The sequence below is a fragment of the Rhinoderma darwinii genome, chromosome 6 (genome assembly GCF_050947455.1).
Source record: "Rhinoderma darwinii isolate aRhiDar2 chromosome 6, aRhiDar2.hap1, whole genome shotgun sequence".
Classification (NCBI taxonomy): Eukaryota; Metazoa; Chordata; class Amphibia; order Anura; family Rhinodermatidae; genus Rhinoderma; species Rhinoderma darwinii.
The window spans coordinates 116,473,516-116,586,910 of record NC_134692.1 but is presented as its reverse complement, the minus strand read 5'-3'; the positions used below and the strand labels follow the sequence as shown (position 1 = coordinate 116,586,910).

The window sequence follows — 113,395 nt, the reverse complement described above, 5'->3', positions numbered from 1 at the left end:
GTTTCTGAGCTGTAAATCCTCTATTTGCCTAAAGAGGACTAATCTCTTCACAGAAAACGAAACCCATGAAGTAATAGGAGAGCAAATCAGAAATGTTCCTCTGTAATATAGTGAAAAAAGCTCTGCCCCTTTAAGAAATTGGTCAACTTCATAAAGCGAACTCCTGACATGAAGCAGAGTGCAGTCCACTCCTCATGAGATTTTGACTGATTTGTGAGACATCCTGCTACTGAGCTGGGAGAGTCCACTGTGAGGGTATGTGCACACACACTAATTACGTCCGTAATATACGGACGTATTTCGGCAGCAAGTACCGGACCGAACACAGTGCAGGGAGCCGGGCTCCAAGCATCATACTTATGTACGATGCTAGGAGTCCCTGCCTCGCTGCAGGACAACTGTCACGTACTGAAAACATGATTACTGTACGGGACAGTTGTCCGGCAGCGAGGCAGGGACTCCTAGCGTCGTACATAACTATGATGCTAGGAGCCCGGCTCCCTGCACTGAGTTCGGTCCGGAACTTGCGGCCGAAATACGTCCGTATATTACGGACGTAATTAGTGTGTGTGCACATACCCTGAGGGGGGAGACTGTCAGTGTGCATAAGAAAGAATGACAAATGTTGCTGCCAGAAGATTTCTCCTGCTGTCTTACTTTATGCTGGATGTTGTATTATGTTATATAAGATGGATTCCTGTATAATATGGAGTCAGAGCTAGGAGGAGGAGGAGGAGGCCACTAGATTATCTGAAGAGTTTAAAAGCTGGAAAGCTACCGATGTACACGCTAAACATTTCTATAGGGCTCCATTGTCAGACGGAGGCCTAAAGACTGTCCTTTTGGCCCTCTGGCCTGTATATGTCAGTATACCGCATAAAAAAGAAAGGAATAGCCTCGTATATTACGCTATTCCGTCCTGCAGAGTCCAGCAAAAACACCTGTGAAACGTACCCTTCTTTATATAGTAGCCTATAGGTGACGGATCCCACTGTTATGGCCTCATTCTTGAGAAAGATTCATTTTAGCTGAAACGTTGCATGGGTGAATACAGTTCCTTATTGTTTTGGATGTGCTGCCTTGATTTCTGTAGAGTATACTGTATGGCATCACACACAAGAAACCGTTAAGCGGAAACGTCACAAGCTTTTCAATAACTTTTTATAGCATATACGTTAAACCCATGCCATTATAGCCTATGAGTGACAGATGCGTTAAACGGACACCTAACAATTTGAAATCAGTCACCCATAGGCAATAATGGTATCCGTTTAACAGATATATATCAATAAAAGGGACATTTTTTAAGCAGACACCAATATAGTGTTTGGGTGATGTATGCCACTGTATGGCATCTGTCACAGCCTATGTTAACGTACACGTCGGGAGCTTTTAACGGCGTATAGGTCATATGAAGGGCAAAAAAACATGATGTGAACGTAGCCTTCATAATAAAGGTTCCTGCGAACAACTAAACCTGAGAACAAAGGGGCCACAGTATTAAGTAAGCACTGCTGCCCTTTTAAAGATTTTCCCTATCCTGCACCTCCCCAGGCAACCTGCAGCACAGCCCTATTCACTTGCAGGACCACCACAATTAGAAAGTAATAATTGTAACTTCATGGAAATCTAACCCAAGTTTATGCAAATGTTGTGTTACAGCTTGCATCATAAGGCCGCTTTCAGACGGGAGTAATAGTGTGTTAAAAAAAAAAACAGAAAATCTATGAAAAGTGAGCTCGGAGCAGGACTTTGATCTTTGAGATCCTGCTTTTAACTGGATAGTGGCAGCACCAATTGGATTCCTGCATTGTTTTGCACTCCTGGAGGGTCTTTGTGATTTCTTGACTGAAGAAAATGTCAGGTTGGAGAAGAAGCCACATGCACCAAGGAATATATCGTCCTAAACATGCTTCTCAGTGTTGTGCCTGTGTTTTACACATTTCCATAGGAAATGCCATAAATGCAGTGGCGGATCCCCACAAGGGCGGTAACATTTATGGGCCGGGCGGCACGGCCCCCCTAATGCCAGGTGGTGTCGCTAACACCGGAAGGGGGCCCCGGTGCTAGTGACAGCCACATTCACTTGTATCTGCATCCTCAGGACGTAATGACGTCACTGCATCACACTGGTCTGCGCAAGCGTCCCCGCCCAGAGGATTGTGCAGTGATCCGTCCGTCGTGGGAACAGGGCAAGGTAAGTACAATATTTTTTTGCGGGGTCTATGTGGCAATATAGAAGGGGGATTGCTGTGAAGCACTATATATACTAGGGAGCCGGGCTCCTAGCATCATAGTTATGTACGATGCTAGGAGTCCCTGCCTCACTGCAGGACAACTGTCCCGTACTAAAAACATGATTACAGTACGGGACAGAGACATGATCTAGCAGGCATTCATTACAGGCAGACCTGGGGGCCTTTATTAGGCCCCCGGCTGCCATCGGAGACACAGACACTCAGCGATCTTATCGCCGGGTGTCAGTGGGATGAGAGGGAGCTCCCTCCCTCTCTCCAAAACCACTCAGATGCGGTGCACGCTATTGAGCACCGCATCTGAAGGGTTAAACGGGTGAGATCGATACTAATATCTATCTCACCCGCTCGAGCAGGGGCGCCCCTAGCTCTCAGCTACCTCTGGCAGCTGAGAGCAGGGAGATTTGACAGCTCCCTGCTGTTTACTTATTCCGGTGCAGTGACGTAAAAAGTCTATTGCATCGGAATAAGGCCCGTTAGTGACCGACGTAGAAATGCTATGGGCCGGTCACTAACGGGTTAATGCTTTCACAAAAACGTAGTGTTAAAAATAGTTATGGCGCGGCAGGGTGGCGGTGGAGAAGGGAGGCCCGAGTTTGGGTAACAGCCCAGAGCCTATGGTCTACTTAATCCGCCACCGGCGGTGTCTCAGTGTCTGATGTTGCATTGTCTTGGCATATTTTTGTCTGTTTCTTGTGATGTCTTGCTGTCTTAGGATGTCTCTTTGCCTTGCGATGTCGCGGAGTCTTGTGATGTCTCTGAGTTTTGTGATGTCTCGGAGTCTTGCGATGTTTTGGAGTCTTGCGATGTTTTGGAGTCTTGCGATGTCTCGGGATATGTGATCTGCAGAAATAAAAATTAAGCACACACTCCCGCTGATCACATGAAGCGCTGCAGTCCTGACCTGACCTATTACTATTTCAATGTGACTACCTAATAAGATTCACTGACATTTTTGGTTCTCCAACCATGCTTGATATAGCTCTTGGTTTTAGTATATAGCGGTGTTTCTATAGAAGCATATATTCCAAATTCCCTTGTGTTAGGGCATAAAAATAAATCCCACAGATATCTCTTTCCAATATAAGTATTTCCTGTAAATCTACCCTACATACCTCATCTGAAGACTGGTGCCAGCTCCAAGCACTATAGATATATAGAACAAACCTAAAGCATTCCAAAAAAAAATTTGGATTTTCAAAAATACTTTATTTTTATTGTATTTAATTCCAAAATGTGCTCTTTTGGAAAAGCGATTTTTAACGTTTCGGCCTAACCAAGGCCTTTTTCACAAACGCTGTGGGAGAATAAAGAAAACAAGTATATAGTATATATCTTTAGGAACAACAATAACAAATACATGAGTGTAATTGCATCATTTCAAAAGAATAAAAATTACATATATATCCAAACACGATATAGAGAAAAAGTGACCATGGCCACTGTCAGAGACAATTGAGATACATATTTATGGAACAATATTTTTTACAAAATCTTTTTACAAAAAACAGACCACGAAGGAATTTCTCAGTATACTATGAAAATATCTGCATACATATAGAGAAAAGCATTTAGTGACCAAATTGATCTACTGGAACGTATCAATAACAATAAAAAGAACATGGAGGAGGGGTATCGATAAAATACCCCTCGAGACCATACCATAGAGTGCCGATAATGTCGTGCACAGAACAGATTAAAGGGAGGATAGGATATAATGGATTAAGATAGTGTACAGAGCATTGGATCCGGAAGAGACATACCTGTATTTAGTATTTGAATAGGGTAACGGCGTCTACCAGACGCTCCGAGCAGATCAGTGTGGCCATGTTAACTGGACAGACGTAGATATAGTGTGCTGATTACTCCTACCGGATATCCGGTATCCATTAGTGTGTGGAACGCAGATCGCGAATAGCGCATGCGCACTCTGGCTACTGATATTGCGAGCTGAAACGCAAGCTAGATTGGTTGCCAGGGTAAACATTCCTGGCATAGTCTATTAAAAGGATCCATATTTAACATGTAAAGCTGTATTGTCAAGATGCATTGCTATGTGTAATATGATGTTAATGAGATTAGAGAATTGAATTTATTGTAATAGTCAGTGTGTTCTAAAGAAAATGTGTAAAGAGAAAAAGGAAACACGCTAGAAAAACACGAGATCTATTAGGCGACCAGATACAGGTACCATAAAACCGGTTCACTCAATTGATTTCTTCTTTCTTTGTTTATTTGCACATTACACATCCCTGTTACGTCCGAGGTACCAGCGGCTGACACGGCTTTTGGGGACTTTCTGCAGATCTGGCAGCAGACTCGATCCTCCATCCTGCTGGCGGTCGACCGCATGAAGCGGAAGGCGGACACAAGGAGAAGAGAACCTCCTCAGTTTCTTCCCGGCACGAGGGTCTGGCTGTCCTCCAGGAATATTCGACTGAGGGTGCCGACGTACAAATTTGCTCCCAGGTTCCTCGGCCCCTTCGAGATCCTGCAGCAGATCAACCCTGTCGCTTACAAGCTTCGGCTGCCTCCTACCCTCAAGATCCCCAACTCCTGAAACCAGTGGTTCTGAACCGCTTTACCAAGACTCCTAGGCCTGCGGTTGCCTCCAGCGGCCCTTCATTGAAAACATTTGCTTCACCTGTACAAGGGGCGCGGCCAAAAAAACATCTGGCATACTACCGATACGCGTACAGGGACCCTAACAAATGACTCAAATGAAAATATGATACTCCTGTGATAACATTGATTTTCCCACATCTTTATTGAAGAACAGCTGTCTTCTCCCGCACACATAATTGTCACTTATAAGGATTATTGTATTCCATTCAAGAGCTTTGTAAGCAGTTACAAATACTGCAGAAAGCAATGACCAGCCTACTCAGGATCAGATTACAAGGGAACCATGTGTCCTTGGCTGTTCTTAAATTTTTGGCCCCCCACTACTTCAGAACTTTAACAAGGTTTTCCACAAAATGAATATAGTTGCATGCATTCACTATATAGGTACAGTATGTACACATATTCACTTCAAGTGTACAATACAGTTGAATGCAAAAGTTTGAACAAATTTTAATAGGCCATATTTCTGCAGAGGAAAAACTAGAACATATCATTTGGCAGGTGCAAAATTTTAGGCATCTGGTCAGTCAGTACTGCACAAAATACTCTGGCTGACATGACAACCTCCAAATGTTTCTTGTGGCCAAGCTTCGTATTCTTATTTTAGTATTTGTATCCACTCGACTTTGCAGAACATATCTAGTTCAGAAACATCTTGCATACATAGCATTCCTAAAATCTACCTAAACATTCTCAAGTATGTGGACAACTGACCATCACACCTATATGAGCTTGTTGGATTTCATGTTCCAAAACCATGGGCGTTATTATGTAGTTGGGCCTACTTTTGTGGTTATAACATCCTCCATTCTTCCGAGAAGGTGTTCCACAAGATTGTATATGTGAGAATTTTTGCCCATTCTACCAAATGAACATTTTTGAGGCCATGGGCTGATGTTGGATGAGAGGACCTGACTCCCAATCGGCGTTCCAATTCATCCCAAAGGTGTTCGATGGGGTTGATGCTCTGTTTAGCCCACTCGAGTTCTTTCACACCAAACTTATCACACCATTTCTTTATTGACCTTGCTTTGTGCACTGGGGCACAGTCATGCTGGAATAGGGCCTTCCCGAAACTGTTGCCACAAAGTTCGAAGCATAGAATTGCCTAAAATGTATTTGTATGCTGTAGCATTAACATGACCCTTCACTGGAAAAAGGGGCCTACCTCAAACCCTGAAAAACAGCCCAAGACCAAATCCCTCCTCCACCAAATGTTACAGTTGGCACCACGCGTTCCGGTAGGTAGCGTCTGCCAAACCCAGATTCCTCCATCAGACTGCCAGTTAGCGACTCATAATTCATCACTCCAGAGAAAATGTTTCCACTGCTCCAGAGTCCAGTGGCGGCGTGCTTTACACCACTCCAGCCAATGCTTAGAATTGCACATGATGATCCCATTTCATAAATCTCCTTACCCAGAGTTCTTGTGCTGATGTCACTTCCAGAGGCAGTTGGGAACTCTGTAGTGGGTGATGTAACAGAGAATAGGCGATTCTTGAACGTTTCACAACTCGATGGCCCACTGTGAATTTGAGTGGTCTACCGCTTCATGGCTGTTACTCTGCTTCCACTTTACAGTAAATTCACTTACAAGTGACCAGGGCAGATCTATCAAATCAGAGATTTTGCAAGCTGACCTGCGGCAAAGGTGACATCCAATGACAGTGCCACCTTTAATGTCACGGAGCTCTTTAGTAGACCCATACTACTACCAATATTTGTCTATAGAGATTGCTTGGCTGTGTGCTTGATTTTATGCACCGGTTTGCAATGTGTGTGGCTGAAACACCTGTACTCAATAATTAGGAGGGGTACGTACATACTTTTGGCCATATCATTTATAAACTACAAGTCATATGTAGTAAATCACTTATAACATATCACACCAAGCACTATATTTGATGTTATAACTGATATGCTCATAGTATCACTTATAACTTACCATAACATATAAATCATCTTTCAATCATGTAACATATCACATATAATAGCATATGTAGTAATCACATAATATATCATATACAACATAGCTCATGTACTTTTTCAGAACAGAACTGAAAGATCTGACACAAAACTAGTTCTACACATGTCTATCTTATAAACACCCATTGTAAATGCTGTTCCTCGACACATGCCTGTACTGTGGCTGCACTTGCTTGGAAATACAAGGCTTTCTGTTGTACTATATTCAGCGCAGGGGGAGGCCGCAGGCTGCAGTTTATTGGTTGCAGGGACAGGCTGCATCTTCTACATTCGTAGTCCCAGCATGCACAGCCTAAACTTTCCTGCCGTTGGGGCTGGGAATGTCAGGTATTTTAGTGCCAAACTTCACTGCAGCATGAAGTTTCCCGAATGCTTAACTTGTAACCAAGAGAGGGTTATGATGGGAACTTCTTCTGGTTCTGGAGGGAGGACCCCCTTATGTCGCTATACTCACCCTTACTTGGTGTGTAAAAGAAAACGGTAGAGTCGAGGTTGATATTTATACTAGTTTCTGAAATTTTAAATATGAGGCAGGGTGGATATCTTTGAACTCTTACGACTCAGCTTTGTGATACACTACACCCACAAATTTACTATTATATTATAATGTACCATGTACTGCACAGCGACTGAAAACAAGTTTTGGAAAGTATTTAGAGGCAAATTGGCTGAGGTTCAGTATATTTTGGAATAATCAAACCAAAAACGTGCACATAACCTGATCAATTTGGGTCTAAAGCATTAGGCCGGGTTCACACTGGGCGGATACGCTGTGTAACAGCAAGCAGCGTATCCACCCTGTGCGCCGCAGAGAATTCCAGGCGAAAAACCACACCAAACTGTGGTGCAGTTATTCACCCGGAATGTCCACTGCAGAAAACTGCAGCATTAACCGGCCTGCTAGATGCAGCAGCGGTCACATGGGATGAAGCATCATCCCAGGTGGCCGGCCCTCTGTCATCATTCATGCCGGCCCCCTGGGATGACGTATTATCCCATGTGGCCGCCGATACAGCCTGTGATTGGCTGCAGCGGTCGCATGGGATGAAACCTCATCCCAGGAGGCCGGCCTGGAGGAAGAAACAAACTCCTGAATAAGTATAACATTATTTTTTTTCACAGTTGCGTTTTTGAGTCCCACGGCCACGTAAAAAATGCCCCGTGGGAATGGAACACCGTTTTTCCCATTGAAATCAATGGGCAGATGTTTGAGGGCGTTCAGCCCCCGCATTTTTAGCCGTTTTTCGGAGGGCGTTTATGGCCCGATAAATGGCTGAAAATAGGCCGTGTGAACATACTCTTAGTCTTCTTTCTCCGTCACCCTGGATCGCTGTGAGGGGAGGGTAAAGAGGGCTATAAGGCTATATTCACACGACGTGAAAAAAAAGAGCAGTTAACAACGGATCAACTGTCAGTTTTTCATGACTGTTTTGCATCAGTATGTCTCAAAATTCTAATTAATTTCCCGACCGTCTGACCATTTTTAACTGCCATTTGCCATACATTTTTCATGGCCGTTAAAAAATGGATGAATTTTATTTGTTCAGGTTTTTTTGTCCCAGCCATTTAAAACACCACAATGCCCATATAGGTAGTGCTGCAATACCCCTGTAGATAGTGCCACATTGTCCACTGTAGATAGTGCCCACAGTGTCACGGCTCCCACTGTAGATAGTGCCCGCATAGTGCCACACAGTGCACATGTAGATTGCACCATAGTGTCACCTGTAGGTAATGGCCATTTAATGCATAGTGCCACAGCCCATATATAGAACCCTCTGTAGGTAGCACCACACCCCCTGTAGATAGTGCCACCCTCTGTAGATAGTGCCACCCCCTGCAGATAGCACCACCCCCATAGACAGCACTAACCCTGTAGGTAGCACCATCCACCCTGCAGATAGTGCCACCCCCCTGTAGATAGCACGACCCCCCCAGTAGATAGCACCAGACCCCCCTGTAGATAGCACCAGACCCCCCTGTAGATAGCACCAGCCCACCCCCATCCCTGTTGATAGTGCCACCTAAGCTCCCTCTAGGAGCATAATCCCCGGTCAGAGCGCTGTGGCTCTGTCCATATATAGACAGTGATGTCAGTGGCTCCCTTTAGGAGAGGAGTCCCCGGCCAGATTGTTGCCGACACTCTGGCCGGGGATTCCGCTCCTAGAGGGAGCATAGGTGGCGCTATCTGCAGGGGGGGGGGTGTAATGCTATCTACAGGGGGGTGTCACTATCTGCAGGGAGGTGGTGCTATCTACAGGAGGGATGATGCAATATGCAGGGGGTGGCACTATCTACATGGGGATACTATCTACAGGAGGGGTGATGCTACATTCAAGGAATGGCCCTATCTACAGGGGGATGGTGAGACATCGGGGACTCCCTCTAGGAGGGGAATCCCCGGCAAAAGCGCACTGGCCGGGGATTCCCTCCTAGAGGGAGTTTAGGTGGCGATATTTACAGGGGAATTTTCACTATCTACAGGGGGTTGTGTGCGGTGCTATCTACAGAGGGGGGTGTATTCGGGGGCTCTCAAAGCCCAGGCAGACATGAGAGTGCAGCGCTGCTTACAATGAAGCAGTGCAGAACTCATTAAACCCAGTTCCAGGCTGCCAACGTTTATATACGTGACAACTGCACGGGGCATTGACAGTTGGAACGTATATAGCCGTATGGCAGTCGTGAAGGGCTTAATATCTAAAACTTAGCCCGTGCTGAGAACGCTCTCTTATTGCTTAAATCTGTTTTTTATTATAAACATATGTTTTTAAATGTTTGGTGTTTTTTTCTTGGTGTTCGACTAGCTGCATAAAACAAATCTTTAAATATTCCAGTTTTCACACTTTCCACTAGAGCAGACACAATCAGCCAATATTGTAGCTGACTTGTAGCTCACTTTTCCGCTTTGCTGTATAGACTGGAAAAGAATTAACAGAGTCATATAATTTTTATGAAAGATCTATTGTACTAAAGAAGACAGGATTGTATATCTATAATACACAGAAATCCAACATGCCCAATCCTTCTTTCCTTCAACATCTGCTATTGGGAGAAAGCTGGGACAGCCGCATTTACATCAGATAGTGGGCTGGTATTGATGTAATCAGCATGTTCGTCCGACTGTTATCTGATGTGTATGGGCACCTTAAGTTTTTATGCCTCTACCCCTGTCTGGGGGAGGGAGCTGTACTCCATCACTTCTGCGAGTCTGTAATAGTCTTTCATTTCTCTGACAATTAACTCACATTCATTTCAGCTGCCATATACAGACAATACAGGAAGGAAGTGTTCATCTCCTATAAGGCCACCTCCAGGGAAGTAAAAAAAAAAAACAGAAGACACATTGTTTTGCTTTTACAGACTTACATCTAATTAATGAAACTAACATTAAATACATGACACATTCGCTTTAATAAAATGCATAAAGATCAACATAGCTGATAGACAGGCATGAAAAGAATGAGGAGACTAGATTTTTAACAATTAAATATAGCCCTTTTATTATACATGGAGACTGAAGACTGAAGAACAGCGTTTGTTCATGTTTGGAAATATACTAAAAGTCTGTAAGAAAGACTTCTCAGTATTTACAATAGATTTGTAAAATGCATATTGATTTCAACTTACTGACTTCAGTGATCACATCACAACCGAGATATAAAGACCCTCGCTACACTTTACATGGATATATATATATAGAAGTACTATAAAATATATTCTTGCAAGTCAGTTCAACATGTCTAGACAATCTATAATTGAAAGACATTCATAGTGTTTAATTGCCGTAAAACAAAGTCTGGTATTTTTCTCTGAGTTTCTTTTTAATGGCACATTGGCTTAATACCCCCCCCCCCCCCCCCCGCCCCCATTTTACACACACAAAAAAATGATGACAATGTAAGAAAAGCAATTTACACATAATATGATGTATCAATACAGAAATTTGTATAGGTGTATATATATTTGTTTTAAGAAAATGATTGCAATATTAATAAATTAACAAATTCATGGTCTCAGACATTAAGAGGTAGTTGAACACTGCCCTTGGAGTGTGTGTTATTTGTACTGACAAAATTGCATATTGATGGTACAGAATTGTTCTTTGGAGGGAAAAATGTATAAATATTTTAAAAACTTCATCAATTTTGCTTTTAGAGACTGTGAGCAGTAATAGAATGACATACTGAAGCGGTGTACATAGATTTTAGCGGATAATTTAAAGACACAATTGCAGTTAAAACAAAGCAAAGACAGTACATAAAGTTACTTTTTAGGACTTAAAGGGGTTGTGCAGTATTAGAAAACAGTGACACTCCTGTCCATTGGTTGTGTTTGGCATTGCAACTGGGCCCTATTCAACTAAATGGAGACAAGCTGCAATTTCAGACACAACCCATGGACAGGTGTGGCACTGTTTTTTTTTTAAAAAAAAAGCAGATCCTTTTTTTCTAATCCTAAAAAAATAGGACGTGTCTTATTGTCACATGGACCCTTCACACTGACCGTTAAAACAACGGCCGTGTGAACGGCCACATTGAATTATATATGTCCATGTGACGGCTGTTGTTTTGACGTCCGTTACACGGACGTATAACACGTTCGTGTGAAAAAGGCCTTAGGGTAAGGACACACAGCATAAACACTGCGGATTTTCCGCAACGGATTTCATTGCAGAAAATCTGCAGATTTGAACAAATCGAATCCACCCACTGCAGAAAAAAATCAGCCGGGGAACCGTTCACAAATTGAACTGCGGTGCAGCTTTTTAATCCACAGCATGTGAATGCGATGGTAAGTTAAAACTTGCAACAAATAGGCAAATATTATTATAATTATTATTTCTGTTAAATATTAAGATTTTTGCAGCGGAAAAGCTGTGATTCGAACGCAAAAAAATATAAAAGACAATTTTTGGGGTTTTAAAATAATAAAAAGGTTGATAATTAACAATGGGCGCTGTCATAGCCATGCGATCCTCTGTTTTGAGTGCAGCCCGACCACCCGTGATGACAATTCATATAATAAATGTGACTGCTTCAGTGTCTTCTCAGGAGGCTCAAAACGGAGGCACGCGTCGTTATGACAACGGAGAACGGGGTTTGAACTTTTTATTTTTCTAGCAGTGTTACTGCAGCTGTAATTCCGCCAGAAAAACTCCACCACAATTTCCAGGACAGATACGCTGTGTACTTTCACGCAGCATATCCTCCCTGTGTGTCCTTACCCTTAAAGCGTCCATCCATGTTACAATAATTGTTAATAACAAGTCCTATGAATTGTCAAACTCTTACAATAAATGTGCTGTATATTTGTTGAGTAGAAAAAGAAACATTCTGATGAAAAACGTGGGCAATATTCACATCAAGAGATGTTTTAAAGCTAAAGGTGGTCATAGAATTTAGCGGTGTTCACACGCATTATGAAGCAGTTTTTGTTTTGTTTTTTTGGTTACAACTGAGAACGGATCCAAAAAACAAGTATAACATTTTCAATAATAAGACTGATTTTTTAAATAAAATAATAATAATACCGAAAAAACAATTGAAACTGCAAAGTTTGAAGATGAGTGTGTTCTACACGGAGACACTTCCTAAATTAGAACCACATATAGATTCCCTAAAAACACCAAGCTAGAGGGAGCAATAACACTCACAGAAAATGGTCCTTAAACGCCTGGTTGAGAAAATTTAAAACAGCGTGTGCCTATGAGTATGTGCACATGCAAACTCATACGGCTGAAAAAACTGAGCTGTTTTCAAGGGAAAACAGCTCCTGATTTTTAGACGTTTTTTAAGGAACTCGCATTTTTTGCGGTGTTTTTTACGGCCATTTTTGGAGCTGTTTTTCTATAGATTCAGGGTATGTTCACACGGCAGCGTCCGTAACGGCTGAAATTACGGGGATGTTTTCAGGAGAAAACATCCGGGGATAATTTCAGCCGTAACGGCATGTGCAGGCGCTTGAACGCCGCGTCCATTACGGACGTAATTGGCGCTGCTTTTCATTGGAGTCAATGAATAACGGCTCCAATTACGCCCCAAGAAGTGACAGGTCACTTCTTTGATGCGGGCGTCCATTTACGCGCCGTCATTTGACAGCGGCGCGTAAGTATACGCCTCGTGTGAACAGACAAATGTCAGCCCATTGCTTTCAATGGGCAGATGTTTGTCAACGCTATTGAGGCGCATTTTTCGGACGCAATTCGGGGCAAAAACGCTCGAATTACGTCCGTAATTAGTGTGTGTGAACATACCCTCAATGAAAAACGGCTACAAAAACGGCTCAAGAAGTGACATGCACTTCTTTTTCGCAGCTATTTTTTTACACGGCCGTTTTTCAAAAACAGCCGCGTTAAAAAATCGCCCCGTCAGAACGGAACGCCGTTTTTTCCAATTAAATCAATGGGCAGATGTTTGGAGGCGTTCTGCTTCAGATTTTTCGGCCCGAAAATAAGCTGTGTGAACATACCCTTACACTAAGGCCAGATTCCCACTGGTTGGATATGCTGCATAAACACAGTGCAGCTAATCCAACCTGGAACCCGCAGCATCTTCTGTTGGAAAAACTGCACCACATTGTGATGCGGTTTTTCAAATGGATTTTCCACTGCGGAATGCAGTGCTGGGTTAAAAAAAAACTTGACCATACTTACCCCCTCCCTCTTTTCTGTGCATAGTCCAGCCTCCCAAAATGAAGTTGCAGGCCATGTGATGAGACAGCCTGTGATTAGCTGCAGCGGTAACATGGGATGAAACGTCATCCGAGGAGGAGGGACTGCAGGAAGAAGGAGAGCATTCTGGGTAACTATGATTTTTATTTTTTTACTGAGTTGCGATTTTTGCGGCGGAATCGCTGCGATTCCACCGCAGAAGTCGCAACACTTAACTTTCTGTTGCGGGTTTTGCATTCCCATTGAATTCAATAGGGAAAACTCACAACAGTAAATCAACGAAAACGCAGCATAAATTGACATGCTGCGGATTTAAATTCCGCACCAGGTGAATTTATTAAAGTTTTCGCTTCGCTGCAGTTTTTTTTCCGCAGCGTGGGCATGAGATTTTAAAAATCTCATTCACTTTGCGGCTACTGTAAATGCTGCGGAATTTCCTCAAAATTCCGAAGTGAAAATTCCGCAGCGTTTACGCTACAAGGAAGCCTGGCCTAAAGTAAAAAATATTTTCTACCCGGTTACTTTGCATCCATGTAAAGTTATCACATTCCAGGAGATAGGGCCACCCTTACAACCGTAATAAGGATCTTTAATTTGGACTGTAAGGCTAGAGCTGAACAACATCATTGATTTTGCGATTCCCAAACGCACGTCAGTCACATATCCCTCTTTAGTGCAACTTTCATGTGACTTTGTCGTACCTCTTTTTTTTTTTTTTTTACACCAATTTTTTTAAATAGTAAGGCAAGTAGTGTTACGGTGTACGACAGAAAAGTGCCACATATTTCCCATTGAAATTAATGGGATGCGAATGTTGTGCAAAGTCGCGCAGCATCAAAGTTGCAGTCAGCTGCAACGTTGGTGAAATAGGAAGTTGCAGAAGAATGAAGTTGCACAATTTGTGTGACTCTATGCTTTTCTATAGAAGCAACAAAGATGCCGTGTAGCTCTAGCCTTACAGATACGTTAGGAGAAAAATAAGGAACTGTTCACGTTACGCTCTCTGCCCAACGCATATGCTTGAATATTAAAAAAAGTTATTCAAACTATTTCTTCGGCATATCCATTGACTTCAATGGGTCAAACGCAGTCCATAAGAGTTTACTTTTAACCGACTTTGCGTCGGCATACACTTTTTTTTGTAGAACAAAATAGCGTAGTTTACCATGCCATTCTGTCTTCCAAAGAAACAGTATACATTATAGTCAATGTGTGACGTATGCAAACATAATTCTTTACCGTTTTGAACTCCTTTTTGGTAAAAGAAAAAAAGATATTCCAATGTTTAACGTCTACGTAAAAAAAATGTTGACGGAAGAAATCAAATTACATACTTTTGTCTATGTTTGTAGCTTATACGTTAATCGTTTATGTAATAAAACTTCCATACATGAATTTTACACCCTATCTGTATGCGTTTTTATATATTTGCATTTATGATCCGTGACTTATTAATATGGGTGCCATTGTGAGATATATATATATATATATATATATATATATATATATCTCACATATACATACCTTTCATACCCTGCCCTATTCTACCAGGAAACACGCCAAAACATGCAGAAACACCCCATTTGGATAAAATTTGCTAAAATTTTGTCTGAATCACAGGATTAAAGTTTGCAGGACTGTCCCATGAAAATGAAGTTTGTAGGCAACTATGCAAATACATTCTTCAAAGGGGTTTCAGTTAGCATGTGACATTATGAGAAGCTATGCACAGAGCGCCGATTTTACTAATAAAATTTGGGATTCAGAAGTTTTTCATTTTTACATTTGTTGCACTTGTTTTTTTAGTCTTGTTAAAAGTGAGTGTACCCTTCGTGTATTAATATACTTACGTGTTATCCTAATATAACATTTTCCACACTTTCCTTCATTCTCTGTAATAACTCCTTTACATCACTAACACTAAAGGCACCGAGACTTAGCAGATTTCATTTTTAGGCACAAATTGTAGCTGCCTTCTAGTGGATATAGGAGACATAGTGTTGCTTTTGCATATGTATAACTGTTAAATGATATTTGCATCTTTGGCCATAGAGTAGAATAGTCCTTTATGTTCCAGTAATGTTGATGGAGTGTCAAATTCTACAATTTCACCTTTGTCGAAAACGACTATCCTGTAGAGAAAATAATGAAATAAAAAATAAACTAACAATAAAATTTGAACATTGCTGATTGTCAAAACAGCATTTCTGCAACTGAATCTGCATGCAAACTCATAGTTGCTTTATCATAATAACAGAACTGCACACATTAGAAGGGATATTGACATCAGCTGTATCCAAGTACAGGTAAGTATGTGTGCATGAGGGGAGCCTGCAATCTGATCAGATATCTCAGACAATTACAAATCTGCTGGGGTACCCAAAGATGTACTAAACCCAGGGGTGGGATCCGGCCGCTTCTCCTGAAATGGTTGTTAGAAATGACAGCCAGTTTGCAAAATCCGGGAGAAGACTGAACCTGATCCGGTCTTGCCTGAACTCAATCTTATCCGTATCCTTAGGATGCGGAAATAATTGAACAGCACTAACTGGCCCTGGCAGGAGCAAGGAAACCCTGCCCCCCCCAATTGGCGCTTTGTACGAGATGCAGGCTGCGCAGTGATGTCATGGTGCCACCTGTGTCGGTCCACTGGAGCAGGCCTAGCCACAAGAGGCTAGGCCTGCATCGCTAGATAACAGAATGGAAATGGGGACAAGTATGTTATATTTATTTATTTGAAAGGACACAGTGTGTGGCACTTTCTACAGGGGGCACATAGTGTGCGACATTATCTACTTGAGGCATAATAAGTTCTATAGGGGGCACAGTGTGTGGGACTTTTGCTACAGGTGGCACAGCATGTGTGGCACTTTCTACAAGTGTGAGTGTATGTGGCACATTCTACAAAGAGCAAAGTGTATGTGGCGGGTTCTACACGGTGCACTGTATATGGCACTATCTTCAGGGGGCACTGTGTGTAGCACATTCTACAAGGGGCACACGGTGTGGCATTTTCTACAGGGGGCACAGTGTGACTATCTATAGTGGACTCAGTGTGTGTGGCACTTTCTACAAAGGCCATAGTGTGTGTGGCTCGTTCTACAGGGGGCACATTGTGTATGGCTCGTTTTACAATGGGAACAGTGTGTGTGGCACCTTTTTACAGGGGGCACAATGTGTGCGGCACTTTATACCGGTGGGCACTGTGTTTGGCGCTTTAATTTTAGTGGCAGTAGCACTTTTCTAGGGGGCACTGCGTGTGTGGCTTTTTATTTTCAGGGAGCACAGTGTGTGGCACAATTGTATTTGGGGATAACGTCTATGGCGCTATTATATTCAGGGCGCTGTGTGTGGCAGCATGAGGATTCTGTTTTAGTATAGGGCTTGCAGATGTGCTGCAAAAGTAAGGAACCAAATACATTTTGGGTGAAAAACTCTTCAGAGGCAAGGTGTAGCTGGAGGAAGTCATTATGGAGGTCTAGGCCGAATTAAGGAAAATAAATTAAGAGTGCTACTTTAGTCACAAAAGATGTCCATGTGAGTCACCGAATGTACATGTTAAGTCTGCCTTTGACTGATCAGTACTGTAGTCACTTGTATTATCTGCAGCAATATGATGGGTCCTACAATTGTTTTTTTGTATTAAACAACAACTCCCAGCATAACCTTACCAATGTTCAGGGGATACTGGAAGTTGTACTTTTTCATGATACAAAATTATAGGGCAGGGGTTACACTGACTTTAAAAACGATCTCTGTACTGATCTTTGTTCTGGTGCTGTATATATGTATTGATCTTTGTTCTGAAGCTGTATAAATTTATTGAGCTTGGTTTTGGTACTGTATTTATGTGCTGAGCTTGGGTCTGGTGCTGTATTTATGTACTGAGCTTTGTTCTGGTGCCGCATTTATGTACTGAGCTCGGTTCTGGTGCCACATTTATGTACGGAGCTTTGTTCTGGTGTTGTATATATGTACTGAGCTTGGTTCTGGTGCTGTATATATGTAATGAACTTTGTTCTGGTTGCTGTATATATGCAGTGAGCTTTGTTCTGATGCTGTATATATGTACTGAGACTTGAATCTGAAACTGTATATGTAGATGAAAATTTGTATTTGGTGGTTGTGGAAAAAGGCTGGTAAATTTGCCAAAGTACTGCTGCGCACACTGCACTGTTCTCAACTCTTGCACGGCCTAACTATATGGGCTTCGCACGCCTACGGTACTGATTGTGCACATATAGATCTGTACGTAATGTGTCAGTTTAATATAGTAACGGTGAGTACTTTAGGCAGTTTTGTATGCGTATGTTATTACATACATAGTGCGTCAATCCAGTTAAATATTCTGTACAGGGAGCCACACAAGTTTGGAAAGTTTATAGGATATTACTGATATATACACAAAGATTTATTTAGATTTTCAATTAAAATACAGTGTACTTGAAATATTGTAATAGTTTTGATTATAAGAGTAGGTATCATTTTTTATTGCGCCCTGCACGGCAAGCTACACTGCAAAAACCGAACACCCCCCCCCCCCCCTGCAACTATATCTTTATCAGCTGAGTAGGGAACCTGCTGTTAAAGTTTTTTAATCCCACCACTGCCTAAACCAATAGTTGTATTGATTCTCAGTAGCGATAGTCAATTTAAACAATGTGCGGGTATGCAAATCTACAATTGCTATCGTCCATAGGTTTCTGTAACTACAACGGATTCCATTGTAGTGGAAACCGCATATGCTGTGCCATCTCTCCACCGAAAAGAAGCAATAGGACATGATTGTTCAGGATATCAATCAAGGGGACCATAGCAATGAGATCCCCTGATGTTTCTCTTAAATACCACCAAAGAATTCTAACTAGGATATGAATACAGTTTACTCTTTTGCCACAGACACCCCAAATGTTATTCTGGTGCCTGCACTCAATAAGTTTTGACTTCTTTTTGTTTTTTATCAAGCTAATGATATAGCGGGAGTTTCTAGAAATACTCGCCTAGGAAACAATTGTTTCACAATGCCCTAATATAACATTAGCCCTAATATTTAGTTTCAAACCAATTTATGGAAATCTAGCAATAGAAGGATACAAGGTATGAATAGCATATAAAAGTATGGCAAGCTGTAAACTAAACGCAGGAAGTTAGTAACTAGTATCCATTGGTATAAAGCAGTAAGGACAACAGTAATAAACCAAACAACAATAACACTGTGTCAATATTGCATAGAAGTATACAAATGTATGAACGTCGAGCCCTAATATTTAAAGAAAAAGTTACATTTTAAGTTAGAAAAAAAATTAGGACTAACCTCGTGTAGTCCATGATCGTATTGAGCCGGTGAGCGATAGTGATTACTGTACAATCCTTAAATTCCTTTCTAATGGTCGACTGTATAAGATCATCAGTCTCCAGGTCCACAGCTGCAGTCTAAGAAGAATAAAATATAGCATATACTTTTATACAGCTTTGACCTTATCCAACATTTGTAAAGAAAGAGCTTACAGTTTTATATGGTAACCTAGAGTCTATGGTTATCTTTAATATATTTTATTAAAATGTATATGTTAGCACATCTATTTATCATATATCTATACCTCCCACTATTTGTATCCTCATTCGCTGGTCACTTTAAAGCCTTAGAACACCTACTTTTATGTAAATTTGCATACGCCTTGCCCATTTCGGGCCCATCTGCGAAAAACGGGACGGTTGGGAGGTGTGTCTATCAACTATAAAGCTGGCCATAGACATGAGATGATTTTTGAAAAAACAACTGTTCGCTGACCACTAGCGTCCCCTGTTTTACCATATACATATTAATTACGGTCTAATAAATAAAATGTAAAAAAGAACACTTTAACATCATAATCACAGCAGATCACAGTAAATACAAGAACATAGCCTTTTAACTACAGAAACACACTTCTGTGGCATCATTATAATAAAACACTACCTATAAATAAAAACACACACACACTTGAAACTTCAGAATAGAATACATTCTATATAGAAACACACACTATCCTGACTTCAACATGTTCTCTTGAATACAGCCTTTAAATGCAGGCACAAACTACTGTGGATTCATTATAACAGAACACTACTTCTAAATAATAACACACATTATTGTTATATTATAATAGAACATAGCCTATAAATAAAAACGCACTCTTGTAACAACACACACACTATTGTGACATCATCACAATAGAATACAGCCTTTATACACAGACATACACTACTATGGAGTCATTATAACAGAACACAGCTTCTAAATGAAAAAACACACCTTTGTGACATTATAATAAAACTTGACCTATTCATAAAAAAACACATTATTGTGATATAATAGAGTGCAGCCTCTAAATACAAATACGCTACTATGACATCATCGCAATAGAACACAATTCACATAAAAACACTAACTATTCCGACATCATAATAGAATCAAGCCTATAAATACACATATTATTATGACTTCATCACAGACACAGACAATAAATGCAGGCAGTATTGTGATATCATGGGAATAGAACACATGCTAAAATATATGAACAAATTATGTGATCATCACAATAGAACACAGTCTATAAGTAATAGATTTCTATGGAAACCCATTTTACTAATCCTTTTAACACACATGTGAATCAGGCTTACTTTCTCTATAGTGACAGCACTCTGACTAATAAAGGGTAATCCTGATATAATAGGGCATATGGAAAGTGACTGAACCCTATATTTGGATAAAGAATATATGACATATGCAGTTTACTATATGATTGTGAATTCGAGTACCTCAGATTTTCTCCTCCTTCAGAGCACATGTGATTAAGACCATCAGGTAAGGCTGAGGCAAAACTTTTCAAGTGAGCCAATTCTAGGGCTGTCCAAATGTCGTCATCGGAATAATTATCAAATGGATCTAGATTCATTCTCAGTGATCCAAAAAATAAAACTGGATCCTGCATAAAATAAAAACAGACATACCAGGTCCAGAACAGCATGTATTATCCAACTATCAGATGAAGATTTCTTGCATAATAAAAAATGAACAGAATTTTTTTTTTTTTTAAATCTGCACACAAATTATTGTAATTTAAAACGAAGTTGGCCTCACCTGTGGAATAATTGTTATTTTCGATCTTAATTCATGAAGGCCTAGTTTTGATATGTCTGTTCCATCTATGCGAATTGCCCCAGTTGCAGGCTCCAGAATTCGAAACAATCCCAAGGTAAGAGATGATTTACCGGCTCCAGTTCTTCCTACGATACCAATCTGTCCATAAAATACAAATGTTTGTTATACATCTTTTCTTGCAATAGAAATATTTATAAGTGTACATTAGAATGGGCATTGAAAGTATAGGTAGAAAATATGGCAATAAATAGTGTTATGTGCCAGGGGCCTACATGTCAGTTTTAGCATTTCCCCTGCAGCCCTAGGACTAAAAGGGGTTTTCCCACAAATGTCTGATCCCTGGGGATCCCACCAATGGGACCCCCACCAATCACTAGAACGGGGGTCTGGAGCCATCCGCTCATCCTCGTTAAAGAAAACTTTAAAATAAGTGGCAGTCGAGTGTGTACCTTGCTGCTCCATTCAATATCTATGGGGATGATGGAAACAACAAAGTGCAGTACTTGGCTACCTCCGTCTGTCCCGTGGACTAGACTGCAGTGAGAAGGAATGGAGGGGACTCAGCGGAGACGAGTCAGTGCACTGGTTCTGTTTTGTCTTGGTTTTAGTATTTTTGACATTATAAGTCAATAAAATTCGCCAGGATAACACCTGTTGTGGCTTTAATAAACAGAAGCCTTGACAGTAGTATGAACAAAACCTTCTGTACTTATTTTTGCTTTTGGTTATGGCATTTCATTATAAATTCGACATGATTATTAGCTGTAAAGGTATGTAAACAAATCATGTAGTTATGAGCAGCACCACCGCATTTAAAAATAAAAGTGTGAGCACAAGCAGTTTTGCTGCAAACTACATTAAAGGGAGTCTGTCCCCAGAATGTCCATATTAAACTAGTAACAGGGTATTGTAGAGGAGACTTAACCTGTTTCTAGAGTGTAGCTTCAATTTGTGCTTACTGCCTCCTTTGTAGAGAAATTTGTTTTATTAGGTTTATGCTAATGAGCATTTAGGTGCAACGGTGACGCCCTCGTTGCACCTAAATACTCATTAGCATAAACCTAATAAAACAAATTTCTCTACAAAGGAGGCAGTAAGCACAAATTTAAACTACACTCTAGAAACAGGTTAAAGAGGCTCTGTCACCAGATTTTGCAACCCCTATCTGCTATTGCATGTGATCGGCGCTGCAATGTAGATTACAGTAACGTTTTTATTTTTAAAATACGAGCATTTTTGGCCAAGTTATGACCATTTTTGTATTTATGCAAATGAGGCTTGCAAAAGTCCAAGTGGGTGTGTTTAAAGTAAAAGTCCAAGTGGGCGTGTATTATGTGCGTACATCGGGGCGTTTTTAATACTTTTACTAGCTGGCCGTTCTGACGAGAAGTATCATCCACTTCTCTTCAGAACGCCCAGCTTCTGGCAGTGCAGATCTGTGACGTCACTCACAGGTCCTGCATCGTGTCAGACGAGCGAGGACACCGGCACCAGAGGCTACAGTTGATTCTGCAGCAGCATCGGCGTTTGCAGGTAAGTAGCTACATCGACTTACCTGCAAACGCTGATGCTGCTGCATAATCAAATGTAGCCTCTGGTGCCGATGTGTCCGACACGATGCAGGACCTGTGAGTGACGACACAGCGTGATCTCTCGAGAACACGGCTGTGTCTGCACTGCCAGAAGCTGGGCGTTCTGAAGAGAAATGGGTGATACTTCTCATCAGAATGCCCAGCTAGTAAAAGTATTAAAAACGCCCCGATGTACGCACATAATACACGCCCAGTTGTACTTTTACTGTTAAACACACCCACTTGGACTTTTGCAAGCCTCATTTGCATAACTACAAAAATGGTCATAACTTGGCCAAAAATGCTCGTTTTAAAAAAATAAAAACATTACTGTAATCTACATTGCAGCGCCTATCTGCTGCAATAACAGATAGGGGTTGCAAAATCTGGTGACAGAGCCTCTTTAAGTCTCCTCTACAATACCATGTTACTAGTTTAATATGGACATTCTGGTGACAGACTCCCTTTATTGACCTTTCTTAAAGGAGTTGTTCCAGGAAATGTTCCAAAAATAGCTTCTATGGGAAACCAAAATCATCGTATAAGCAGTTTTCTCAGCATGTGTTTTCAGCCATTACAATTATTCACTGCCAGATCAAATTAAACTGCTAAGAAATATTTATAATCATGAATTGTTTAATTGACAGAAACAAAAAAAGAGAATAAAAACATCTATTTCTTACTAGAAAGAATATTGCAGCATCAAGTAATGTCATAATTCTGCATTTTAAAGGGGTTATCTGACATTCTGACAAATTCCCAAAATAGAACTAACATGTAATAAATAAGTACATAGAAAAAATGTATCCTTCCATTAAAATTCTGCTCTATTCCCTCGCTCAGTCTTGCTGCTGTTCCCCTTTGAGGCGGTTTGTAAACTAAGCCTCAGTGATGTTCTGTCCATAGTCATGTAATGTCACCTTTCAACAATTTCCAAACCCTGCTGTCCACTTTGACTTCTCATCCATATTGACAAAATCTACTGCTGCCATGTGACATTACCTCACAATGAACACAATGCCCAATAGGACTGACAGAGACATAGGAGAGCAGAATTTTTTGTATATTCCTATTACAGGTTGGTGCTACAAGGACTGAGGCCTCATTTACATCTGCGTTGGAGGCTCCGTTAGGGGGCTCAGTCCCAAATCTGGTCAAAAAAACTTGCGTGCTGCACTATTGTTTCCGCTAAAACCATGGACAGCCCGACGGGAAACCCAACGGAACACATTAAAGTCAAGTCAGTAGAACGGAATCGGCGCTTTCGGTATTTCAGTTGTTCTGCTCTTTTGATGTAGCAAATTGACAGAAACACAGGTGTGAACCCAGCCTTAAATTGACAAACGAGATACGTTTATGCCCTCAGATAATTCAGCAGACAATGATCTAAAATAGCCTGAAAAAAGACAACTTAACACCAACCTTTTCTCCAGGCAGGATAGATGCTGTGACTTTCTTTAAAGCCAGTTCTAATTCTTTTCTATACCTCAAGCCGTAATTCTGAAATTCTATTCTACCAGCATGTGGCCACTCTGTTAGTGCTGAATCATGTTCTGATGTCCACGGGGCCTAAGGAAGCCAAATAGTGTGTTAAATATGAAAATAAATATTATCACAAATAATCAAGAAAAAAACCATGTAGGAATAAATGTTGTGCTGTTACATTATTAGTATCGATATTCAAAACCATAAGTATTGCAGTTCATGTCGGACAGTTAAAGGGGTTCTCTGGTTTCCATAAATGAATCAAAAAATCAGCTAACGCCTTTAAACACTAGTAATGCAGTGCCATTTAATGCCCAAGAATAGAACAACTATATGTTTAATAATTGCCCATAATATATGGATTCATATGTTTGAATTTGTAGGAGTGACCATGAAAACATTCATAACTTCTAGAATGTTTAGAAAGTCAAACAAGTGAGAAATAGTTCCTTCATTCCTTTGGTCTGATATCTGTTTGGATTCTGCTAGCTCAGGGGTAGGCAACCTTTTTTGTATGGTGTGCCGATAAAAAAAAAAATCAAAGATAAATTACTTGGGTGTGCCATGCAAAAAATAAGTCATTAACATTTCAGTGTTAGCATTGTCCCTGACTTTTTTTGCAAAGATGATCCATCTGTGGTGACTACGAGGTAACTTTGAGCTGAACACAAGCCTCACAGTGATCTGCAGTAAGCCGGCTACATGAGGGGCTGAGGATGGAATTCATGTGTGAGAAGATCTTCGCACACAGATACGCACAGGAGAGAGCAGCTACTAAACACCAGCTTATGGGGGGCTGATCACAGGCGAAGAGAGGCTACTAAACACCAGCCTGTGGGGGGCTGATCACAGGCGAAGAGAGGCTACTAAACACCAGCTTGTGGGCGGCTGATCACAGGAGGGGGCGGCTACTAAACACCAGCTTGTGGTGGGCTACTCACAGGAGGGAGCAGCTACTAAACATCAGCTTGTGGGGGGCTGCTCACAGGAGGGGGCGGCTACTAAACACCAGCTTGTGGTGGGCTACTCACAGGAGGGAGCAGCTACTAAACATCAGCTTATGGGGGGCTGATCGCAGGAGAAGAGAGGCTTCTAAACACCATCTTGTGGGGGGCTGATCACAGGAGAGGGGCGGCTACTAAACACCAGCTTGTGGGGGGCTGCTCACAGGAGGGAGCAGCTACTAAACACCATCTTGTGGGGGGCTGCTCACAGGAGAGGTGCGGCTACTAAACACCAGCTTATGGGGGCTGATCACAGGAGGGTGCAGCTACTAAACACCAGCTTGTGGGGGGCTGCTCACAGGAGGGAGCAGCTACTAAACACCAGCTTGTGGGGGGCTGCTCACAGGAGGGAGCAGCTACTAAACACCAGCTTGTGGGGGGCTGCTCACAGGAGGGAGCAGCTACTAAACACCAGCTTGTGGGGGGCTGCTCACAGGAGGGAGCAGCTACTAAACACCAGCTTGTGGGGGGCTGCTCACAGGAGGGAGCAGCTACTAAACACCAGCTTGTGGGGGGCTGCTCACAGGAGGGAGCAGCTACTAAACACCAGCTTGTGGGGGGCTGATCACAGGAGAGGAGCGGCTACTAAACACCAGCTTGTGGGGGGCTGCTCACAGGAGGGAGCAGCTACTAAACACCAGCTTGTGGGGGGCTGCTCACAGGAGAGGAGCGGCTACTAAACACCAGCTTGTGGGGGGATGCTCACAGGAGAGGAGCGGCTACTAAACACAAGATTGTAGGGGGCTGATCACAGGAGAGGAGCGGCTACTAAACACCAGCTTGTGGGGGGCTGATCACAGGAGGGAGCAGCTACTAAACACCAGCTTGTGGGGGGCTGATCACAGGAGAGGAGCGGCTACTAAACACCAGCTTGTGGGGGGCTGCTCACAGGAGGGAGCAGCTACTAAACACCAGCTTGTGGGGGGCTGCTCACAGGAGAGGAGCGGCTACTAAACACCAGCTTGTGGGGGGATGCTCACAGGAGAGGAGCGGCTACTAAACACAAGATTGTAGGGGGCTGATCACAGGAGAGGAGCGGCTACTAAACACCAGCTTGTGGGGTGCTGCTCACAGGAGAGGAGCGCTTACTAAACTCCAGCTTCTGGGCTGCTGCTCATTTCTGCAGCACAATGCTGCCACTATGGGGAGCAAACTCAAGACAGATGTATATAACAATCCTTAATTGCTTTAAGCAGTTTAAACTGGCGTATTCCAAAAATGTAATGATAGTGACACTTTAATGTTAAACTCCAGGCAAAAATTTAAAAATCAGCTTTTGCCTGGAGTTTAGGAGCCCAACCAGCCACCACCCCTCCCTCCACCCCTAGTCGAAAGTTATGCCAAAATCTTCTTGCATCCACTTGCTGGCCGGCTTCATAATTTTTTCCCAAGTGGCTTTAGCAATAGGCTGCACAGCACCCTCAGAGAAAATAACTTGCAGGAGCGTGCAGGTTCCCAGACTGTACAAAACACAGGGCAAAAGCAGATTTTCAATTTTGTCCCTGATGCATCTCTTTAAAATATAAGATTATTATATTAACATAGAGGTACTTACCTCAGGCTCCACATCACAATACTCCTTCACTCTCTCCACAGATACAGAGTTTGTTTCCATGTCTGTAGCGGTGTGCACTGCCTCTTTTAAAACACCGGTCAACTTAAAAAGTAAACAGCATTTACCTCTGTGAGCATTACTAAGAACATTATTAAGAAATCCTTTATTGACCTCTGATAAAAAGAAAATACAAATATAATAAAAGTACTAAAATATAAAAAGAAAATGTTAAGTGGCTTGTCTGTTTTCTCTGACTTTAGTCAAAAGTCCCTCAACAATGTGCTGATCGCAGAGGGTCTCGCTACAGAAACCACACCACAATCAGCTGTTATAGGCAGGGGATAACAGTGATGATGCAGGGAAAATTACGCCTATGGTCCATTGAAATCAAGGAGCCATCTGTGTAATACATGAACGAGCCTCTCACCACTTTGGCAACTAGAGAGGAATACGGAGCAAGTTTCCCCTTCTACTACATTTATTTGTTCTAATAAGGCAGATAAAAGGGATTCTAAGGCATCATGCACACGACCATTACTGTTTTGTGGACATGGATCTTAGTGGCTTCCATCTGCTGTCCGCTTTTTTTGGGCGGACCCATACACTAAAATGGGTGAGATGGACTGCAAATACAGACAAGATTAGGACCTGTTCTATAATTTGTGGAACGGACACGCAAAAAAAACAAAAAACGGATGTGTGCACGGCCCGATAGAAATCAATGATTTAGTATGCTATCAGCAAAAAAAAAAACAAACACTAAAGAAAACAACGGCTGTGTGCATGAGCCCTTAAAGCAAACAAACCCTTTAAAGTGCATCCCTTAAAGTGTCCTCAGTATGTCTACCATTACAGCTTCCATAGGGATTACCCCAACTGTCCTACAGTTATGAAAGGCATATCTGTCTAGTTATACAGCAATGTAAGTGAGGTGGATAAATGCTGTTCAGGACACTGAGAAAGATAGGTAATAAAGCTGTGGAGAGTTTAAAGGCAGCCATGTTGGTTGGCACAAAGATTCCCCAGGATCAAACACAAGTTAGTCCGGATTCACACGAGCGTGTGCGTTTTGCGAAAGTTCCGTGTGGCATGAGTATTTGGTGCGTGCCTGCGTGATTTTCGGGTATATAGCAGCGTGATGACACTCTGTTTTTATGTTTACAAACATAAAAGCAGGAGGTGCTTTTCTTTTTTCATTCATTTATTTTACTACTGTAGCGCGAATAACGCGCGGCATGCGGAAGTGCTTCGGTGTGCCGTGCGCGATTTTCACGCACCCATTGACTTCAATGGGTGCGTGATGCGCGAAAAATGGGCAAGTATAGGACATGTCGTGAGTTTTACGCAGCGCACATACGCTGCATGAAAATCACAGGATCTTTTGCTTGTTAACGGTTCAGGAAATGAGCTAATGGTTTACTTGAAATAAACCGTATCTGATTTGGTAGAGGCTGCAATAATCTACTAAGCCCCTAATCATGAAAATGATTTTGTGCCCTACATTACACTTACCCGAAGCGAGTTCACTACAGCAAGGCCAACGAGTCCAGGAGAAATGCTTTCCCTGAATAGTACACCCACAACAGCAACCGTAAAGACTATGAAATTACTGAGGAGATCACAGCGCACACTCAGCCACCTAACAAACAAGACAATTCAGTGTTTAGTTATTGTAAAAATACGTTTTCATCAAGGCATTTTAATCAAAGGGAAAATTAAAGGCATCTATTGATGCCAATCGAGTTAAAAGGAACCTGTCCCTAGATTTTAGGGCACTAAACCACCAGCTTGCGCAGTGAAGCAAGTTGCAGCGGCCTCGGCTTCAACAGCGCAAGATGCCGTTGGACTCATCTCAGGACTCCTCTCCGCTAATTTATAACTTCTTTTTTAAGAAACTAAAACGTAGTCTTGAGAGGAGCATGTTTAGGATGCTAAACCCCAGAAATATAACGACATATAAGAGGTTTTCGTGCTACACAAAATCTAGTGACAGGTTCCCTTTAAAGGTGTTGTCCAGTTTGGGGCAGTTTTTTATACTGATGACTCATCCACAGGATAGGTCTTCAGTATATGTTCTGCGGGAGTCCGACAACCGGAACCCGCACCGATCAGCTGTTCCGGCTGCCTCTGGGCACCGGAAGATATGCAGGGTCGGTGTTAGAAGAAGAACGCTGGGTTACTGCAACTCTGCTCCTATTCACGGCAGCATGGCCGCTATAAACTGGTCTGCTTCCAACACCGACCTTGCATAGTTTTCGTAGCCTGGAGGAAGCTGGAACATGTGATCGTGGGGGTCCGGGCGTCAGACCCCCCACTGATAATTTACTGATGACCTATCCTGTGGATAAGGTTATCAGTATAAAAGACAGCCCCAAACTGGACAACCCCTTTAAGCTTTGAATTGAACAGCTGAGTCATGTCTGACAGTCTTGTTGATGGTGATACACTGCTCAACAACCCCAATCTTTTCAATGGGATCATCACGCAGCATCCTACTAGCTACCAGTCTGTCTCAGAAAACTCAGGTACCCAGCTCATGACACAATTATAACTGACCTGAGCCATAGTTATCCACATTGTAAAAATATAGGGGAGAACCTCTTTAAAGGGGTTATAAGGGATTTTAAAATTGATGGCCTTTCCTTAGGATAGACCATCAATTTCAGATCGATGGAGGTCCAACTGATCAGATGTTTAAAGGGCCCGCGGCCCTGCCTGGTATTGCAGCGTTGCCCCATTCAAGTGAATGTAATGGCTTGTGCAAGTACTCCTTTTTAACAGCTGAAAGGTGTGGGTGCCAAGAGTCTGACCACCACCAATCTAATATTGATAGCTTATCCTAAGGATATTCCATTCATTTTAAAATCCTGGATAACCCCTTTAAGTTAGGTCTACATCCTAAATACCAATTGGTTGTGGCACTGTCAGAGCTTCCATATACACTTGTAAAGTATAGAATGTGTTTAATCTTGATTAAAAATGTTTTAGGCATCTAAGCCAAAATCTTCAAAATCCTGCTGGCTCAGTGTATTGGGCTGGTGATTTGCCTCTGGGCACTGTAGACTTTACACCAGGTGCTTCATAATAGCTTAAAATTAGCTCCATTTTGCCAGCTCTAAGAGAACTAGGAGGAAATGTCTTAAAGTATGGGCATCTTGGACTAGCCTTCCTCATGTCCGCATCCTGTTATGCAAACACAATATTGAATTACTGTAAGGATTCTGATCTCTCACAACACACTGATATGCTAATTTGATACTTGGAGGATATGGTAGATGTAATTTGTAAAGATTCCAATTTCCTCCTTCTCCATCTGTTGATGGTTCGGGTTCTTTGTTTTATCTGTATAGATTTGCTATCCGATAAGGTATTGTATTGAAAAATTTGATATACATTATATGATCTTGCACATGTTACTTTTTATGTCCCCGTGACTTGGAGTTTATACAATGAAATTGACGATGTAATTTGTTCATTCCTTTAATAAAAATGTATTGAAACGCACAATAACCTCAAATTAACTTTCCCAGAATGCAATACATTGCATTATAAGAGCTCAGCTACGCACCTCTTGTTTCCTCCAGAGACCAGCAGTGCCAGACGTGTCTGGCAGCTGCTTATATCCCCTTGCTGTTTAAAAAAAAACATGCAGCTGAAAGTCCATGTTAATGGGTAAATTGGGACTAGTAGCTGTGGGCCAAACAATTACTCAGCCAACAGTAGCCAATTGTTGTCTGTCCAAGCAATGACAGGTTATAATGCAGACATATACAATTTGTTACAATATCACCTATGGTATTACTATGAGTGCAGCATCAAGTTGAATCAAGGTGACTATCTTATTAACTATTTAAAAGAAATGCAGGTAAAGCCGTATCCACAGATTTTAGGGTGCTGGACTTTCAATAACCCCCAGTAAATCTATGCGTAGAACATAAAAGGGGCTTCACTATAAAATGTAGTTTGTTTCAACTGCAAGATTAAATGATTTCCTATAAATCTGAGTAAAAACTAAAATATAAGCCTTATGTAATTATCTTTCCACCGATTCTTCCGAAAAGTAAGTGGGAGAGCAAGACCTTGTCTGAACATAGTTTCCTGCCATTCTAATAAAATCTTCTTTAATACTTTATTACCTGTTAGCAACAAAGCTAGAGAAATAGAAGCGTTGGTTGGTGTTCAGACGTAGATTGCTCTCTTGAATAAAACGATCCTGTTCTCTGAAGGCTCGTATGACATTTACTCCTTGCAGCGATTCATTAAAGTGAGTGTACAGAGGTGATTTACTGACGGCATCCAGACGTTTCAGCTGCCGGGAAGTGGCAACATAAAATCTCTGCAAAGAAGACGAGCTGTGTAAATAGCTTTCAGCAAAGATTATTTTTGCAATACCAATTCATAAACCCAAATTATATTGGAAAGTATACTTTTTTTTTTTAAGAGCATCTTCACCAAATCAAATAAATACAAGACCTGTCCCAGAACTGTCCTCTTGCTTAAATTGTTCTCTTAGTCATTGTCACCCAGCTTACCAAAGACCATGAATAGTGTATTAATAATAGTGTATAAATCATTTGAAAGCAATGCAGATTTGGATTCTGTAACAGCTGCCGCTAGTGGTCGTCACTTAGCAATGAATTAGAAATGCCACATCTAGTGCATACTACTGTTCTAAAATTACTGCAAAAGCATAGTGGAAAACATTGTGTGGATGAGAATGATAACTTCATGTTCACGAACACTGCAGTAAAATGATGCAGCACAAAAACGCCAAAATAATGTCCTGTATGAACCTGAAAAAACAATTAGGTTACATATAAATGTCTGCTAAAGCTACATGCTCTCGTGATAATATACCCAAAGTAACCCTTAAAGTTTACCTAACTTTTCAGAATAAGATGTCATATGTGTGTATATGAGGAATAACACCATTTCTGGCCATTAAATGACTTGTATGTGGCATTAAATAGCGGTTCTTCCCTCTGCAGGCTTTATCTGTAATTCTTAGTAGTCTCTGAGCTAGTGGGCGGAGCCTAACTGCTATCATGTCTTCTATACACTGCCCACATAGAAGGGGAGAATCCTGCACTCCTATCTCTATCACATATATATATAGAAGATGCAGCAGCATGGAGGAGATTATACAACAGTAATAAATAGTATAGCTGAGAATCCAGCACTGACGTAACATAAATCAATCCAGCAATGTGTCTGTGTCTCTTTCTGCTCCTACTTCCTCCCCCTAATCACCCCTCTATAGACTTACATGCAGAATGTCTGTGTGACTCTCTCTCTGCTCCCCTTCCTCTCTATACACTTCTATGGGCAGACAGTGAAGAGACACCACCCCCACCTTCTGCAGCCAGTCACTTCTGCTCTGTAACCAGGGTCGGCCAGTGCTTGACAACAAAAGGGGGTGGGCAGTAGATTACAGGAAGGGAGACACCTAGTGGCAGTAAGTTCACACAGAATTTGCATGGATAAAACTGAATTTTAAGAGTAAGTAAATTACAAAGTTGTTTTACATCAGGTATACTATTAGTTTAGCATAAGTTGTTTGAAAAGTTAGTGTCCATTTTAATAACCCAAAGTAATATAATGAACCTAAAACACCCCAGCAGACCATACAAGTGTTCCTTACTTGTAAGAAGAAGTAGAGTAAGCCCAGGGGTATAAAGGCTACAGCAGCGAGAGGTGTAGCTATAGCGATGACCAATAGTATCTCCAGTATAGTCAGGGTCATTATTATAAGCATCATTAACATCTGAGGGATGATATTGTCTATAGTGTCCATCTCCTTAGCAAAACGGTTAGTCAGATTTCCACTGGGGGTTCGTTCAAAAAAGCTCAGCGGGCTCCTCAGGATACTGTACAGAAGTGTTGAGTGGAGATGGCAAGACACAGACACTCCTCCAATAATAATAGTGGCAGATGCTATAAAAATACCTAAAGCTGTGTGAGAAAAAAAAACAATAAAATTATGAAATTAGTTAATAATAAATCAACAACAACCGGACAGCTATTCGCCATGACTCCGCCATTCACATGCAGGATCAGCCGAGCTTGCGTGTGTTTTTAATGGGTAAAGGGGAATAAGCCACTGCCAGGCACCTCGGTCTGGCAAGATTTTCAACTGCGAGCACAAAGTATGAAAATGTTGAAATCCATGTTGGGGGTGGGACTCCCCCATACACATTCGTTGATTAAAAAAGACACGGCGCCACATGGTGCAAATAAAAGCGAGATAACAAGGGAGCAACTAATAATCAAAAAGTGCTCACCTTAGATTGTAGAAACTGGCAGGTGTCACAAGAGTAAGAAAGCTACTGCCGGGTTCGTAACACACACAAATCAAAGTTTGTTGTCAAAATTATAACTTTAACCCCTTCCCCCTGCTTGCATTCTGGGCCCTAATGTCCAAGCCATTTTTTACATTTTTACATTGTCACATTCAAAGAGCTGTAACTTTTTTATTTTTGCGTCGGCATAGCTGTATAAGGTCTTGTTTTTTGCAGGACGACTTGTAGTTTTTATTGGTACCATTTGAGAGTAGATGCGACTTTTTGATCACTTTTTATCACATTTTTTTAAAGTCAGGATTAACAGAAAACAGCAATTTTTCCATTGTTTTTTATTTTATTTTTTACGGCGTTCACAGTGCGGGTTAAATAATGTAACAGCTTTATAGTCGGAGTCGTTACGGACGCGGCGATACCAAATATGTGTAACTTTTTTGCTTTATTGTAGTTTTTTTTAATAGTAAAGCATTTTGTAAGGGGAAAAGCTGGGTTTTTCATTTTTTTTTTTTCACTTTTTTTTTAAATTAACTTTATTAAACTTTTTTTACTAGTCCCACTAGGGGACTTCCCTATCCTCCGATCGCTATTGTAATACACTGCAATACTTTTGTATTGCAGTGTATTACTGCCTGTCCGTTTAAAACGGAAAGGCATCTGCTAGGTCATGCCTGCGGCATGATCTAGCAGGCATTCGCTCCAGGCAGACCTGGGGGTCTTTATTAGACCCCCGGCTGCCATAGAAGACACAGACGCTCAGCGATTTTATCGCCGGGTGTCAGTGAGATGAGAGGGAGCTCCCTCCCTCTCTCCAAAACCATTCAGATGCGGTGCTCGCTATCTGAAGGGTGAAACGGGTGAGATCAATACTAATATCGATCTCACCCGGCAGAGCAGGGACGCCCCCAGCCCTCAGCTGCCTCTGGCAGCTGAGAGCAGGGAGATTTCACGGCTCCCTGCTCTGTTTACTTTATTCTACAGCAGCGACGTAGAATAGCGGCGCTCTAGAATAAAGCCCACTAATGACCGCCGTAAAAAGACGTATCGGCGGTCATTAAGGGGTTAAGGAAGAGTAAAAAGGGACCAAAGGCGCTGCTATAGTAATTAGTGTCACAAGGCTTTAGGCAAACATGAAGTAAAAGTATTTATTCATACAAAGAAGAGGCTACGCGTTTCAACGCCGGATCGGCGTCTTCATCAGGCGCCTTTGGTCCTTTTTTACTCTTCCTTAAAGTTATACACATTCGTTGGCCGGTTCCGACGAAATCGGTGGGGTCGACAGACTTTCATCTAATGTGTATTGGCACCCATAGGATAGAACAGAGACAGATAACGTCTCCAAACAACTACCCATAAGTAAACATCCTAGACCCCTGAGAATATGACATGGGACGAGATTTGAGTTAACTGTATAAATACCAAAAGATACAGGATTTTAATGGATTTATGGTTTAAAAGATCACTATTATTAAAAAAAATGTCATAGGAAATGTTTTGACTGGTCTGAGTCTGGGTGCTGAGAACCTGAACAATCACTATAATGAAGGGACTGCAGCAGGAGGACTGTTATGTATGGTACCTTGCACAATGCCTAAAATGCTGTATACAGCTAGCCGCATGCTGGTGTTCTGTTGCGTGCCATTCACAGGCGGGTCATCAGCCCATAAACCGATCCAGTAATTATGTCCCAAAGCAGATAGTTGTTGGATGATGAAGAATACAGCACACATGAGCAGATACCACTTCCCCATGATCCTGCAGTACTCCAAATACACTGATAACTTGACCTGAGAATACATGGTGCAAGCATACATTAAAACTTAAATTTATGAGTGGAGTTCATTAATTTATGATGTATACCTAACTGAATAAATTGGTCTGGCCAGTTGGTGAGCAATGGATTATAACATAGTTACAGCTATATGACCTATACCATGATTATTCAGTCCATACACCAACAATTCTCATGTACCTCAGTGATCATCCAAGAGGTGGTGGACTATCCTTTCTGCTGCCCCCTCCTTCCACCCTCTTATCTTCCATTTCTCTACTCTTTTTCCTTCTTTCCCAGCTATACTAAGTGATGCTTTGCACTCAGATTTCGATAACTTAGCAACCAGCATTTTATGTATAGTTTTGACATGTCTATGTCTTTTATATATAGTCACTGGTCTTACTTATGCTTTATGCTACATGTGTCAAAAACAAACTGAAGCGTGAAAAACTAGTTACAATATAAGAAAAATTAAACCTAGCCCATCTTCCACGGATATGTACTAATGTCGTCTATATTTTCTATTAGCAAATCATCAGTTTCTGAAAAGCAAATTAAAAAAAGACAACCAATATGGCTGAACTTCCTGTTGTCCCTTTTTTAAAAATGGCCACCGCAACTACACCGAAAAATACCAATATCTTTGAAAGTAAAATAAACATAAAACTTTGGCTTCCGATCTAACTCCGGATTAACTAAATATATGTCTATTTTTATAAAAAAAGGAGTGCGGACACTTTTACTCATACGGACAGTGTTATGATCAGCCCATGCACCCAGTAAGGAGCTGAATTGTTTTTCCTTACTAACATTACAAAAAGAAGCCATGAAACTGAACTTCTTCAGCTTAGTAACTGATCCCAAATAGGACTCATATAGGGAACTATCCAAATGATCCAAGTAAAAGAAAATGATAATTATTTAATATATGGATAGTGTTTTGACTTATAACCAAATTCATGCTTTACCCTGCCTGTCAGAGCAATATCAGCCTCTGTGAGCTTCCCGGCAATGGCATCTCCCTCAGTCGTTTCCTCAGCAGCTTCAAAAACCATTTCCTTCCTGCAAGTTTTAAAACAAAGTTAATCTACTGATTAATACAGCAATGCATTGTACCATAGAAGAAAAAAAAACATACCCACAGCCCCAAACTTCATAAAGTAGATTACCTTAAGGCAATATTATTGTCTGCCATCTTGCCTTCTTTGGCTTTTTCTTTACTGCCCTCCACGTTACCTGCAGAGTTTATTGACATTTCATCAACAAATCAAGACTAGGTATCAAAATAATACTATATACAAGAACGAAAAAAACGTAAGGCAGTTCATTGGATGGTATTGTTAGGTAAATAAATATAGCCACACAAGATGTGTAATGCTAATCTGCTTGTCAGGCACAACGCTATAAACAGCATATGTATATATGAGATGACAGGCAAACATCCTTGTTGCCCCTTGCCGTTCCTTGGAAATCATGTCCCAGGAGAAGAATGCTATAGTAGAAAAAATTATGTGGTAGTGGATGGCGTTCAATGATCAGAGTGACGCTTTAGTTGTAGGTCTGCTCTGCACTACCGCAAAAATGTTTACTTTTCAATTAATGTATAACCTTCACAATTTTCCTTCTGCTCTGGATCTGTAAAACTTTCCCTAATAGAAAAAAGAGAAGTGTTCTGACGATGTGGGAGTTTATGGTTAAAGTGTCTTTCTTTCAGAAACCGTACCACTCTTGTCTGGTATTGCAGTGCAGCCCCGTTCACGTGAATATGGCTGAGTGGCAGTATTAGATACAGCCCATGGGCAACAGTGTTAGGGGGGATTCACACGAGCGTGTATTCGGTCCGTGCGGGCCGCGTGGTTTTCACGCGGCACGCATGGACCAATACAAGTCTATGGGGCAGTACAGACAGTCCGTGCTTTTTGCGCAGCGTTTGTCTGCTGCGCAAAAAGCGCGACAGGTTCAATAACTGCGTATTTCGCGCATCACGCACCCATTGAAGTCAATGGGTGCGTGAAAACCACGCAGGTTGCACGGAAGCACTTCCGTGCGAACCGACTGAAACAGCGCACCAGCTGTCAAAAGGATGAATGTAAACAGAAAAGTACCACGTGCTTTTCTGTTTCCGAACATCCAAACGGAGTGTCTTTGCAATGAGCGAAGCCGGACAAGCGAACCGAACTTCACCGGGTTCGGCCGAACTAGTTTTGGCCGAACCCGGCAAAAAAATTATCGGTACGCGACGTCAGGAGATAGTCACTGTCCATGGTGCTGAAAGAATTAAACGGTTTCAGCACCATGGACAGTGACTACCGATCCCAATAAGCATGAACCTGTAAAAAAAAACGAAGTTCTGACTTACCGATAACTCCCGGCGTCTTCCTCCAGTCTGACCTCCCGGGATGACAATTCAGTCCAAGTGACAGCTCCAGCCAATCACAGGCCAAGCACAGGCTGCAGCGGTCACATGGACTGGCGCGTCATCCAGGGAGGTGGGGCCCGATGTCGAGAGGCGCGTCACCAAGGACGCGTCACCAAGGCAACGGCCGGGAAGTTCTCGGTAAGTACGAACTTTTTCTTTTTTTTCAACAGGTTTTTCGATATTGTGTTCGGCATTCACTGTCGAGGGTGCTGAAAGAGTTAGCTCTTTCAGCACCTTGGACAGTGACGGGCGTCGACTAGCCTCATCTCTATGATGGCGGCTGCGCAAAAATCACGCAGCCGCGCATCATACACGGATGACACACGCAGCTGTCAAATGGTTTTTGCGTGCGCAAAAACGCAACGTTCGTCTGTATCTGCCCTTACTCTTTACTATTGTCTCTCCGATTCAACTTGGGCCCTTAATAATTTTTTTATAAGGTAAAGCTCTGATTTATTTTTTCACTCATAGATGCAATTTTTAATTAATAACTTTTTTTATAGGCGCAGCGATAGAGAAAGTTTAAAAAAAAAGAGCATATTGCTGTTATTGAAGATTGTCTACATACATATTAGACTGTATGGAAATGTTTAGGCTGTGTTCACACTGAGTTTTTTGCAGGAGGAAAATTCCTCCTGCAAAAACTGCTCTAGGCCCTGTTCACACAGAGTTTCTTGACGAGTTTTTTGACGCGGAAACCGCGCCGCAAAACTCCTCAAAAACCGCCCGAAAATGCCTCCCATTGATTTCAATGGGAGTTGGACGAGTTTTTTTTACCGTGAGCTAAACGGTAAAAATAAGCGTCATGACCCCTCTTGAGGCGGTTTCCGCCTCCAAAACCCCATTTCAATCAGTCAGAAAGAGGAAAAAAACGCCTCGACGAGTGTTTTGATGAGTTTTTGTCAAACCACTGTGCAAAAACCGTCTGGAGCAGTTTTTGCAGGAGGAATTTTCCTCCTGAAAAAAACTCAGTGTGAACACAGCCATAGACGGTTTTTGCACAGTGGTTTTTTCCTCTTTCTGACTGATTGAAATGGGGTTTTGGAGGCGGAAACCGCCTCAAGAGGGGTCATGACGCTTATTTTTACCGCGACGCGTTTTTTTTATTTGCAGTAAAAAAACTCGTCCAACTGCCATTGAAATCAATGGGAGGCATTTTCGGGCGGTTTTTGAGGAGTTTTGCGGCGCGGTTTCCGCGTCAAAAAACTCAGTGTGAACAGGGCCTTAGATGTCTAAAACCTTGAGAATTACTTGGCTAATAAGAATGAATATTTTCAGTCAATAGACTGCATTGTATAACTTAAACTAGTGCTTCTTAAAGAGGCTCTGTCTCCACATTATAAGTGCCATATCTCCTACATAAGATGATCGGCGCTATAATGTAGATGACAGCAGTGCTTTTTATTTTAAAAAACCGATCTGTTTTCACCACTTTATTAGCGATTTTAGATTTATGCTAATGAGTTGCTTAATGCCCAAGTGGGCATATTTTTACTTTAGACCAAGTGGCCGTTGTACAGGGGAGTGTATGACGCTGACCAATCAGCATCATGCACTCCTCTCCATTCATTTAGGCAGCGCATAGGGATCCTGCTAGATCCTTATGTGCTGTCTTATACTTACACATTAACAATACTGAAGTGTTTAGACAGTGAATAGACATTCCACGGGATGTCTATTCACAATCTCTGCACTTCGTTACTCTGTCTGTGGTAGTTACAGCAGAGCAAGCGTGATCTCGTTAAATGACAGGTTACAACGAGATCACTCTTCCTTTGCTGTAACTACCATAGAAATAGTAACGAAGTGCAGAGATTGTGAATAGACATCCCGTGGAATGTTTATTCACTGTCTAAACACTTCAGTATTGTTAATGTGTTAGTATAAGACAGCACATAAGGATCTAGCAGGATCCCTATGCGCTGAGTAAATGAATGGAGAGGAGTGCATGAGGCTGATTGGTCAGCGTCATACACTATCCTGTACAACGCCCACTTGGTCTAAAGTAAAAACACGCCCACTTGGGCATTAAGCAACTCATTAGCATAAATCTAAAATTGCTAATAAAGTGGTGAAAACAGATCGCTTTTTTAAATAAAAAGCACTGCTGTCATCTACATTATAGCACCGATCATCTTATGTAGGAGATAGGTCATTTATAATGTGGAGACAGAGCCTCTTTAAGCTGCGGCTCCTGAGCTGTTGCAAAAATACAACATGCTGGAAGTTGTAGTTTCCCAAAAGCTGGAGAGCCGCAGGTTGGGGACCACTTCCCTAAAATGATTTGGAAAGGGTAACAGAGGAAATTCTGGTGTGTGCTCTACATATATGACTCTTCAGTAGTTTCGTACAGTATATTTACACATATCTCAAGTAATTTTTCGTGCACTGTTAGCTTACTTTCTATGTGCGACTCATCATTCTGTTCAGCTGTCAGGGCATATGTTTGAAGGAAATCTGCAAACGCTCCATTTTTTTCCAAAAGCTCAGTATATGTGCCAACCTCAGAGATCCTGCCGTCAGACATTACTATAATCATGTCCACTTGTGGAAGGAAACTTACTCCATGAGTGACAAGAACGCGTGTCTGGAAAACAAACAAGTGTCAACTCATATGTACTCAAGAAACAAACTGCATTGAGGACATGACCTCAATAACACTAAACATTGTCTATTCTAATCCCCAAATTATATGTAAATATAGAACTTAAACCTTCACGGATAAAAAGTATTGGTGGTGAGAAATGTTATTAAAAATAATGCACATACTAATTTGTGAACTCAAACGGCCACAGGCATCTTGATCGTGAGTGTAAAGTCCTGGGTGAAATATTCTCAATATACCAGGTGTCCACTTTCAGAAAATATATGGGTATGGGATTATATTATGATTTTTATATTGTATAATGCATGTTTTATTTGAATGTCAGAAGTGTGAAAATGGTCCCAAATCCCCTGGCAGTGAAAGTGCTATATCCTATTAAAGCATATGATGGTCACAGAGGTCACAGGGACCATTTTTTATAAGCCAGAGCGGAGAACTGCTAACTAGCAGTGGCTTTTGCTGTGGCAGACTCTAGACGATCATGGCCTCGGCAAAATTAGCTGTGTACCCAGAGTATATGATGAGACAACCCCAGGACAACCCCTGTTCATCTGTGTCTGCATAGACATAGATTTTCAAATATAACATGCTGGCTGCCTGCAGCGGCCACTAGAGGAAGCATGGGAGCTTACTGTGTCTCCTACCCTTCCTCTAGTAGCGCCTGCAGGTACAATAGCACACATCATTTTCTGCAAACGCTGCGGCCGGTCAGTCCACAGTTCAGTGTAAACGCTGCGGCCGGTTAGTCCACAGTTCAGTGTAAATTCTGCGGCCGGTCGGTCCACAGTTCTGTGTAAACGCTGTGGCCGGTTGGTCCACAGTTCTGTGTAAACGCTGCGGCCGGTCAGTCCACAGTTCAGTGTAAACGCTGCGGCCGGTCAGTCCACAGTTCAGTGTAAACGCTGCGGCCAGTCAGTCCACAGTTCAGTGTAAATTCTGCGGCCGGTCAGTCCACAGTTCAGTGTAAACGCTGCGGCCGGTCAGTCCACAGTTCAATGTAAACGCTGCGGCCGGTCAGTCCACAGTTCAGTGTAAACGCTGCGGCCGGTCAGTCCACAGCTCAGTGTAAACGCTGCGGCCGGTCAGTCCACAGCTCAGTGTAAACGCTGCGGCCGGTCAGTCCACAGTTCAGTGTAAACGCTGCGGCCGGTCAGTCCACAGTTCAGTGTAAACGCTGCGGCCAGTCAGTCCACAGTTCAGTGTAAACGCTGCGGCCGGTCAGTCCACAGCTCAGTGTAAACGCTGCGGCCGGTCAGTCCACAGTTCAGTGTAAACGCTGCGGCCGGTCAGTCCACAGTTCAGTGTAAATGCTGCCGCTGGCCAGTCCACAGTCTAGTGTTAATGCGGATGCAGGTAGCGCATATCACTTTCTGCAAACGCTGCCGCCAGTCATTCTTCTGTCTAGTGGTTTTTTATTTTACATCTAATAATGTTGATTTTTAAATTGGCGACCAAAAAATATCAATTGGCTCCTACATTTTTTGACTTAGAAGCCAAAGGCACCCATGTGATTTTTTAGGTTTGAGCCCTGCATACAGATTATACCCCATCAGGAACCCCTATCAATCAGAACAGAGAGCCACATTAAAGACTGTCTCTCACTCTGACAGACTTAGCGATAGGAATGACATGTTGCTCACTCACTTGAATGGGCATTGTGTAATACCAGGTTTCCTATGCAGAAATGTTCACACTGCCAGCGTCAGGAACTGGAGCTCCCTTTGATCAGCTGATCTCCAGGGGTACTACATTCAAGAACCCCTTCAATACTTTATGTAAATATAGCTTTGAACTTAACTTACTTTTTCTTTAAGTAAACCATTGGGTCCAATGACATGCTCAAATAAATGTTGGCCCACATGGGCATCAACTGCAGATAGAGGATCATCCAATAAATAGACATCACAATTCCTGTATACTGCTCGGGCAATGCTTATTCGTTGCTTCTGTCCTCCAGACAAGTTTATACCCTTTTAACAGATAATAATTGTTACATAAAAATACATTTAAACCAATAGCCATATTCTACTTTCATTAACAGCAAACTAAAAATCAATGGCAGGTGCAAGGTGATACCAAAATCCATAGAAAAATTATGCCTAAACAAGCAAATAATATAAAATCAAGGGTGTTCGTACGTTGTATTATACTTCAGACTCTCTTACATTCATCTAAGGGATACTCACTTTTTCCCCAATTTCCGTGTTCTCTCCCCCAGAAAGAATTTTTAGGTCCGGCAGTAGTGCACAAGCTTGAATAACATTATCATACCAGTCTTTGTCCAATATTCTTCCAAAAAGAACATTCTCCTTAAAAGTGGCATTTGGTATCCAGGTTTGCTGTGGAACATAAGCTATGGAACCCTTGAAAACAAAAAGTAAAAACCTAGTATGACTAAACTTACATGAAAGATGCATTTACCTCTATAAAATGTAACTTCCTTTAAAAAAGAACTAACACTTCTCCTGACATGTTTTAGTAAATACTTGTATTCCCCATGAAATAACAATTCTGGAGCAAATTTTCTTAGAACTCTACGTTGTGTTGTTCTTCGGTTATTAATCCTAGAAATGTATGAATAAATTGACAACTGGGTGTTACCAGTTGGGGGTGTGTCCCTACATAGTCTGACATTGTCCAATCAGTGCTAAGAGAGTGAGAATATATAGGGACACACCCCGTTGCAGATTCAGTTGGAAGTGGAACCAACGCAGTCAGCGCTGTGTGGCAACGGGGGCCCTGCTGGACCCCCAGGCTTAGGGGCCAGGTCGCAATTGCAACCCCTATAGCTATGCCACTGCCGGCCCGGGAGTGGACCAGTCCGGTCACCTGACCTCACGTCACTAGCTCAGGTCAGGTAACCGGACTGGTCCACTCTTGGTACGGCATGCACTGACCTCAATCAGTCCGCTGCTGCAGCCGCCATACTTTACTCCGCCCGCTCTACTCCTGCTCCTAAATTGTGAGTGAGTAGGGAGGACTCACGGCGGCAGCGGCCTGTCAGTGAGGTCGGGCCAGACTAAATGATCCCACGGGCTCAAAAGTGCTCAAAAAGTTGTATGTACCAAAAAATGGTACCAATAAAAACTACAGCTCGTCCTGCAAAAAATAAGCCCTCACACCTCTCAATCAACCAAAAAATAAAAAAAATTATGTCTCTCGGAATGTGGTGAAACAAAACATTTTTTTTTTTTGTAAAAGTAGTAAAATATCAAGAAAAAAACATATACATTTTTTATCACCATAATTGTATTGAGTTGTAGAAAAAATTGAAATTGTCGTTTTTACTGCATGGTGAAAGTTGTAAAAACTAAACCCAAAAAACAATGGAAGAATCGCAGTTTCTTCCAATTACAGACTGCAAAGAATTTTATTTTCAGTTTCCCAGTGCATTAGATTGTACTTTAAATGGTGCCAATAGAAACTACAACTCCGCCTGCAAGCAATAAGTCCTCACACCACTCTATTGACGGAAAAATAAAAAAGTTATGGCTCTTGGAAAATGGGGAGGGAAAGAAAAAGAAAAAAATGGATCAGTCCGGAAAGGTTTAATTAATTTTTAATAAAAATAAAACATTTATGACCACATGTGGGGTATAGCCATACTGGGTACAAATTGCTTTACAAATGTTGGGGAGCTTTTTCCTCCTTTATCCTTTGTGAAAATTAAAAAATGCAACATTTTAGTGGAAATAATGTTGATAATCATTTTCACGGCCCAATTCTAATAAATTCTGCAAATTACCTGTGGGGTCTAAATGCTCACTATACCCCTAGATAGATTCCTTAAGTGGTGTCGTTTTCCAAATGGGGTCACTTTTGGGGTGTTTCCACTGTTTTGGTCTCTCAGGGGCTTTGCAAATGTGACATGACACCTGAAAACCATTCCAGCTATATTTGAGCTCCAAGAGCCAAACAGCGCTCCTTCCCTTCTAAGCCCTGCTGTGGGTCTAAACAGCAGTTTATTACCACATATGGCGTATAGCCGTAATCGGGAGAAATTTCTTTACAAAAGTTGGGGTGCTTTTTCTCCTTTATTCTTTGTAAAAATGTCTATGTTTTTTCAGAAAAAAAGTAGATTTTCATCTTCACATACTAATTCCAACGAATTCAGCAAAAAAATTGTGGGGTCCAAATGCTATCTATACCCCTAGAAAAATTCCTTGAGGGGTGTAGTTTCCAAAATGGGTCACTTTTGGGGATTTCCACTGTTTTGGTCCCTCCAGTGCATTGCAAATGCAACATGGCACTGAGAACTATTCCAGCAAAATCAGCGCTCCAAAATCGAAATGGCACTCCTTCGCTTCTTAGCCCTGCTGTGGGTCCAAACAGCAGTTTATTACCACATATGGGGTATTGCCGTAATCGGAAGAAATTGCTTTACAAATGTTGGGCTGTTTTTTCTCCTTTATCCCTTGTAAAAATTATTTTTTTCCAGAAAAACATAGATTTTCATCTTCACAGACTAATTCGAATAAATTTAGCAAAAAAACTGTGGGGTCAAGATTCTAACTTCCACCCCTAGATAAATTCCGTGAGGGGTGTAGTTTCCAAAATAAGGTCACTTTTGGGGGGGGGGTTTACTGTTTTGGCACCACAAGACCTCTTCAACCCTGACATGGTGCCTAAAATATATACTTAAAAAAAAAGGAGGCCCCAAAATCCTGAGGCCTGTGTTTCAGTCCGGTAGCACACTAGGGCCACATGTGGGATATTTCTAAAAATGGCAGAATCTGGGCAATAAATATTAAGTTTCAATCCTCGGGTAAAATAAAAAAATGTATTACAAATTAATTTTGGCAAAAAAAAATGAAATTTGTAAATTTCCCCTCTACTTTGCTTTAATTCCTGTGAAACGCCTAAAGGGATAAAATACTTTCTGAATTCTGTTTTGAATACCTTGAGGGGTACAGTTTTCATAATGGGGTGATTTATGGGTACTTTCTAACATATAAGGCCCTCAAAGCCACTTCAGAACTGAACTGGTCCCTGAAAAAATAGCCTTTTGAAAGTTTCTTGAAAGCGTGGGAAATTGCTGCGAAAGTTCTAAGCCTTGTAACGTCGTAGAAAAATAAAAGGACGTACAAAAAACGATGCAAACATAAAGTAGACATATGGGATATATGAAATAGTAACTATTTTTCCACAAATAAATATTGAATTTATCGACCAAATTTTTTCACTAACATAAAGTACAATATGTCACGAGAAAACAATCTCAGAATCACTTGGATTGGTAAAATCATTCCCAAGTTACTACCACATAAAGTAACACGTCAGTTTTGAAAAAATCGGCTTGGTCCTCAAGGCCAAAACAAGCTCAGCCCTGAAGGGGTTAAGGCCCCACAAACTGCCTGTCTACATACGAATATATTATATGGAAATATAAATATTATTAAAGAAAATTAAATGAATGGTTCTGATCAGATTCTGACACAATCACTGGGAAGATCCAACACGTACAATGTTTTCTTATTTAGTTGTAGTGCAGAAGAAAATATCTTCATACCTTTAGAGAAACGTTCCCCTCTACTTTATCCATTTCTCCAAGTAGTGCAGAAAGAAGGGAGGTTTTTCCACAACCAACCTGGCCAACAACAGCCACCAAGGAACCTTTCTGGATGGACAAATTAATGCTGCAACATAGAATAGCTTGTAAAAGAAAAAGTTTCATACACCCCCCAACTAAGCTGAAATAACTGGACCTTAGTAGTGTAAATAGAGGAGAGCCCTTGTGTTTTCCCAGGATCCCACTCAAAGCCTGCAGCTGGATCAATCTAAGTCGGTTTACTACTTTTACAAAGACTACTTTGTCTTACTCCACTTGAAGAACTACAGTCTAAGGCCCCATGCACACGAGCGTAAAAACCTCCATTTTTGCAGACTGCAACGGCGGTCCGCAAAAATGGACCCATTCACTTTCATTGAATGCGGACACCTTTCCGTAGCACTACGGATGGGTGTCCGTGCCGTAGAAATGTTCCGAAAATTATGGAACATGTCCGTACTTTTGCATTTTGCGGGCCGTGCTCCCATACTTTGTATGGGAGCACGGCCCGAAAATGCGGGTGGCAGTCGGCGGCCGCCGTGCCTGCAATCGCGGGCCGTGATTGCGGGCACGGTCGTGTGCATGGGGCCTAATAATCTAATAACAATAAAATCCCATGTAACATGCGGCTATGATTTTCCTGTACTTCTGTATGCTCTGATGCCTCCTTCTCTCCAACTGCCAATAACTTCCTGTATCAGTGACCACCTTCCCTGTACATGTCATAGACACAATAGCTGTGGTTACTGGTAGATTCTCTGTAGCATCAGTGATACATATAGGAATTTGCAAGATGGTGCCAGTCAAAATATAAACTCTGAGGACCAGCTCTGAAGAAAAGAAGGGTCAGATAGAATGGAATATGTATGGAACAGGGGTACAGGTTCCTTACTACTAGAAAAACGTTAGTGTCTAAGTGGAGTTAGACTTTAAGGATAATATTTAGACAATTGATATTTAAGGTGTATCGGTACGATACGTCATAAATGTCTGACAGGAGGGGGTCAGATTTGTATCAACGAAATACTCCTTTTTCATTAAAGAAAAATATTTTTTAATATTACAGACATTTCTCTGTTACAGAACATAATCAGGCAATATCATTTCAAAGCCAAACAAATTCATCAGTCCTACCTTCTAAGGCATGGCTCATCTGTAGTGCACCAGGTAAATGTGCCATCATATACCACAATGTCATTCCCTTGAGCGGAAAAGAAACGGGAAGTTTAGCTCATAAATTGCTTCCTTCTTCACAATATCTGTTTGATACATCGTCTTTCAACCTGCCACTGTTTGATACTGCGTTTGTTTTGTAATTTGTTATTCTGCATTACTATATAACATACATGTGCTGTCGATTATTTTGGTGTAGTAAAAGATTACATTAACATAAAAAAAAAAATCTCAAAGTAGATATGTTCAGGACGATATGGGTAAGGCCCCATGCACACGAACGTGTTTTTGCGTCCGCAATTCCCCCGCAAATCCACGGGAGAATTGCGGACCCATTCATTTCTATGGGCCCATACACACTATCCGTGTTTTCACGGGTCTCCGCATGTCCGCAAATCCGTGCCGCAGAAACTCAGGACATGTCTTATTACGGCCTGCAAATTCGATGCGGACATGCCCATAGAAGTCAATGGGCCCGTGGAAAATGCGGGTACACCTCCGTGTGTCAACCGCAGTTTGCGGATTTGCGGAAGTGTTGCTAGGCGACGAGCGGGAAGGAGTTCTGTCGTCATCCTGTTTTACCTAGGCTTTTTTTTTTTCATCCGCATTTTGCGGATTACATACGGATGAACTGCGGAGGACATTTCACGGAACACGGTCCTGGAATTTGCGGACCAGAAAAACACTACGGTCGTGTGCATGAGGCCTAAGGGTCTACATTTAGAAAGACACTTTTAAATGGATACATACTGCTAGTTGGGTCTAATGTCTCTACATTATTTGGTTCCAGTTCCTCTTCTGAGAAAAACTTTGCCAAGCGTCTCAGAGAAACAGTTGACTAAAAAACAGGACAAACCAAGGTCAGAGCAAGTCTCAATCAACAGTCAAACACTTTAGTAGCAAATGATAAGTACCTGTATGGAAAAAGTTATGGCCATCGGGAACATACGAAGGGGGATCCTGAGAATATTGAGTAACATGATGGTGACAAAAGCTTTCTGAGCATCCAGAATGTTGTTCTCATCAATTGCCAGGAACACACCGAACATGCTGAGTGAAACCTGATCATCCAAATACAAAATGGAGTTTTGATACACAAATTGTATTTGTTGAACATTGCAAGTGGGGTTTTAAGAATTCCACTACACAAGATTAAAAATCTGATAAAGCATTGCATCACCTTCAAGTTTCCTCTGCAAAGGGGGTACTACAGTTAGCCCCAATAGCTTGAATGGGGCCTTGCTGCAGGTCCCTGCACAGCAGGTGTCCAGGGCACCACTGTGCAGGGATAAAAACAGTGAAGAAGGCGCAGAGATATAACAGCGATGAGGCTCCTTCATTCTAAGGATCGGTGGGGGTGCAGGAGGTTGGAGTGTCACCAATTATAAAGTGATGCCATTTCCTAGCGATATGCCATCACTTCATAATATGGTAATGCCACTTTAATGAGCCATGTGAGAATAGCACATTTTCAGGACCCCATTTACTGATAGTTAGCAGAGATCTTGTAAATGGTGAGGAATTGAAAGTATGAAAGCACATAGCACATAAAAATATATTACAGAGTTGCAGAACTTTTCATTATGCAATGGTTAAGCTTTTCTCTTGAAATAAAAACGGATGGTTCTAAGCGATAGATTTTTCAATTTTCTACTTTGAGAAGATGCATTACAAAAGTATGCCTATTTTGAGATTTGCTATGTGAACCATAGGGTTGACACTGCGTGCCCCATGTGTCTAGGCAAGTAAGCTAATCTACAATATACATAACACTAATAATTGTCTTTCATCTACTCATTGTGGCAAAAGTAGACTTTGGAATATATGTATATTTTGCACAAAGCACAATAGCAATAAAACCCTAATTGACTAATCAATAATTGATTGGTTAGTTAGTCTGGGTTCACAAGTTGCAGTCAAAATGTGTTTTTGTGCCCTGACGTGTTAACCCAGCCTCAGGGTTTTGTTGATATTTTTCAAAATGAAAATATATTCCAGGATATCCCTTAACCAATCAATCGGGTTTTATTATTAATTTCTGTATTTCCAAAATTTGCCCTTCAAACAAGTAACAGGGAAAACTGGTGATAAAGCATAAGGTAAGCGATAGTAATTATGCATAAAGCATAGATCCTGGCATACCCATATATAACTACCTCATAGAGGCATCTCCTGAGACTTGACTGTTCTAACATCAAGCAAGTCATTAATACAATTCAGGTTTATCCAACAAAAACGGCAAGATTTTTACTCTAGGAATGTCAATTAGTATAATTATTTTTATAAATCATTATTTTCTAACCACTGGCATAGACGGCTATTTAATTTTAGGGAAAAAAAAACATATAAACTACTTCATGAACTTTGCGCTTATGATACTTACCCAAAACGGAGAAGCCACAAATAAAGCAAGCGCTCCGGATAACAACAGAGCGTTCTTTTTCACTGCTTTCAGCTCCATCAGCCGAAAGCTTTCAACTTTCTTCATGAAAGCATTCTCCCAGGCATATAGCTTCAGTACCTTTATACCTTGCAGAATCTCAGAGATAAGCTTTATACGGCCATCCTTCTGCTTCATCTGTTCCTCCTTTGGAAATAAAAATGAATTATTGAGGCATCATATACAGACCATGAAAACTTGTGAAACAAATCAATTACTGGTAGCGCAACTTTTCTACATGGATTTACAGTCGAGTAACATTATTTTGACCACCTCCTACTTTCGACGTTGGCAGCACGTAGCACATGAAGGAAGTGGTGTGTCATGGGCAGGCTTGGCGGGTATATAAGGTGTGCGTCTGAACACATATAACTCGTTGTTGCCATGGGTAAAAGGGGCAATTTATCAGAGTTGCAAAAAGGATGATTATTGGCTTTCGGGCCAAGGGTGGCAGTATTTTTTAGACAGCGCAGTTTGTGAACTGTTTGCATGCTCCAATATTGTGTTCAAAGAATTGTAGATTTATTATTTAACCTATGCAGCATTTCAACTCACTCAATGGAGTCAATTCATATGTACAGTAAAACTATTAATGCATGTATAACACATCTTAGTCCTAATTGACATTATGTTAAATGGTCAAGGTGTTTAACGTAAACGATGGCATAAGCTCCCGATGTATACGGTAAACGTAGGCTGTCCATCAACATAGACTATACTATAGACAATAATGGTATACATTAAACAGATCGACTACGTAGTCGACTAGTGTATTGATTCCGTCAAAACGACGGAACCATTAAACAACGGTGACAAACGGAAACCATTTATCATTGAAATCAATGGTGATGCAAATGGAAACCTATGGTTTCTGTTTGTGTCAGTGTGGATTCTGTTCATGGAGTCCCAACGCAGATGTGAAAGAAGCCTAAATGACAAAAAAGGACATTTAAAAAATATAAATCGAAGCCTTAGCCTTTGAATAGAGCTTAATAAAATCTGTAAAGAGTAATAAAATTAGCAAAAATACAAAATCAAAGGCAAATGGCCAAAGATAGCAAAACAAATCCCCAAAAATTCTATAATTGCAAAAAAACAAGGACATAGTGGTAATGAAGAGTTGATCACGCGGGATCAGGACAAGGTGGAGCTATTGAATGGGTTCTTTAGCTCTGTATATACTGCAGAAAAAAAAAGAGCAGTTGACGTAGGCAGTGCCAGTGCTGTTAATCCATCAATTAATATACTGAATTGGCTGAATGTAGATATGGTCCAAACTAAGTTAAATAAAATAAATGTGAACAAGAGTTCTGAAAGAACTTAGTTCAGTTATTTCTCTCCCCCTGTTCATAATACTCAGAGATTCTATAGTGACTGGTATAATGCCAAGGGACTGGCAAATGTGGTGCCCATTTTCAACAAGGGCTTTAGTTTTAGTTTAGGCCCAGGGTAATTACAGACCATCGTGGGAAAAATGTATGAGGGGCTCTTAAAGGACTATATACAGGATTATGTGACATAAAATAGTATTATAAGTGACAGCCAGCACGGTTTTACTAAGGACAACAGTTGTCAAACCAACCTGATTTGTTTTTATGAAGGTGAGCAGAAGCCTAGACAGAGGGGCCAATGTGGATATAGTGTTTTTGGACTTTGCAAAGGCATTTGACACTGTCCTCCATAGACGTCTAATGGGTAGATTAAAAACGATAGGTTTAGAAAGTAGAGTTTGCAATTGGATTGAAAATTGTCTCAATGACCGTAACCAGAGAGCGGTGGTCAATTATTCCTACTATTTATTAACGATATAGAGGATGGGATTAATAGTACTGTTTCTATTTTTGCAAATGATAATAAGATATGTGTTATACTTCAGTTTGTGGAAGATGTGTAAAAATTACAAGCCGACTTGGACACACTGAGGGTTTAGGCATCCACTTGACAAATAAGGTTCATGTGGATAAATGTAAAGTTATGCATCTGAGTACTAATAATCTGCTTGCATCATATGTCCTAGGGGGAGTCACTTGTTGAGAAGGATCTGGGTGTACTTGTAGATCATACACTAAATAACAGCATGCAATGTCAATCAGCTGCTTCTAAGGTCGTCAGGATATTGTTGTGTATTAAAAGAGGAATGGACTCACAGGACAGGAACATAATATTACCACTTTATATGCAGTTCAGTTCTGGGCTCCAGTTCATAGAAAGGATGCCCTGGAGTTGGAAAAATACAAATAAGAGCAACTAAACTAATAAGGGGCATGGAGAATCTTAAGGTACTATTACATGGCCGGACATGGGCTGTGTAAACGAGACAGCTCGTTGATCGGCGCTCGTTTGGTCCTATCACACGGAGCAATGATTCGATACGTATAGGGACGAGCGCTCGTTACTCCGATCGCTTGTCCCCATACATTTTCATCATGTCGGCTGCGCATCTCCCTGATGTCCATATAACAGAGCTTTTAGTTAAGAGAAAAGCCTTAGGGCTCAGCCCATACTTACCCTGACGCACATATACAGCGGATGTCAGAAAGGGGTTAAAGTTAACCAAAATTAAGAATACATCTCAATTTTACCTGCAGTTTTTTGATCAAGACTCCAAATATAGTCATAAAAGGAAGATTTAAAATAAATACTCCAACTCCTGCAAATACAGCAACACCCAGCGTCTGAAAAACAAATGTGAAGAGCATATAAATGATCAATGATAATGATTTTGTAGAATTATATTATAAAATAAAATGAAAATTTCCACATATTACAATGTCGACTTATTAAAGAGGACACTGACCAATATTTTATAAGAAAACCAAGGAAAAGTTCAAATCAGTTAAAGGGGCATTATATGTGTCCATGTCATAACCAGGACAGATTTTTTATCTGAGGGAGTAAATAATGTAGGTTCCTATAGAATGCCTGCAAGCAGAGATCTTGAAATCAGTGAGGAATTGATAAAGTATATTGGAAAAATGTATAACTCTTATTATACAAAGAATAACATTCATTTGCAAAAACCGGAATATCGATTTCAAAATTCTTTCTTTAACAATATAAAAGGTAGGCAAACACATTCGTACACATACATACATACATATATACACACATTTCTCAACATCGAAATTGCAACAACAAGAAGGGCAAGGCGTAAGGTTATGCAAATCGAGAAATTAGCAGGTGTCGCTAAAATCTGCAAATTTTCAAGCACCTAGCTCCAATTTGTGGCATGTGGAGGGCATAAAAGCCATATTGAAAGCAAAGCTTTTTAGCCACATGAAAACTCAAAAATCGGATCAAGTGGTGTGGGATGATTGTGTGATGCCGCTGTTCTTCGGCGTGCCAGTTATCACCACTTGTCACAAACTGAGAGGGACAGAATCCTTTAATTGAGAGACCTTGGTTGATCACTCCGGCAGATCGCTACACGCCCAGGCCAAGATGTCAGAACTGTTTAACGTTGCGTGTCCCGGGGGGTTGGGAGAACAACTACAAACGGGAATGACAGCAAGAGGTGCACGGAGACAAACTTCTGCACGGACGGATCGTCTAATTGGAATGGCGCGTAGTAATCCATTCTGTACTGCAAGTGAAATGGGACGTTACATCCCAAGCCTAGGGCGACTACCAGTGCCAACACAAACCATCAGAAGTCATCTGCACGACATTGGGCAACGATGTCCAGCTACAGGTGTTCCATTGACCACACGCCACCGCTCTCAAAGGCTGTGATGGTGCACAGCAAGACGGCATTGGAGGCTGGAATGGAGGTCTATAATCTTCAGCAATGAGTCCTGCTTTTGTTTCAGACGCAAAGGTAGCCGGAGATTAGTCAGTCTGGAGACCACGTGGGCAACGTCATGAAGTGGCCTTCACAAGGGAATGTTACACCGGTCCTACTCCCGGGATTATGGTGTGGGGTGGCATAATTTATAGTAGCCGGATCCCTGTAGTCTTCATTTCCAGTACACTAACAGTTCGGCGTTACATCGATTTGGTCGTGGAACCAGTGGTACGGTAATTTCTCCAAAGTGTCCTAGAAGTCGTTTTTCAGCAAGACAATGCCAGGCCGCATATTGCTCATGCTACTGTGAGCAACCTGCGTGTCCTAAATGTACTAGCATTGCCTCCCATCGAGCACATCTAGGACGTCATGGTCGGAAATTGCAAAGGGAGCAGCAGCCAATCTTGATGATTTGAGTGCCCAAGTGCACTCAGCGTGGCATAACATTCCTCATACAACTGTTAATAACCTCATTGATAGCATGCCAAGGCGTGTAAGTGTGTGTATTTATGCGCGTGGCGCTCATACTCGATACTGAATAAATCAAGATGTTTGGAATATTTTGTTTCCATTTTTTTTATCAGTTGCATATCATTAAAACTTCTATTGATCCTGTGATTTCCACAATTCCAAAACTTTTCCTTCATGGTGTTGCAATTTCAAAGTTGAGGAGTATATTTAACCCATATGCATTTGTCTTCAAGCAATCATTAACTCATTAAGTTCTTCTTGTCCAGTAATAGATAATTTACAGCCACCATTGACCTTACAACGTTTTGTTAATTCATATTCTTATGAGCTTTGGCCTGACTGTCTTCTATTCAGTCACCTCAGAAGTAAAAACATTAACAACACTCAAATATTAACAAAGGGCAACTTGTTCTACAACTTGCATTCCAAGCAATTTTTGGGCTGTAATACAATCGTGCTTCATTGTACACTTGAGGGAAGACTGCAATCTGCAATCGACTTTATCAACCAAATCCCTGTCATATTTATAGGCTTCTCTTATCTGCCTTTCTATTGGAGTCCATATAGTCATTCCATTTATCTAACCTTCTTTTGTAGTTTCCTGTCTATTTTGAACTACTGGTACATCCTTTGAGTAACTAGTAGCAATTGATGCTAATAGTGGATAAATATTATTATGGAAAAACATTCCAATTGAAGACTTTAATGCATTTTTTCCACATTCAAGTTGTAGCCCACAGGATATCCTCCCCAACTTACAGGTAGATGAACATAATGCTATTACATGGTGAAATTGCAAGCAATGATCAGGCCAAACAGAAGCGCATCATCATAAGCAGAGGGTTCCTCAGCTTTGTTATTTATGGACATTTAGTTTAGATATGTCAGATAAACTTTAGTGAATTCCAAAAGCCCCCAGAATAAAAGGGGTTGTCAGATTTGGAAAACACTAGAGAATCAGAGTAAATATTGGGGTCCCCCATTCAGGACATTCATCTAACAGACAGGACGGGCAGCAGCTACAAAGACTGTCTCTTGCACAGGAGTACCTAGTCTGTCAACGCATTACACAAACAGCCCACTGATTTCATGGGAATTGTGTTGTGCTTCACTTCCCCTGTGGTTGCCCCATAGATTACTACTCATTTCTGGGTGTAGAATGCAGCAGGTTCCAGTAGCACCCAATGTTATTATTAGGGGTTTCGTTAATAATTAAAAGCTGTAGTCTAAAGTCAAAACCCCATTAAAGGGGTCATCCTGGATTTTAAAATTGATGGTCAACTTTCTACACACACACACACACACACACACACACACCCCACCCCCATCCCCCCCCGCCGATCAGCTGTGCGGGTGCTGCAGCCTTTTCATTGTTTACATCGGTTTAATTCTGGTTCATACTTGCAACTGCCATTCTAATATCGATCGCCTATCCTAAGGATAGGCCATCAAATTTTAAAATCCTGGATAACACTTTAACCGGTTAAGGACTAGGCTGTTTTACAGCTAAATGACCAGAGCAAATTTCACAATTTTGCTATGCGCTTCTTTACATGACTATAACTCAGCAGGTGAATAAAGTTCATCTTTGAATTTTACACTCTTTTTAAAGGACAGATAGGGCTTTGTTTTAGTGGCATTTGTCAGTATATATCATTTTTATTTTTTTCACTAAAGTGGGCAAAATTGGAAAAAAATGCAAGAATTTAACAATTGCGTCGGTTTATGCTAGCATTTTTCACACACGGTATGAACCACGGCCAAAATTAATCTCCTTTCACATTCTTCCACTTCTCCCGTGCATGGGGATACCAAATATGTGAGCCTTATTCACTGTGCGGGCATGTGCCAGGGCTTGGCATAAAAGGAGGCTTTTTGGCCTTTTCGGTCCAGGAATTTTGCATTTGATTTTATAGCCGCATACTGTTTTCTGGGGGGCCTAATGCTGCTGAAACATTAGAAACACCCCATAAATGACTTCATTCACACAAGTAGACCCCACAAGGTTTCCTTCAAGGGGTTTATCATATTTTTAGCAAGTCCAGTTATCTTCTGAAAGTTTCTTGAATAAGATGGAACAAAATAAAATCAGCACTTTTTTAGCAAATGCGTCAGTTTAGGCTAGTATTTTTCACACACGGTATAGACCACGGACAAAATTCATCTCCTTTCACGTTCTTCCACTTCTCCCGTGCATGGGGATACCAAATATGTGTGCCTTATTCACTGTGCGGGCATGTGCCAGGGCTTGGCATAAAAGGAGGCTTTTTGGCCTTTTCGGTCCAGGAATTTTGCATTTGATTTTAGAGCCGCATACTGTTTTCTGGGGGGCCTAATGCTGCTGAAACATTAGAAACACCCCATAAATGACTTCATTCACACAAGTAGACCCCACAAGGTTTCCTTCAAGGGGTTTATCATATTTTTAGCAAGTCCAGTTATCTTCTGAAAGTTTCTTGAATAAGATGGAACAAAATAAAATCAGCACTTTTTTAGCAAATGCGTCAGTTTAGGCTAGTATTTTTCACACACGGTATAGACCACGGACAAAATTCATCTCCTTTCACGTTCTTCCACTTCTCCCGTGCATGGGGATACCAAATATGTGTGCCTTATTCACTGTGCGGGCATGTGCCAGGGCTTGGCATAAAAGGAGGCTTTTTGGCCTTTTCGGTCCAGGAATTTTGCATTTGATTTTAGAGCCGCATACTGTTTTCTGGGGGGCCTAATGCTGCTGAAACATTAGAATCACCCCATAAATGACTTCATTCGCACAAGTAGACCCCACAAGGTTTCCTTCAAGGGGTTTATCATATTTTTAGCAAGTCCAGTTTTCTTCTGAAAGTTTCTTGAATAAGATGGAACAAAATAAAATCAGCACTTTTTTAGCAAATGCGTCAGTTTAGGCTAGTATTTTTCACACACGGTATAGACCACGGCCAAAATTCATCTCCTTTCACGTTCTTCCACTTCTCCCGTGCATGGGGATACCAAATATGTGTGCCTTATTCAATGGGGGGGCATGTGCCAGGGCTTGGCATAAAAGGAGGCTTTTTGGCCTTTTCGGTCTAGGAATTTTGCATTTGATTTTAGAGCCGCATACTGTTTTCTGGGGGGCCTAATGCTGCTGAAACATTAGAATCACCCCATAAATGACTTCATTCGCACAAGTAGACCCCACAAGGTTTCCTTCAAGGGGTTTATCATATTTTTAGCAAGTCCAGTTTTCTTCTGAAAGTTTCTTGAATAAGATGGAACAAAATAAAATCAGCACTTTTTTAGCAAATGCGTCAGTTTAGGCTAGTATTTTTCACACACGGTATAGACCACGGCCAAAATTCATCTCCTTTCACGTTCTTCCACTTCTCCCGTGCATGGGGATACCAAATATGTGTGCCTTATTCGCTGTGCGGGCATGTGCCAGGGCTTGGCATAAAAGGAGGCTTTTTGGTCCAGGAATTTTGCATTTGATTTTATAGCCGCATACTGTTTTCTGGGGGGCGTAATGCTGCTGAAACATTAGAATCACCCCATAAATGACTTAATTCACACAAGTAGACCCCACAAGGTTTCCTTCAAGGGGTTTATCATATTTTTAGACAGTCCAGTTTTCTTCTGAAAGTTTCTTGAATAAGATGGAACAAAATAAAATTACCTTTTTTTTTTTAACAATTGCGCCAGTTTATGCTAGCTTTTTCACACACAAAATGGACCACGGACAAAATTCATCGCATTTCACATTCTTCCACTTCTCCCGTGCATGGGGATACCAAATATGTGTGCTTTATTCACGGGCATGTGCCAGGGCTTGGCATAAAAGGAGGCTTTTTGGCCTTTTCGGTCCAGGAATTCTGCACTTGATTTTATAGCAGCATACTGTTTTCTGGGGGGCCTAATGCTGCTGAAACATTAGAAACACCCCATAAATGACTTCATTCACACAAGTAGACCCCACAAGGTTTCCTTCAAGGGGTTTATCATATTTTTAGACAGTCCCGTTTTCTTCTGAAAGTTTCTTGAATAAGATGGATCAAAATAAAATTAGCAATTTTTTAGCAAATGCGTCAGTTTATACCAGCATTTTTCACACACGGTATAGACCACGGACAAAATTAATCTCCGTTCACATTCTGCCACTTCTCCCGTGCATGGGGATACCAAATATGTGGCCTTATTTATCACATAGAGATGTAGGAGGGCGGACGATAGAAGAAGATTATTTCACAAATCGCTTTTTTTCAAAGCTGGTTTTACAAAACTCAACAGAGTTTCTATAACACTTCCAAAATATCTGTTCTTGAAGCAGAGATCCCAAAATATTCATCTAGCGGTATAATGGGAATTTATTTTTTGGGGTTTTCTAAAATAAGAAATTGCAGGTTTATGCAAATGGAGCTCTCCAGCAGATGAACTTTAGAAAACATCAAACATGACATCCACCCCCCACCCATTCCCTCCCTCACCCTTGGAGTAAAATCAGGGGAAAAATAAAAACGTAATGTAGGGCAAATATATTTTCAACAAATTAACTAAAATCTAATAATTCAGAACAGTGTGGTATTTTTTAAAACATGGCTCAATGCACAGGCCTGGTTGCGAGGGACATGAGGGACAGAAATATCGGGAATCTTTGCGGTGCCCGTCTTTTCTGCAGACGCGGCACTTTTTCTGGGGGTTGCTTCTGGTTGCTGTTGGGGGAATCCGACTGACGAAGTGTCTTTCAGTCAGTCGCGTGACATCCTCAGACTGGGGGCATTCTCGGGTGTCCTGAACATCAAAAATGAGGCCTTCAATAATTTTCTCCTGGAAATCCAGGTATGTGTCTCTGCCTCTGTTTTTTTTATAGAGCACAAATGAGTTGTGGATGGCCACCTGTAACAAATAAATGGCCACCTTTTTGTACCAGGTTTTAGTTTTGCGTTTTACTAAATAGGGCTGTAAAACCTGGTCGCTTAAATCCACCCCCCCCATGTACTTGTTATATTCGGACACGCTCACTGGTTTGTGCTTGTCCGATGTTGCCCCTCTTTCCCTCACTGCCACTGTTCCTGCGGTATGAATCGTGCTTAGCACATACACATCTTTGCGATCCCTGAACTTGACCGCCAGCAATTCCTCAGATGCATAAGCACAGGAGTCCCCCTTTACCATGCGCTTCCCCACTAATTGCTGTGGAAAACCAATTCTGTTTTTGCGCATGGTACCACATGCCCCAGTCCTTGCAGCATGCAAATGCCTAAACAGGGGCACACTGGAATAAAAATTATCACAGTACAGGTGGTACCCCTTGTGAAGCAGAGGCTGCATTATCTCCCACACGATCTTACTGCTGGTGGAAAGATCAGGGGGGCATCCAGGAACATTTATTGTGCGGTCCCGCCCTTCATAAATCCTGAAGGCGGTGGTATATCCTGACCCGCTTTCACACAATTTGTAGAGCTTAACGCCATATCTTGCCCTTTTTGAAGGTAGATATTGGCGAAAGCTAAGTCTGCCATGGAAGTTGAGGAGGGATTCGTCCACACTTACATTCTGCTCAGGGGTGTAGAGTTGCAGAAATAAATTATTCAGGGAATTTATTAGCGGTCTTATTTTGAACAACCGATCCCGGTTTGCATCGGTACTTGGGGGGGCCTGTGCGTTGTCATTGAAGTGGAGGAACCTCATTATTGTCTCATAACGAGACCTGGGCATTACTGCAGAATATACTGGGGTGGCTTGGGCGGGTCTTGTTGACCAGTAAGACCTAATGGAGGGCTTTTTGACAATACCCATATTTAGGGTGAGCCCCAAAAAATTTTTTAATTCCTGCAAATTGGTGGGCGTCCAATCTCTGGCATGGGTGGATGAAGGTTTCTGCCTTATATATTGCGTGGCATATAAATTTGTTTCGTGGACAATCTGATTTAGGATGTCGTCCGTTATAAATAAATGGAAGTAATCCATTTGGACAAAATTTGTATTGTCCACGGTTATGCCAGGAGTGGCCGTAAATCCGTGGATTCTAGGCCCAAAAGATGGGGCAGGTGCCCATACAAGAGCCTGGACTGGAGGGACCAGGCTGTCCCGTGCTACAGCGCTACTTGGCCCTGCACTTTCATGTTCTGCAGTTTCGACTGCATCAGGGACAACGTCCCCTGAAGATGAACCTGAAGTGACGCTGTCATCGTCACTACCTAAAACAGGTTCCATCTCGGACGCCATCTCTGATGCGGTCTCCGACTCAGACCACAGCATGGCGTATGCCTCCTCGGCGCTAAACAACTTCCTCGCCATAACGTAACTAACACTAACACTAACTAAACAAATTTTTTTTTTTTTTTTTTTTTTTTATAAAACACACAAACTAACTGCTATATATATCTACACTACCGCTAACAAAAAAATAAACCGCTATTGCTATATATATTATATATATGTGGATATATATATAATTATATACTCCCTACCTGCCTATTCTAATAGAATAAAAGAAAGAAAGGTAGATAGATAGAAAAAAAGATAGATGGATAGATAGATTGTATAGATAGATAGAAATCTATCTATACAGAGAATGTTTTATGAGTGTAACTGTATTTTTTTTCACTGTATTCTTCTGGCAGCAATTCTCCCGAGTCTCTTCTTCTCCTCAAACTGAAACAATGTTTGAGGAGAAGAAAAGAGGCAGGAGATTTACTGCCAGAAAAGTCAAAATAAAACAAATGTGGTCGCTGTGATAGGTTTTCACAGCGACCACATGATCAGGGACCATCAGATTGGTCCCTGATACTCTGCCCAGTGCCCAGAGCTGTTGGTAACAGCGAGGGCACAGGGCTGTGTGCACGCGATCGCGTGCACACTGTTTTCTATGCAGAAATGCATGTGATCGCTGTGATTGGTTGTCACAGCGATCACATGTTCAGGGGCCAAAAGATTGACCCCTGACATTCTGCCCAGTGCCCATGGCTGTTAGCAACAGCCAGGGCATAGAGCTGTGTGCACGCGATCGCGCGTGCACAGTCTCTGAAGTGCGGCCGTATATATACTATACGCCGGACTTTAGAGACCCTGGCCGCTGGCCGTATATTTACGGCCAGCGGTCGGGAACCTGTTAAAGGTCAATTCCTTTGACCTGAACCCATTCTTTGCCACACAACCTAATAGTGTTGCATTTGCTCCCAATATTAACTATGGGCATTCAGTGCCTACTTCAAACCTCCTCAATCTTTACCTAATAAAAGATTAGAGCAGAAATATTTTTTGAAGACATATTTAAAGACAACACAGATTACAAAATAAACACATATTTTAATTTGTTAGGGAAAACACTAGAACTCACTTACGTGCCACAGGAAATACATTGCAAAAATGATTGTAATTGGTGCCGACCAGATATAGTTCAAGCAAGTGGCCAAGTCCATAAGTTTCTGGACATCTGTGGAAATCAGATTCACAATCTCACCAGCCGAGGAATTCTTTCGTCCAGCATTTGAAATAACTAATGCCTTTAAAGTAACAATTAATAATAATAATAAAAAAAAGAAAAAGAGGAATAAATATATACATTTGTTATTTTTTATTGTGTGTGCGTGTGTTTTTAAAAAGATAGTGAGAGTGAATGTGATTGAACATATATATGATATGGATACATTTATATACTTGGTAAAGGCTGTATTAATGTAAATGCATTTTAGTACCTGTATTCCCGATAGGACTTTAATTTGTCTTTATTTTTTATGTTGTTACTTAAAACTGAAAAATTAAAACATTAAAAAATAAAGTAGAAATAAATAATACCCAATTTAAAGGGGTTTTCCGGTCTTTAAAAATTGTGTGTAGATGGTTTAATTGCAATGATATTAGTCACTTATTAATGTACTGTCTGTAGCTGAAATGTACCTCCACTGTCCCGTACCTGCAGTACCAAACATGGCATGCCTCTTATCTCCGCTCCCTGCTCTGTCCCATTTAAGTGAATGGGACAGTGGTGCAATACCTTGCACGGTCAATACAAATGTAACAGCACGTGCAAGTACGAACAGAAAGAAGAACCATGTAAACAATGAAGAGGCTGCGGCGCTCGTGCAAGCGCCACAGCCCCTTCAAATAGATGATAAGAGAGTGTGCGGACAGTCGGACCCCCACCGATCTAATATTGATGGCCTAACCCCTTTAATGCTTGCCATCTGGATTACAAAAAAAACATACTCTACCTTCTTATAGACACTGCCCACTATTGCTGATCTCAGTCTCATTCCAATAACATAGCAAAGGTAGTCATGTTGGTGAAGGAAAAGGGACTGACCACAAGGACAAATGAGCAGGAGTAGAGCAATTAAAAAGCTTTGCCAAGTTGGTGCTGAAGAATCTTTCAAACGGTCCAAGAGCAATCTGGTGAATATGATTCCGAATAAAAATCATTCTTAGTGTATAATCACTTTATATTATTATTAATAATAATAAAAAAAAATAATATTAACAACCTGAGCTTACATTCCATATACATTGTGGAACCTAATAAATTATTCCACTATCGTTACATTTCATGGACAAAAAATGCAAAGATTTTCCATTATTTCTAATATATAACCTGTTCAAACAATATATTCATAAAATACCTATTCTAACGTATTAAAAACAAGGCATTTACATTGCCAGCTTTGAGAAGGAGTACTATGTGTATTAGCATACAAGCCCAAAAAAAAAATGTTGCATATTTGTTGCAGAATTGTGCCACGGATTTCACCCATTGCGACGCAATAGGTAAAAGCTTTCAGCAAATAAAACAAAAATAAATTGGATTTTGCGGCGGATTTGGGGCATTATCTACGGCGGAAACTTTCCTCTATGTCTGAATGTAGCCTTTAAGTGACACTGACTTTTCAAATAACTTATGCTAATCTAATAGTATACCTGATACTTTAACTTTTTAATTTACTTACTGTTAAAATGTTGTCATTTTATCCATGTAAAATTCTTTGTGAAGCTCCTGCCACTAGGCTTCTCCCTTCCTGTAATCTGCTGCCACCCCCTTTTATCAAGCAAAATCTATCTCTAGTTACAGAGCAGAGGAGACAGACTGCAGGAATTAGAGATATGTCTCTTCACAGCCTGCCCATAGTAGTCTATGGAGAGGGGAGGGGAAGGAGAGCAAGACACGGACACGCTGCCCGTAGAAGTCTACGGAGAGGGGGGGAGCAGGAGGAGTAAGCGGCGACACAGACAAGCTGTCCATAGCTGTCTATCTATGGATAGAGGAGCAGACACAGGCTGCTGGTACTATATATATACATATATTTATATATATATATATATATATATATATATATATATATAACAGGTTGAGGGGGTTAATCTGACAAGGAAGATATATTCCTAGATGTCTATTGAGAGGTTAACATAGGGTCTTCCCCCCCCCCCCCCCACAGGTGCAGGGGGTCTTCCCCCCCCACACAGGTGCAGGGTGAATAACTATGAGAAAAGCACTGCTGGGTGTGTGGGTCAGGCAGGAGACCAAGAGTGTGGAGACTGGTCTGCTTCTGCCCAGATCTGATATATACAGAATGGTGAGAGCTAACCCCTGCGAATGGAAGGGCTGGACTGTGTGAGTTATACATAGACTTTTGTTATGTGAAACGTTACTTTCTGTTCTAAATTTGGTGTATGCTGATGAGACAAGCTACTGTTGTGTTTATTGGATTTCCCTGCTTGAAAGAGAAATAAAGCTTCTAAAGTCCTGTTTAAACAAGAATACTGCACTGAGAGTGTCTCTTTGCCGATCTACATTCCCCAAACTGCTACAAAATAATAAATAATGCAGGATACAAGTCATATAATGGCCAGAAATAGTGTTATTGCTCACGTACACATATATACCAGCTTATTCTGAAAAGTCACTTAAAAAGTTAGGTACACTTAAAGTGCTGCTGGGAGATTTTTACAAACTTATGAGGGAGGAAGTCACGCCCATTTTATTGCCGGTGTATAATCATATGCTGTTAAATAAGGAATTCTTGAAATCGGGCAATGCAGCTTATATCAAAGTCTTGTATAAGGAAGGGAAAGACCCGGCTAACCCGGGGTCTTATCGACCAATCTCTTTGATAAATCAGGATGTTAAAATATTGTCGAAGATACTGGCAGACAGGTTGGCTATGTTTCTCCCGAATTTGATTGGGCCACACCAGGTGGGGTTTGTCAAGGGGAGGTCGGCGGTCAAAAACATACGCACGGTTTTGGCGGTACAAGACGCAATGAGGACTTCTAAAATGGAGGGACATGATTCGCCAGCACTTTTAACGCTAGATGCCGAAAAGGCCTTCGATAATGTCCACTGGGATTGGCTGAGGTTAGTTCTAGATAGATTTGGGGTACAAGGATTGTTTAGGAATTACCTGGAAGCATTATATTCAGAACCTCTAGCTAGGGTGTTCACTGCAGGTTTTCTGTCAGCACCGATACATTTACAGAAGGGAACAAGGCAGGGATGCCCCCTGTCTCCATTGCTGTTCGACTTGGCCTTGGAACCGCTGGCGAGACATCTTTTGTCCTCTAGGGATTTTGAAGGGATTATGGTTGGCAGTCAGGAGATCAAACTAACATGCTTTGCTGACGATCTTCTGTTGTTTCTGAAGTCGCCTGGGGATCATTTGGGGGGAGTGCTGGAGAAGCTAAAATACTTTGGGTCATTCTCAGGCTATAAAGTCAATGCGCAAAAGAGTCAATTACTTTACTTGAAGGAATCAGGGGCAAGACCACCCTTGCAGGGTACGGTGGAAATAGCCAGATCTTATATCACATACCTGGGGATTAAAATAGGCAAATTTCCCTCTTCCCTCTATAAGCTAAATTATTCACCCTTGTTTGAAAAAATTCATAAGGAACTAAATCGATGGGAGTCATTGCCATTGTCGTTGTTTGGGAGAGCTGCTCTTTTAAAAATGATAAGCTTTGCTCGTCTGCTATATCCAATGCAAACCATACCCATATTGATCAAGCATCTAGATAACCAGAAATTACAGACAGCATTTTTACAATTCTTGTGGCAAAAGAAGAGACCTAGGATTGCATATAAAAAATTGGCCCTACCCAAAGTGGATGGAGGCATTCAGCTGCCACTTATACGATATTACAATTTAGCGGCCATCTGCAGGCATATAGGGGATTGGATACATAACACTAATATGTACTCCAATGTTCAGCTGGAGCAGGATTTGGCGGGATCGGTTCCGCTGCAGGCCCTGCTACATCTGCCGTATGCTCAACTGCCTAATAATGTTAAGTCAAGTCTGTTGCTGAAAGATACAATCGGTGCTTGGAAGGCGGTGCGGAAGCTTTTTGGTCTTCCGTATGGTCTTTCTAAATTCTGGCCGTTCTGGGATAACCCCATGTTCCCACAGGGGAGTCAGAATAAATTGTTTTCGCAGTGGAGAGATGAAGGGATCAATGTTCTGGGCCAACTCATGAATGTTGAGGAGGGGAGATGGCTTACGTGGCAGGAGGTCTCTAGCAAATATAATTTGAGGGGAAACCAGTATTTGCAATATGCTCAAGTAACAGGGTTATGTAAAACCAAAGTCTGCAATATTGATGGAGTGGAGATACGGGGAGCATTTGATGGGTTGGTGCCGCAGAGTGGTAAGGGGAGAAGTCTTGCAAGTTTATATGGTAAACTTCGGAATGCTCATCTTGATTCCTTTAGTACTTCTTGCTTTAGAACGTGGGAGGTGGAGCTGGAGGATCCAGAAATCTCCAGCAAAATTCGAGAGGGATGGGAGAGGGTGAGGAAGGTCATGGTAAATGAACAGTGGCGTGAGATGCACTTCCGGCTTATGCACAGAGCGACATACGCCTTTAATTTATCATATAAGGACGCTCCAGCACACTATCTGCGTAGTTGTCCTAAATGCGACTTGCACAAAGCTAATTTACTTCATGGGATGTGGTTGTGCCCACAAATTCGCACGTTTTGGGATCGGGCTCTACAATTTATTAAAGACACCTGGGGGGAAGAGGTGCACGCAAACCCACAGGCAGCGTTGTTTCACTATATCCCTTTGGATCCAGGGGGGGAGGGACCACCTATAGTGGCCCGGAAAGGAGTACATATGGCATTATTGGCTATCAAGAAGTGCATCTTGCGCCACTGGTTACAGGCATCGGTACCGGAAATTGCGGAGGTCGTGACCACTCTCAAGACTTTATTGGGATATGATAAAACGGACCTAGAAAGACACAAAGAAAGGTCTACAGAACAATTTTTTAAAACTTGGCGTACATTCATCGAGCAGCATTATCCCACAGCAGAGATAGGGGTGTTCATGCGCACATTTCGACACACATCATGGTATAGTTCACAGAGTATCCAGGGCACGCTAGGCATGCTGATGGCTAGTTAAGAAAATGTTCACCGAGATGGGGGAGAAGTTGGGGGGAGGGAAGGGAATTGTTGGCTTTGTTTTGTATTATTAATTACTTTGTAACTTAATGATGACAAGGAAAATGGAAAATAATTTTGAAGCTGGAACAAATTGCTATTTGATGTATGTATTATTGTATGTGTGACACACATTGCATACTTGTAACTGTTCTGGCTTTGAATAAAAATATATTTGAAAAAAAAAAAAAAGTGCTGCTGGGAGAAGGGATCCATCAAGATTCTGGACTAATGCTTTCTACCAAACTCAGATAGGATGTACTTAGATTTATTTGTTTCTTATAAGTTCTTGACTTGCTACATGGTTTTCTTACAAATTCCAAGAAAAGGAATGCATTCCTCTCCATTCCTCTCCTTGTTGGAACTGTATTGTTGTACATCATCGGATGCATTCTTACCTTGAAACTTTGAGCTTATAAAAATATTTGCAAACAATTTATTCACAAACAAAATACATAATGATTTCTACAAATCATCATTACAGATGCACTACGGGTCAAAGCCACTAAAAGGTGTAGTACAGCATGTCATACATCATAAGAGCCCTGAACTTTTCTTTGTTCTTGTTCTGCAGATACCTCATAAGTACGGGGCTGATGAAGAGGAATGCAGTGTAGAGAACCATTAACAGTGCACTAAGCAGGTAGTAGTATCCAAAAGAATTAGTGATGATCTTCAGGAGTGACTGGTTATTCATCTGATAGATGGGATTTTTCAGGAGAATTTCCGTCTCATCCTGATCTTCTTGATATACCTGAATATCATTATCCTCTTTGCCATTAGAGAACTTTGTGCGAACCTCTAACCTGTAATTATATAAAAATACACAATCCTTCAGATGTAATAGGAGAAATCACACTCATCAAGCAATGCTGCTGTGCTGTAGATATGATTACTGCAACCTTGAGACAGACCTGTTATTTCTACAAGATGCAGAAAATAAATAGAAGAATTTCCGCCTCAACCTGAATACAATCCAAGATTGCAGTAACCATATCAACAGTGAAGCAGTTCTATTTTTCCCCACTTTGGATCAGAGTATTTTCCTGTTGAAACCAGATATCTGCAACAGAGTTCCTACATGCAGATAATAGTATTGTGTCTTTAGGCACAATCAGATATGGTGAGTTAGTGGTAACTATATTATCTATCTCATTCTAGAACATACATGCTATATAGGAGCACATACCCTATAGAACATACTACCCCATGGAACCTCTATAGTCTGTCTCTTCCTACTTTCCCTCGGATCATGATGTCATATTTTCTGCAAAAAAAGCAGGACAGACCATACAAGACAGTGATATTGTGTAAAGTAACTGCAGCAAAGTAAAGGGACATCAAAACAGCTAGTGTCAAAATAATTATACTACTAATGATGCTAGAACTATAAATACTTAAACAGTCTCCTCACCAGGCTGAATGTTTTGGAGCATGGTTTGTATAGTTTGCATTGCTGCAATTTCAGGAATAAGTGGAATGTAATACTGTCTCTCAGTATCGGTGTAATAATCTTTTAATGGTATGGGTACAACATATAGCAACACTCATCCCAACACATTTGTTCTTTACACCTGAAATTACCACCTAACACAAAATACAGCCTCTCTTTAGCTACACTAGTATTCTCACTATGTCCCTATTATCCCTTGACTATTCCTAACCTTAACTAACTGTCACATGTTTATATAAATTTCATAAAAGTGCGAGGGAAGTGCATTTCTTTTTTGCTCTTCTTTCCCAAACTAAGTTGCCATGCAAAGCTTGCCCTCCTATTACTACACTAATTTATACAAGTTGTAGCGTCCACGCAGGGGCGTAACTAGGAAAGACTGGGCCCCATAGCAAACTTTTGACTGAGCCCCCACCTCCGCTGGGTATCACACAACCGCCCCTTGTAGATAGTGCCTCCCTATAGATTCCACCACACAGCGCCCCCTATAGATAGAACCATACACACCCCCCCTGTAGATAGCACCATACACAGCCCCCTGTAGATAACTCCACACACAGCTCCCTGTAGATAACGCCTTACAGCCCCCCTGTATATAACGTCTTACAGCCCCAAATCCCCCTGTAGATAATGCCTTACAGACCCCCCTGTATGTAACGGCATACAGCCCCCTGTATGTAACGCCAAACAGCCCCCCTGTAGATAACGTCTTGCAGCCTCAAATCACCCCTGTAGATAACGCCATACAGCCCCTCTGTAGATAACGGCATAAATCCCCCCCTGTAGATAACGCCATACAGCCCCCCTGTAGATAACGTCTTGCAGCCTCAAATCCCCCCTGTAGATAATGTCATACAGCCCCCCCTGTATATAACGCCATAAAGCCCCCCTGTAGATAACGTCTTACAGCCCCAAATCCCCCTGTAGATAACGCCGTACAGCCCCCTGTAGATAACGCCATACAGCCCCCTGTAGATAACGCCATACAGCCCCCTGTAGATAACGCCATACAGCCCCCTGTAGATAACGCCATACAGCCCCCTGTAGATAACGCCATACAGACACCCCCTGTAGATAACGCCATACAAACCCCCTGTAGATAACGCCATACAGCCCCCCTGTAGATAACGCCATACAGACACCCCCTGTAGATAACGCCATACAGACCCCCTGTAGATAACGCCATACAGACCCCCCTGTAGATAACGCCATACAAACCCCCTGTAGATAACGCCATACAGACCCCCTGTAGATAACGCCATACAGCCCCCTGTAGATAACGCCATACAGACACCCCCTGTAGATAACGACATACAGAGTCCCCCCTGTAGATAACGCCATACAGAGTCCCCCCCTGTAGATAACGCCATACAGACCCCCCCTGTAGATAACGCCATACAGAGTCCCCCCTGTGGATAACGCCATACAGAGTCCCACCTTTAGATAACGCCATACAGAGTCCCCCCTGTAGATAACGTCTTGCAGCCTCAAATCACCCCTGTAGATAACGCCATACAGCCCCTCTGTAGATAACGGCATAAATCCCCCCCTGTAGATAACGCCATACAGCCCCCCTGTAGATAACGTCTTGCAGCCTCAAATCCCCCCTGTAGATAACGCCATACAGCCCCCCCTGTATATAACGCCATAAAACCCCCCTGTAGATAACGTCTTACAGCCCCAAATCCCCCTGTAGATAACGCCGTACAGCCCCCTGTAGATAACGCCATACAGCCCCCTGTAGATAACGCCATACAGCCCCCTGTAGATAACGCTATACAGCCCCCTGTAGATAACGCCATACAGCCCCCCTGTAGATAACGCCATACAGACACCCCCTGTAGATAACGCCATACAGACCCCCCTGTAGATAACGCCATACAAACCCCCTGTAGATAACGCCATACAGACCCCCTGTAGATAACGCCATACAGCCATACAGACACCCCCTGTAGATAACGACATACAGAGTCCCCCCTGTAGATAACGCCATACAGAGTCCCCCCCTGTAGATAACGCCATACAGACCTCCCCCTGTAGATAACGCCATACAGACCCCCCCAGTAGATAACGCCATACAGAGTCCCCCCTGTGGATAACACCATACAGAGTCCCACCTTTAGATAACGCCATACAGAGTCCCCCCTGTAGATAACGCCATACAGACACCCCCTGTAGATAACGACATACAGAGTCCCCCCCTGTAGATAACGCCATACAGACCCCCCCTGTAGATAACGCTATACAGACCCCCCTGTAGATAACGCCATACAGAGTCCCCCCTGTGGATAACGCCATCCAGAGTCCCACCTGTAGATAACGCCATACAGAGTCCCCCCTGTGGATAATGCCATACAGAGTCCCACCTGTAGATAACGCCATACAGAGTGCCCCCCTGTAGATAACGCCATACAGAGTCCCCCCTGTAGATAACGCCATACAGAGTCCCCCTGTAGATAACGCCATACAGACCCCCTGTAGATAACGCCATACAGACCCCCTGTAGATATCGCCATACAGCCCCCCCTGTAGATAACGCCATAACGCCCCCCTGTAGAAAACGCCATACAGACCCCCCCTGTAGATAACGCCATACAGCCATACAGACACCTCCTGTAGATAACGCCATACAGAGTCCCCCCTGTGGATAATGCCATACAGAGTCCCACCTGTAGATAACGCCATACAGAGTCCCCCACTGTAGATAACGCCATACAGAGTCCCCCCTGTAGATAACGCCATACAGAGTCCTCCCCTGTAGATAACGCCATACAGAGTCCCCCCTGTAGATAACGCCATACAGAGTCCCCCCTGTAGATAACGCCATACAGACCCCCCTGTAGATAACGCCATACAGCCACCCCCTGTAGATAACGCCATACAGAGTCCCCCCTGTGGATAATGCCATACAGAGTCCCACCTGTAGATAACGCCATACAGAGTGCCCCCCTGTAGATAACGCCATACAGAGTCCCCCCTGTAGATAACGCCATACAGAGTCCCCCTGTAGATAACGCCATACAGACCCCCTGTAGATAACGCCATACAGACCCCCTGTAGATATCGCCATACAGCCCCCCCTGTAGATAACGCCATAACGCCCCCCTGTAGAAAACGCCATACAGACCCCCCCTGTAGATAACGCCATACAGCCATACAGACACCTCCTGTAGATAACGCCATACAGAGTCCCCCCCTGTAGATAACGCCATACACCCCTACTGTAGATAATGCCATAAAGCCCCCCCTGTAGATAACGACATACAGCCCCCCTGTAGATATTGACATACAGACACCCCCTGTAGATAACGCCATACAGACCCTCCCTGTAGATAACGCCATACAGAGTACCCCCTGTAGATAACGCCATAAAGACCCCCTGTAGATAACGCCGTAGAGAGTCCCCCCTGCAGATAACGCCATACAGTCCGTCCCCCCCCGGTAGATAACACCACACAGAACCCCCCTGTAGATAACCCCATACATACCCCCCCTGTAGATCACGCCATACAGAACCCCCCCTATAGATAACGCCATACAGACCGCCCCCCCCCCAAAAAAAGCGGCCTATAGTTCTGTTTATTTACTTTGTATTTTGATAATTAATAAAAAACAACAACATTAACACTTTTGAAAGCATTCTTACATTGCAGTATTTTTCCATAACTGCCTATAACATTTGCACAGTACTGTATAGAGAAGTCCTCATTCACAGAGGCATTATTTATGCATATTTACCATATGTAATAACACAAATACTTTAAAATAAGCAACTGTAAATGTTCACACAGAAACATGATTACAGGCATTTGTTTTTCTTTAGAGGATGAATTACCGGTACATGGTTTCCTCTCCATTGAAACCAGGAACCTGGCCAAGACTGGGAATGACTCGTTCTCGAGTTTGTTGTGGGTCCCAGCTGATGACTAAACTCACCTGACTTCTATGATCTACCTGACAGACTCAACTCGAGAGAAAGCAAGGAAGACAACAGCATTCAATATATTCTTCTATTTATTTTTTCTCCCAAATACTTTACATGTGTTAGGGCCTGTTCACATCTGCGTTCAGCTTTCCGTTGTTCTGATTCATCAAAGGAGCAGAACGAAAATTCCGGTAATACAAGTTCCGTTGAAAGACGAAGACAAACGGCGTCTGACAGAATCCAATCACTTTAATGGGTACCATCGAGTTTCCACCGAAGTGTCCGACATTTTCCTGGAAACAATAGCGCAGCATGCTGCGCTAATTTTTCTAGTATTTTCGGCCGGATCTGTGACGAAGACGCCTAACGGAGATGTGAATGAGACCTTAAGCAGCTTTTCAACTCTTAGCATAGTAGCTTTCTCAAGTTTAAAAGCTATGTTAAGGGTATGTTCACACGGCCGAAAAACGGACGAAAAATCGGAGGCAGAACGCCTCCAAACGTCTTCCCATTGATTGCAATGGAAAAAACAGCGTTCTGTTCTGATGGGCCGTTTTTTTACGCAGCCGTTTTGAAAACAGCTCCATATTTTCAGTCGTTTTTTAGTAAGCATGTGCACATACCCTCAGGAGGCGTTCAGCCCCCGTACTTTTAGCCGTTTTTCAGGTCATTTACGGTCCGAAAAACGGCTGAAAATAGGCCGTGTGAACACACCCTTATACTTATGAATGATTTTGCATTTTCTCCTTGCAGCTTGCATAAGAAAAGTCACAATTTTACAAGTTTTGTGCAGGTTCAAAGTACCAATACAGACATATTCCATTCAACTTACGGTTTTGTCTTATACCATTCTTTCTCGATCTCTTTTGAGAATTTGGATAAAATGTCCTCAGCTGTATCTGATTTTCTCAAGGACCAAATATCATCTGCTTTTAACGGTTGTTTATAACCCCTAAACATTACTCTAAAAAGAAAAGAAACAATAAAAAATAAATGAAGACACATCCACTAAATCTTAACTAGTTTAGCACCTTGTAGCATTTCAATATGAATAATGGTCAAATTTGTCTTTATTATTATATACATATATTTACTACTATTTCAATTTATACTAGTGTCTACAAAACCAACATCTTTGGCGTAATCCCCTGAAAAGATACATATACCAACTAGTTTAATATACTTGAGACTGTGAGGGTCCATTTCTTTAGTGTAAAGTACTGATCCTAAATTGACATAGTTCTAAAAAATCTCAGCTGCCTGTTGCCACCATTAGGGCTTGTCCACACGTAACGAAATTGCTGCAGAAAAGCCGTTACATTTCCTGCGTTTTTTTACTGCAGAAAAACGGTGCAGATTTCAGTCCAGCAATTCAGTCCACTTTCCGCAGCAGGAATTGTTGCGGTAGGAAAAATACGCACCGCTGGTGAATTTCTGGTCGGAATTTTTACGCAGTGTGCGGATGAGATTTGTTAAATCTCACCCACTTTGCTGCTACTGTATTCTGCTGGGTATTTTCTGTCCGCAATTCCGGAAGTAGAATAAGGAGCAATTCCGCTATGTGTGGACAAGCCCTTAGCGGCCAATCTATTTACAGCTGTATATAACTCACATTGAGATTAATTGGTGCCACATGCAGATTGTCAGCCTACCAATCGCAACAGGTATTTAATTATTTGCGTGTAAGGGGGGATTCATATGAACGTGATTTGCGTCCGTGCAGCCCGCGTGGTTTTTACGCGGGTCGCACGGACCTATGCAAGTCTATGGGGCAGTGCAGACTGTCCGTGAGTTTTGCGCAGCGTGAGTCCGCTGCGTAAAACTTACGACATGTTCTATATTTCGGCGTTTTTCGCGCATCACGCACCCATTGAAGTCAATGGGTGCGTGAAAATCACGCGCACCACACGGAAACACTTCCGTGGGACGCGCGTGATTCGCGCAACAGCAGTAAAAGAATGAATGTAAACAGAAAAGCACCACGTGCTTTTCTGTTTACAAACATCCAAACGGAGTGTCATAATGATGGCGGCTGCGCGAAAATCACGCAGCTGCGCATCATACGGGGCTGCCACACGGAGCTGTTAATTGCCTTTTGCGCACGCAAAACGCTGCATTTTGTGCGTGCGCAAAACGCACACGCTCGTGTGAATCCGGCCTAAGAATTGGAAAACGTTGCTCTCTGATTAGGAAAGTCTGAATTATATTTTGGCCTGCAATAATATACATACTTATATAAAAATAGACAAACAGTATATATGCAGTAATACATAATATGTCGAGGCTAATCCTCAGTTTTACTAGCTTAAAGTCACTTACTCTGTAAACCAGCTGAAAGTAATTTGGGAAAGGAAGGAAGCACTTGACACAGGGCATGGGTTCTGGGAGAGGGAAAAAAATTAAATTACAAAGCAAATATAATACCGTATTTGTATCTGTTGATTTAATAAATGTTTTCTTAATAGAAAGAAGAACATTGTGATTTAGAACATGTGCTCTGGACAGACCAAATTCATAAAAATAACGTTTTATATAACGGTAAGGCCTCACGCACATGACCGTAGCCACGCCCGTGATTTTCGGGTCGGTCAGCAGCGGAGTGTCACCCGCGAGCCGCCCGCAAATCGCAGGCCGTGCACGTGGCCGCATCCGTTATTTGCTATGAGCCTGAACATGCAGAACACGGCCATAATAAGACATGCCCGTTCTTTCTGCGGTCCGGGCTCCGGGGCCATGCACGGACTGTGGAAACCACGGTCGTGTGCATGGCCCCATAGGAATGAATGGGGCCGCAATTCTCCCGTGGATTTTCGGAGAAATTGCGGCCGCAAAAGCATGTTCGTGTTCATGGGGCCTTAGTATTTCATAACATTAGGAACCTTCTCATTAATACATAATGAAACACTACCACATATAAGCAAGTCTAAATGTCCACTGCATTCGTGTTTATGTTTACGCTATTAAACAAAAATATACCGTGTTGTGAAAAAGCAGTTGGGGCTATAGGATCCCAGCGTATATATATGCCAAAAATATAGCAAAAGCACACCCTTTTGGCATACACTTAGCTATGAAAGTCTATGGGCATGTCGACATATACATCAGAATATTTTCCCAGCGTATCATTAAGAGAACACACATTTTGAAAGAACCAAAAAAAAACATACCAAGTCATTTTTTACACTGGTGAAAAATGGAGGCCTATCATTGAAGAATGAAAGAATGCACTGGAACAGCACCAGTAAGAAGTACAGCATAAATAGCGTGTAGCGCAGTCGATTAATCTCTGCTGCCTTAGAAAATAGAAATGAAAAACAAAAGGGTTAAAAAAAAATGACAAGAGTTTACATGTGTTTTTTTTTTTTATATATATTTTTCAACTGATACAATAACAACTTCGGAATTCAATATTTTTGTTTGACATTTAAAATGTTTTCAATATAAGTATCTGCATTTCCACAATTAATTGCTCCATAGCAGAGATGTAACAAGTAATCAAGTAGCAGAGATGTAACAAGTAATCAAGAGGTCCTGATTCTTGAACGTTTTACACTTTTCCCTTGATATTCTAAGGACTACGATTCCCAGCATGTTAGGAGTTGTAGTTTTGCAACCTGTAGCACCATTCTCACTGATAAACTTCCCACAGAAAAATTTAACTTTCTGACCGGTGAGTTATTAAAGGAGTATTAGTAGAATTAACAATTAGGGTATGTGCACACACACTAATTACGTCCGTAATTTACGGACGTATTTCGGCCGCAAGTAGTGGACCGAACTCAGTGCAGGGAGCCCGGCTCCTAGCATCATACTTATGTACGATGCTAGGAGTCCCTGCCTCTCCGTGGAACTACTGTCCCGTACTGAAAACATGATTACAGTACGAGACAGTTGTCCTGCAGAGAGGCAGGGACTCCTAGCATCGTACATAAATATGATGCTAGGAGCCCGGCTCCCTGCAGTGTGTTCGGTCCGGTACTTGCGGCCGAAATACGTCCGTCAATTACGGACGTAATTAGTGTGTGTGAACATACCCTAAGGGTATGTTCACACGGGTATGTTCACAGGCGAAAACAGCTCCTGAATTTCAGACGTTTTGACAAGTGCATGCGTTTTTCGCGGTGTCGTTTACGGACGTAATTGGAGCTGGTTTTCATTGGAATCAATGAAAAACGGCTCCAATTACGTCCCAAGAAGTGACATGCACTTCTTTGAGGCGGGCGTCTTTTTACACGCCGTCTTTTGACAGCGGCACGTAAAAAAAAAAGCCCGTCTGCACAGAACACCGTAAGACCCATTGAATTCAATGGGCAGATGTTTGCAGACTGTTTGGAGCCGTTTTTTCGGGCGTAATTCGAGGCGTAAAACACCTGAATTACGCCTGTAAATAGGGCGTGTGAACATAACCTAAGACCGCAGTGATGAGGACATTGAATTGAGAGGTGGTCGAGGATGCGCGCTACCGCATCATTCAAAGTCTATGGGAATGACGGAAATAGCCAAGTACAGAACTTGGCTGTTTCCATCAGTCCCATGGACTTTGAATGGAGTGATCGGTGGGGGTCCCAGTGATCAGACAATTATATCCTATCCTGCGATAACGGTCGATTTTGATACAACCCTCTTTAATCACTAGCTGCAACAATATCTGCCATTCACAACACATATAAGCCCATATAAAGAAAATACATTCTCTGATCCAGCTCTAAAATCCATACCTGGGAAAGGGCTGTCATGATTTTGGTTCTCAGCTGGAAGACAGCACATATTAAAGTCAGTATCCAGAATAGCAGCAGCAGAGCTGAAGAACGGATACCTCTTATCCTCTCATATTGGATGAGACATGTGGCAAGAAGCTGAAAATAAAAAAAAAATGGGGAAAAAATATTTATTATGAAATCGATTTTTGTTTTTATATTCCTTTGCGAATTGAAAAAATCATATTAATGGAAGAATGATGACTATTATTTTTCACATAATTGTTACATTTGCCTACCATGAAGTTGTAGTGAAGATATTTGACCCCTTAGGACAGAGCCTATTTTGGCATCAAGGACTGTAGGAATTTTATTGTTTTTGCATTGCCATAAGTTTTTATATTTCCGTCTAAGTAGCTGTATTAGGGCTTGTTTTTTGAGGGTCAAGTTGCCTTTTTCAATGGCACCATTTTAGGGTACATATAACTTGTTGATTTTTTTGGAGTGGGAATTGAAAAAAACAGTAATTTCGCCAGGTTTTTTCTTTTTTCTCTTATTTACGCTGTTCGCGGCACGCAACAAATAATGCCTTAATGCCTTTACTGTATGGGTTGATAGGATTACCGCGATACTAAATATATACCTTTTCTTAGGTTTTACATCTTTTTGCGCAATAAAAGCACTTTGAATGAAAAAAAATAAATAACGCTTTAGTTGTCGCATTCCAAGAGCCATAACTTTTTTTATTTTCCTTTAATGGTTCTGCATAAGGGGTTGTTTTTGGGGGGATGAGTTGTATTTTTTAATGCCATAATTTTTACGGTACACAAGACCTATTGATAAACTTTTATTACTCTTTAGGCGGGGAATGGGGAAAAAAAAGCAGTTCTGCCGTTCCTTTTTGCCTTTTTTCATGTCGTTCACTGGGCAGTTTTCCAGTCATAAGAAATTGATGGCTTATCCTCAGAATTGGCCATCAATATCTGATCGGTGGGGGGTTCGATTCCCGGCGATCATCTGTTTTGAAGGTGTCGTAGCGTTCCAGCGCTGCTTCTCCATTACTGTGACTGTCCGTACTGTGATTCGCCGACACACTGGTAGCGGCGGTTACTACAGTATTCTCCCATTCACTTAAATGGGAGAAGGCTACAATACTGTGTACCAGCACTACGTGTGTGGTGGCGATTCACAGTATGAGAAAGTAAGAAATGAAGGGGAAGCAGCGCTCGTACGAATGCCACGGCCACTTCAAAACAGCTGATCGGTGGGGGTGCCGTGAGTCGAACACCCACCAGTCAGATATTAATGGCCTATCCTGAGGATAGGCCATCAATTTCTTATGACTGGACAACCCCTTTAACTTTATTACACAGGTCGTTATGTTTGCGACAAAACCAAATATGTGTAAAATTTGTTGTAAACACTTTTGCACAACAACAATAGATTTTATGGAAAAAATAGTTTTGTTTTCTTTGTAATAAACGCTATTAACAGCAGCATCTAAGCCCTTATTCACACGACAGGGTTTCCAGGCCGGGTGACAGCCGTTCATAAATCGGCCATCACCCGGCTGGATTAGGAACAATAGACCACTAATGGGGCTATTCACACGACCGATTTTTTGACGGCGCGGGAAACCTGGCCGTCAAAAAATGGGACATGCCCTATTTTCAGCCGTTTACCCGGCCGCCACCGGAGTGTGTCCCGAGTGATGGCCATGTATTCCGTCGCTCGCGCTCTCTCTCCTCCTCCTCACAGTGCAGAGTGCATGTGAGGAGAAGGAGGGTCTTTTTACGCTCCCTGTAGAAGTCGGAATCTCCAATCCCCGGCCGGGGATTGGGGATCCCGCTACAGGAGGAGTGAGTGACTACACTGTCCATATATGGACACAGCGACGTCACTCACTTCTGAAGCGGAATTCCCGACACCTTGGCCGGGGATTTCGCTACAGGAGAAGTGAGTGACTACGCTGTCCATATATGGACACAGCGACGTCACTCACTTCTGAAGCGGAATCCCCGACACCTTGGCCGGGGATTTCGCTACAGGAGGAGTGACTACGCTGTCCATATATGGACACAGCGACGTCACTCACTTCTGAAGCGGAATCCCCAACCCTGTGGCCGGGGATTCCTCTCCAGGAGAAGTCAGTGACTAAACTGTCCATATATGGATATTGAAGTCAGTGACTTCTCCTGGAAGGGGGGCGGATGTGTGCAACCTACAGGGGGCTGTGTGACATTACCTACAGGGGGCAGGGTGGCATTACCTACAGGGGGCAGGGTGGCATTACCTACATGGGGCTGGGTGACATTACCTACAGGGGGCAAGGTGGCATTACCTACAGGGGGCAGGGTGGCATTACCTACAGGGGCCAGGGTGGCATTACCTACAGGGGGCAGGATGGCATTACCTACAGGGGGCAGGGTGGCATTACCTACAGGGGGCTGGGTGGCATTACCAAGAGGGCTGTGTGGCATTACCTACAGGGGACTGGGTGACATTACCTACAGAGGGCAGGGTGGCATTGCCAACAGGGGGCTGGGTGGCATTACCTACAGGGGGCTGTGTGGCATTACCTACAGGGGACTGGGTGACATTACCTACAGAGGGCAGGGTGGCATTGCCAACAGGGGGCTGGGTGGCATTACCTACAGGGGGCTGTGTGGCATTACCTACAGGGGCAGGGTGGCATTACCTACAGGGGGCTGGGTGGAATTACCAACAGGGGGCTGTGTGGCATTACCTACAGGGGGCTGGGTGGCATTACCTACAGGGGGCAGGGTGGCATTGCCAACAGGGGGCTGGGTGGCATTACCAACAGAGGGCTGTGTGGCATTACCTACAGGGGACTGGGTGACATTACCTACAGGGGGCAGGGTGGCATTACCTACAGGGGGCAGGGTGGCATTACCTACAGGGGGCAGGGTGGCATTACCTACAGGGGGCAGGGTGGCATTGCCAACAGGGGGCTGGGTGGAATTACCTACAGGGGGATGGGTGACATTACCTACAGGGGGTAGGGTGGCATTACCTACAGGGGGCAGGGTGGCATTACCTACAGGGGGCTGGGTGGCATTACCTACAGGGGGCTGGGTGGCATTACCTACAGGGGGCTGTGTGGCATTACCTACAGGGGGCTGTGTGGCATTACCTGCAGAGGGGCTGGGTGGCATTACCTGCAGAGGGGCTGGGTGGAATTACCTACAGGGGACTGGGTGACATTACCTACAGGGGGCAGGGTGGCATTACCTACAGGGGGTAGGGTGGCATTGCCAACAGGGGGCAGGGTGGCATTGCCAACAGGGGGCAGGGTGGCATTGCCAACAGGGGGCAGGGTGGCATTGCCAACAGGGGGCAGGGTGGCATTGCCAACAGGGGGCTGGGTGGAATTACCAACAGGGGGGCTGGGTGGAATTACCTACAGGGGGCAGGGTGGCATTACCTACAGGGGGCTGGGTGGAATTACCAACAGGGGGCTGGGTGGAATTACCAACAGGGAGCTGGGTGGCATTACCTACAGGGGGCTGGGTGGCATTACCTACAGGGGGCTTGGTGGCATTACCTACAGGGGGCTGGGTGGCATTACCTGCAGAGGGCTGTGTGGCATTACCTGCAGAGGGCTGTTTGGCATTACCTGCAGGGGGCTGGGTGGCATTACCTGCAGGGGGCTGGGTGGCATTACCTGCAGGGGGCTGGGTGGCATTACCTGCAGGGGGCTGGGTGGCATTACCTGCAGGGGGCTGGGTGGCATTACCTGCAGGGGGCTGGGTGGCATTACCTGCAGGGGGCTGGGTGGCATTACCTGCAGGGGGCTGGGTGGCATTACCTGCAGGGGGCTGTGTGGCATTACCTGCAGGGGGCTGGGTGGCATTACCTACAGGGTGCTGTGTGGCATTATCTACAGTGGGCTGTGTGTGGCAACAAATTTAAATGAAATTAATTTGATTTTAACACGGACAGGGAAAAAAACGGATGCAAAACGGGTCAAAATCGGCCGTTAAAAACGGCAACATGGCCCGGAATGGAATCGGAACGGATGCAAAACGGATGCAAACTGGCCGGGAAAAACGGCCCAAAACGGCCGACACTCGGACCCTGTCGTGTGAATGAGGCGTAAGGCGGGATTCACACGACCGGGTCCCGCCCGGCCGGTTTGCATAAAGTTTTGCATCCGTTCCGGGCCGGGCAGATCTGGACAGTGACATCAGCGGCAACTCCTGAAGGGGAATCCCAATGTGTTCGGGGATTCCGCTTCAGGAGTTTCCCCTGATGTCACTGCCCAGATATGGACAGAGACATCAAGCGCTCTGTCCAGGAGCGGAATCCTCGAACACACGGGGATTCCGCTCCTTCAGGGAGCTAAAATGGAGCTAGCACATAGCAGAGCGGGGAGATACCTCCCTGCTCTGCTATAGTGGCGTCGCTACAGTAGTAGCAGCCGCAGCTGCTAGCGGCGCCATGGAAGGTGTCGCCGGGCCAGGGCGCTTTTAACAAGCAGGGGAAGGGAGCCAGCGCAGCGCTCCCTTCCACCTGCTGTACACCCCGGCCCTGCCACACAGTGTACAGCGTAGCCATTCGTCAGAATGGCATCAACTCCTCCTCCTCACATGCACTCTGCGCTGTGTGGAGGAGGAGATAGAGGGCAAGCCACAGAAAACCCGGCCATCACTCGGGACACATTCCGGTGATGGCCGTGTATTACCCGGCCCCATAGACTTCTATGGGAGCCGGGCGGCCGGGCACCCGGCCGAAAATAGAGCATGTCCTATTTTTTGACGGACGCTTTTCCCGGCCGTCAAAAAATCGGTCGTGTGAATAGCCCCATTGGGGGTCTATTATTCCTAATGCAGCCGGGTGCCGGCCGATTTATGAACGGCCGGCACCCGGACGGGAAACCCTGTCGTGTGAATGAGGCCTAAAGGGTTAAAAGGCCAGGTTCGGACATTATTCAGCAGGGGGAGACAATGAGCACTGTATAAAAATTATCTGAAATCCGGTGTAGAGTAAGAGAGCAGAACCGCAATGGCAGGTAGAAAGTAAACCCTCCAAGGGCTCACTACTCAGCGACCTTTCTCAAGGCCCCATTGAGTTGTACTGAAACATTGCACACGGGTGAATAAAAGATGCTTACTTTCTTCATCATAATTTTGAGCACTGCCTCATATTTTGATTTTTATGCTTTGGTGTTTATTCTGGAATTGCCACTATCATAAAACAGTGGTGCTGTAAATAGGGGCATTTATAAGATACTCACAAAGAGTTCAGGGTGTTGTTCACATCTTCCGCAGTTCTGAAGGGGAAACCTGAGCGGTGATACAGGAGGAGAGTCCTGCCAGTCAGTGGCTCTCCTCTAATAAATTTTACCAAGCTTTTTTGCAGCGACAATTATTGCTGGAAAGCCAGTCACTACCATAGATGCCTGATCCACAGTGGCTGTTTTCCTAATGAAGAGCCTGCCCGGCTTTTAATACTTAACTCCCTTAGACCACAATGGAAAGGGCCATGCACAAGTCTGGCCGCCTCTCCGTTTAACTAAATGAGAAAGTAGCCGTTATGAATCGGCAAACGCGGGTCTGGAGACACCCGATCTACCGCTATTTAAGGTTCCCAGAGGTAAGAGCAATTTTTAAATATTCTGTGCTAGGCCATAAGTGTTTAAAATGGGAAGACATTTTATAGATGGTCTTATTTAAAGTGAGTTTTTATTATTTTAAAACCCTTTCAAGAACTTAACTTTAACAACATGTGTCCTATGACATTGGTGAGTTATGAAAGTTTTCTTTTAACATAAATCAATGTTTTCATTAAGCCATACGTTTTCATTACCATAGTAGCTCCAACTATAAGCGGGCTAATGAGGAGAACTGGGGGCTCAGGAATACCGTGTGTCATGTTCCACACTGTGTAAAAAAGATCTGTATAGCAGATAAGTGCCAGCAGAGATGAAAGACACTGCAAAGAGAAAAAAAAGGAAAAATCTGAGGATGATACTGAAAAGAATATTATATTATATAATAACATATAGTAATATGAGAAAGTTCGTTTTACAACAATATATTGTTCTGATCAGTTATACACGTTGTCTGCTGCACAACATTAAGTTCTATAAATGTATTTCTCTAAACAAGAATGAACAATGTTTCATGGTATTACCAAGCAGTCATTTTATAACCCATCAAACATAATAATAACCAGTGCCCCGTCATGCAGGTTTATTACCTGTGATTCAGCTGGTTATTTAATATCATTATGTCAACATAGAATACTGTGTAATATTCACAATGAAGCCATAAAGCTGACTGTAGACATAAGCTGATTAATTTCCAGGAATAATTTTCTCACATGTGTACATGGGGGAGATCAGCAGCGGTTAAGGCAAAAACTCTGTCACCTCAAGGGAAAAACAAGACCTCATCTACAAGACTGCATTACGGATCTGATCCAGTTCTGTGGGATACAAATAAGTAATATAGTGCTAAGGTTATGTTATGGAGGTTTCCTTGCCTACAGATTTTGGATCAGGTTTTTGGTACAGTTCTTATGCAGCTATGTTAAATTAAATTATACCATGCACTATCACAAGCTGATTTTCCCCAAGAGAAGTCAATGGAGACAAAAAAATGTGATTAAAACGGAAAACGGTCAGCAATTTTGAGGCCTCAAAACTGTTGACAGAGCGATATAGGGGAGTGTATTGTAAACAAGCATCAGAGCAGAAGGCGGGGCTAGCAGTGTAGGAGCACAAGTGCCCCTCCTAGTGTCATCGCAACGCCGGGGGAATGAAACATTGTTTTTTCATTCATGCAACATACATGACCAAGACAAACGGTATGTTTACAATGCCCCCCCTCCCCTTTATCGCTCTGTCAGCAGTTAGGGTACAATTTTTTGCCCCTAAACTACAGGTATATCAAGGAGTTTTCTGTTTTAAAAAAGGTTACCACACAGAATTACGAGGCTTTATAGGTATTGTCTAGGAAAAGCGGCCATTTCCTGACGAAGCTTCGGCAAAACACATTTCGGGTGCGCGGTGGTGTATTTGGCGCCGGTTCTTTTCGTTGGCATGTATGTACCATGTATGTATTTCCTATTTCGGATTAACTACACACATTTGCCCATTATACTATGTATTCATACCGGTGTACTTGATTATTGTTTATGGCTACTAAGATTTATTTATATTGTTATGTACCAGCAATCTATATCATTATATGCCCGTCCTGAAAGACCTTGACACAGTCTGTATATCCATGTCATCTACCGTGCTTTTTCTGACTCCCTCTCTTTTTGTGAAGGCTGTAGGCTCTATTTTAAATTTATTTTTGTATTTTTTAACTATGTTTAACAATAAAGCTTATATTTGAGCTTTACATAAAAAGGTTGTGTTGGTTCTCATTAGCTTATTTCGGTTTTTCGTTTCACACGAACCATTGATATATATGGGTTGTTTAGGACATATTGTCTACGAAAAGTGAATCAATCTATTACTGTCCAACAGATGCCCAGGATCTTATGGAAAACCTACCTTATGATCTGTCTAAAAGATATGTAGTGTTTTTCCGCAAAAACACGTACATGTACATTGCGAGAAGGATCCTCTTCCCGCAACCCAACGTACATGCATGTGGTGAACGTGCAGGAGTGGTGTTGACAACGACAGGGGGCGCCCTTTAAAAACATATGCATATGTGGTATCCCTGTACCATATAATAAAGTTAGTTTATATAAATGATGGTAAACGGTGTAGAACAAAAACAATGTTGAATTTATTTTTCACGCATTTTGCCATTAGAAAAAAGTATATAAATAATACATTAACTTATATGTGCCCGCTGGACATCGCCAGGATCTAGTGACGTGGTGCCCGGAGGTGAAGGGAAGCGAGGAGCAGTAAGTGATACCACCATTATGAAGTTAGGTGTCAGTGGTGGACTCCCGGCCCACTGAGAACGGACCCATCTGCGTTGGCTAATACTGCCGGGTGATCTGTTTAGCCCTGCTACATACGAAAATTTAACAAACATTACATGCAACATACACACTCTTATCAGTTAAATCTCCCACCTCTGAGGTGCCTGGATGCAGGACCAAAATCATGTGACTTTGGTGTCACTAAAGGTCCTGCACCCTCTCTAATTGTGATTTTCTTCAAATCGGCCAAAAATGCAATTGTTTTGCTATGATATTTGCCAAACTGCTGTTCCTTTGTTGCAGCTTTGCGAGACTCGCAGCAGAACTGCAAAATATAAAAATTATGCAGGGCTGGTTTCCTGTCTCTGGTGGAGGCCCCCTGGGGAGTGGTGGCCCGGGGAGAACGTGAAATAGAAAGATTGGTATCTGTCCTGTGTTTTTGGACCCACTCCTGATTTTGGCTTTCAAATAGTGTTGCGAAATACTGACCAAACTATGCAAGTGTGCTTGAGGCCTAAAACTTTATTTACTTTTTCTTCCAGTCTAAACACAACTTGGGATAATTAGTAGTGGGGTTGGATGTATGGAGGTGTATGGATGCTGGGACCATATGGAACTACTGTATATCTCAGAGGGATACATTGCATTAAAGACAAAATTCCCTGGTGGACCAGTATATATATCCTGGTTTTTGGAAATACTATGTTAAAGGGGTTATCTTGGATTTCAAAATTGATGGCCTATCTTTAGTATAGGCCATCAATATTAGATCGCCGAGGGTCCAACTCTCGGCATCACCACCGATCTGCGGATTCAAGTGAATGGGACAGTGCTGCAATACCTCACATAGCCGCTACAAAAGTAATGGTGTGTACAAGTACGAACAGCTTGAAATCCGAGGTAAACTATGAAGAGGCTGCAGCCTCTCGTTCGAGCACCGCTGCCCCTTTGAACAGTTGATGGACGGGGCTGACGAGAGTCGCACTCCCAACAATCTAATATTGATGGCCTATTCTAAAAATAGGCCATCAATTTTGAAATCCTGGATAACTCCTTTAACACTTTGGACATGATTTTTCTGTTGAGTTATGTTGACATAAGAAGAAAATGGAAAGTTGTAAAATAGTATCCTCACGTCACTACAGTTTGGACTTCTATATGTGTGACATTGATCTGGAAGGCAGGGGAGTTAACTGTGGACCCAAGATCATTTTAATTTATTCAATAAATGTCAACATTTATTAAGAAAATAGAAAAAAATTACGAAATTACAGCAATCACAAAATGAAGTGAATGTAAGGCTTATTTCTCTCATGTTTGCGGACTACCGACCTGGATATTTTAAAAGTGCTGCTCTCCTAAGTTATATGTTATTAAGAATATAGGCACTGCCCAGTTACACAGCGATACTTCCCCCCTGCTGTAATGATGAATAATTAGTAAAACTGGGAATTAAAAAAAATAAAAATCAGCCAGATTGTTAAGTCACACATCTTCCACAGATACAGATATAACAATATATCACTAAGTAATGGATGAAAAGACATTTTACTGATCGGACTGTAGAGGACAATTCAAGGACCAAAGGTGTTTTCATATCTTTATACTCTAATCTATTTATACTGTAAAGTCTATGGGAGCCAGCGGACCATTGTTTACTGTTGGGATAAAAATGGATCGAACAAGTAATCGGTCTGATTCTATTGCTTCTCCCTAAGATTAGTGGCGTCACAGGTGTCTGGCAGCCACTCATCTCCCTCCATTCTGCCGAATTGGTTTATGGCTGGGTTGTTTACTACGGCAGCCTTTATAATCCATCATAAATATTGCAGAGCAGAGGTTTTTGTTATTTTGGGGCCTGACACTTGTTTGGTATAGAAGTGTATCTGTCATGTTGTTATTCCCCATGGTGGACTGGTGTTCAGATCATTGCCAATCCCTAAGGGATACCTGCAGCTGCTCGCACAACATCACTTATTTTTGCACTGAACCCAAGAGAGAACAAGATCCTGAATCAGAGAACTAGAAATCAGCCCCTATTCCCAGATTGTTTATTCTGCTAACTGCTCTTATAACCAGATTATTATACTATACTTTCTATAAAACCTACAACAATGTTATGAATACAAATAATAACAAACATGCAAGTTCTCCTTTTATTGGGTGACGGAGCGGTGTTATAAATGTTCCATTATGGGAAGGAGATTCTTTGTCCTTGACGGTCCCTGGTAAACGCATTGTTAGAGCAGTTTTATGGAGCCTTGAAAAATGACTGTAAAAGCATTGCAATAAAAAACAGCTAGCAGATTATTGACTAAAAGCTCGATATACTGTATACCAGTGAGGCGCTCAGATGCCCCCCAGTTGTTGGTGTAGCATAGTTGGGGAGGGCGTTTTGACAGAAGTCACTGCTGTGGCCCGGGCATCACCATGTTCTGTCTGGTGAAGCCCCAGTGGAAGAAGCTTCAGTCCTCCTGTATAATAACACACACATTGTTTTCGAAGTAACAGCTGACATTTTATTAACATTAGACCAGGGATGAACAACCTCTTTTGCCCTAAGGCCCACATTGTCAGATTACACTCCTTGAATAACATGCAATAAAAACGTTGATATAATGCGTGATATCATAAACGTAACTTCTATTGAGTGTTTCGTTAATTCCGAATTATGTAAAAATTACATATTGGGCCTCATTTATCAAAACGGTCTAACAGGAAAACTGGCCTGGCTACCAATAGCAACCAATTGGAGCATTTTAAGAAAGGGAAACAGAGCTCCAATAGGATTTGAGGCGCAACAAGGGATAAATGAGTAATAATAGATCTATTCTGGGGCCTTAACAAGGCTAGAGTGGGATGGCAACATGTGATGTAATGTAATACTTGGGATGTAACGTACATACATCTGACGCTGTTTAGTAGCTGTTCTCTGACAGGTATGTTGTGTTTGGGAATACAGGACACACTACACTGGAGTACAGCCCCATTGTGCCCCACTTTACACTGTTGACTATGACCAGATTTAACCGGATAGGTCACCTCTCCTGACATGTCTGTTTTAGTAAACTGCGTTGTACAGTTCCTCTGTTATTCCTCCTACAAATTTGTCAAATCAATGCTTACTGTCTCAGACTGTGTAAGGAAACGCCCCTGTGACAAGGGGAATGGTAACACCTATTGTCAATTTATTCATACATTCCTAGAAGGAATAACAGAGGAACAACACAATGTGGAGTTCTAAGAAAAGATGTTAATTTATGGGAAATACAAGTATTTATGAAACGGACAGATCATAAGAGGTATGATGCATTAGGAAAGTCTTCAGACCCTTTCACTTTTTTCACATTTTGTTATGTTGAGGCCATGTGCTAAAATAAAACAGAATTCTATTTTTTCCCCATCATTCTGCATTCAATACCCCATAATGACAAAGTGAAAACAGAATGATAGGAATATTTCCAAATTTATTAAAAATGAAAAACTCCGAAAAATTTTGACTGGACAGAAGTGTAATGTCCGTGGCTGCGGGCTGTCAGCTCCAACCACCCCCTGACAGCCGCAGCCACGAGTCGGCAAGCGCTGGACCCAGCCTCCTCCTCAGGAGACGCCAGCGCTCGCATCCACTCACCTCAGCCGGATCCCGTAGGGTGCACGCGCACGCTCGTGCCTGCTCTTAAAGGGGCCGCGCGCACCAGACCTCGTTGATGAACTTTGACCCGTGAGTACCCTGGACTATAAGAGGGGTCCAGCCCCCTAGTTCTATGCCTAAGCGTTGTTGTGTTCCCTAGTTTGTCTATGTGATGGCTTCCTAGTGTGTTTCTTGTTCCAGTCCCTGTCCCTGTATCTATACCTGTTTCTAGTTCCTGTTTCTAGCAAACCATACATCCCTGGTCTAGCACTGAGCTGTGCCAAAGTCGTGCTATTCTGCATCCACGTCTGACCTGCTCCACCTCGCCTGACGCCCGCCTGCTACCTAGACCCAGCCGAGCCTGCCCTGCTGCTGTCTGAGCTGCCACAGGTACCTATAGACCTATAGACTCTCACCTGCTCCCTGTTGGCCAGCTGCCTTACCGCCAAGGCGGTACGGCACAGTGGGTACACAGACCCGTCGTGACAATAAGTATTCAGACCCTTTGCTATGACAATGGGAATTTAGCTCTCGGGCCCCTCCAATTCTCTAGATCATCTTTGAAATGTTTCTACACCTTGATTGGAGTTCACCTGTGGTAAATTCATTTGATTGGACATGATTTGGGAAGACACCCACCTGTCTATATAAGGTCTCACAACTGACGATGCATATCAGAGCAAAAACCGAGCCATGAGGAGGAAAGAACTGCCTGTAGAGCTCAGACAGGATTGTGAGGAGGCACAGATCTGGAGAAGGGTGCAAAAAAAATTCTGCTGCACTGAAAGTTCCTAAGAGCACAGGGGCCCCCATAATTCTTAAATGGAAGAAGTTTGGGATAACCAGGACCTACAGCTGGCGGCCCCACCAAACTAAGTAATCGGGGGAGAAGGGCATTGGTAAGAGAGGTGGCCAAGAACCCAATGGTCACTCTGGCTGAGCTCCAAAGATCCTGTGTGCAGATGGGAGATATTTCCAGAAGGTAAACCATCACTGCAGCACTCCACCAATCTGGGCTTCATGGCAGTGACCATAAAGAAGCATCTCCTCAGTAAAAGACACATGAAAGCTGCATGGAGTTTGCAAAAAAGCACCTAAGGGACTTTCAGACTGTGAGAAACAAGATTCTGTGGTCTGATGAAACCAAGATTAAACTTTTTGGCTTCAATTCTAAGCGTCATGTCTGGAGGAAACCAGGCACTGCTCATCACCTGCCCAATACCATCCGAGCGGCTGGTACAAGTAGACTGGTCAGCGTTGAGGGAAAGATGAAAGGAGCAGAGATATTCTTGAAGACAACCTGATCCAGATTGCTCGGGACCTCAGATTGGTCCGAAGGTTCACCTTCCAACAAGACAATGACCCTAAGCACACAGCGGAGACAACACAGCAGTGGCTTAAGGAAAACTCTGTGAATATCTTTGAGTGGCCCAGCCAGAGCCCCGGCTTGAACTCAATCGAACATCTCTGGAAATGAAATGAAATGGCTGTCCACTGACGGTTCTCATCCAACCTGACAGAGCTTAAGAGGATCTGCAGAGAAGAATGGCAGAAAATCCCCAAATCCAGGTGTGCAAACCTTGTGGCCTCATACACAAGAAGACTGGAGGCTTATCGATGCCAAAGGTGCTTCAACTAAGTGCAGAGTATAGGGTCTGAATACTTATGTCAATGCAATATTTAGTTTTTCCTTTTCAATAAATTAGCAAAGATTACTAACATTCTGTTCTCACTTTGTTATGATGGGGTATTGAGTATTGATAACAAAATGTGAAAAAATTGAAAGGGTCTAAGGACTTTCCGAATGCATTGTAACATGTCTTTAAGACATCCTTTACCAGCAATTTTTAAGAAAATATAGACTGTGAATAGCTGTTCAAAGGTGAACGTATGCGTCAATAACTTTTCTTTCCAGCTAATATTATTTATTTAAAAGGGAATTCACCTTATTGTTTCTAAAAACGGAGGAACTAGAACCGCTCGGGCTTAATGAAAGGAACAGTCTTAACCCCTTACCGACATTTGACATAACTGATTAAAATCTGGGGTATGGTTGTCATTGCTACGGATTCCGCGACAGAATTCCGAGTGTCAGCTGCAGATTATCTAAAAAATTCTGGCAAATCTGTGACATGCTCTTAGAGTGGATCATGTGTATTGGACAACAGGAGCCTAAGTTTGGTATGCAATGTACTAATTGAGATATATAAGGGCTAAATTCACACATGCTGGTTTTGTGAAGTCTTATTTGACATGATAATCGCAAAACCGCAGCAAAAAACGCAGCAGTTTTTAAAAAATCGCAGCAAAAATGGTGCAGCTAGACATAATTACGTTTTTTTAAACCACTAAGTTTTATTTTGGTGATTTTGTCGTTGGAAAAGGCACGTGTAAATACACCCTTATGTGCAATTAATCTTCTGTAAAAATGGTACGCCTTTCATTCATTTATTAGCCACGCTCCAATTTGGAAAGTTTGCCAAATTTTTTAGATAACCAAAAATGCATAATAAATGTGGTGCATAGTATGGCATCCTGCATGTCTGTAAAAGAAACCACAGCAGTACTATTATGCGACATAGCAAAAGTCAATTTTAGAATACTCACAGTTTTTGCTTTGCTGAGTAGGGACAACCTGATGTATCCTTGGCCATGTTGTCTAAGATAGAGGATGTAAAATGGCGATAAGGCAAATAGGTAAAAACAGGGTATCCAGTAAAGGATGGTATTATGAAAACACCAGGAGAAGTCAGGATTATCTGTGTGCCAAGTCTGGTTTACATCCTGCCAAAGGAAAACCACCGATATATTATATCAAACATAAAACAGCAAAAGTTACAATATTTATAATCACTGTGTAAAACTGCAATGTCTCATTATACACACGTAAGTAGCTGCTGACTATATACAATATAACTATCAGTTAATTATTGACCATAGCAACGCATAAGGTAAGTAGTGTCAGGATTATTACGCTTACAGCTCCCGGTAATTATTTTGCTCTTGCTTTACGGTTTAAGCTAAACAAATACTGACTATTAAACAATATTCAAATATAACATTGAACGGCCAGACAAGAATAATACTTTAAGACAGACCTGCTAATGTTTAGGATCAAAACAAATATGAGACTGCTAATTAACCCCTTAACGACCGGCGTATAGTCTTTTTACGTCGGCCGTTCGTGGTAGTTCTTCTGAAGTGCCGCCTTTTCACGTCGGGATTTCAGAAGAACTTTTCCTGCATTGTGCTGGTAACCGTCTCTGGCTTCAGGGCAAAGATCGGAGACCACTAGCAGTGGTCTCCGATCATATTTAATCCCTCAGATGCGGCGCTCAATAGCGAGTACTGCATCTAAGTGATTTTAGAGGGAGGGCGCTCCCTCCCTCTCTCCCCACTGGCACCCCGCATTCATCGCAGGGTGCCGATGGTTTCTATGGCAGCCTGGGGGCCTAACAAAGGCCTCAGGGTCTGCCTTTAGTAATTGCCTGTTAGGCCATGGGCTAACAGATGCCTGTCAGTTTTACACTGACAGGCAATAATACACTGCTTATACAGAAGTATTGCAGTGTATTATAATTATAAATATTATAATAGAGATCAAAAGTTTGCACAGTAAAGTCCCCTAGAGGTACTAAAAAAAAAAGTTAGAAAAAAGTAAAATAAAGTTTGAAATAAGAAAATAAATGTCCCAAGTAAAAAAAAAACATTAAAAACCCACTTTTTCCACGTACAAAATGCTTTATTATGAAAAAAAGTAAAAAGTTACTCATATTTGGTATGTCATATGTGGGCACTGTGGCACTATCTACCTTGACAAATTAAATCCATTCTTTTTTTTTTTCTAGCGGCCATGAAAGACGGACTGGAAATGGATGAGAATTTGGAGACACTAATGCAAAATGGACATGAAAAACTAACCATTGTTCAGTGTTTCCCTGTTCCATTTTGGGTAACACAGAAGTTATAATCAATTAGATATACATTTTTCCAATTGTATTTATGATAAAAATAAAGTATTTGCAGAGGATAAAAGTTGTAAAGTTCTGTACAATAATTATAGCAATATACCGGTATGTTAAAAAGTTATTTATATAAAGAAAATGTATTAAATTATCTCTTGGTATTACTGTTAAATAAATAGAAAAAAAATTAAGAAAATCGAGATTCAAATCGAAAATCGAAAGTGTTTAAAAATGTTTTTCTTTTTTGGCAAAATTGCCCAGCCCTAATTGTGATATTGCAGTCTATGGAATATGCGATCTAATGATCGCAGGTTCAAGCCCCCTAGGGGGGCTATATAATAGTAATAAAAAAAATTTAAAAAAGTTTTTTAAAATATATATAAAATTCAAATCAACCCCCATTTCCCTAGATACCACATAAAAAAAAATAAACAAAAATAAACATATTAGGAATCCCTGCGTCCGAAAATGTCCGACTTTATAAAAAAAAAACAAAAAAACATTTTTCCAATACTGTAAACGCCGTAGCGGGGAAAAAAGGTCAAAATGGCCAAATCACAGTTTTTTGGCCACTTCAACCCCCCACAAAAAATTGAATAAAAATGATCAAAATGCCTGATATTCCCCAAAATGGTATTAATAAAAACAACATCTTTCCTATGTACAAAAAGACACCTTACACAGCTCTGTACACAGAAATATAAAAAAGTTACGGGGGTCACAATATGGCGATGAAATTTTTTTAGATAAATTTGGTATCACCGTGATGGTATTGACCCGCAGAGTACAGGTAATGTGTCATTTTCACCGTAAAAACAAAACCCATAAGAAAATGGTGCAGTCCACCCCATTCTGATTTTTTTCCCAGCTTCCCAGTATATCACAGATAATATTAAAGAGTAATGTAATACTCCATGAGAAAATATGACTGCGTCAACGGAAAAAATGACTTTATGCATTTTTAAAGGCAGGTAGGAAAAAACAAAAGCATAAAAACAAAAGAATAAAAACAAAAATTAACATTATGGACTTTGTACAAAGTTCAGGTAGGGCGTCGGTAATGGTGACTCTTGGCTGCAGAATCAACTGTAGCCTCTGGTGCCGATGTGGCCGTCACGATGCAGGACCTGTGAGTGACGTCACAGATCTGCACTGTCAGAAGCTGGGCGTTCTGAAGAGAAGAGGATGTTACTTCTCTTCAGAGCGCCCAGCTAGTAAAAGTATTAAAAACGCCCCGATTTACGCACATAATACACTCCCACTTGGACTTTTACTTTTAAACACACCCACTTGGATTTTTGCAAGCCTCATTTGCATAACTACAAAAATGGTCATAACTTGGCCAAAAATGCTCGTTTTTTAAAAATAAAAACGTTACTGTAATCTACATTGCAGCGCCTATCTGCTGCAATAGCAGATAGGGGTTGCAAAATCTGGTGACAGAGCCTCTTTAACGGATCTATTGGATCGCGGGAAGTTAGTCCCGTATTCGGAACTGACCCATAAATATGGTATTGCACATAGAGATTTTTATAAATACTTACGAATTAGACATTTCTTACCTACTATGGATTTGAGCGTACTTTTAGCCACTGCGGACGTATTCCAATTATGGTCAGCCCCATCAGATACCCCAGTCCGCCTTAAACCCCTTTATTCTGTAATTGGCTCTAAATCCTCGTTTGTTAAATCCTCCCCCCTCCTTGCTTGGGAGAGGGACCTAGGCCAGACCTTCGCTGTATCCCAATGGACATACTCCTTGAAATTCCTTGTTTCTACTTTTAAATGTGTATCTCATTATGAAGCCGCTATCAAAACAGCCCTCAGATGGTATTATACACCTGACAAATTGAGCCGTATGTACCCGGGTTCTTCTGATCTTTGCTGGAGGGGTTGTGGGCACAGAGGTAATCTCATACATATAATATGGTCTTGCCCTTGTCTTGCTCCTCTATGGTCATCGATATTTCAACTGCTTTCCGGGTTGTGCAATAAGGTCATTCCGCTATCACCATCTTTAGCACTTCTTTTTCTCGGAATAAATGAGATACCTATAGAAAATAGGGTACTTCTGGCACATATCCTTTTGGCTACTAAATTAGGGATAACTAGGTACTGGAAGAGTGTGAACCTTCCCTCTGTTGGGGAAATATATGACATGCTAAATACTACATGTGCTTACGAAAAAATGATGGCATATAAAGATCACAAATACCCGCAGTATGTAGAGACCTGGAAGAATTGGCATCTTTTTTCTCAAAATTGTATATCCCCGTAATACATGTTTGAAACCGATATATTTAAACCTGAAACTCTCTCTTTTTTTGGGGTTTTCTGTACATATGCTTTTGCCCTATTTTCAGGGCCTTTTTGTGTGTGTTGACCACATGCAACATGTTTTAATGTATTTTCTCTCTCCGCATGGTTAGTACTTTGTATAAATGTGGGAGTGCTTAGAATGACTCTGAGTAGCCAATTTACGACACTATGCTAGTTCTATGTACTAAGTATATTTTGTGCTATAATGAGTTTTTGTACAACCATGTGTTTGTGGTTATTGTGTATTATATTTGTCATTTAGAAAATTTTAGTCTGATCCTGAAGGGGTTAAAATTCACAGCATTTTCATTATTTCTGTATTGAAAAGTCACGGATTAGAGGCATTGAATTACAGTAGCATAGAATCCACATGCCAATCCGCAGCAGAAATCCGAGTTTATACATGTCATGGTATAACATGAAAAACCTTCAGGAACATTGCGGGTGAGTGGATTGGTGAGTGGATGTGGGACCACAGAGGAGGAGAGATTCTAGGGATTTGTTTGATAGAATATTGGGCTGTTTCAACACTTCATGACAAGTGTGTGTTGCCCATGTATAAAAACATCAGCAGTTGGACTTTTTCAACCAGGTCTCCTAGAAATGGTCCCCCTGGGGACTGGCATCTACTGTATGGAATATGGTGATATTTATGTCATTTTGTTGACATGTCAGGAGATTGTAACATTCTATTGTATGTTGTATGTTGTATGCATCATTCGAGTTTCAGCTGCGTATTATTTACATGTTTTATCCACAGCAGATTTGCCTACATATTTGGACCATGTGAATATACCCTTTAGGTTGTCCTCCCCTGTCAAGTTGCTACAAATTCAATTCACTTGTTTCTAAAAGAAATTCCATTAGTCTGGCACCGTCTAGTTCAGAAATCCCAGTAATCTGGTGAGTGACAAAGTTGTTTTATACCGGATTAGTGAGAGATTACCTGATAATCTGTCACTATATGTGGCAGTGGATCAATGGTAGGTGGCAGTAGCTGTGGAGGCTCTGGATGTCAGCACTGGGGCCACACATAGTAACGACTGTGTCTAAAACATCCGTGCTCGCTTGCGGACATCGGCTTTCGTCCTGTAGCCTATACACCACCACAGGAGTGTTGACGAAGATGAAGTATGTTTATGTATTCATATGCTGTGTGTATGAACAGTGCTGGGATTAAGATTTACCCCCTTCCCAATTTCTTCTATTTTTGCATATTTGTCAGACTAAAATGTTTCAGATCATCAAACTACTTTTAAAATCAGACAAAGATAAGGCAAGTAAACACAAAGTGCTGTTTTAAATGGTGAATATATGAAAAAGTAATTGCCCTCTTAGCTACTAAATCCACCAGTTAACCAAATTCAATTGACATTTGGATTTAATTTCACTAGTCACACCCAGACATGATTCCTGCCAGACCTGTTGAATCTAAACATCACTTAAATAGAAGCTGTCTGGCAATGTGAAGCAGGCTAGAAGGTCTCAAAAAGCAGCACATGATCCCACACCCTAAAGAAATTCAAATACACATGCCAAACAAAGTCATTGAAATCTACCAGTCTGGAAAGAATTACAAAGCCATTGCTAGGGCTCTAGGACTCCAGCGAACCACAGTGGGAGAAATTATCCACAAACTTATAAGGACCCATGCACACGACCGTATTTTTCATCAATAATTACGGACCCATTTATTTCTATTGGCGACGGACACCTTTCAGTATTTTTACTGATGGGCATCAGTGCTGAAAAAATCATAGAACCTGTCCTATTCTTGTCAGTAATTACGGCAAGGACTCTCCCATAGAAGCCTATGGAAGCTTCCGTAAATACGGACGGCTACTGATGTGCATCCGCAAACCGTCCGTATTTACTGAAGCATTGCTAGGCAACATGTTGATGACGTCATTTGCAACCTCCCTTTTTTGTAAGGATCCGTATATACGGATGGAATACGGATGCCTACTGATCCGTATTTACAGACAGTATTTCTGGATAGATGGAAATACTGACGTGTGCAAGGGGCTTAAGTGCTGAACCTTCCCAGAAGTGGCCGACCTACCAAAATTTCACAAAGTGCGCATTGACAATTCATCCAGGAGGTCACAAAAGAACCCAGACAAACATCTAAAGATCTGCAGGTCTCACTTGCCTCTGTTAAGGTCAATGTACACGATTCCACCACACGAAAGACACCGGGCAAAAATTAACACAAAGAGTCGTCTCGCATGACAAAAAACATCTAGATGACCCCCCAAGACTTTTGGAAAAATATTCTGTGGACTGATGAGTCAAAGGTGGAACTTTTTGGAAGACATGGGTCTCGTTGCATCTGACGTAAAGCAAACACCACATTCTACCATAAGAACATCATAACAACAGTCAAACATGGTGGTGGTGTGATGGTCTGGAGCTGCTTTGCTTCTGCGGGACCTGGACGACTTGTCATAATTTATTGATCTATGAATTCTGTTCTCAGCGGCAGTTCTGTGGTGGCGGTTCCCAATATTACAGCCTTCTATCATTACAAGTGTGTCGGCGATTTACAGTATGAGAAGTGACAGGAATGAATGGGAAGCGGACCTTCAAAACAGTTGATCGGTGGGGGTGCCGAGAGTCGGACCCTCACCGATCAGATATTGATGGCCTATCTTCATGATAGGCCAGTAATTTCTTATGACTAGAAAATCCATTTAAAAGATGCTTTTTGTGTTTATTCGTGTTGTCTTTTTCTTATATTAAAATTAGTTGGATGATCTGAAACATATAAATGTGACAAATTAGCAAAAATAGAAAACATTGGGTGAGGGGCAAATATACGTTTTTATGTACATATTTAGAGGTATCCAAACTTAGATCAGAATTTCTAAGTGACAACCTCTGTTGGGTCGGTCATGAGGGCCATATTGGTTGATTTAATTGAGGGGTTTTTTTTCCATTTTTGGGAGAAATATTATGTAAAATGTTCCAAGTATTGTGAGCGTCATGGCTCTTGTTTTCTTATCTTATCGTAACTAATGAGTGAACAATGATTATTTCATATTGCATTTATGTAAGCAAACACACGTTTCCTGAAGAATTTTGCTGAAATTCAGAATAGCCAACAATGGATAATTTCTCTAGGGGACACTACTCCCTGCAATTACTGTAAAAACGACATTCACCAGAAAAATTACAAAAACATCCGTACAAGGTTAGGCCCCATGCACACGACAGCAAAAAAACTCAGTTTTTGCGGACCGCAAAAACGGAGCCATTCACTTTCATTGAACACTGACACCTTTCCGTAGCACTACGGAAGGGTGTCAGTGCCGTGGAAATGTTCGGGAATTATGGAACATGTGCGTTCTTTCGCATTTTGCGGGCCGTGCTCCCATACTTTGTATGGGAGCACGGCCCGAAAATGCAGCTGTCAGTCAGCGGCCGGCCGTGCCCGCAATCGCGGGCCGTGATTGCGGGCACGGTCGTGTGCATGGGGCCTAACTCATTGTAAACATAAATCGGCCTCATGCACACGACCGTATCCGCAAATACTGACCGTAAATACGGTTCTGTATTGCTTTTTAGTTATCAGCAAAGTACCCATTTCTGCTGAATGGTATCCGCAAATACGGTCCGTAGTGCATCCGTATATATGGATCCGCAAAAAAAAAAAAAAAAAAAAAAGAGGCCTGGTTAGGCCCCGTGCACACGACCGTAAAACACCTCAGTTTTTTGAACGCGGACACCTTTCTGTAGCGCTACGGATGGGTGTCCGTGCCGTAGAAATGTTCTGAAAATTATGGAACATGTCCGTTCTTTTGCATTTTGCGGGCCGTGCTCCCATACTTTGTATGGCAGTTGGCGGCCAGCCGTGCCCGCAATCGCAGGCCGTGATTGCGGGCACGGTCGTGTGCATGGGGCCTTAAGCGTTTACGCCTTTGGCCTCCCATTGGCATCAATGGGAGGCAGAGAAAGCGTTTTTCGTTTTGTTTTTGCGCTACGCCGCAAGCAAAAAACACTGCGTAAAACGTGGCAAACGGCATGCAGGCAGATCAAAATCTGCCTCAAAATTCCATCTGCCTGCAAAAAACTGCGTGTGAACAGGGCCTTAGAGTCCTTTTACTTTTTCTAATATAAATTTATTATTGCAATCCCGTCTTTTTAACGGTTGGCCTCTTACGATGATAAAATACAGGGCTAGGGGTCTATCCATTCCTCATGCTTGCTCCGCAGATTTATCCAGACACAGACTGTTTTACAATCTATATGGGAATGTTCATACAGGGCGAATACGCTGTGTAAAAGTACACAGCGTATCCGCCCTTGTCCCAGCAGAGAATTTCGGCCCAAAAAACACACCAAATTGTGCTGTTTCTCGGCCGGAATTTCCGCTGCGGAAAACTGCACGTAAAAACAAAAAAAAATCTATACTTACCCGTAGCCATGGCGACGTGTCCCTCTCACGTCCTGCAGCCCGGCTCCTGGGATGACGTTCCATCCCATGAAACCTGTGATTGCTGCAGCGTTCACATGGGATGAAACATCATCCCTGGGGGCAGGGCTGGACGCAGGAGGAGAGAGTTCTGGGTAAGTATGAGATTTTTTTTTCCCCAAGTTGCGATTTTTGCGGCGGAATCAAAGCTTTTACTCCGCAAAAATGGCAACATCTGCTATTTGGTGCAGGTTTACCTAGCCATTGAATTCAATGGGGAAAGTCCACAACGGAAAAGCAGCGATTCCGCAACATAAACGGATATCTTGTGGATTAAAAAACTGCACTGCAGATAAATTTCAAATCTCGTCCACTTTGCTGCTACTATAATACGCTTTCTATGTTTTTGTGTATATATGTCCCCTTGTTTTTATCTGTACTATAATACGCTGAGGAATTTCCGCACTGAAGTCCATTGCGGAAAATCCGCAGTATTTACGCTACGAACTTACGTGCGAACCCGGCCTTGCAGGGAATCCGTGGACAAAATACAGGTTGCTACAACTAAGCGGAATTCTTTCCAGCTTTGGCAATATGTTTGAGAGTAGCACTCCTACAGCAATGGCCGAGATTGAAGAAAATGCAGATCTCGACTATTTAACCCTTTCAGCACAACCAATGGTTATTGGGGTATTAACAAAGGGAGATGCCTTTGCTTCCCTACTCTTACTTCAGGGTTAGCCTTTACATAGTGACAGCCTGGGGCCTAACAAAGGCCCCCAGGGCTGTTATATAGCAATGCCTGTTAGGGAATATTTTGGGTATGCTATGACAGCTTACTGTACATATTATTATGCACACAATATACTAGGATATAGTAATACAGTTCAAATTGCAATTTAAATTTTAACCCCTTCCCTCTTTAGCCACTTTTGACCTTCCTGACAGAGCCTCATTTTTCAAATCTGACATGTGTCACTTTATGTGGTAATAACTCCGGAATGTTTTCACCTGTCCAAGCGATTCTGAGATTGTTTTCTCGTGACACATTGGACTTTAAGATACTGGCAAAATTTGCTCGATATGTTCAGTATTTAATTGTGAAAAACACCAAAAATTAGCGAAAAATTGCAAAAATTAGCATTTTTCTCAATTTAAATGTATCTGCTTGTAAGACAGGCAGTTATACCACACAAAATTGTTGCTAATTAACATCCCCCATATGTCTACTTTAGATTGGCATCGTTTTTTGAACATCCTTTTATTTTTCTATGACATCACAAGGCTTAGAACTTTAGCAGCAATTTCTCATATTTTCAAGAAAATTTCAAAAGGCCATTTTTACAGGGGCCAGTTCAGTTGTGAAGTGGCTTTGAGGGCCTTATATATTAGAAACCCCCAAAAAGTCACCCCATTTTAAAAACTTCACCCCTCAAAGTATTCAAAACAGCATTTAGAAAATGTCTTAACCCTTTACACATTTCACAGGAATTAAAGCAAAGTAGAGGTGAAATTTACAAATTTCATATTTTTTTGCAGAAATAAATTTTTAATACAATTTTTTTTATAACACAGAAGGTTTTACCAGAGAAATGCAACTCAATATTTGTTGCCCAGTTTCTGCAGTTTTAGGAAATATCCCACATGTGGTCGTAGCGTGCTACTGGAATGAAGCACCGGCCTCAGAAGCAAAGGAGCACCTAGTGGATTTTGGGGCCTTATTTCTGTTAGAATATATTTTAGGCACCATGTCAGGTTTGAAGGGCTCTTGCAGTGACAAAACAGTAAAAATCCCCCAAAAGTGACCCCATCTGGGAAACTAGACACCTCAAGGAAATTATCTAGGGGTGTAGTGAGCATTTTGACCGCACAGGTCTTTTACAGAATTTATTGGAAGTAGGCCGTGAAAATTAAAATCAACATTTCTTCAAAGAAAATGTAGGTTTAGCGATTTTTTTTCTCATTTCCACAAGGACTAAAGGAGAAAAAGCACCGCAAAATTTGTAAAGCAATTTCTCCCGAGTAAACCAATACCCCACATGTGGTAATAAATGGATATTTGGACACACGGCAGAGCTTAGAAGGGATGGAGTGCCATTTGGCTTTTGGAGATCACATTTAGCAGGAATGGTTTGCGGAGGCCATGTCACATTTACGAAGCCCCTGAGGGGACAAAACAGTGGAAACCCCCACAAGTGACCCCATTTTGGAGACTACACCCATTGAGGAAATTATCTAGGGGTATAGTGAGCGATTTGACCCCACAGTTTTTTTGCATAAATTATTGGAAGTAGGCTGTGAAAATAATAATCTACATTTTTTTTTTTAAATCTAGGTTTAGCTAATTTTTTCTCATTTCCACAAGGACTGAAGGAGAAAAAGCACCACAAAATTTGTAAAGCAATTTCTCCCGAGTAAAACAATACCCCACATGTGGTAATAAACGACTGTTTGGACACACGGCAGGGCTTAGAAGGGAAAGAGCACTATTTGGCTTTTTGAGATCACATTTAGCAGGAATGGTTTGCGGAGGCCATGTCACATTTGCAAAGCCCCTGAGGGGACAAAACAATAAAAACGCCCAAAAAGGGACTCCATTTAGGAAACTACACCTCTTGAGGAATTCATCTAGGGGTGTAGTAAGCATTTTGACTCCACAGATGTTTCATAGAATTTATTAGAATTGGGCAGTGAAAATAAAAACAATCCTTTTTCTTCAATAAGACGTAGCTTTAGCGCAAATTTTTTCATTTTCTCAACAAAAAAAGAACCCAACATTTGTAAAGCAATTTCTCCCGAGTACGGCAATACCCCATATATGGTCATAAACTGCTGTTTGGACTTTTTGATCACTTTTTATTCTAATATTTGTAGGGCAAAGTGACCAAAAAACAGAAACTCTGGTAAAGTTTTTTACGTTTTTTTTTTACGCTGTTCACCGCGTGCAATAAATAATATAATATTTTGATACCTCAGGTCGTTACGGTCGTGGCGATACAAAATACATATGGTTTATTATTATTTTTCAATAATAAAGGACTTGATAAGAGTAAAAGGGGGATTGTGTTTTATTTGATTACTTGAAACTTTTATTGTTTTCAAACTTTTATTTTTTGCACTTTTTTTTACACTTTTTTATACTTTTTTTACACTTTTCTTCAAGTCCCACTAGGGGACTTGAAGGTCCAACGGTCAGATTATTTTTTTTTTCTAATACATTGCACTACCTATGTAGTGCAATGTATTAGATCTGTCAGTCATTCACTGACAGCAAGCCGATTAGGCTTCGCCTCCCGGCGGGGCCTAAATCGGCTTCCGTAATTGCAGAGCAGGAGACCATTGTGTCTCCTGTTGCCATAACAGCAGTCGCCAGTCCCGATTGCCTGTCAGGGCTGGCGATCTGCTAGTAACCGCTACGATGCAGCAATCGCTTTCGATTGCTGCATCGAAGGGGTTAATGGCAGGGATCGGAGCTAGCTCCGGTTCCTGCCGTTACAGGTGGATGTCAGCTGTACAGTACATTTTGCCGGCAGCTACGGAAGCCGATCAGGCTCCGCCGCCAGGTGGATCTTGACCGGCTTCGGTGCTAGGCAGACCGGGAGGCCAGTATTAGGCCTCCGGTTGCCATTGCAGCCACCGGAACCCCGGCAATTTCATTGCTGGGGCTCCGATGAGCTGCAAACACCTTAAGTGCAGCAATCGCGTTTGAGCGCTGCACTTAAGGGGTTAATGGCGGGGATCGAAGCTAATTTCGGTCCCCGCCGTTACAGTCGGATGTCAGCTGTAAGATACAGCTGAGATCCGACGATGATGGCACCGACTCAGCTTCTGAGCCGGTGCCAAACATTTGACGTAAATGTACGGCATTTTGCGGGAAGTCAATGCTTTCCATGACGTACATGTACGTCAAATGTCGGGAAGGGGTTAAATAGTTCTAAAATAAATGTAAATAAATTTACCTATAAAAAACAAAACTAAAATATTTATATATTTGGCAACCCCATGACAACCCGTACATTAAAGTATAATATGTTATTTGTGATGATTTGTAAATAGAGGAAACAAAACAAAAAAATATATATTGTTTTTTATTCAGTTTGACTGTAAAAAAAATTAATATAAATTAAATGGCAATTTATAGGTACCCTAAACTGGAGCCAAAGCAAAGCAAAAAAACAACAGCCATGACCAAAAAATAAAAAAAATATCTTTTTTTATGGCTGTTGAGATCTCGGAAAGCCAAAACAAAATAACAAAAAAAATCAACCTTTCTTTTCTTTCGGGAAAAAATTGTCATGAAGGAGTTAAATGGGCCATGGTCAAAGTGCGTGATTTTAATAATATTCTATTTCGTAACTGTTCTTTTTGCAATTCCATTTTATAAGTCTTTGGCAACAACGGTGGAATATACATATATATATATATAAAAATACTTTCTCTTAAGAACATGGGGTTAAACTTTTTGGACCTTAGAGAATAGAGTCTCATGGAATGAAGATAATATGTAAAATCCATTGCACTTACCCAGAACTTCTCTGACTCGTCTAGTTTGCAGAGCCACTTCATACTGGCAGGAGGTAGGGTGCGACTCAACCCACACCAACAACAGTCGACCAAGGTGCTATAGTCAAGCTGTCCGAAAATCGACCATGATACCAAATATGTTTTACACTAAGAAATCCAATGTTTCCTGGTGCACTGAGATATAATCTACAACGCTGACGCTATTTCAGGCTTTCCAACATTCCAAGATCTTCCTTTCATTGTTCAAATCCATTTGGGAAGTTTCCTTTTCATTCCATTAAGCAGCCCCGATCTGCCAATCACACCCTGTAAGAGAGCTATTCACTGTAATTACCACTGCTTAAAGAGGCTCTGTCACCAGATTGTGCAACCCCTATCTGCTATTGCAGCAGATAGGCGCTGCAATGTAGATTACAGTAACGTTTTTATTTTAAAAAAACGAGCATTTTTGGCCAAGTTATGACCATTTTCGTATTTATGCAAATGAGGCTTGCAAAAGTACAACTGGGCGTGTTTACAGTAAAAGTACAACTGGGCGTGTATTATGTGCGTACATCGGGGTGTGTTTACTACTTTTACTAGCTGGGCGTTCTGACGAGAAGTATTATCCACTTCTCTTCAGAACGCCCAGCTTCTGGCAGTGCAGATCTGTGACGTCACTCACAGGTCCTGCATCGTGTCGGCACCAGAGGCTACAGATGATTCTGCAGCAGCATCGGCGTTTTAAAATTACATCTAAACTAATAATGAAAATAAGCAATTTGGTGCATCCTTTAAACTGGGGAATATTAATTTGATTTTAAAAATAAAATTAGTTTTGTGTGACCATATTCTGCCACAATTTTTTTATTTTTCTGTCGATGTAAGGGCAGGTTTTTTGTAATATTTATTGGTTTCATTTTTTGGTGTATATATACGACTTTTTGATCACTTTTTACTACCTTTTTTGTGGCAGACGAGATGGCCAAAAAAACTGTGATTCTGGCTTTTAACGTTTTTTTTATACTGCGTTCACCATGTGGTTTAAATAATGTTATATTGTAATAGTTCGTACTTTTATGGACGCGGCGATACCAGTTAAGTTTTTTTTCTTTTACATTGCTTTGGAAAATGGGAAAAATATAGTATTTTTAAGCTTGTAAAACATTTTTTTGTATATGTAAATTAAACTCTATGTTTTTTTAAGTTTTTTTATTAGTCCCACTAGGGGACTTGAACTAGTGATCATTGGATCTCTTGCACAATATACTGCTATACTGCAGTACCTATGTATTGCAGTATATCGTGCCTATGGCAGGGCTTAATAGGAGAACAAAGATAGCAGACATGTGGGCCCCGCGATCGTAGGGTGACGATGCTTGTCATGGTAGCCTGGGGGGGCCCACATGTCTGCTATCTTTGTTCTCCTATTAAGCCCTGCCATAGGCACGATATACTGCAATACATAGGTACTGCAGTATAGCAGTATATTGTGCAAGAGATCCAATGGGGGGGTTTGGGCTGTCAATGGACTGCCCCCTCATTCGAATGGCTTAGATGCTGTGGTCGGTACTGACCGCGGCATCTAAGGGGTTAAATGAGCGGGATCGCAGTAATTTATGATCCCGCTCATTGAAGTGAAGTGTCTGCTATATCATACATCCAATACCCGCAACTTATGGAGCAAGCTCAGCCCGTTCTACACTTTCCCTCCCAGTGGATGTTGAGAAGGGGTTAAATTCTGATTGTTTCTCCCCGTTTTTTTTTTTGTTTTTTTTTACAGTAACAGCTTTCCTTAACGATGACACCCGCACCCCTTCTCTATTAGATTCTAGTATTATAATAATACTACAACTTTGTTTAAACTGATCAAATCGAATTTATAATTAGAGTAATAGCATCCTAAGCCTTTCTTTATCTGCTGAATGATTTCCAAGGACCCTAGCTATGGGATTCATTAGAACAGAGGATAAGGGTATAGGAATTAAATAATATTCAAGAACCTTATTGCCATGCTCACATGTTCAGGATTGTGTCAGGATTTAGGCGTGGATTTTGCGAACAAATTCTGGCAGAATCCACTCACAGTCTGCCGGCAATGCATCTGAAAAGGGTATTTTAAGCTCTATTCACAGGCTCAGTAAAATATCTGCACGGAATAATAAATGCTCTGCAAATCTTAAAACCTGCAGCTATTGGGGCGGATTCCGCGCTGAAAAGCTACGGATTAGCTACATTGAATCATAATAAGCGAAAGCAGCGTGCGCGTCCGCTGACCAAATTTCTGCTGCGGAGTTGATGAAAAATCCATGCCAGATTCGCAATAGGCCAATCCGTGATGTGTGAATATATCGTGGTGCTGCAATGTGATTTTTGCGGTACAACCCATTGCCCAGAAGAATTGTGCAAGAATCGTGGCATGATGTGAGGAAAAAATGCCAGTAAGACAACCCACTGTTACTTTAGGTTCTCCATTACATAAGTATCACAGACAATCCAGAATGGCTGCATTCCCTGGGTAATCAGATAATATTGCATAGTTAGGTTTGTACCCATGCGATGCATTTGAATTAACAACAAGATCACACATTTCACAAGGGTACAGGGGTTTTACCAGATTAGAAAATAGAAATAAAGTCGCTCTTGTCCATAGGCTGTGTCTAGTATTGCAGCGCAGGCCCAGCTGCAATACCAGGCATAAACCACAGACAGGGTGGCGCTGTTTCTTTAAAAGTGCAGACATTACTTTCTAACCTGGTACCACTCCATTAGACTGTACCCTAAAGACACAGTTTGTGGACGCTGTAAACTGCTACTACGAATCCGCAGATTTCGGGCAGCCGGGTGATGTAGCAAGGAGACAGCATTATCTTCCAGTGGTTCTTCTTTAATCAAAATCAATGGAGCAAAGCCACCAACAGAAAGGATCTCCTGCTGCTGCAGTACCCAGTCATATATATACCCATCTTAAAGCACAAACAAACTTCATTTTTGTGGGCTGTTCAGTGGGCACTATTTGACGTGCACGTATTCAAAATGCGCTTTAAACCATTCCCGAGATGACGCTGATCACAGGGGTCTCAAAGCTATGAATAGTAACCCAATGAACTACATGGCAACTTTTTGTATTACGACCCGCAGGTTGCCGTGACCACTGACCGACAGTTGCAGGAAATCCAGCAGGTTTAGATTATTTTCGACTGTCGGGTCGCAGTCACCTGCAGGTCGCAAAGCGGCCACATTTACTTTAATTACGTACGATGAACGCAGGGGAACACTGTGATCTGTGGCCACACCACCTGCGTTGCCGTGTAGCCCTAGTCTTATTCTCATTTTCCAAGTAACAACAGTACTAGGTTGTCTTCAGAATTGATGGACAACTGTGCCATCCACTGTTTACAGTGGTTATCTTATACCTTTATCAACCGAAGAGGAAAAGTTTTGCGAAACTCTTGGGTTGTATTGTGTGTGTATATAGCAACCATGTTACATAGTTAGGTTAAAAATAAACACCGGTCCGTCAAGTTCAACCTTTCTCTTAGGCTGGGTTCACACGAGCACATTAACGTCCGTAATGGACGGACGTATTTTGGCCGGAAGACCCGGACCGAACTCAGTGCAGGGAGCCGGGCTCCTAGAATCGTAGTTATGTACGACGCTAGGAGTCCCTGCCTCTCCGTGGAACTAGTCCCGTACTGAAAACATGATTACAGTACGGGACAGTTGTCCTGCAGAGAGGCAGGGACTCCTAGCATCGTACATAACTATGATGCTAGGAGCCCGGCTCCCTGCACCGAGTTCGGTCTGGGACTTCCGGCCGAAATACATCCGTCCATTACGGACGTTAATGTGCTCGTGTGAACCCAGCCTAATACATAATTAATTGCTAGATTAATTATAACCCTCAATATAATTTGTCATTAGATAATCATCTAGCCCTTTTTTAAATGCTGACATAGTATCTGCCATTACCACCTCTTGGGGCAGGGCATTCCATAGTTTGACTATTCTTACTGTAAAAATCCCTTTCCTATATTGATGTCTGAATCGCCTTTCCTCCACACACAATGAATGTCCCCTTTTAAAAGTATAGTGTCCTATGAATGATATGACTGTAAAACTAGCAACATACCTAAACACCTCTTCCCCAGCACATCCCTGTTTGGACACAAGCATTGCCGCGTATAGAGTATTATATTATATCAGTAATTATTCAGTACATTTATGTGCAGCAAGTATTGCTTTATTAATTATAAGGGTGCGCTTACACATGGCGTACTTGCAAGAGAAATCTGAGATGCTGAAAAGCTTTCACATAGACATACATTGTAGCAGGCCACGCGTGCACCTCTTAATATATTAGACGCATTTTCTACCGACGTATATTAGTTCAAGACTGGCGTTTGTAATGCCAGTCTTAATATATTCTCATATATATATATATATATACACACAAACCGATCAGCCAAAATTTTATAGCCACCTGCCTAACATTGTGTAGGCATTGTGTATTGTCCCCCTCATGCCACCAAAACAGCTCTGATCTGTGGAGGCATGGACCATATAAGACCTCTGAGGGTTTCCTCTGGTATCTGACACCAAAAAGTTAGTACAGATTCTTTTAGTCCTGCGAATATGAAGCAGAGGAAAATACACTGTGCAAGCACCCAATGTGGCTAAACACTCATCCTGGTATCTTGTAGGTTCTTTCACTATTGCCAAAACCTCTAGTTCTGACATGAGCAGGTTTGAAATACTCAGGGTCTGTTCACACGCAAACTGAAAAAAAGTCTGAAAATATAGAGCTGTTTTCAACGGAAAACAGCTCCTGACTTTCAGAAGTTTTTTGAGCCACTCACGATTTTACGGACGTTTTTGGAGCGGTTTTCAATAGTCTATGAAAAACGGCTCCAAAAATGTTCCAAGAAGTGACCTGCATTTATTTTTCGCGCCCGTTTTTGTACGCTGCCGTTTTTCAAAACGGCTGCATAAAAAAACGGCCCGTCAGAACAGAACGCGGTTTTTCCCATTGCAATCAATGGGCAGATGTTTGGAGGCGTTCTGCTTCCGATTTTTCAGCCGTTTTTCAGCCGTTTACGGCCCGAAAAACGGCCGAAAATAGGCCATGTGAACATACCCTCAATCTCAGCTGCATATCGACATGCTGGAGGTTTAGTGGCTCAAAACCGGGATACAGGTTCTCTTTAAAGGGTAACTAAACGTTCAACAAACTTCAGACATGTCATAGTGTCATGTCAGAAGTTTTGACTGGTGGGGGTCCAAGCACTGAGATCCCCACCAATAGCTTAAAGAGGCTCTGTCACCAGATTTTGCAACCCCTATCTGCTATTGCAGCAGATCGGCGCTGCAATGTAGATTACAGTAACGTTTTTATTTTTAAAAAACGAGCATTTTTGGCCAAGTTATGACCATTTTTGTATTTATGCAAATGAGGCTTGCAAAAGTACAACTGGGCGTGTTTACAGTAAAAGTACAACTGGGCGTGTATTATGTGCGTACATCGGGGCGTTTTTACTTCTTTTACTAGCTGGGCGTTAGGAATGGGAGTGTATGATGCTGACGAATCAGCAACATCCACTTCTCTACACAACGCCCAGCTTCTGGCAGTGCAGACACATAGCGTGTTCTCGAGAGATCACGCTGTGACGTCACTCACTTCCTGCCCCACGTCCTGCATCGTGTCGGCCACATCGGCACCAGAGGCTACAGTTGATTCTGCAGCAGCATCGGCGTTTGCAGGTAAGTCGATGTAGCTACCGTGTTTCCCCGAAAGTAAGACAGTGTCTTACTTTCTTTTTATCCCCAAAAGCCCCACTATGTCTTACTTTCGGGGTATGTCTTATATTGGGAAAAAATTGTCGAATTTTTTTTTTTTAACCATAAAATTAACATTTATTAACAACCTGAACAGTATTGTATTCACCACAAAACAGTTTTATAAAAGGAAGTGCCAAGAATGTCTTGTTACAACATTGCATAACATGTAAAACAATGAAAAATGGTAAGAACGAACAGTGGAATACTGGAAGATAAAACAGATTTATTCCATGACAACCATGTCATCATCCTCAGGAATATCATCATAAACATCCACACTCTTAGGTTCCTGTGGATTTTCTTGGGACTCTCGGGACGACATTTCTTGCCGAATCATTGGCCCATATTTCTCATGGGTAGCAACGGCACTGTCCTGAAATGAGCAGGCTTTGTCCAGGTAGCCAGCCCGCAGTGCATTTGCAACGCAGGTGTTAGTGATCTTATTCCAAGAATTCTTCACCCAGTTAACAATCTCTGGCAGTCTGGGCTTCACAAAGTTCCCACGTACATTTCTCTCCATTCGGTTTTCAATGTAGTCATTGATTTCCACACGCAGATAGTCCTTGAACGGCTTGTTAATGGCGATATCGAGAGTCTGAAGATAAGCCGTCATCCCTGCAGGAATCATGATTTGGTCGATTCTCCGCTCATGAAGGAAGTTTTTCATGGTTTTGGCGCGGTGTGTGCTGGCTGCATCCCAGATCAGCATCCCTCTTTTGTTCCCGCGCATTACAAGCGGCAGCATTAAATCAAGCCACTTTCTTATAACATCTTGTGTGGCCCAGGCTTTTTCAGTTTCCAGCACATAAATGCCAGAAACCCGCTCAATCTTCTCCTTCTTGCCCTTTGCAATGAGTAGCGGTGTTGCTTTAGTGCCATCCAGACGAATCGTCAAAATGCAGGTGACACGTGCACTTTCATAAGCGGTGGAGGGAACGTACACTGAGGAGGCACCTCGTTGATCAATGGTGGTTTGAGCTGCTTGGCCCATGAACACGGCAGTTTCATCCATGGCGATCATGTTGCAAAGACTGTATTTAGAGAAGTCAATGTCATCCACAAACTTCTTGTAGGCTAATGCACGTTTAACAAACTCAGCATCTTCCAACCTAAAGAGGGTTGTGGATCTTCTCAAAGACAGGTCATTGCGTTCAAGAAAGTTATCCACCCAGTGCTGTGATGCCTTGAATTGTTCAGGGGAAATGTCAAACTGTGGCGACACTGCAAGTGCATATTCCTGAATCTGAGCCCTGGTCACCACCAATGTCTTTGCTCTCCTGTCTGCAACCCACTCAGAGACCAGGCTTTCCAGCTCTGTATACATTGGTTGCCGACCACATCCAATCTTGTGCTTTTTAGCCATTCCGCTCTCCACTTTTTCACTCAGGTTAGTGTATTCTGCACGCCATTTTTGGACCAGTCGGTGATCCAACATTTTCTCCTTGCAGAACTGCACTACATTTTTGCCCCAAGATTCTTAGACAATCGCTTTTTTATACTCCACGGTGTAACTCTTCCTTTTACCACTGGAATCGGAAGCGCTCATGTCTAGGGGCAAAAATATAGCATACGGTATAAGCACTGCTTGTGGTTCCGTATCACAGTCTCCCATAGGGTTACAGCTCCATACAGTATCCCACACAGCGTGTTTTTGTATGTTGTCCATGGTCCTGATGGACCACGGAAAACATTACTGCTGCTCCCGCGGCCTCCACATCCCTCCGCTCATCCCGCTCTAACCGTCCGCATCCCGCAGTTAAAGGGGCACTGACAGCTAAAAAAACTGTGTAAAATGTGTTTTTTTAGTTTATATGCACTTTACCTTCTGTGACGGCCGGGGGGGGGGGGGGAGGTTTCTTTGGAGTAGGGACGTGCCCGAGTAAATTTGCATAGGCGCGTCCTAAGCCGTCAAACAGCTCATGTGGGCACAGCAAAGTGCAAACCTGTACCTATACCTGTATCTAACCCAGTGTGATACAGTACCACCTGCTGTATTTAATCCAGTGTTACACCTGCTGATACCCACTGGGTTACATACAGCAGATGATACCCCAGTATGCCAGTGTGTATGTTTTACTGATGCATGATTAATACTGTGTGCATTACCGTATTTTAAGCAGGAGGCGGCATTGACAAGTGCAGGGGACGGCGCGGTGACGTATGGAGAGGGGGGCGGCGCGGAAGTGGGCAGGAGGCGGCAATACCCCCGTGTTTCCCCGAAAGTAAGACATATGTCTTACTTTCGGGGTACGGCTTATATTAGCCGACCCCCCTGAAACCCCCGATACGTCTTACAATCGGGGGTGTCTTACTATCGGGGAAACACGGTACTTACCTGCAAACGCCGATGCTGCTGCAGAATCAACTGTAGCCTCTGGTGCCGATGTGTCCTCGCTCGTCCGACACAATGCAGGACCTGGGGCAGGAAGTGAGTGACGTCACAGCGTGATCTCTCGAGAACACGCTGTGTGTTTGCACTGCCAGAAGTTGGGCGTTCTGAAGAGAAGTGGATGATACTTCTCGTCAGAACGCCCAGCTAGTAAAAGAAGTAAAAACGCCCCGATGTACGCACATAATACACGCCCAGTTGGACTTTTACTGTAAACACGCCCACTTGGACTTTTGCAAGCCTCATTTGCATAAATATAAAAATGGTCATAACTGGGCCAAAAATGCTCGTTTTTTAAAAATAAAAACGTTACTGTAATCTACATTGCAGCGCCGATCTGCTGCAATAGCAGATAGGGGCTGCAAAATCTGGTGACAGAGCCTCTTTAAACAAAGCGGCAGAAGTGCTCGTGTGAGCGCTCAGCCACTTCGTTTCTGTTCGGCTTTTTCCAGAACTCATTGTAGCACAGTACGGGCTCAATAAAAATTCCATGAGCCCGTACTCCGATACATCAACTTTCTGGGAAAAAGCCAAACAGAAACGAAGCGGCTGAGCGCTCACACAAGCACTTCTGCCGCTTCGTTTTAGCGACTGGTGGGGGTCTCATTGCTCGGACCCCCCCCCAATCAAAACTTCTGAGAAATCACTATAACATGTCCGAAGTTTGTTGAACATTTAGTTACCCTTTAAAGGGGTTATTCGGGATTTTAAAATTGATGACCTATCCTTCGGATAGGCCATCAATATTAGATCGTGGGGGTACGACTCTTGGCACCCCGCCAATCAGCTGTTTGAAGGGCAACTTGTACGAGCGCTGCAGCCTATTGATTGCTTAATATTAGTTTGTACTCGCACACGACTTTACCTTCATAGCGGCTGGGCGAGGTATTACAGCATTGTCCCTTTCAAGTGAATGGGACAGTATAGCCACACCTCGCACAGCTGCTGCAAAAAATTAGCCCTTGCTCAGAATAACCTGCCACATCTGGGCATAGCACAACAGGAAGATTTATTATTACTGGAGCACTGCGCCAATATCTCCCCTCCGTGCACCTTGTTAATGAATTTGCATAATTACACATCCCGAATTGAGAATATTTTAAGCTGCACCCGGTCCGCACAGGGAATGCTTCTTTTTAAAGCAAATTAGCATAAGACATTAGACAAAATCTGCACTGTTGGCAACTAAGAATTTGACATCGACTAAAAACAACACTTAGCTGTGGATGCTGCAGATTTTGTGCTTGCTGCAGAAACAACTACATTCAAATGAATGGAACTGCAGAAATTTCTGCAACAAAATCTGCAGCGTGTGACTGCATCTTTAGGCCCCATGCACACGATCGTAGAATTCATCCATAATTACGGACCCATTCATTTCTATTGGCCACGGACACCTTCCCGTATATTTAGGGGAAGGTGTTCGTTCCGTAGAAAGGCTCCGCAAAAGATAGGACATGTCCTATTTTTTGCTTTCTACGGACTGTACACCCATACTATATATGGGAGCACGGCCAGCAAATGCGGGTGGCTGTCCGCGGCTGGCCGTGCCCGTAAATCACGGACCATGACTACGGACCGGGTCATGTGCATGGAGCCTTAGTTGGACTTTTTTCATTCTTCATATGTTCATAGATAAATAGATATAGTGATTTTTAATCCGGTTGTGCAACGTTGCGGCTTAGAGGTCTTTCTCAAGCCGGGAACGTCGCACGACCGGATTTAAAAAATTATCTATTTTTGTATGTCAATACGTAAGTGCCGTCTATATTTTTTTTTATATCACTACAGGACGTTTATAAATAAGTCTCCTGCGTGCCACACTGAATCTTCGCCCACTTTTGTGGCACAGTCACTTCATAAACGTAATTTTTCATGTATTTATGCCAGAAAACGGAAATAAGTTGATAAACCTGCCGCAATTGGCACCATGTAACTTTAGATCCCCGGTCACTGAAGAAGAATTACAGGCGCCAAGACCCTCACCGGTACTAGCGGATCATCAGAAGGGTCTTCCAACAGTTGTCCAAGAAGACTGACGCACCTTGTCATTTTTAGAGTACACTATATTGGTAAAAGTGCGATAACGACGGGCTGCGCTGCCATTTGCAGTGTCATGTGAGACATATTGCTGGTACTTAGAAATTCCCTTTATATGACAGACATTATCCAGGACTGAAGTCTCTACAATGTGTGTCTTGTATTAGCAGCATCAGGAGGACTCCTATAGAAGTCATTTCCATTACTGGCTTGGCATTGTAGCAGAAGTCAGTCAGTCAGTGCGGGTTACGGTCAGCTATGGAGGCTACAACACATGTGTAATATAGAAGATGAATGATGATATACATACGGTCCAGTGCGCTGGTGCTGACAGGGTCCCGGCAGCAGCGATTATAACACAATTACACAATTCATAGAGCGGCTGCCAGTAGGTGGGAGGGAGGGAGGACGGACAGAGGAGACTTGTGGTATGAAAGAGGGAAGTATGTGAGCGGGGTGGAGACTGCACTGTATGACAGGAGGGTGGAGCCGCCATGTCCGTCCATCAAGTACACGGCAGCTTCATATACAGGAGAGTACAGCGCATAACGTATATAGCCGGTGATACTGCCCTGCAATGTGCTGCCTCTCCTCCTCCACACAAGTATGTTCGGCCCGAGGTGAGGCAGCATATGTATGGAGGAGAATGACCGGCCTTGAGGAGAGGCAGCACATGTATGGAGGAGCATGGCCGGCCTGAGGAGAGGCAGCACATGTATGGAGGAGCATGGCCGGCCTGAGGAGAGGCAGCACATGTATGGAGGAGTATGGCCGGCCTGAGGAGAGGCAGCACATGCATGGAGGAGTATGGCCGGCTATGTACGTCTTGTGCTGTGTTCAGTACTCCATCAGTAATTTATGAGGTGCTGCGTGGGAAAGTAACCAGATCCCGTAATGGAAGAACGACACAAATGACAACTGATGTGGAAATGACTGTGAAACATCATGTTCAATATTGTAAACCAACACCCCCCCCCCCTCCCCAATTACTGCACTAATTAAAATAAATTATATACCCCGAGCTGCCACAAACGCGCTGACATGCTATTCGGTGCAGTTTTTATTTGACTGTTATGTTAACACCGTT

General features: G+C 42.3%; 1 protein-coding gene across 1 annotated transcript; it reads right to left on the bottom strand.

Moving 5' to 3' along the window:
- Nucleotides 1-10,785: 10,785 nt before the first annotated feature.
- Nucleotides 10,786-113,144, bottom strand: LOC142656626 (multidrug resistance-associated protein 1-like). The gene is made up of 32 exons (XM_075831550.1): nucleotides 112,619-113,144; nucleotides 89,448-89,624; nucleotides 81,125-81,250; nucleotides 75,317-75,454; nucleotides 73,766-73,891; nucleotides 72,918-72,979; nucleotides 71,431-71,562; nucleotides 65,799-66,026; nucleotides 60,998-61,175; nucleotides 60,128-60,289; nucleotides 51,133-51,225; nucleotides 48,494-48,697; nucleotides 47,025-47,171; nucleotides 46,861-46,948; nucleotides 46,072-46,138; nucleotides 44,899-45,025; nucleotides 41,576-41,752; nucleotides 41,192-41,359; nucleotides 39,185-39,371; nucleotides 35,535-35,601; nucleotides 35,334-35,427; nucleotides 34,171-34,378; nucleotides 31,937-32,247; nucleotides 30,432-30,631; nucleotides 27,808-27,934; nucleotides 26,296-26,397; nucleotides 23,674-23,820; nucleotides 20,660-20,818; nucleotides 20,338-20,504; nucleotides 20,200-20,275; nucleotides 18,851-18,969; nucleotides 10,786-15,668 (listed from the first exon to the last, which is right to left on the bottom strand). The coding sequence occupies exons 1-32, from the start codon at nucleotides 112,802-112,804 to the stop codon at nucleotides 15,560-15,562; spliced, it is 4,659 nt and encodes a 1,552-aa protein (XP_075687665.1). The 5' UTR covers nucleotides 112,805-113,144; the 3' UTR covers nucleotides 10,786-15,559.
- Between the last annotated feature and the right edge of the window lie 251 nt (nucleotides 113,145-113,395).

Excerpts from the sequence above, each read along its gene's own strand:
- LOC142656626 (XM_075831550.1), bottom strand. The coding sequence starts at position 112,804 with ATGGCGGCTCCACCCTCCTGTCATACAGTGCAGTCTCCACCCCGCTCA. Across the intron at positions 71,563-72,917 it reads ACTTTCAGCTGGTTTACAGA|AGTAATGTTTAGGGGTTATA; the intron begins GTAAGTGACTTT and ends TTTTCTTTTTAG. Across the intron at positions 41,753-44,898 it reads AGGGGAACGTTTCTCTAAAG|GGTTCCATAGCTTATGTTCC; the intron begins GTATGAAGATAT and ends TTTGTTTTCAAG.